The 144,179-nt window shown below is 44.1% G+C and overlaps 3 protein-coding genes across 6 annotated transcripts in view; all 3 read right to left on the reverse strand.

The window, feature by feature from the left end:
• Nucleotides 1-3,040: 3,040 nt before the first annotated feature.
• On the reverse strand, nt 3,041-24,755 carry LOC149431156 (interferon-induced very large GTPase 1-like). The gene is made up of 3 exons (XM_089665851.1): nt 24,691-24,755; nt 18,277-18,335; nt 3,041-10,611 (listed from the first exon to the last, which is right to left on the reverse strand). The coding sequence occupies exons 1-3, from the start codon at nt 24,753-24,755 to the stop codon at nt 3,293-3,295; spliced, it is 7,443 nt and encodes a 2,480-aa protein (XP_089521977.1). The 3' UTR covers nt 3,041-3,292.
• Nucleotides 24,756-39,054: 14,299 nt separating this feature from the next.
• LOC149431157 (phospholipase B1, membrane-associated-like) lies at nt 39,055-102,141 on the reverse strand. Its single transcript, XM_089665857.1, has 16 exons — nt 102,002-102,141; nt 98,370-98,434; nt 97,506-97,596; nt 96,407-96,465; nt 96,255-96,322; nt 87,273-87,316; nt 86,245-86,365; nt 71,418-71,469; nt 71,162-71,242; nt 69,322-69,387; nt 61,115-61,206; nt 56,125-56,206; nt 54,224-54,331; nt 54,004-54,099; nt 53,838-53,909; nt 39,055-41,912 (listed from the first exon to the last, which is right to left on the reverse strand). Exons 1-16 carry the CDS (start codon nt 102,057-102,059, stop codon nt 41,739-41,741), a joined length of 1,329 nt encoding a protein of 442 aa, XP_089521983.1. The 5' UTR covers nt 102,060-102,141; the 3' UTR covers nt 39,055-41,738.
• A 1,791-nt stretch (nt 102,142-103,932) lies between these two features.
• The window catches only part of SEL1L (SEL1L adaptor subunit of SYVN1 ubiquitin ligase), an 80,963-nt gene continuing 40,716 nt past the window's right edge, over nt 103,933-144,179 (reverse strand). For 2 of the 4 annotated variants that reach the window (XM_089665855.1, XM_089665852.1), the window contains exons 10-22: nt 138,585-138,739; nt 137,859-137,915; nt 137,515-137,583; nt 135,595-135,672; nt 134,663-134,725; nt 130,491-130,578; nt 129,319-129,467; nt 127,648-127,813; nt 121,426-121,500; nt 119,125-119,297; nt 112,960-113,088; nt 109,141-109,197; nt 103,933-105,172 (exon numbers count right to left, since the gene is read on the reverse strand). In XM_089665855.1, the coding sequence (XP_089521981.1) occupies nt 104,942-105,172; nt 109,141-109,197; nt 112,960-113,088; nt 119,125-119,297; nt 121,426-121,500; nt 127,648-127,813; nt 129,319-129,467; nt 130,491-130,578; nt 134,663-134,725; nt 135,595-135,672; nt 137,515-137,583; nt 137,859-137,915; nt 138,585-138,739 (1,490 nt within the window). In that variant the 3' untranslated portion in view covers nt 103,933-104,941. The remainder of the gene's footprint in view (nt 105,173-109,140; nt 109,198-112,959; nt 113,089-119,124; nt 119,298-121,425; nt 121,501-127,647; nt 127,814-129,318; nt 129,468-130,490; nt 130,579-134,662; nt 134,726-135,594; nt 135,673-137,514; nt 137,584-137,858; nt 137,916-138,584; nt 138,740-144,179) is intronic. The other 2 variants (XM_089665853.1, XM_089665856.1) reach the window with 2 other exon arrangements.

Here is a 144,179-nt window from a genome sequence, read left to right on the forward strand (position 1 = left end):
TATGGATCTAGCTTTTAACATTTGGTTTTAGTGATGAGTAGGTTTTTTAGCTATCCTGGTCTATATGGGTTTTTTTGAGACCTACATCATTTTTTATTAATTATTGTCTTTTTATAATGATAATATTCTTTTTACACTATTCACATTATCCTTCCCCCTCTTATACTTAATTTTGAAATTTGCCTGTGTTTTATGGTTCTTTTTAAGCTTGAGGATTATATCATGTTTTAGATATTGATCCTCATTTTCCTTATCTATTCAATTTTAGTTATTTTTATCTCCATTTTTATTTCTAGTATGTTTTTCTTACGTATTTAACGGGTAACATTTCATAATAATTTTATATTAATTCATTTTTCTATATGTTTTTTTGCATATTTCATGTATATTGAAGCCTAATATGTATCCATATAATCGCAGCATGTATTTTATATCAATATTTGATACCAGCTTGTTATAGATAATTCTATGCAGACTATGGATACATTATGTATACAGATATTGTTTTATAAGAAAAATTAGAAAAGTGCAGCGCTAGATAACACAGTGTAAAATACAGTAAGTTCGATCTAAAAAGTTCGATCGGAAATAAATGTTCATAAAGAATCCTGCGATCGATTCATAAGTAAGGTGAACACAGCTTGTATCAAATCCGGAAAATGGCAGAAATGCGCACTCACCGACCGCGCATAGGAAATGCGCATATGTGTATCAAATCCCACAGATGTCGTTATCCTCCAGGAAGGGGTGTCATCAGACGATCTGCTGGGCTAGACGGGCCTCCTTAGATATGGATCAGCCAAGGTATATATTCCTTCCAGGTGCAGGATTCCCTCCTCTGGATAAGATATACAGCTGTGTCTGCCAACCCCTCAGTGAGAGGTAAAAATAGGGAAAGTACCCATAGTGTAGTATGTAAATGCTTTATTGGTGCATAAAATCTAAAAAATCAGGTCAGTGAACAAGATACTGGCACAGTGCCAGAAGAACACACAGTGAGGACTTGTTAAAAGAAAATAAGTACTGACCCTAGTAGCAGTTGGCCGCCAGACCTACACGTGGTCTGGGCGGCTAGATCAGGCGTCACAGGCTGTCAGTTCCTCCTGAGGCCTTTCGTGCTAAGGCACATCATCAGAGGGGATACTCTGATGATGTGCCTTAGCACGAAAGGCCTCAGGAGGAACTGACAGCCTGTGACGCCTGATCTAGCCGCCCAGACCACGTGTAGGTCTGGCGGCCAACTGCTACTAGGGTCAGTACTTATTTTCTTTTAACAAGTCCTCACTGTGTGTTCTTCTGGCACTGTGCCAGTATCTTGTTCACTGACCTGATTTTTTAGATTTTATGCACCAATAAAGCATTTACATACTACACTATGGGTACTTTCCCTATTTTTACCTCTCACTGAGGGGTTGGCAGACACAGCTGTATATCTTATCCAGAGGAGGGAATCCTGCACCTGGAAGGAATATATACCTTGGCTGATCCATATCTAAGGAGGCCCGTCTAGCCCAGCAGATCGTCTGATGACACCCCTTCCTGGAGGATAACGACATCTGTGGGATTTGATACACATATGCGCATTTCCTATGCGCGGTCGGTGAGTGCGCATTTCTGCCATTTTCCGGATTTGATACAAGCTGTGTTCACCTTACTTATGAATCGATCGCAGGATTCTTTATGAACATTTATTTCCGATCGAACTTTTTAGATCGAACTTACTGTATTTTACACTGTGTTATCTAGCGCTGCACTTTTCTAATTTTTCTTTTATAGAGGTGGTTGTGATCATCCTTAGTGCTTTTAGCTGCTTATGTGACAATTTATCAGTAGCGCTCACTTTTGTTCTATATCAATTTAGATATTGTTTTATGTTTTTTACAGATATGTTATCTATGATTTTTTATATAGGGAATTTGCGGTCCAGATGGCTTTTTTACATTTATACGTTACATATGTTAGTATATTCTTTTCAATTATTCATATAGTTGACTCCTTTTGTATATTTCACCCATTATGTATTTTGTGGTCTTGTTAATATCAATTGTATATTAGATATTGAGACTACTGTGTCTCTTGAATACACCTGTATATCTTTCCCCTATTAAACACTGGGAAAGTGGCGCCCACGCATGCACAAAGCGCCCTGGAACGGTGGGGCATATTTTAATGTATTTGTATTAATTTTATATACCCTGAGCCTTTATCATTATAAACTAACATTGCCACAGCATTATTTAGTCAAAATAAAAGTCTGGCTCTGAGGATTAGTAAACACAGCCGTTTGCATTGCTTTCCCTTTGTAAACCAAGAGAAAATGCCGCCCGCGCATGCACAATACACCGCCGTAACTTGGCTGTGTATTTGCCTTTGCCCGCGGTTCTGCACATGGGCACTTGTGCCGGTCTTCGGCAAGATGGCGCCCGATGATTTTTTGGCGCTTTTTAAAAAAATTAGAAGGTATAAATGGCACATTTAAGACGTCAAGCTGCACTAAGGAATACCCCTTTTGATAAAGTACATGTAGTACGAAACGCGCCAAGGAGGAGCCCCGGCAAGCCGTTGACGTCAAGCCGTCGGATCACGGAGGTCCGGCGGCCACCTAATAACACCAGCTGGTTAGTTTTATTTGTACGCAATTGTTATCATATTGCTCCTACCCGATACTACAGTATTTGTACTTTTTTGGGGATTTATTCCTGATTACCATTAAAGTACCATTGAGAATTGCTACACTATGGGATTATCCCTATTCTTTCGCTCTGCACTGAGCACCTTAATCCCCTAGCGATCCCCAGTGAACGTCCCAGCTCCTGGAAGAGGTTGAACTATCTTTACTGGCTATTCCAACCCTGTCACTAGAGGAAGGCCATCTACCCCCGGCTATATCCCGGACTACCCTTAGAAGGGACCTGTGGCTGATGGACAATACTTGATACAACATGCTTTTTATTAGCGCATCTGGTGAGTGCGCATTTTATACATTTATCGGCACATGCACCGCACCTGAGGATTATATAAACACTGGCACCTAACGGAGTCATCTGGAGATCTGTATTTCAACTTTTAAAAAGACATTATAAGATTATTATGCATTTATACTTATACATTTATCAGGCATAGTACTATTTGACTCTATACACTATTTATGCATTTGTAAGTCCAAGACGCACCTATAACTACTGTGTGAGTATTTTTTAGGACTATAGGACACACTCATAGCAAAAGAAAACATGGACGGGTTCTGATCATAATCTGCTCCATCCAAGACAATTTTGGTTATAGATACACTTTAAAGGTCCCTCAAGCTGGCAATCACATCTTCTTTAGTGATACTTTCCCACTGAGGTGGAATTTGTCCTCTGCATTCAAACTTCAAGCCATAGTCATCTTCCAAATTTGTACGGAATTTGCACACATACCACTTCCAGTAGAGTTGAGAAGATGTGTCCGGAGTGATGCTCCAGTTTGCATAGTTAGGGCCAATTTTTCTATAAAATTTGTAAGGAATTTGAGTTCCGCTGTCTATGACCAGGCAGGAATCCGAGCTAACGAGGCTTGAACATATTTCTGTGACAAATTCATTTGAATGCCCCCATGGCATGCCATTAATTGCCTGGGAACGGTGAAAAGCCACAGAGTGATCTCCATCATGGCCAGAGATTGTATTGGTGCATATTGCTTTGCAGAATGGGCACTGTTCCCAGCAGCCACAAAGTTGATCAATAAGTATTTCATGAGGCTTCTTCTCAAAACTGTCAAAATTAATTCTTGCTAATTCTTTTTGAAAATTCTCAGTGGCAGTATCCCAAGCAGTACACAAGACTTCCCGAAAGAACTGAATGTCCTGGATCTCCTGGTGCTCAATGCTCTTCAGATCTGCTCTTGAAAAACTCACAAGATCCTCAATTTGTTTGTAGAAGACATCAAGCCAGTTAGACACATCACTGCTTTTATTCTCAAATTTGGTGGATTCAATGATGCTCTCCAGAATTTTTTTGCGAAAATAATCAAGACTGATCTGCAAGAAATTCTTCATTCTTTGGGAATTCTTGCCCAAACAGTAATCATTAACACATTTCTCAATAAAGCTTTTGAAAAACCTCTTTGGGAAGTGAATATATTCCCTGTATTGCTCAAAGTCTTCCTGCTCAGCCAAGTCTATTAAAATGTAATTTTCCAGTTTGGAACGATTACCGCTAAAGGCTGGAAAGTTACAGGTCATCTCATCGACAATCGCCAGAGTTGTTCTATCATACAATGCCGAACGCATAGCATCCACAATCTTCAAACACAGGAAGTCAGAAAATGTTTTGATGGAGGCAGCACCTTGGCAAGAAATTTTGAAACAATTGAAAAACACTTCACGGTTGTCCTCAAGAGTTACAACAAAATTGTTGGCTCTTTGAAATGTCTCATATATGGATTCAAACTTGGGCACTGCCAAGCCAAAGAGATGCAAAGACACATCAAACTTGAATACGTTGGTCACTGTAAATTGTCTTGATGCGTCAGAATTTATGCTGTTAACAGAGTCAGTCACTTTATTTATTATCTCATGAAAGTATGCCTGATTATAATCTACCCTTTCTTTTCTTTTTTTCTCCAGATAATCACTAACATCTACAACAAGGTTCTTAAACACTATCATGATTTGTTTTCTATCAGATTCATCTGGTTTGTGGTTCATTACCTTCCATTTTGTTTTACCGACAGCATGGTTTGACAAGTCAATGGAGAATGACGTCCACCTACTGAAATTTTTGAGTTTAGAATTCATACTACGTTCATACCTGAAATATCCCAACAGGACATCCTCTGCTTCAGCAATTATGTTAGGTTTTTCTGTATGTGGGGAAGTGGCAATTATTTCAGCAACCCATGCTTGCCACAGCATGTTGAAGTGGTCACTTAGTTGAGATTCATCTAGACCTTCATTTTTAACATCAAGTGCCAGCTGTTTACTTTTCCTAAATAACTCTTCCTCATATCCTGTCTGCCTCTGCTCCACTTTTCTTTGACCCTTTTTCAGATTGATGTGTTCCACTGCTTGCCTTTTGATGTCTTCTACAAGCTCTGTATATAGACACTTGAATCTGTTTTCTGTGTTGGCTTTCCACTGAATCAGTATTTCTTTGTCCTTATCTTCATCAAAAAATTGTTCAAATTCCTCTTTAATTGAGTCAAATGTTTTTGTCAACTCTTCCTCCACAGCAGTTTGGCTGACAGTGCTTATCTCACCCTTCTTAATTTTGTTGTTCAGTTTTGTTTGGAATTCAAGAAAACTTCGTCTCAACTGCCATGTTAGATTTCTGTATTTGTTTTCCACCTTGTTGTAGGCAGAAATTTCCAAGGTGTTTTTAAAACTAAACACAAAGTTCTCATTTCTCAAAGCTGACCAAAGGTCCTCTATACGGACAATGAGCTCTGAGATGTTCAGAATGCTGTGGGGATCTTTTTGCTTACTCAGTATAATATCTTTGACTTTTTGAGCATCCTCGCTATAGTATGGGTTGGGTGGAGCCATTGGAGGGTTTCCTTCCCATAAATGAGCAAAATAATATATGTGTGTTTTTGCATCAAATCTGATTACCTCAGTGAATCGTTGAATGTTGCACTGTTCTTGTTCCGCTGCGAGAGCCGTCATTTTGTCTAGTTCCATCTGAAGGTTGTGACGTCCTTTCATATTTTTATCTCTAGCGGCTAAGTCTCCAACATTTTGGTGAACAAAGAGACAACTTGAGGAGAGCTTTACCCGTTTCATTCTCAGAAATGCCTGGACAGCAATTTGGAGAATATCTTTGATGTCAGAAGGATTTTCACCAAAGACGTTGATTAATGTCATGTTGCCCACACCTATGACAAACGTTGCTAGTTCATTGTCATGATGCAAGGTTACTTTGCTGGATAGTTCCATGGCTCTCAGTCCTTCAGTGTCAATAACCAAGATGTAATCAATGCCCAAGTCTTTTCGGAGCTCATCTGCAATTTCAACAAGCTGCATGAAAGCTCCTCGAGTACATCTCCCGGCACTGACAGCAAACTGTAGACCAAACATGGTGTTCAGCAGAGTTGATTTACCAGAACTCTGAACCCCAAGTACAGATAGTACAAATAATTTCTTATCTCCTATGATTTTTTTTAATTCTTCTAGAACAGCTTTTATCCATTTTAAGGGCACATAGCAAGCATCCCCATCCATCAGCTCAATAGGGTATCCAGAAACCATCATGTCAGCAGCAATTTTAGGCAGCTCATAGAAGCAGTCATCTGTATACTGCAAGTCATTGAGAGCTTCATATGTCTGTCCAACTTCTCTAAGGACATGCTCAAGACCAAACATACAGGCATTCATCTGATCCGAGAGAGACTCCAAGGCTTCCTGTACTGTATTCTTCAAATCTTTGGTCTCTAGTTGTTCTGATTGAAGTTGACTCCATAGTCTGTTGTAATCATCCTGTAGATCCATCACACGGTCACAGGATAAGTCATCAATGTAGATTTTTAGCCACTGCAAGAAGAACAGTTTGGTTGTTTTTGAAGGACACCTTAATTGAGAGATGAAGGCTTTCATGAATTCATTGTGACTTGCTTTTTCTATCTGTTTCTTCCTGATTAACCTTTTCTCCATCTCAATATTGCTGGAGTGTTGCTCAATGCTTTGGTTCATCTTGTTCTGTAGTCGAGTCAGCTCTTTGTCTTTTTTGCACCAGGAATGCCAGAGTTGACCTGAAAGAGGTAACAATTCATTCTTGGCCTCCAGAAGATCTTTTTGTTTTAGAAGAGACATAATCTTCTGAGCATGGATTTTGCCATCTGTGCATTCCTCCCTGTCTTCATCCACTAAGAGTCCATGCAGTCGACCTATTTCAGCACAAATTTCAAGGCTGCAAGGCTTATAATACAAAGACAACAAACGGGTAAGAGAATCAGTGAGTTCCTTCAAGACTTTTGCTTCATTTTGGTTTTTTAGGCCAATTATCACCTGCTTGCTTTCTGTGTTTACATTCACAGAAACCTCTCGGTCTGGGGAGATAATAATCAGTGGTTTCTCTTTTAGTTTTTTTAACAATTCACCACCTTGTTCATTTTTATCCGATTTTGAGAAAAGAATCACATTTACTGAAGAAATCTCTTGTAAAAGTGCAGCTTGCTTGGTATATTTCCAGGCATCACCACGGAGGTTAACAAAGGCAGTGAACTTTTTAAACTGGTCTGTGTCCTTCCCACTTGGGCAAAACCAGAAGATCTCTGCAAGTCCATCAACCAAAATGCGATTTTTCACACTGCCTTCACAGTTTCTGTGAAAGAATATGTCATGTTTGTGCTTACTCAGCAGATTGTTTAAAATCTGGGATTTTGAAAATGGAGCGTTTCCAAACCGAGTGAAAAAGACGACTGGAAAATCACTTTGACAGATCATCTTTTCTTTATGTTTCCCAACATCTGACACATCAGTGTCTAAAATACTTTTATAGACCTGTCTGAAAGCCCACAAAGGTATTTCTATCATGGAGTCATATGGCCTTGGAACTATAAGTGGCAGTGCAAACTGGCACATGGACAGCTTGGTAAAAATATACTGCCTCATCATGTCATCTGCACAGTGGTAGATGGCCAACAACAGGTCCATGGGGTGTATCACCTTTGTCTCGGTTTGAACCACGTGCGTCTCTTCTTTGGAACAGAAATCAAATAGCTCATCAACTGTGTCAAACGTGCTGATGTCTTCTTCAGGGTTCTTTACATTTTCAGCATTGTTAACAACATCAGTGTTCTTGCATACAAGGTACCTAAAGCGATAATCTAAACCCATCAGCATCTGCATAAACTGCCGAGGGAGCTCAAGCTCCTTGTCTGGAAGAATCTGAAGAGATTTGTGAACTACATGAAAGTTTCTTCTGTTCAGACCTTTAGGGTAATATTGCTTAAGGCCCAATATTTCCATGAAACTATGAACATTTTGATTGTCAGTAGTAGTTTCTACAGTGGTAATAATTGGTTGGTCTTGAGATTCAGTTGTTGGTACAATTATTGTTTTTAATGTGTTTACAAGGCTTTCTGTAGTATCGTTGACAATGGCTTCAAAAGTTCCCAATTGTAAATGGTTCAAGTCAGCAATTAAGGACTTCAAATCAAAAGGTTCGGTATGCTTTTGTAGAACAGCCAAAACCTCAGGTTCCAGGGCACTTCCTAAGTTTTCCAACATGAAATGGTAACATTCTTTTTTTTGTGCAGGGGACCTAAGCCTACTGTCCTCATCACCCAATGTTAGTCCTGCTGCCAGTATAAAGGCTTGCCCTCTGTAAGCTTTGATATCTTTGAGATTCCTATATTCATTGAATAAATACTGCATCTTTTCAACCAAGAAGGTGACTTCTTGCCACCCAAGATCCTGCTGGAAATAATGATTCTGCAATGAATACCCCACACAGCTTGCAGCGCAAACAACCAAAAGCTCCTCTTCTTTTTGTTCCATGCGTCTCAAGGTTTTTAAGAAGGATTGAAGATAAGAAAGAATAATAACTGAAAGTTTAGTTGTCGCTTCTTGATTGTCCTCATCGCCATCTTCAGTTGGATTAACTTCTAGGTCTTCTTTTGCCTGGGACATCAATTCAATGAAAGCTGAAAAATCAGAGATGTCAAGAAGGTGTTGCTCTTTCTTAGAATGGTAAATCCATTCAATTAGAGGTGCATATGAATCGTCATTGACACTTGAACATGCAATGTTCTGAAGAAGACATTTCAACATGCAACGAATGACAGATTCATCTTCTCTAGAGCTTTGACTGTAAAATTCTTGAACTCTTCCTAAGAAACATCTTAATTCTTCATGAGGGAGGCAAACCTTTAACCAGACATTGTAGTTCCCAGTCTTTTCATTGAGATACTGTTTAAAATCAATCAACCTCTTTAATTGCTGCTGTGTTGGATGAACCTCCCAAGATTTAAGTTGTGAAAAAAATAAATTGGCTTCATAAACAGCAGTGGAAACATTTTCACCAACTGGCAAATGGTGGTGTAGACCAGTAGCAGATGCATAGATGTTTTTTAGATCTGTAGCTACTTGATAAACATTTTTAAAATCCTCATTGTGGCTAAACAGTATTATTTCCCAGACTGGAATGAGATTGATTCCACGATCAATCACACTCCAGGTCTTATTGTTGGCTTGAAGACCTGATTTCCAATCATTTAAAGAGTCCACTGTTGGTGGTCCTCCAGTTTTTGTTACAGATAGTTCAATGTTTTTCTCAAGTGTTTTAGTCTCTTGTTTGGAAGAGGATTGTCTTGTGTCAGTTATTGTAAAATCAATACCACCTGATGCTGAATAAAAACTGGGACAACTTAGATACAATGAAGCATTTAAAGCCCTTGTAGTTTCCTCTTTAACTTTTTCCATCATCTCCTGCTTAAACCCTCGGGATGAAGCTGTCCACCAATATATTCCTCCAAACTGAAGTGGCCCTTGATTAACATGAGAGCCGAACTGGCTAAAGAACTTTTTATATCGTTCCTTCACAAGAAATGTATCTACCTTATCGCAATATTCCAAAAGTTCCTCAATAGATTTCAGTTCTTCAAGGGCTGCTGGAGAGAGATGGAGCTTCTCTTTGGGAATATAGCAGGAGGCCAGTGGAATGTAGCAGTATTTTGTTGTGGAGATGTAAGCATGTTCTGTGTGAGACTCGCTCTTTTTCCCTGACATACTGGTTGAGTTGTAGCCAAAACTGGCTTCGGCTTGGAACCCCCAGAAGCCACATTTAGCTGTAGCAGTAATACTGAAACCCAACTTCTCCATTGATTGTTGAAATTTTGACTCTTCATCAGAGGATGAGAACTCTTTCTGCTTAAGCACAGGCTGCTGCAGAGGACCAGTGAGAGCAAGGCCACTTGGAACATCAAGAAGTCTTTCCCGTTTCATTAGAACATCCTCCTGCCTCTTTGTCATGTAAATTCCTTCCAAAGCAAGTCCACCAGATGCCTGGTATAGAACATCTGCATCTGATAGATTAGCAGCATTGGAAGGTAATCCCCCTGTTGCAGTCAGATCTCTGTGTAATTTTTCAATCATTTCTTCGAGTGGTTTGGAGTTTTTTACAGATTTACCTTTGTGCTTCTGGAGGCTCTCAGCTGCTGACTTAGCAATGTTATGGGTCCAAGTTTTGGCTTCTTTATGCATTGTTTTAATCTCCTTTAGTCCTTCCTTGGCTTTGTCTTGGTTTTCTTTTAGTTTTTTCTTGGCATCGTCTTGGATTTTGTCCCCCTGTTCAGCCTCTTCCTTTAGTAATTTCTTCTGGGTAGTGTGAGGATCTTCTATATTCAAAAGTTTCTGAAGTGCTTGTTTTTCCCAAGGATGTTCTGTGTTCTTTTCAAGCTTAAGGTAGTCCTCAGTACCCAGATATTGCAAAGCCTCTGTGGCTTCTACCCCTAGGAGTTGCTGGAAATGTGGCACCCATTTTTCTGGTTTGAGTGCAAATTCTTTAAGCTTCTTGCCAAGCTCTGTTTCTGTTGGTTTGGGTCCAACTTCTTTGTCTTTTTTGCCAAGCTCTATTTTTTCAGGAGGAGTCTCATCATCTCTTGCTGTCTCTTGAGGCTCTTCAGACAGGGCTGCAAAACAAAGGCAATATGCTTTAAAGCTATGAGACTTAAGCCCAGTTAAGCAGGAACCGGATAACATTTGATCCATCATTGGCAGGTTGGTTGATCGACTTCAGTACAACCAGCCTGCTGGGCTTTTTTCTTGTGATCACTGCTGGGGGATATTGTATTCTGCCAGTGGGGAAGTGCCAGTGTCAGCAGAACACAATAGTGTTGCAGGAGGAATTAAGCAATTCTCTTTCTTTTTGCTTCAAGGAAAGAAAATTGCATAATGCATGGCCTGCCTTAAAGTCAAGTAATAATATTTGTTTGTTTAAAAATGCATAATGTATCCACCCAATAATAAATACAGTGAAAAACATTTTAATTGACACCTTTGAAAGCAGAATTTTGGGATTGTATTGACTACCACATTTGATAGTAATGTTGAAATCTACAGAAGGTACAACAGTTTGAGATCTGCAGCCTCATCTGGATGTTTAAGATCAAGAGACAAGGAATCCTCCTCCTTCTCCATCCAACATTCAACCAACATTAGTCATGTGTAAGAGTTTAACCAGAGGCGATAAAGACATTTGATCAGTGGAGAAACAAAGCCAAAACACTATAGGCTAAAATATTCGACCAGAAGAGGAAATAATATGCGGGAGGCCTCGGCAAGATATGCAAAGCGTATGCGCCAATGAAGTGAATCCTGTAGGAACAGCTGAACAAATGGGTGTTTGGCCAAGGAAACCTCAAGCTGCAGTGGGAAATTAGAAATTTTGCCTTGGTATTACTACCACTGTTGAATGTGACAGCGTCTTGCTCAGGGAGAAGTCCTGGAAGTCGCACATCTCTGAAAAACCCCATAAGAAGGTGTGGGGCATTCTCAGCCCGGGCTCCAACCAGACCACGTCTGTGACGGACCGTCTGGCACCCTGCTCGGCTGCGTCCATCAGAGAACGGCTTCCTCACCTGGGACACAGGCCAAGGTATTATAGCTGGGCATTGCTCCCAACAACTAGACGGCACTAGCTTAGGTACAACTGGAACTCTTTATTGAACAGAAATGCAGGTTTTTATACACTTCAGAAATACAGGCCGTCCCCACATGAACAATAAAAACAAACATTATACATTGGTATAAACATCCCCCATTGATTAGGTAACTAGGTAAAGTTGACACAAGACTAATTCCATCATGAATGAACCTCCAGGAGGACTAGTCAACAGACAGTAACAATAGGTGATTCAATTAACTCAATTAACAATGGGAGAAATAGACTTGACAGTAAACACATAACATCTTAACCACTTGCCCTCCAGAGGATTTACCCCTCTTAATGACCAAGCCATTTTTTGCGATACAGCGCTGCATTACTTTAACTGAAAATTGTGCAATCATGCAACGCTGCGCCCACATGAAATTTACTTCCTTTTTTGACCACAAATGAAGTTTTCTTTTGATGTTAGCTGATCATCTCTGCGTTTTTTGGTTTTTTGGGGTTACAATAAAGAAAATACTGACAATTTTGAGAAAAAAGCAATATTTTTGACTTTTTGTTATTAAATATGTCCAATAAAAATATTTTAAAAAATCTAATTTTGTCATAAATTTAGGTCAAAATGTATTCTGCTTGCTAAAAAAAAATACATGTAAGTTAATTGGTTTATGTGAAAGTTATAATGTTTACAAATGGCGGTATAGATACTGGGATTTTTTTTTTTTACCAATAATGGCGACGATCAGCGACTTATAGCGGGACTGCGGCGGGCATTCTGAGACTGGGGGGGGGGGGGACTGACTTGGTGTCACTGACATCCCCAGTGACACCAATACAGTGATCAGTGCTAATAAAAAGCACTGACACTGTACTAATGGCACTGGGCAGGAGGGGGTTAACAGGAAGGACGATCAAAGGGTTAACTGCATGCTGTTTTACTAGGGGGCTGTGTTTGTGTTTCACTGTAATCTCACTGCTATGAAGAGCCATAGAAAGCAGTGTGCAGGAGCTGACAGGGGAGGGAACTGTATTCCTTGGAGATTGCCGGGTGCCGACGGGGAATCACAGGCCTGGACCCAGTGATTGACAGTCGTGGCCGCGAAAACCCGCAATTTGGTACCATGGTGACACTGTACTACTTGTGGGGGGTGATGAAGATTTTTTTTTTACACTGATTGCTTTTACACCCATAAAGGCCGTAAAAGCAATTATTTCTCCTTCTCTCTGACTGCATTCTTGCAGCCGTTGAGAAATACTGTGTGAGCTGTGATTGGTCACAGCTTGTCACATGGTATAAGGCTGTTGTGAATAGCCCTGTACCATGTGACCTCTGTGATCATTCACAGATTTCACACGTAGTAAGCAATGATTTCAGAAGTGACATCTTACTACTCTGCATGTGATCACTGATTGGCCAATCAGTGATCACATGATCGGGACCTCGCACAGAGGTCCCGTATGAATATCGGTGTTCCACTGTGTCTAGATCATGGTGCTGCGTGCTCCCAAAGAGTGCGCACAAGCAGGGGGAGGGGAGGCCGTTTATAAATGGCCACCCGCCCCTGCACTGCCACCGTTCGGCCGTTTATATACAACAGCCGGACGGGAGGTGGTTAAGGGTGCCTCCAGATTTCAGTAAGCCCTCCACCTCCAGACTTCCACAACCACTGGGCCAGGGTTGTGGGAAAAAGGTCCTTGTCCTCATTAACAAGTTACTTCCCAAAATGAGAGCATGTGGCCTAGTATGATATACGATGGTCCTATTACTCTTCTGGCTGCATGCTTGGAAAAGGGTCTGGTATAGATATTGGTGGGGACCCCATGCTTTTGTTCTCTTGTTTTTGTGTGGGATTCCCCCTTAACCACTTGCCGTCCGCCTGCTGTTTATAAACGGCAGGACGGTGGCACTCCAGGGGCGAGTTGCCGTTCATAAACGGTACCCGCCATTTCTAGCTGTGCGCTAGAACACAGTGAAACACCGATCGTCGGACGGGATCCTGATCATGTGATCACTGATTGGCCAAAAGTAGTAAGCAAGATGTCACTTGTGACATCATTGCTTACTACGTGTGAAATCTGTGAATGATCACAGAAGTCACATGGTACAAGGCTATTCACAACAGCCTTGTACTATGTTACAAGCTGTGAACAATCATAGCTCTCTCAGTATTTCTCAATGGCTGCAAGAATGCAGACAGAGAGAAGGAGAAATTATTGCTTTTAATTCCTATATGGGTGTAAAAGCAATCACTGTAAAAAAAAAAAAAAATCTTCATCACCCCCCACAAGTAGTACAGTGTCACCATGGTGACACTGTACTGCTAGGGTGACAGTATGTAAAAAAAACAACCAAAAAAAAAACAAATAATAATATAAAAAAATAAAATAAAAATGTAAAAAAAAATTTTAAAATTCTTAATTGTTAATTTTTATCAATTATTATTTTAAAATTAATTTTTGGTTATAAACTAACTTGGCTTTTTTTTTTTTTTTACTAAAAAGATAAATGGAATACATTTCGGCCGAGATTTATGATGAAAGATTATTTATTTGCAAAATTTTATAAGAAAAACACTTTTTTTCAACATTTTTGGACTTTTCATTTACATAGCAAAAAAAATAAAAATCCCAGTGGTGAATAAATACCACCAAAATAAAGCTTTATCTGTCTCAAAAAAATGGTAAAAAATTCATATCGGTACAGTGTTGCATGACCGCGCAATTGTCATTCAAAGTGTGATAGCGCTGAAAGCAGGAAGGGGGTAAAAGTGTCCGGACAGGAAGTGGTTAAAGTCCATATCAGAGACGAAGGGTCTGGTAGGGAATTTGGGGAGACCTCATGCCATTTTTGTGGGTTCCCCAATAAAAGCCAGACCTGAAGGGGCTGGTATGAATTTTGAGGGGGTAACAAACATAATTTTTTTTACACTGTCCCCGCCTCTTTGTGGGCACTCACCTGTCAAGCCAGAATGTCCAGCTGACAGCTGAACGTGCCGGGGAGATGATTCACTGGTTGTTGGAATGCCAGTCAGTGCTGATTCCTATTTAGCAGGGGCAATAGTACTACCAAATGTTTCACTTCCCACTGCAGATGGAGGTTTGCTTGGTCAAACACCCATTAATTCGATCATTCGCACAAAAATGGTCATAGACTGTACACAGAGCTGAGGTTTCCCCCATATTATTTCCTCCTCCAGTCGATTATTCTTACCTATAGTATTAGGCTATACTCTCTACTGACTAAATATTCCTTAACTCTTCTGGACGAATGTTCTTCTCCTAGGATCAGATGTTGGGCAATGTTACCTTTACTACGGCTGCAAAAATAGGTCTTTTTACCTACAAATTGCATACATTGCATACAAAAGGAACACATGTAGGAAATGTAGGAATAGTACTCATTGCCAGGGGGTAGGAAGCCCCTTCATACACAGGTCTGTTTGGTGCTGAAGATTTGAGGAAACCGTTCAACTGTTTGTACAAAATCATCTTAAAATTAAACAACGTTAAAGCCTAAAAGATTATTTTATCAACTGAAGAGGTACAAACAGTTTGTATATAGTAGTAGGATGACCATGGTCATAGAATTTACCTTTTATATACCTAGGATCCACTTTCACTTTTTCTGAACTTCGGATACTCACAGGTCTTGTCCTTCCCCCAGTCTATGATTGTAAAGTGGGAGGAAAGACTGATGTGCCCATCTCTCTGTCCCTCTGCTCTCTCCACCTATCTGTATGCCTCTTGCCAGCACATGAGTGCTACAGTACAATTGATTAATTCCTTGTGCTGCTTCGCCCTCTGGTATTACATTAATAATTTATTCACTCTCCCATTACCATCACAACCCCTGCCTTATACCATGAAAATCCCTGGCCTAACCCCCATCCCACTTCCATTCCAATACCCATCCCAACCCCATCCCATTATCATTCCAATCCCTATCCAAGTACCATCCAAAATCTTTTCCTATTACTATCCCAATACCTGTGACATTAACATTCAAATCCCTGCCCCACTACCATCCCAATTCCTGTAATATTGCCATCCCAATCCCTGTAATATTATCACCCCAATCTCCTCCCTAATACCATCTCAATCCCTGCCCCATATCCAGCCCAATTAATCTTTACAATATCAATCTCCATCACATTACTGTCACTCCCTTTTCCCCATCTCATTCCCTGTAAAAATATGCTCCCATTCCCTGTTCTAATGCCACCCTAATTTTTACTCACTTGCAATTACATTTCTTGTCCCACTACCATCTGTCACATACCTGGTTGGGGAGCCTGACGTGGAGAGGAGGCGTCCTCTTACTACTCCCGCTTGGAGCTCCTGATAGTGGCGACAGAGGTGGGTCTTGAGATGACTGTAGGCAGGTGATGACCCGGAGATCCAGTTGCAGGCCAGGTGTGGATGCAGGAGCGTAGGTACAGCAGCAGGTAGGTATGGCGGCAACCAGGATACAGGCCAGGTGCAGATGCAGGAACATAGGTGCAGCAGCAGGTAGGTATGGCAGCAACCAGAATACAGGCCAGGTGCGGATGCAGGAGCGTAGGTGCAGCAGTGTCGGACAAGCCGTGTCAGGATCAATCGAGTGGATCAGGAACAAGGGTCCAGGCAAGCGGATAGTCAAGGATAAGCCGGGTCGGTGCAGGCGGAGTTCTTTCTTAGTCAGGGTCAGATCAGGTACAGGTAACAGACTCAGGTTATGAAGTACAGGACATTGTAGACCAGAAGGCACAGGCTAAACTGTGTTGGTTATTTAAATAGCCCGCCTTGCGATGACATGCACACCAGTGCGCATGCGTGTAACTGCACGCTCCAGCGCATGTGCACTCGCACCGCCACGGCTGACAGGGATCCGGCACCGGTGCATAGATGTGCATCGGCGAGGGGACGATCCCTGACACCATCACTTTTTCCATTCCATTACTACATCAATCTTTGTCCTATTGCCATCCAATTACGATCCCACTCCCTGCCCCATTACCATCCCAATACACGTCCCATTAGGATCTCAGTCCCAATTCCATTACATTCCCATTCCCTGTGCTATTACAGTCTCATTACCATCCCGATCCCTGTCCCATTATGGTCCCATTCCCTGTCTCATTACCATCTCAAGCACTGTCCAATTACCATCCCAGTCCTTGTCCCATTACCATCCTAATCCCCATCCCCATATTCCTTCCAATTATTATACCAATCCATGTCCCATTACCATCCCAATTTCCATCCCATTACTGTCCAGTTCCCTGTCCTATTACCATACCAATCCCTTTCTTACTAACATTCCAATCTGCATACCATTATGATCTCAATCCCCATTGCTTTACCTTCCAATTTCCCATCCCATAAATGTCTCATTGTCATCCCATTGTGGTACCATGCTCTTCCCCATTACTATCCCAATCCCTGTTCATTTGCCATCGCAATCCCTGTCCAATTACCATCCCATTACTATACCAATCCATGTCTTATTGCCATTCCCTATCCTATTACCATCCCAATCCCTGTCCCATTACCATCCCAATCCATGTCCATTTGCCATTACAATCCCTGCCCAATTGCCATCCCAGTCCATGTCCTATTACCATTCCAATCCCCATCTCATTATCATCCTATTCCCCATAATATTACCATACCAATCCCAGTCTCATTACCATCCTATTACTATCCCAGTCCCTTTCCTACTACCATTCCAATCTGTGTACCATTATAATTTCAGTCCTCATCCCATTTCCTTTCCATTCCCATCTCATTATGGTTCCATTTCTGTCCCACTACATCCCAATCCCTTTTCATTTGCCATTGCAATCCCTGTCCAATTACCATCCCATTTTACATCCCAATACTATACCAATCATTGTCCTATTGCCATTCCCATCCCATTATCATCCCAATCCCTGTTCCATTACTGTTCTATTTTCCATCCCATTACTGTCCCATTCCCTTTCCTATTACCATCCCAATCCCTGTCCTATTACCATCCCAGTCCCTGCTGCATTACCATCCCAATACATTTTCCATTACAATCTCAGTCCCCATGCCATTATCTTCCCATTCCCCTTCCTATTACCATTCCAATCCCTGTCCTATTACCATCCTAATCCCTGTTCCATTATCATCACATTACTTTACCAATCCTTGTCCTTTTGCCATTCCAATCCCCATCCCATTCTCTGTCCCATTACAATCCCATTCCCCATCCCATTACTGTCCCATTCCCCATCCTATTACAACGGCAATCCCTGTACTATTACCATCCCAGTGCCCGCCCCATTATTATCCCAATCTCTGTTCCATTATGGTCCCATTCCCTGTTCCACTACCATCTCAATCCCTATACTATTACTATTCCAATCCATGTTCATTTACTATTGCAATTCCTGTCCTATTATCATCCCAATCTTTGTCCCATTACTGTTCTATTCTCCAATCCCATTACTGTCTTATTCCCCATTGTACAGTATTTCTGTCCCATTTTGTATCCCATTGATAGACCAATTCCTGTCCTATTGCCATCCCATTACCATCCCATTCCCTGTCCCATCACTGTTCTATTCCCCATCCAATTACTGTCCCATTCCCCGTCCTATTACCATCCCAATCCCTGTCCCATTACCATCCTAATTCCCATTCCATTACAATCCCAATCCTCATTCCATAACTGTTTTATTACCTGGAGCTTCCATGTCCATCCCTTCATCCGCCATTCCAATGCCTCCAATCTCTCCTAATCTGCAGAAGAAAAGTTAGTATGAGTATTTATTACCAAAAAGTTCAAATATTAAATTTATTGGATATTTTTTTATAATCAAAATGAGAAATTATCGGGGGTTTAAATTTTTTTTTTTTTTAATTATAACCTTTACAATCACATTAACCACATCAATACCGTACACTTTCACTACCCAGGCCAATTTTCAGCTTTCAGAGCTGCCACACTTTGAATGACAATTACTCTGAAATGCAAAACTGTACCCAAATGAAATTTTCATCATTTTTGTGAGACAGATAGAGCTTTGTGTTGGTGCTATTTAATCACTGTGATAATTGTGCGCTTAGCTATATGGACAATGACAACCATATTTGTATCATACTGTACAAATGTCATTCTCACTCCCTCCAGTCCCCCCTCCCTCTTTGAATGGAATGTGGTCTGTGTGTGTGCACTAGGGTCGCAAGTGCATAAAGCACAGCTGGATAAGCTTCATGGTTGTAACCCCAATTAAGCCTGGTGCCAGAAGGTCTGACAAACACTTTCATCTGCCCGGTCGTAAAACTATAACTCAGTCGGTCCCTTGACATGTAAGCCTTACCTCAGAGTGGCCATAAAACGTACATCCCACTTGAATCACTTTTCATACAAATTCATAAAACTTCAAGAGGAACAGGGCACATTAAAATAAAGCATATATTCAGATAGGTCATTTTAATACGAGTCACCTGACACCTTACATCCCTATGTAGCGTCTACAAGAGAGTAGAAAGCAATATCTTTTTATCCGTCACAGCAGGATATGCCATATTTGATATCTGGACGTTTGAAATATGATTCTGCATATTAATCTGCCAGTGGCTAGGATGCTACCTGTACCTATTGAAGGTTATTGACCATGGTAAAAACTTGAGAGGGATTTGGTCATAGCCTTAGCCCCCATCTAACACCCCTCCCCAAATGAGGCGATTGATCCTTGGCACCCTGTTGGGACATAAGAAAAAAGGCTGCCATGCCTGGAGAGAGAAGAAGAGATTCTCCCTTTTAAGACCAGGAACCATCTTTGGGAGAAAAGGCACCCTTTTGTTCGGACACTTGGACTTGGATTGTGGTCCATCGAGCTGGAAAATCTTTGTGCAGGCGCAACTGAGAGTGGCATTGTTACGCAAGTGGCAGCGCGGTCTTAGATTGGCTGGTCCTTCAGTGAAAAGTTAGTGAGAAGGGCTGGGGTCTGACGCCGCGCCCGTCACAATCACCGCTGTGTTTTTTATTTTTTGCTAAATATAAAAAAAAGACTTCATATTTTTTCACTATCTACGTACTGTCACCAGTCAGTGTCCTTGATCATCTCCATGCCAGTTACATGACAATGCTATACTGCGCCGGAGACAGTATGTAAAATAAAAAAAATAACATGAATAAAAATAAAATAAAATTACAACTTCAAAAAATTTGCCATGCCTTTTACTAAACACATTGGATTGTATACTTTCCAAAAAGAAATCACTTTTCTACAGACTAAACATTATACACTGATTTGGGTTATTGTTACCAAAGAAATGCAGCAGTATCCTAAATCTATGAACAAATATCATTTATTTGCAACATTTTATAAGAGAAATAAAGAAAAATGTTTTTTTCCCCAAAATTTTAAGTTTTTTTGTTTATTTAGCAAAAAATAAAAAACACAGTGGTGATTAAATACCACCAACAGAAAGCTCTGTCACACAAAAATTATGAAAATTTGATTTGGATACAGTTTTGCATTTCAGAGTAATTGTCATTCAAAGTGTGGCAGCTCTGAAAGCTGAAAATTGGTCTGGGCAGCGAAAGTGTCCGGTATTGAGGTGGTTAATGTGATTGTAAAGGTTATAATTAAAAAAAAAAATCCTGATAATTTCTCATTTTGGTTATAAAAATTATCCAATAAATTCAAATTTCATCATAAATTTGGGCCAAAATTTATTTTACTACGTCTTTGGTAAAAAAAAAATCCCAATAAGTTTATATTAATTGGTTTGTGTTAAAGATATAGCATCTACAAAATATGGTATACATACTGGAATTTACACCATTTTGTGCTACACAGCACTACGCTAGTTTAACTGACAATTGCGTGCTCATGTAATGCTGTACATAAATTAAATTTTTGACTGCCTATCACATTTCTTGAGCCGCTAAAATGCCAGGACAGTACAAACACCCCCAAATGACCCCTTTTCAGAAAGTAGACACCCTAAGCTATTTGCTGGGAGACATGTTGAGTCCATGAAAGATTTTTTTTTTTCCACAAGTTTTTGGAATTTTTTTTTTATTCACACAAAGTTGTCATTTAAATGGTTTATTGCTCACACATGCCATGGGTATATTTGGAATTACACCCCAATATATATTCTACTACTTCTCCTGAGTATGGGGATACCACATGTGGGAGACTTTTTGGCAGCCTAGCCGCACACAGGAGCCTGAAATCCAATGACTACTTTGAAAGCCTGATGGTGCGTAAATTCCTCATTTAACTTCCTCACTACCTATCACAATTTCAGATGCTTTGGAATTCCAGGACAGCACCACACCCCCCCAAATGACCTCCTTTTGGACAGTAGACACCCCAGACTATTTACTGAGAGGCATGTTGAGTCAATTGAATACTTTAGTTTTTACCACAGGTTTTTGGAAAAATTACAAAAACTTTTTTTTTTTTTTTAACACAAAAACTTGTGGTGAAAAATAAATTCTTCAATTGACTCAACATGCCTCTCAGAAAATTGTTTGGGGTGTCTACTTGGCAAGAAGGAGTCATGGGGGGGGGGGGTGTTATCCTGGCATTTTATGCCCAGCATTAGAAGCCTCTGCTGCACATCACTCACTCTTCTATCCATTTGAAGACCTTTTCTGACACTTTTTGTTCACATGAAAAAAATCTGTATTTTTTGCTAGAAAATTACTTTGAACTCCCAAACATTATATATTTTTTAAAGCAAAAGCACAAGAGAATAAAATAGTGGGTGTTGTAAGTTTTTATGTCACTTGCGCAGCGATTTTTCAAATGCAATTTTTCTTAAACAAATACATTTTTTTTAATTTGAATGCACAAAAACACAATATATTGGCCAATTGTTTTGTAAAATATAAAATATGATGTTATGACAAATAAATAGATACCAAACATGACATGCTTTTAAACTGCGCACACCCCGTGCAACAATGAAAAACTACATACATTTTTAATATCCAGAGGCGACGCTTTAAAAGCCTTTACAGGCTACCACTTTAGATTTACACAGGGGGTCTAGATCTAGAATTACTGCCCTCAATCTGATGTTCGTGGCGATACCTCACATGCATCATGCAATCGCTGTTTACGTACGGACACGGAGCCAACGCTTGCTTACAAAGGAACAAAATATAGATGCCGCGCTCTATCAAGACCTATTACCTGTATATAGTATAAAATTTGTATTTGAATTAAATCTCTAATAGCTGCATGATCTCTTATGTGTAACCATACATGATTGTAATGCCAATCAATACCCAAACATGTGTTGATAATATTGAATAAATGAATTGAAAAAATATATATCCAAATTGGTGATTAAAAAAAAAATATATAAAAAATAAAAGTCTGTGCAAAATTATTAAAATTTGTGTCCTTCGATGATTAACCTCCCTGGCGGTATGATTAATTCAGATTTTTGGTGCTGAAAGCGGTACTATTATTTTGCATGGAAATATGTAGTTTTTTTATTGTAGGCTGTAATATTTAGGAATAACTCACTGAAATCTGTCCGAACAAGAGTCTAGTAAACATCCCGGGGAGGATAAAATTTGAAACACGAAATCATAAATTATAATTTAATAAATAATCATAAAAAATAATAATATAATAATAATACATTTAATTCAATAATATAATCAAACCAAAAACACTGAAATTTGAAATATAGCGCCAAGTTCGCACATTGCTGAGCTCAGTCGCAAAATCGTTTTCAGTGCCTGATGACGAATTTCCCCCACAAATCATTATCACTCAATTCTGCAAGTGGTTCTGATTTACTATCGCTGTTCTCTAGCCGGTCTAAACCGCTTTTGACCTAAAGGGACACTTTTTGGACGCCATGGACGTTTCTCAGTTTCCAGGCAGAAAGAACAGACAAAATGCAGGCGGGGCGCCGGACAAAGCACTAGGGACAAAATGTATGTGAAATTGGTTGAGACAGCAATGTTTTACTATGTAAAATGTAAAAAAAAAAATGACATTATTTAAAATTTTTAAATTTCCCGCCGCCGGCGCCCGTACGTCCCGACGTCACAGGGACAGGACACAGAAGCCAGATGCCGGCATCGGCCGAAGGAGATGGCCGAAGGAGATGGCCGGGGACGCTGCAGGGGACACATCGTGGGAGCGCAGGGTAAGGTAAGTGAAGAACAAATGCCGGAGCAGTGCCGCAAGGTATTCCGGAGTGTAGCTCGGGGTTACCGCTCTTGGTACTGAAATGTTACCCCGAGCTACACTCGGGAATACCGCCAAGGAGGTTAAATAAATAATCCAATTAATAAATAAATATCAAAAATAAAAATTGAAAAATGAGGAAAATAAATAAAAGGTAAAAATACAATGAATTTTGTGCAAAAAACTCAAAACAAACTTAGTGCAGAGTTCAGCAGGGATGAAATATCTGTGTGCTCTCCTTCCAATCAGCCTGAGGTGATGCAGGTGAAGGTTGCAGATAGAGGGCTACTATGTAAGCCTGAATGGTCATATGGATCTCTCCCTCCTCAGACCTTTCCTTGATCCAGCTCTTTAAGTATTCCTCATACAGATCATGTAAACAGAGAAAAGTGCATAGTGCTTTATCGTTGATAAAAATAAACACTTTAATATGCGCTCAATATGCACTCACATTAATTAAAAACAATCTGCACTTTGTATAATAGCCACTTTAAGCGGTGAAGAGCAGCCTCTCGGGTGTGCTCGCATACACTACCAGTGCTCGCCGTGTAAGGATGCATGGTGATGTCACTGCCCCTCCCCAATGCGTATCTCCACAGGGATTCATGGCTTCGTCCGTCTGTGGAAGGCAGCAGGAGTGGGGGGCATCTCCTTCCCCTGCTTGTAAAAGCAAAAAAGCTGAATAAAACAATATCAGAATAATGCCTGTAGCTGCAGGCATCATCCTGGTATAACCACTCAAAGTCTAGCGATGTACCAATACATCACTGGTCCATATTGGGGATATATTCTGTGTTCTTATTTATTTATGCAGCCTGTGGGCTGAATGAAAGAGAAGAAATCTCTGCAAGAAAAGTGTGGTATGCCCTCCATTACAATATAGTGCCCTGCATCCAATCACTTTTAATTTTGGGCATACATTAAATGTTCTTTTATTTTCAATCAGCGCACGGGCTGAACAAAAAAAAAAAAAAAAAAAGAACCTAACAGATTCCTCTAGTCACATTGATCGATGTGGATGAAGAAATTTCTGACCAAATTTTTTTTTTCAAATATATGCCGAAGAATAGGGGCCATCCACCCACTGGCCACCCCAGGCCCCCATGCTTGGGAATATATGTTCTTTTTTTTAGCTGTGGATGAGAAATCTCATCCAGCAGCAGTGCACGCACTGATGTATATTCCGAGAGCACACCCTGTTGCTGTCAGAATAAACAGATTGGTGCTGCAGCTGAATGGCATTCCTGCAAAGAAAGCAACAGCGGTTAACAATAAAACAGTACCAATAAAATAGAAACTCAATAAAACAACATTTGTTATTGAAATCTGTGCCAAAAAATGAAAAACAAAATATGCTGAAATATAGGAGCGATCCATCCACTGGCCACCACAGGCCCCCATGCTTGGGCATATGTATTCTTTTTACCTATGGATGAAAATATCTCATCCAGCAGTGCTGCACACACTGGCGTATATTCTGGGAGCACACCCTGTTGCTGTCACAATAAACAGGTGCTGCAGTTGAGTGGCATTCCTGCAAAGAAAACAACAACGGTTAACAATAAAACAGTAACAACAGAACAGTAACTCAATAAAATGACTACTATTTTTGTTTGTTTACCTTTTTTTTTGTAAACTTAAATATTCTAGATTTTAGGATCTCTCAAAATGCAGTAAGCAGTTTCCTGACTACCTAACATCTTTCAAGACCCTGTTTAAATATGTGCCCCAGACTGTGCTGTACCCTACACTAATACTCCACTAGTTTGTGGTAGCAACAGAAGCAGTCCTTGAGGCAGAGACCAGGTTGGCCAGGACAGGAGGGATGAAAAAAGTGGGTGTCAAGCCTAATTCTGTGCCTTTTTTGGGGTGACCTTTGGCTTGAGGTACCAGGAATGGCATCAGGAAAATGCCTCTCATACAGCCGGCTAACTGCATCTGTGCTGGGGGTTTGGGCCATGGCACCTTCTGCATACAAAAGGGCCATGATGATCTCTTCCTGGAATTTTAGGAAGGATCCACTTCGTCCAGTTGCTTTTTAAAGCACAAAAGAGTTATATAGAGCCAACTGAAATAAATATATAGACACTTTTTTAGTCTGGGCTTTTGGGGGGGCTCCATCTTTTCTCTTATCCATCTGAAAATTACATGTATAGCCTGTTGCCCTCTCACAGGTCTTATACATCTTGACCCCATATCTGGCACGCTTTCTGGGGAGAAATTGTTTGAATGCAGGGCGGACAGAAAAACGAATGAGGGACTCATTCTCATAACTCATTCTGGTTAAAGTGATTTACGTGTGCTGAATTTTGTGGAATCGGTCATATTCAGGGTCACACGAGGACGACAGAGTGTATTCTCATATCTTTGCCGGGCCATGGCAGCAGAGAACACGGGCATATGATGAACTGGGTCTATGGACCAATACAACCGCAATTAATTTTATTTAATAATGCCCATGTTGAGGATTAGGCCCAAAACGTTTTAAATTTGAAAACCATAATAGGTTTCCATGAGAATGGTCTGGCAAAGTTTGAATTTGGGTTAGCGGCGATAAATTGCTATGCGTATAAATTGCTTTGGTCCAGAATCAAATTATACAAATCATCAGTAAAAAACAGCTCCAAAAAAATCTAGGGGAGTAGTTACATTTGCTGTTACCACCTGAATTCCGGGTTGGGCAGTGAATGAGGGAAGTACGGGTGCTGCAGAATTTGTGGGCTGCCAATCGGGATTTGCAAGCACAGCTGGAAGGACACTAAGGGCTCTACTGGCCTGTGTGAGAATTCTTGGTGGCCACGGGACACTACTTGTGCTCGCCACCGCACCTGCTTGTACTGCACTTATGGGACTCCAAGTGATACTGCAGTGCTGGTATGTGAAAGACCAGGATGTACTAGGCTGCTGGTGCTTGCCAAGCCACCAAAAGGTAGAGCAGCACTAGTACTGGCGCTCTGCTTCATATGAGAATCATCATGCAATTGTATTACATCAGCAACCTGGAAACAGGGTCGGGTACGTCTGACCTTAGCAGGGTCCTTGAATCCATCATCTGAGCTATCTGCCAGGGTGCTGCTGCTCTCCACAGGTTCATATTCTGAGCCTGATTCTGTCAGTGAGGATTCCCCTTCGCGCTCATCTGTCAGAATCCTGTAGGCCTCTTCACTAGAGTACCTTTTGTTGGACATTTTGGCCAATACATTTATAGGTACCTAGTGCGACTCACGGAAAAAAAGAGCACCTGGTTGTCAGGGACTGCTTGAACTGCTACAAAAAAATATTAATGCCCATGTTGAGGATTAGGCCCAAAACGTTTTAAATTTGAAAACCATAATAGGTTTCCATGAGAATGGTCTGGCAAAGTTTGAATTTGGGTTAGCGGCGATAAATTGCTATGCGTATAAATTGCTTTGGTCCAGAATCAAATTATACAAATCATCAGTAAAAAACAGCTCCAAAAAAATCTAGGGGAGTAGTTACATTTGCTGTTACCACCTGAATTCCGGGTTGGGCAGTGAATGAGGGAAGTACGGGTGCTGCAGAATTTGTGGGCTGCCAATCGGGATTTGCAAGCACAGCTGGAAGGACACTAAGGGCTCTACTGGCCTGTGTGAGAATTCTTGGTGGCCACGGGACACTACTTGTGCTCGCCACCGCACCTGCTTGTACTGCACTTATGGGACTCCAAGTGATACTGCAGTGCTGGTATGTGAAAGACCAGGATGTACTAGGCTGCTGGTGCTTGCCAAGCCACCAAAAGGTAGAGCAGCACTAGTACTGGCGCTCTGCTTCATATGAGAATCATCATGCAATTGTATTACATCAGCAACCTGGAAACAGGGTCGGGTACGTCTGACCTTAGCAGGGTCCTTGAATCCATCATCTGAGCTATCTGCCAGGGTGCTGCTGCTCTCCACAGGTTCATATTCTGAGCCTGATTCTGTCAGTGAGGATTCCCCTTCGCGCTCATCTGTCAGAATCCTGTAGGCCTCTTCACTAGAGTACCTTTTGTTGGACATTTTGGCCAATACATTTATAGGTACCTAGTGCGACTCACGGAAAAAAAGAGCACCTGGTTGTCAGGGACTGCTTGAACTGCTACAAAAAAATATTACCTGCTAGCTAGCAGAGATCAGGCCTGAACTTGCTAACCCTGCAGTTTTGTGTGTAATGTATGAAGTGACAGTGATCTACTGACACTGCACTTGCTGGGGGGGAAGGGGGGGTTTAAGCGTAGGGGATAAGTGCATGTGCTGGCAGGTTCCGGGGCTGATCCTGTTAACGCTGCATTTTTGGGGACACTATACTAATGTGAACGCTGGTAAAGTTCTGACCTGATCAAAGATATTGATCCGTTCAGATACTATACTAGCAATGGACGTTTATTGTGTATGTGAGTGTGTCCCTGGCAATCAAAGGGTTTAATGTGATAAATGATGTAGTGGCGGGCAATCTGACGCTATCTGGGAGGGACGCTAACGGTATCTAAAGTTGCCCGTGGTACTAATACAGTGATCAGTAAAAAAAAAAAATCTGTATACTATACTAATGACACTGGTGACAGGGCAGTGAAGGGGTTAACTGAGGATATATTTGGGAAGAATATTTTTAAAATATATATTTCTTCCGTGTGGGAGTGTTTTACGCTTGTTTTGAGGCGCATTTTCTGCTCAAACAGCAGCTCTCCTCCTCTAGAGCTTTCTATTGCCTAAAGAAAAACATCTGAAGCTGTAAAACTCTTGTAATACAAATCTAAAAATGCTCAAAAACTATCAGATAAAAGGGCCTGAAAATTGCGAGTCTCAGGTGTAAGTCCACAACACACCAAAAACTACCGCTGTGCTTATTGTGGATGGATGGTGCTCAGGAAATGGTAACATGTACAGAATCCTCCATCAGGACAGAGGAAAAATAAAAAAACAGAGAAAGGGAAGGAGAGATATTCTGCAGGAGGGGAAGTGATAGTCTTCAGACAGAGATAGGAGTGCTGGAGGTGAGAGCAGTAAAAGAGACAGGAGAGATACTCTGCATGGAGAGGAGAGATACTCTGTATAGAAAAAAAAAAAAGATACTATGCATGGAAAAGAAAGCTTCTCTGTATGGAAAAGAGAGATAATCTGCTTGAGAGGAGCGATAATTTACATGGAGAGGATCGATAATCTGCATGGACAGGAGACGCTCTGCATGCAAAGGCGAAATACTCTGCAGGGATAAAAAGAGATATTCTGCACGGAAAGGAAAAGCAAGGTACTCTGCATGGAGAGGAACAATACTCTGCATGAACAGGATAGATACTCTGCATGAAGAGGAGAGATATTCTGCGTGGGGAGAAGAGATATTCTACAGATAAAGGAGAAATACTCTGTATGGAGAGGAGTGATACTCTGCATGGCACTGAGAAAAATTCTTCATGAGATACTCTGCAGGGAAAAGAGAAATACTTTGCATGGAGAGGGGAGATACTCTGTAAGAAGATGAGTTACTCTGCATGGAAAGGAGAGATACTCTGCATGGAAGGTGTGAATAGCATTCTAACACAAGAAATACAGATCTTACACAAGAAGACTTCTAATGACAAAATATACATTCAATATATCCACTTAATCAAAACTAAATGTTTGATATATAAAATGGTTATTCCATTTTTCCTCACACTGTATGGTAAGGAAATATGCTCTGTATGGAGAGGAGATGCTCTGCATGAAAAGGAGAAATACTCTGTATGAAAAAGGAGATACTCTGCAAGGAAAGGTACTCTGCATAGAGAGGAGAGATACTCTGCATGGAAAGGAAAGGTACTCTGCATAGAGAGGAGAGACACTCTTCATGGGAAGGAGAGATACTCTGTATGGAGATGAGATACTCTGCATGGAAAGGAAAGATACTCTTTATGGAAAAGAGAGATACTCTTCATGATGAAGAGAGATACCCTGCATGAGAAATAAACATACACTCTATGGAAAGGAATGATACTTTGCATGGAAAATAGAAATATACTTCATGAAGAAGAGAGATGCTCTGCATGGAAAGGAGAAGTATTCTGTTTGGAAAGGAGAGATAATCTGCATGGAAAGGGAATATAATATGCCTGAAGAAAAGAGATATTCTGCATGGAGAGGAAAAATATTCTGCAGGGAAAGGAGAGATACACTGCACGGAGAGGAAAAATATTCTGCATGGAGAGGAGAGATACTCTGCATGGAGAGGTGAGAAACTCTGCATGGAGAGGTGAGATACTCTGTATAGAAAAAAAAAGATACTCTGCATGGAAAGGAAAGCTTCTCTGCATGGAGAGGAGAGATAACCTGCAAGGAGATATTCTGTATGAAGAGGAGATACTCTGCATGGAGAGGGGAGATTATCTGTCTGAAGCAAAGAGATATTCTGCAGGGAAAGGAAAGATACTCTGCATGGAGAAGAGAGATATTCTGCAGGGAAAGGAGAGATATTCTGCAGGGAAAGGAGAGATATTCTGCAGGGAAAGGAAAGATACTCTGTATGGAGAATAGAGATACTCTGCATGGAGAATAGAGATACTCTGCATGGACAGGAGAGATACTCTGCATGAGGAAGAAACATACACTCTATGGAGAGGAGTGATATTCTGCATGGAAAATAGAAATATACTTCACAAAGAAGAGAGATACTCTGCATGGAAAGGAGAAGTACTCTGTTTGGAAAGCAGAGATACTCTGCATGAAAAGGGAATATAATCTGCCTGAAGAAAACAGATATTCTGCATGGAGAGGAAAAATATTCTGCAGAGAAAGGTGAGATACTCTGCATGGAAAGGAGAGATACTCTGTATAGAAAAAAAGATACTCTGCATGAAAAGGAAAGCTTCTCTGCATGGAGAGGAGAGATACTTTGCAGGGAGATACTCTGCATGGAGAGGAGAGATACTTTGCAGGGAGATACTCTGCATGGAGAAGAGAGATAATCTGCATGGAGAGGAGAGATACTTTGCAGGGAGATACTCTGCATGGAGAGGGAAGATAATCTGCCTGAAGAAAAGAGATATTCTGCTGGGAAAGGAAAGATACTCTGCATGGAGTGGAAAAAATATTCTGTATGGAGAGGAGAGATATTCTGTATGGAGATGAGATGCTCTGCATGAAAAGGAGAAATACTCTGTATGAAAAAAGAGATAAGGAAGGGAAGGATAATCTGCCTGAAGAAAAGAGATATATCTGCATGGAAAGGAGAGATATTCAGCAGGGAATGATAAGGGGAAGCCCCACCTTAGCCAGAGGTTCCTGCAGAGCGTCTAGCTCTCCTTCTGTTCCTCATTCCAGTGCTGTGTCTGTACAAATCAGTTTCACTTTCTCTTTCCTGCACAATCCAGTTTGAACTGACCTTGCAGCCGCATTGACTGCTCACGCCCTCTATCCTCTAGGACTGTCAGGCTGTTATTTAACCCATTCCTGACCAGTGGCCATTGATGGCGTTTTGATAAATACTCAGAATTTATTTTATTGACAGCAAAATTACAGAAATGTCAGAAAATATAGAGTCCATGGTGTGGCAGTGCCAGTCTCGGAGCTCCGTATTCAACAACAGAAGAGCCAGGCAACGAGCAGATTCAGGAGGTTAGCAATGGCAGCCCCTGTGTTGGTCTCAGGACAGGTTCACTTTTCATAATTCAATAAATTCTTTTCAATGTGTATTTTCAGGTCACAAAGGTCCCCTCTATTGCTCTCATCCTCCTCCAAATTCCTTTTTTTGTCTGACTTCCTGTTAGAGGGTGGCTACATTTATTCTCCATGCTTCCACTGTGAGAGCGTAGTCACCCTCACCTGCCTGGATTATGGACTATGGGATGTGGTCTCTGTTAGGCTCCATGCACCCGGAACGTTTTGATAACGCTGGTAATGTTAGCTGTGTAAAGTCACGTTAAAAACTGGAGTTTTTCAGCTTTTTTTTAGCGTTTTTGCATTAGCGTGTAGCAGCGTTTTGCCGCATTTAGCTGCGTTTTCCCGTGTTTTTTCTGCATTTGAATTGGGGCAGCACAGTGGCTAAATGGTTAGCACTTCCACCTGGCAGTACTAGGGTCATTTGGTTCAAACCCCAGCCACGGCACCTCCTGCCTGGAGTTTGCATGTTCTCCCTTTGCCTGTGTGGGTTTCCTCCAAGTAATCTGGTTTCCTCCCACACTCCAAAGACATACTGGTAGGTGAATTGGCTCCTGTCTAAATTGGCCCTAGTATGTGTATGTATGAATGTGAGTTAGGGACCTTAGACTGTATGCCCCTTGAGGGTTAGGGACCTTAGATTGTACCCCCCTTGAGGGTTAGGGACCTTAGATTGTATCCCCTTGAGGGTTAGGGACTTAGATTGTACGCCCCTTGAGGGTTAGGGACCTTAGATCGTACGCCCCCTGAGGGTTAGGGACCTTAGATTGTACGCCCCTTGAGGGTTAGGGACCTTAGATTGTACGCCCCTTGAGGGTTAGGGACCTTAGATTGTACGCCCCTTGAGGGTTAGGGACCTTAGATTGTACGCCCCTTGAGGGTTAGGGACCTTAGATTGTACACCCCTTGAGGGTTAGGGACCTTAGATTGTACGCCCCTTGAGGGTTAGGGACCTTAGGTTGTACGCCCCTTGAGGGTTAGGGACCTTAGATTGTACGCCCCTTGAGGGTTAGGGACCTTAGATTGTACGCCCCTTGAGGGTTAGGGACCTTAGATCGTACACCCCTTGAGGGTTAGGGACTGATGTGAATGTACAATATATATGTAAAGTGCTGTGTACATTGATGGCGCTATATAAGTACCTGAAATAATAAATTTGCATTTGTTCGATGAAAAAATTTTTTTGGGTAAGCATTAGTTTTTATAGCTACAAAACTCCTCTAGAAACCCACTAGTCCTGTTTTTTTTCCAGCCAAAAAACGTTGATTACAGTCTATAGGTGGGAATACACGATCAGCAAATCGACGACCGAGAGGCGTTTGTTCGTTGGTTGAAATCGCGGCCCACATTAACCAATCTAAAAAAAACGTTCGTCGGGTAATACGTAGTGTTGACATCTTCCGTACAAGTGGAAGTGATGCGGTGTGCGTGTGACTTTGTAGCCACGCCCTGCCGCCCAGAACGATTGATATATACAATTACTAGCAATTAGTATAATATGTATGTGTTTGTGTATTGGCTTGGGGGGGGGGGGTTCCAGAAGCCCTTCCCCCTGATGGGACTGTCTGCTGATGTGTTTCTGGTTGCTAGATTTGGTTTGCCCCGCCCTGTGTCCTTATGCAGGGAGGTGGGTTGTTCCCTTGAATGTTTATATATTGTGTCTGTGTTAAAATAAAAAAGTCTATTTCCTGATTTCTTTTAACCACCTCCAATGACGGGCGCAAGGTGGTTCTCTTGTTCTGATGAGCTGTCTTTTGATGTCCTTCCATTCTCATCGCGCATGCGCGGCTCAGGGAGCGCGCAGTGCGGCGAGCGGTGGTGCGCTGTGTCCCTTGGACACAGCGGATCACCGATCCATGGAAAGAGCTGAAGATGTCGGCTTGGTCATGTGCTCAGCTGTGTCCAATCACAGCTGATCACATGTAAACACGGAAATGCCGGTTATCGGCATTCGGCGGAGGGGACATGTACACTGATCATCAGGGCACTGATGATCAGTTTGCCCTGATGATCAGTGTGGCCCCAGAAGTGTCAGTCAGTCAGTGTCAGTCAGTCTGTCAGTGTCCATCAGTGCCAGCTGTCAGTGCTGAACAGTGCCAGTGTCCATCAGTGCCACATCAATGCAACATATCAGTGCCCATCTGAGCTGCCCGTCAGTGTCACCCATCAGTGCCTGTCAGTGCCACCTATCAGTGCTGCCAATCAATGCCACCTATCAGTGCCACCTATCAGTGCACTTCAGTGCCGCCTATCAGTGCCAGTCATTGCCACCTAACAGTGCCAGTCAGTGCCGCCTATCAGTGCCATATATCAGTGCTGCCTTTCAGTGCCCATCAGTGATGCCTGTCAATGCCCATCAGTGCCACCTACCAGTGCCTCCTCATCAGTGCCCATCAGTGCCACCTATCAGTGTCCATCAGTGCATCTTATCAGTGCCCATCACTACAGCCTCATTAGCGCACATCAGTGAAGGAGAAAAAATCACTTATTTATAAAATTTTATAACAAAAACTAAGAAAATACATTTTTTTTTCAAAATTTTCAGTGTTTTTTGGTTTGTTTAAGAAAAAATAAAAAACCCAGAGGCGATTAAATACCACCAAATAAAGCTCTATCTGTCACAAAAAAATGATAAAAATTTCATATGGGTACAATGTTGCATGACCGCGCAATTGTCACTCAAAGTGTGACAGCACTGAAAGCTGGAAATTGGCTGGGGCAGGAAGGGGGTATAAGTGCCCTGTAGGCAAGCTGTCAGGGATTTGTCAACGATCAGCCTGTCACGTGTCCACCACACGCCGCGCCCACAGCGACTAGCTAACCGAGGCACGCACGTGCCGCCGCGACAGGGTGGTAAAGAGGGAGAATAAAGGGGATTTACACTTGAATATCCAAAACCGTATATAAGATCAGCCGTGATACCTTTTCACAGCCCGCACTACCTCTGGCCACCACCAGATGGAGACTCCACTCCAATCCAGCTGGTCGACCACACACTGGCAGATATGATCTTACATACAACCTGGTGCCCTGATTAGAGTTGAGGACCAGCTTAGTAATCACACACCTTTCTAAGGTCCCTTCAGCTATCCTAGCTTGAACCCTGGTGTTGATAACCCTTCCACTGTCCCCACACCTCTACACCAGACGCACCACAATAGGTAGCCTGCCACCACCCAACAGTTTATCCGCAGAATGGTCTGTTGAGACACCCCACACACACAGATCTCCGTCTGGCCGACGCATCTGTTATCTTTTACAATCTGCACGCAATCTGCCCACACACAGAACAATTGCATACAGATTGGCAATGAGCTTAACCGAGCGTTTTAAAAGGCACTAAAATACAATACAATATAACCCAATCTAATCTCTCCAATCTAATCTCTCCGAAGAAATGAGCACGTGCTTAAATACACAGAAGTTCACTAATTAATTTTAAGATTTAATTTCCCAAAGTGGGCAGTGCATAAAATATTTACAAAAGATAAAAAGTTACAGAAAATACAAAAGATATAAGAAGACACACAAATGACTAATTACTAGAAAATAAAAGGGAATAAAAAGACAGAATAACACTTTACCCTGTGGCTGGAGCAAGCCAGAAACTTAGCAATCCATTGGTCAATCGAACCAGCTCCGTACGGATCACAAATGTCCAAATGTCCGTGTACCCAATTTATTGGGATTAGGACATGGGCGGGACATTAGTCAACTGACTCTGGGGGAGGTGGTCCTGACCTGCCCACAAGAGGTACTGTGTATGGACCTGCCCAAGTTCAATTGGGCCAAGACTGGCCTGAACACCAAGTCTGGGATTGGATTTCTGACACCAGCGCGTCAGCCCGATTGGAACAGTACCAAACACCATCAGACTGTTGCACCCCTGCGTCATCTAATCATTCCATGCATTTTCCTGGCTTTCTCCCCAAGCCACAAATATGATTCTTATATGTAAATGCAGCGTACAGAATGGCCTACAAGAAGGAAGCATGTTCATATCTCTGCAACTAATATTTTGGCTTTTATAAGAGATTAAACATACTCCTTTTATGTGAAGATTACCTAGAGAGCTTTCCACATAAGGCAGACAGTCTGTCTGCTGTCACTGATTTTCCCAGAAGGTGATAACCTGATTGACACACAAAAGGTGTCACCTCCAGGAACCTGGCTTTAGACTAATTAATGCTAATTGATGATTGGGTCTGTAAGGCCTATTGAGTAATTGTGTGTACATACACATCTGTACCCCAGATCAATTGATGACCCCTTGTTTGTACCTTCTATTCATTTCCCTACTGCCCAGGGGCTCAATATACATCCTTAATGTCCAGACTGTTCCTGCACACACCTTTGCAATGAAAGGGCCTGACATAATCTAATCTACTCAACCTATCATGGCTATGATTCCATATTTCCACTCAAATCTTACATGTCCGTTACAATAAATTTTACATGTCCGTTACGTTACACAAGCGGTTAAGACTGGTCTCGTCTAGTCTTGTATGGTCAGCGGTGGTGTCCGTGGATCTGTGTTCAGACAGGGAAACGGGAGTCTAACAGAAATACTCTAGTGCAGTCGGGGTCCGGTTCCGTTACATGTCACACATAAAATATAATATGCAGAATTCTGGTTTCATTATCTCATTAGGCCAATCTACTTTTAAAATTTGGGCTTTTCGTTCGTGTTTACAAAGATTCCTTGGACATAAACATCCAAGTCATCTTTCCGCTCTTGCGTGATAGCACTGGATAGATTTTTTTCGTACGACTGTCATACCACCGCATAGAAAATCGACCGTTCGTATGCGAAACAACAATATTTTCCACTGTTGTTCAACCAAATTTTTTCGTTCACAATATCGTTATTGGTTAAGACATCTTGCTCATCAATGAAGAGAAAATTGTTTGATCGGCGGTTCCGCAAAATTTTTTGTACAATTTTCTTATGTGTACGGGACATAACTGTGCATGGACACATGGGGGTTTATTTACTAAAGCTGGAGAGTCCAAAATCAGACTCACTTCTGCATAGAAACCAATCAGCTTCTAACCTCAACTTGTTCAATGAAGCTTTGGCAATGAAACCTGGAAGCTGATTGGTTTCTATGCAGAAGTGAGTCTGATTTTGGACTCTCCAGCTTTAGTAAATAAACCCCATAGAATCACATGCTGGGGGGTTTACTGGCTGTAGAAAAAATGTCAAAAAACATCAAAAGCCAAAAACAGCCGCTATAAATATGTCCCGTGTGTGTGAGGACTTAAATAGTCATTCTAAATTCATAATTTGGCATTTATAGGACTTATATTATATTGATGGCAAGCTTGCAAAATATTTGTTTTTTATGATTAATTATTATTATTATTATTATTATACAGGATTTATGGCGCCAACAGTTTGCTCAGCACTTTACAATATAACGGGAGACAATACAGCAAAAATACAGTTCAATACAAGAGGGATAGGAGGGCCCTGATCCTTGGAGCTTACAATCTAGGAGATGAATCATAATATGTGTGGTTGGCCTTGAGCAAGTGATAGCGTTGAATTCTTCAGTTATAGCTGAGCCAGAAAAATGTCCGAGTATTTGGAGTTAAGTTAACTAGCTGGAAGCCGAGTATTTAGGACATTTCTGTAGACGGAGCATAGCTGCTTAGAGGATCTCTGGTGTAGGGTGTCACAGGAGTCAGAAGTCAACCAAAATAGAATTCGAAAGAAATAATATATTCCAGAAGTATCTGCATGTAATTTTTAATTTATGTTTTATAAAGTTGGTAATACGTGTTACATGAGTAGATTTTTGGTCATACAACATTATTGACATATTATTTTGTAAAGACATATTCTTAGTGATACTTTCCTTCGAACAGAGAAACTGGTCACATGAGTAGGCTGATGCAACGTTGTCATCTTACATAGTTACATAGTTAGTCTGGCTGAACAAAGACAAAAGTCCATCCAGTTCAACCATAAAAAAATTATAATCCTACACCCACAGTTGATCCAGAGGAAGGCAAAGCCTGATCCAATTTGCTCCTGCAGGGAAAAACAATCGCTCCTGATTCCCCGAGAGGCAATCGGATATTCCCTGGATCAACTTTACCTATAAATGTTATATCCAGTTATATTCTGTGTATCCAAGAAAGAATCCAGGACTTTCCTACAGCAATCCACTGAGCTGGCCACAACCAACTCTAGAGGGAGTCTATTCCACATTTTCACAGCTTTTACTGTGAAGAAACCTTTGAATGTTTGGAGATTAAATTTCTTTTCCTCCAGACGTAAAGAGTGCCCCCTTGTCCTCTGTGATGACCTCAGGGGGAATAACTCTACACCAAGTTCACTATATGAAGCACTGATGTATTTTTACATCACCCACAGTTGATCCAGAGCAATGCAAAAAAAACCCAGCAAAGCACGATCCAATTTGCTCCTGCAGGGAAAAAAAATCCTTCCTGTTCCACCGAGAGGCAATCGGATATTCCCTGGATCAACTTTACCTATAAATGTTATATCCAGTTCAAGGGCGGACTGACAACTCATGGGGCCCCCGGGCAATAAGGAATCATGGGGCCCCTGTGTCCTTGCCCACACTCAAAGCACACCCAAAAAAGCCTACAAAAGGTACCAGGGGCATTTCATGGGGCCCCCTACTGACCCCGGGCAGTGCCCGAGTGCTTGAATGGTCAGTCCGCCCCTGATCCAGTTACATTCTGTGTATCCAAGAAAGAATCCAGGACTTTTTGAAAGCAATCCACTGAGCTGGCCAGAACCATCTCTTGAGTGAGTCTATTCCACATTTTCACAGCTCTTACTGTGAAGAAACCTTTCCATAAGCAGGTCTTCAGAGTAGCAGAGGACCACAGAGTAGTCGGTTCAGAGCTAGGGTCAGATGCCAGGTGGGGATTGGAGCAGATGAAGCCAATAGGATAGTAGGGGTCATACACAGGAGAGCAAGTGAGAATATCTGTTAGCCAAGCCGAGCTCAGATCAGGAGACAGGCAGAGAAGACAGGTCCAGCAACAAGCCAAGTCGGTAACAGCAGATCACGGGAACACGGAAAAAGGTATTGGGGAGCCAGAGATCAACCAGCAATTTGAGGAGTGATGGGCTTCCTTATACAGACCTTCTAGCACAAAACTGGGCCAATGTGTGCGTAACTGTGCGCATGCTTGTTCCGGCTCCCGCCAGCGCGCATAGATTTTTGCCAGTGTGCATTTCTGCGGCCATGCAAGGTACTGGCAGAAATGCCAGGTCTCCGAGTACCTCTGTTGTGGACAGAGCCCTGGCATGGTGTAATTATCTGAATTTCATATCGATCTCTTGCAATCCCTCAGAGCCAATCAGGAAAACTGTATGCAAATATATTGACAAGGAGCAAGCTCACAAGAGGAGCGAGCAGAGGAATGACCTCATCAGTGTACTGCTGGTCTTTTATTGACCAATCAGCAGGCAGGAGTGGAGAGATGACACCACTGACTGTTAGCTGTAGCAGAGAAAGTGGCTTCATCATCCTGGCTGTGCTGTGAAGGAGAGCTGTGTAAATCTTAGGGCTGAATGGACAAACATATAAATCAGTTTGCAATTACCAGCTCCCATACTTGTGTTTCCTCTGTGTAATTAGCTATCTGGCTAATGATCAGCTTTAAAAAAAGAACTGCCAATCAAATACATGAAAAAAAAGCTCAACCACGTGTCACATACATGATTTATTTTTATCAGTCCACGCCTCACAGAGCGCACGGTGATAGGCGAGGTGTGTCGGCTTCAGGTATATGTACATAAAGCATATAAAAAATGAGTGCGCTGTACACTAAAAAATCATAAACAATAATAAATCAAATAAATACTGCTACATAAAGAATGTGCATAAATTAATGTAAATGAAAAATCCACATTCGTATATTAACCTCTTGGTACCGACGTCACACAAATATGCATAACTGTATTTGTGCTGGGAGCGCGTTGCACAGTGCTCTCCCAGCACAAATACTGAGGTGTTACTGAAAGCCCCGGGTCCCGTTCTAGCGATTGGGACCCGGGACTCCTGATTCCGGGTCACATGATCGCTGTGATAGCCTCTGATTGGCTATCACAGTGATCAGTCACTGTACAGCCCGGTCCCCTTGTTTTTTCCTCTCTCTATGAATGGGGAAGAGAGATACATTGTATCGTTATATACATCCTATTATACATTGTATCATTATATACATCCCATTATACATTGTATCGTTATATACATCCCATTATACATTGTATCGTTATATACATCCCATTATACATTGTATCGTTATATACATCCCATTATACATTGTATCATTATATACATCCCATTATACATTGTATCATTATATACATCCCATTATACATTGTATCGTTATATACATCCCATTATACATTGTATCATTATATACATTCCGTTCTACATTAGCACACAGAGCTGTGTTTTTGGATTTTGGGACTTTTAATTATTTAATATACGATTGTGGACTTATATCATTTCAATTAATTTATGCACATTTTTTATGTAGCAGTATTTATTTGATTTATTATTATTTTTGATTTTTTTAGTGTACAGTGCACTCATTTTTTTATATGTTTTGTATTTTCTGGTGTTCAGGGAAAGAGTAGCAGCAGTTCACTAATTGTTTCACTATTGTTTCAGAATATATTTTTTTTTCATACATTTATTCACATATTGTATTGTCTGGGGTGTAGCGCAGGTTTTTTCCTCTTTTTTCTTTCTATGTACATAAAGCGACTTAAGAAGACAGTCACCCCTCCAGCCACCCCTCTCTGCCAATCCCTCCACTGGCCTCCACTCAGTGTCCTCCATCCCTCTCTGCCAATCCCTCCACTGGCCTCCACTCAGTGTCCTCCACCCCTCTCTGCCAATCCCTCCACTGGCTTTCCATTGCCCAACGGATAAAATTCAAAATATTAACAATCACATATAAAACCATTTATAACTCTGCCCCAAATTACATCACCAATCTTGTCTCCAAATATCACCCAAACCGTCCTCTCCGCTCCTCGCACGACCTCCTGCTCTCTAGATCCCTTGTCTCCTCCTCCCATGCTCGTCTCTAGGACTTCTCCAGAGCTTTCCCCATCCTCTGGAATTCGCTATCCTAATTTATCAGACTATCGCCTACTCTGCTCACTTTTAGGCAATCACTGAAAACCAATCTCTTCAGGGAAGCCTATCCTGCCCTCATCTAATAATGGAATCTTCTACTCTTCCTACCAGTCCATCCCCCACAGTTACTACCTTTTGTACCACTAGCCCCTCCCTCCTAGATTGTAAGCTCCCAGGATCAGGGTCCTCCTATCCCTCTTGTATTGAACTGTATTGTTGCTGTATTGTCTCCCGTTATATTGTAAAGTGCTGAGCAAACTGTTGGCGCCATAAATCCTGTATAATAATAATAATAGACAATTCTGCCATCTTCCTCTATAACAAAGACCCTTCAGACTCCATGCACACTAACATTTTTGTAAGCTCCTAGAAGCTAAATACTGTTCTCCTATGTGTCCATGCGCACTACTTTAGTCCATTAGCATTTTTTGAGCTTCAGCTTCTAGCTGCAGAAAAAAAAATTGTTTTTGTAGACTTTTTTGGAGTGTTTTTCCAGCAGAAAAAAAAATGCTAAACACTCCTAAAACACTACTAACAGCTTTTTTTCTATCTTTTTTTTCTTTTCTACATGTACTGTAAAAACGCTAATAAAACGCTCATGCTTCTAAGGGCTCATGTACACTGTAGCTGATAAACTCACGTTCAGGAGCTGTTCAGCATTTTTTTCAGCAGCCCCTGTACTCACCCTAATGTTTTCCTATGTGTCCATGTACACATTGTCGTTTACAGTCCTTTACAGACATTTGAGTTTACAGGCGTTTTTTTGAACGCACCAAACTTGCGTTCAGGAGTAGATTTTATCAGTGTTTCAAAGGCAAAATGCTTGTAAACACAGCTAAATGCATCAAATCGCATTAATAAGTGCTTGCGTTTGAAATTTTTTTAACTCTTCCAGTTCCCGATGCTGTCCAGAGCCTTTTTTCATCATGAAAAATGCATGCAAAGCATTTTCAAGGTGCTCAGATGGACAAAACACTGAGCACAGGATGTTCCTACCAAGCTTGTCACACACTGTAATGACCATTCACACCTCAGACCTCTCCCACCCTTGGAAACAAAAGATATGTTAATGACCAATTCACACCTCAGACCTCTCCCACCCTTGGAAACAAAAGATATGTTAATGACCAATTCACACCTCAGACCTCTCCCACCCTTGGAAACAAAAGATATGTTAATGACCAATTCACACCTCAGACCTCTCCCACCCTTGGAAACAAAAGATATGTTAGTGACCATTCACACCTCAGACCTCTCCCACCCTTGGAAACAAAAGATATGTTAATGACCATTCACACCTCAGACCTCTCCCACCCTTGGAAACAAAAGATATGTTAGTGACCATTCACACCTCAAATTCCTCATGAAGACCTCCTGCCAGGTGGCCTTAATGACTCCCTTCACCAGACACCTTTCCCACCCTTGGAAACGGGTGGACTGACAACTCATGGGGCCCCTGGGCAATTGGGGATCATGGGGCCCCTGTGTCCTTGCCCAAACTAAAAAAAGCCTATGAAAAAGGTACCAGGGGCATCTCATGGCGCCCCCTACTGACCCCGGGCCCTCGGGCAGTGCCCGAGTTTCCAAATGGTCACTCTGCCCCTGCTTGGAAACAAAAGAAATGTTAATGAGCAACTCACACCTAAGCTAATCTCAACACATACTGCTGTATCTGCTTCTACTCTCTGTATTTCTCTGAAACAGTCTGAAATAGTTAATAATTTACCACTGTTCAGTGCATTCTGGGCATTTGGGAGGTTCTTTAAAAAACGCTTCTAAACGCAAACGCACATAAACGCATTATGCAAACGCGGCTAAACATATTTTTTTAAACCTACATTTCCCAGCAGTCAGTTTCCATCGTTCAGTAATGTCCCGTGTACATGGAGCCTTAAAGCTACTCAAAAACGCTATTATAGCGTTTTTTATCCAGAGTTTTTTCCAGCTTTTTTGAGCTTAAAAAAAAAACTTGCTAGTGTGCATGGAGCCTCAGGGATAACCGGACTCACATATTCCTTCCCAAGGAGCATTCTAATTATAAGGGTTTCTTTATTACAGATTCCTGATCTGAGAGTACGTGGGACAATTGTCCTTGATTATCTTCCACACAATACGTTGTAGATCCAGAATAAGGTCCGATCCTGAGACTTATAATTATTGTCATATATTACAGAGATTCTGTCCTCATTCTGCACCGGATCAGCTGGAGGCACCAAGCAGGGCACCGAGAGTAAGCAGACCCAGGGCAGTCAGTACACGGGATCCTACGGGGGCACTGGAAGCACCATCTATGTTCTTTTCGTCCTCTGTGTCCTCTGTGTCCTCTGTGTCTCCTCTGTCCTCTGGCTTCCTGGTATAGATGTATGGATGATCCTAAAAATATATAAAACATTGAGACAGGGGAAACAGAACAAATTTAGATACCTGGGTCCATCCCACAAAATTCCTAAATTAGAACTAAAGGCAAAATTTTTTTTTTCCTTTTTTTTTTTACAGAAGTTTAGAACCCCTGGCCAGTTTTTTGCCATCTGTGTCCCATTGGGGAGATTTTTCTTCACCTTCTGTCTCATAGCCAAAGCAGGAAAAAAAAGAGGAGATGCCTTGTTGGTGAGGGAACCCCTGGTTGTCCTCTTTGGAAGATTTCCCCTCTGTTTCTGTTCTGGGGACAACCTAAAATGTGGGATTCTCTTTCACTTTCAATGCTAAATAGGGTGAATCTCTCTAATAGGGGCACAGAGAGCGATACGAATCTGACAGGGTTCTAGTCGACTCTATATAAAAATTGTCTTTATTCATACTTAAAGTGTTACTAAACCCAGGACCCTGCATTCACTATATCCACTCTCCCCGGACCCTGCATTCACTATATCCGGTCTTCCTGGACCTTGCAGTCACTATATCCACTCTCCCCGGACCCTGCATTCACTATATATGGTCTCCCCGGACCCTGCATTCACTATATCCTCTCGCCCCGGACCCCGCTTTCACTGTATCCGGTCTCCCCAGACCTTGCATTCACTATATTCGTTTTCCCCGGACCCTGCATTCATTATATCCGGACTCCACAGACCCTGCATTCACTATATCTGCTCTCTCCGGACCATGCATTCACTATATCCACTCTCCCCGGACCCCGCATTCACTATATCCGCTCTCCCCGGACCCTGCATTCACTATATCTGCTCTCTCCCGACCATGCATTCACTATATCCGCTCTCCCCGGACCCTGCATTCACTAGATCCGCTCTCCCTGGACCCTGCATTCACTATATCCAGTCTCCCTGGAACCTGCATTCATTATATCTAGTCTCCCCAGACCCTTCATTCACTATATCTGATCTCCCCAGACCCTGCATTCACTATATCCAGTCTCCCTGGAACCTGCATTCATTATATCTGGTATCCCCAGACCCTTCATTCACTATATCTGGTCTCCCCTGACCCTGCATTCACTATATCCGCTCTCCCCGGATCCTGCATTCACTATATCTGGTCTCCCCAGACCCTGCATTCACTATATCCGCTCTCCCCGGAGCCTGCATTCACTATATCCAGTCTCCCCGGACCCCGCATTCACTATATCTGGTCTCCCACAGTGCACAGAACATAGAAATGCAATTATTTTAGTAAATATAAGCTGCTAAATACCTTTTTCTCTTCAGCAGTATATAGTAGTCTTGTGACTTCTATCAGTGTCCAGCAGAGCACTGGTTACAGCTAGTAGGAGGAGTTTACATTCTACTCTAGGAGGATTCAGAACCCCTGACCCTCTGTCTGGACAGTGCTGATTGGCCTTGTTCTGATCACATGCACTATCCCAAGAAAAAAAAATACTTCTAGCATTACACACCAAACTGAGCATGTGCAGAGTGACTCCAAATATGTCTTATCAAGATATAAGAGGAGGGCACTGGAAGAAGGGGAGGATCAGAGAAGTCAGGATCAAGCAGCCTTTTTACACAATGCAGAGGATTAACCCCTTAGGTTCCAGAGTGAGTATAACAAGCATGCTTTACTGCATCTACAGACTGATTGTAGTATTGTGGGTTTAGTAACACTTTAAGATCGGTATTAAACTCAAAACCAGAAATGTAATATATTGCAGCTGATCAATCCTTAGATGTGGTGGCTGCATTAGTTTTCTTTGTTTAGGCTTTTTTCCCCTGAAGACTGAGATTAAGCTCTGCAGTCACTTTTGCAGCAGTTGTTTTCTTATTCCGGGTCACAATCCTGCGCAATGACCTTTTGTCTCTTTCGATCAGTTGATCATGTTGACCGCGCTTATCAGACGTTTTCAGGAAACTGTATACACTGTTGTAACCTTTGATACTGTACCTGGTGACACGGCAAATAAGTTGTCGACTTCAGTCACAGAGGCGCCAGCTAAGCAGCACCAACAATGTGCCCTCTTTGAAGCTCAGTAAGCTCTGACGTGACTCCATATTACTAGCAGCACACTCAGTGAATGAGGAAAGTGAGGCTTCCCACCTGTTAGCTAGGTGTCTCATCACACAGCGGAGGCAAAAGAATGTTACATTACTTCCACTTTCAACAGAAAACATGTGGTCGCTTTCACACCTGCAAGTCATGTAGTGTTTCCATATGTGTGTCCATCCCTTGTATATACAGTATCTCCCAGAAGTGAGTCCACCCCTCACATTTTTGTAAATATTTGATTCTATCTTTTCATGTGACAACACTGAAGAAATGACACTTTGATACAATGTGACGTAGTCAGTGTACAGCTTGTATAACATGGAAATTTGTTGTCCCCTCAAAACAACTCAACCCACCGCCATTAATGTCTAAACCACTGGCAACAAAAGTGAGCCCACCCCTAAGTGACAAGGTCCAAATTGGGCCCAAAGTGTCAATATTTTGTGTGGCCGCCATTATTTTCCAGCACTGCCTTAACCCTCTTGGGCATGGAGGTCACCAGAGCTTGGCAGGTTGCCACTGCAGTCCTCTTCCACTCCTCCGTGATGACATCACGGAGCTGGTGGATGTTAGAGACCTTGTGCTCCTCCACCTTCTGTTTGAGGAGGCCCCACAGATGCTCAATAGGGTTTAGGTCTGGAGACATGCTTAGCCAGTCCATCACCTTCACCCTCAGCTTCTTTAGCAAGGCAATGGTCGTCTTGGAGGTGTGTTTGGGGTCATTATCATGTTGGATTACTGCCCTGCGGCCCAGTCTCCGAAGGGAGGGGATCATGCTCTGCTTCAGTATGTCACAGTACATGTTGGCATTCATGGTTCCCTCAATGAACTGTAGCTCCCCAGTGCCGGCAGCACTCATGCAGCCCCAGACCATGACACTACCACCACCATGCTTGACTGTAGGCAAGACACACTTGTCTTTGTACTCCTCACCTGGTTGCCACCACACACGCTTGACACCATCTGAACCAAATCAGTTGATCTTGGTGTCATCAGACCACAGGACATGGTTCCAGTAATCCATGTCCTTAGTCTGCTTGTCTTCAGCAAACTGTTTGCGGCTTTCTTGTGCATCATCTTTAGAAGAGGCTTCCTTCTGGGACGATGGCCATGCAGACCAATTTGATGCAGTGTGCGGCGTATGGTCTGAGAACTGACAGGCTGACCCCCCCACCCCTTCAACCTCTGCTGGCAGCACTCATACATCTATTTCCCAAAGACAACCTCTGGATATTATTCAGAGCACATGCAGTCAACTTCTTTGGTCGACCATGGCGAGGCCTGTTCTGAGTGGAACCTGTCCTGTTAAACCGCTGTATGGTCTTGGCCACTGTGCTGAAGCTCAGTTTCAGGGTCTTGGCAATCTTTTTCTAGCATAGGCCATCTTCATGTAGAGCAACAATTCTTTTTTTCAGATCCTCAGAGAGTTCTTTGCCATGAGGTGCCATGTTGAACTTCCGGTGACCAGTATGAGAGAGTGAGAGCGATAACACCAAATGTAACCCACCCGCTCCCCATTCACAACTGAGATCTTATAACACTAACGAGTCACATGACACCGGGGAGGGAAAATGGTTAATTGGGCCCAATTTGGACATTTTTCTCTCACTTTTGTTGCCGGCAGTTAAGCATTAATGGCGGTGTGTTGAGTTATTTTGAGGGGACAGCAAATTTACATGTTATACAAGCTGTACACTGACTACGTCACATTGTAGCAAAGTGTCATTTCTTCAGTGTTGTCACATGAAAAGAGAGAATCAAATATTTACAAAAACGTGAGGGGTGGACCCACTTCTGGGAGATACACATATATATATAAACTACTGTGCAAAAGTTATAGTCGGGTGAAAGGCTGTAAATTAAGAATGCTTTCAAAAATACATATTTTAATTGTTTATTTTTATCAATATGCAAAGCGCAAAGTGAGCAAACAGAAGAATAATCAAAATCAAATCAATATTTGGTGTGCCTACCCTCTACCCTTTGGCTTTGGACCACCATCAATGCAATTAATCAAGTTCTTTTGAAGAAGCACAATGAAACGGGCAATGTTGAGGAGCGTAGGCGCAGTGGTCGCCCATTGAAACATAATGCAGCAGATGAAAGACACATCATAATAACTTCCCTTCCACATTGGAAGGTGTCCAGCAGAGCCATCAGCACAGAACTGATGGAAACCAGTGGGACCCGGATACACTCATCTACTGTCCAAAGATGTCTGGCCAGAAGTGGTCTTGCAGGCAAAAAGCCTTATCTCTGACATAGAAACAAGGCTAAGTGACTCAAAAATGCCAGAAACCAGGAACTGGGGTGCAGAAAAATGGCAGCAGGTGCTGTGGACTGATGAGTCAAAATGTGAAATATTTGGCTGTAGCAGGAGGCAGTTTGTTCACTGAAGTGCTGGAGAGCGGTACAATAATGAGCGTCTGCAGCCAACTGTGAAGCATGGTGGAGGTTCCTTGCAAGTCTGGGGCTGCATTTCTGCAAACAGAGTTGGTTATTTGGTCAGGATGAATTGTGTTCTCAATGCTAAGAAATACAGGTAGATACTTATCCATCATGCCAAACCATCAGAGAGGAGGGTAATTGGCCCCAAATTCATGCAGCAGGACAACCACTCCAAACATACAGCCAATGTCATTAAGAACTATCTTCAGCATAAAGAAAAACAAGGAGTCCTGGAAGTGACAGTTTGGCCCCCACAGAGTCCTGATTTCAACATCATGGAGTCTGTCTGGGATTACATGAAGAGACAGAAGGATGTGAGGCAGCTTACATCCACAGGAGATCAGTGCTTAGTTCTCCAAGATGTTTGGAACAATCTACCTGTCAAGTTCCTTCAAAAACTGCGTGGAAGTCTACCTAGAAGAACTGATGCTAATTTATCTTCTATTAATTGACTTTCCATTTTATTAATTGATAAAAATAAACTATTAACACTTCTATTTCTGAAAGCATTCTTCATTTACAGCATTTTTGCACAACTGCCTTTACATTTTGTGCAGTACTGTACAGATCCAGTTTAGCACCTTCCTAGTTCAGCTAGGGGAAGTTAGACCCTAATGGTTATTCAGGAGCTGGTTAATAGCTCAGGTGTGATAACCAGAGGAGTCAAATTGAGGTCAGGGCTGAGAGATTCTGCAGGCCAGCCCATCTGGAAATTCCCCCTGCTCTGAGGCTTTTGGAGGAGGGCTTTGGAGGCAGTGGGTGGTTTTGAGAAGTGGCTGGCTGCACTCTTGAGGAACCTCATCCATTCCCCAACAGAAGGCTTAGGAAAGGGCTGGGACTCCCTTGAAAGTGTAAGAGCCTGCTCAGTGGCAGCAGCGTGGAGTGAAGTGTGGAGAATCGGGTGGAAGATGTGAGGCTGAAGAAAGGAGGCTGCCAAGAGGCCTAGTGGAATGGGGCCTGTCTACGAGCCTGGAGCTGGAAAGGAGGAAAACTTGGAGCTCACTGGCCCCCTGAGTGAGGACCATCTGTATGGCAGGGATGGGGCAGCCCAGCAGATAGGCCTGGTAGCTGCAGCCAGCCGCATGAGGTACAGGAGAGGATCTGAGTGAGTACACCAGCACCCCCTGGGTGGATAGAAGAAGGAGCACTCTGGTGGGAAACCAGATTAGCCCCCTACTAGCGACTGTGTATCTCAATTAAAGGGACAGGAGCCAGATCCCCTGCACAGGAAAAGTCTCCAGATTGCTGGGTGAAGAGGAGGTCATCTAGGGTCTGGGGTGGTACAACTAGGAACTGCTGGCTAGCCCTCCAACAAAGATTGTGTTGCTGAAGAAGGAGAAGCAGTGAATAGTTCAGGAAGTTGTCCTCACTTATCAGTCCCCTTGGGCATCCTATACCCCCCTTACCCTATCCAAGGTATGATCCCCTCAATAAATACCAAAACCAACCCTCAAGGATTGGTTTCTGTCTCCGGATGAAAGCTTGTATGGAAAATACTGAATGTCTGGCAGTGTAGGACTATAGGGGGACCCAAATTCATCAGCAATCCCTAAGGGGGTAGAGCTACACCTGTGTATATTGTGGCAGTGCGGTGTCCTGCCACGGTCAAACTCCAGTTGAAAACCCTGGATTCTCAACCAGGCAGGTTGAGGGGCTCCAGAGAGTTGATTTATTGCAGAGGAAACGGGCTTTTCAGTTTCCTCATTTATTTATTAAGTTTGTTTTGGGATCTGGAGCCTGGAGATTTCGAAGAGATCTGGGAGGGATGAAATCTCCAATCCGGGGTCCGGGTTTTGAGAACCCCCAGCACAGTGATTGCACAGGTGTGTGCAGGCCTTTTTATAGAGTCCTGACCATAGTTCTGAGCTCCACCCCGGCAGTCAGGCGGGCTCCACCCCGGCAAACGGAGTCAGGAGGGCTCCACCCCGGCAGACGGGAGGTCTCTGCCTTGGAGTCAGGTGGAAGCCAGACTAGCTGTGTGCTAGTGACATATTTTGGGAAGAGTCTGCAGGAAGGCAGACTTAAAACTGTGTACAAGTCAGGAGGCTGAAAACTGTTAATTTTCTTGATGGTGGATACCCCTGCGTGGGAAGCATTTCTGTTTTGAACTTTCTTAAATAAAAGTGGGCTAAAAAGGCCCTTAAAGAAAGCGAGTAGCTGTGTGCATTTAAAAGGCTCTACCACCTTGAAGCGAGTTCCCACATATGGTGGAGGATGCAGTGGGCAGAACTGGAGATCCCAGCAATGAAGTAAGTTCATGTGTTGAACTGTGTTTGGTGCATGTCTCTGCACTATCTGTGTGTGCAGGTGAGGAGATCCTGCAGAGAAAAGGAACTTGCCTTAAAGAGACAGTGCTCCATTGTGTACCAGGACTGTGCAAAAGTGTTGTGGAGTGACTGCAAAGATGGGGCGGTCAAAACTCAAAAAAGAAGCAAGCTTTTCTGAAATGAGAGACAGAGCCCTGTGGCTGGAGGGGTTGTTACCACCAGAACAAGCCCCATACATGGCTGCACAGAGTTTGCCACAGTGGGAAGTGCATGCTGTTGTCCCTGGCAATGCTGGTGAAAGGAAACCAGTTTTTTGTGTGCAGAGTACTAAGCCTGAAAGAGGATGCAGTGTTGGAAGTTCGGTCAAGATACTGCCGCAAGAGCGCTGTTTGCGGTGCAGTGAATGGGGGCACACTGTCTCCAAGTGCCCATTATCCCAGCTTCCAGTACGAGGTGACACAACCAGACAAAGGTCTGGGTATGCAAATGGGAAGCCTGCTTGGAGTTCCAGGAAGGAGCAGCAGGCTGCCACAAAGTTTCAGAAGAATGTGGTTGCCAAGAGCAACACCTGTGACTTCAGACCTGTGGACCCTGTGAGAGAAGAGTCGTCTGCAGAGGATTGTGGCAACGCCGAGATGAGAGTTCAGCGCATCTGGAGGAACCCACAAAGTTCAGCTGGGAGAGTGCCATCTCCCATAGCAACAGGAGAGAGCCTGCCAACCAGGAGAAGGGGCTACAAGGGAGATGTGGTTCCATATCCCAAGAAGGTTGTCGGTGGAACCATACCCTGCCTGGAATGTGGTCAGTTTGGGCATGGTATCTTTACCTGCCCCATATTATGGAATACCACTGATGAGGGTGCTACTGGGCAAAAGTCTTCATCTGCAAGCCCAGATTCATGTTTAAAAATGTTGGCAGCCACCTCTAGCAACAGTGAGGAAGTACCTGTTGTGCCTGCAGGGGGTGCCAAGGAGTCAGAAGTGCCTGCCACAGTATCATCCTATAGCTGCATGGATGAACTGGCTGGCCAAAGCCAAGCAGAGGAGATGACAGAAAGGATCCAGATTCCACGCACTCAAGTGAAGGTGAAGCCTGTTACAGTGGTGGGTAAGACTGGTACTTTTGAGATAAATGTGAGAGACACTAATGCACTGCTTGAGACTGAACTTGAGACACTCTGCTATAAATATGGGATACTCCCAGTTGGGAAACCCACTGCTGTTGATTGTGAGAAAGACTTGCCTCTGTATAATGCTTTTAGTGGGGAGGCAACGGTTAAAAATATCAATGTGAAGAGTACTGATATTGGGGTTGCACCAATGTCATATAAACAGAATGCTGAATTAAATGTAGTAGGGGTGACCACTAAGGATGTGTTATCTCCCCTAGCAACGGTGGGTAAGGTAACCCAGAATAACTATGATGTTGCTCTGGTGGACCAGAGAGTCTCTGAATTAAGTGATGAGAATTTATTTCAGTGTGGCAATGGTGAATCTAAAAGGTATGAACGTATTCATAATGATGGGTTAATGCAATCCACTAATGCAAATGTTTTTGTAGTGAATGACACGCCACTAGGTCATGGTGGTGAGAGTAGGAAATTGCAACCTGCTGTGCCTAGAAAAGATGTCTCCCATTGTGATATGGATAATGAAGATATAGGTATTGGGTCTGATACAGAGCCACTCTGTCCCTCAGTGTCTCCTTCAGCGGTTGGAGTGGTACTGCGTAGTACCTCTGATGGGATCACAGGGAAGGTGGACTGGGACAGATGGGCAACAAGCTTGTTGGCTTTAATGAAAGAGGCCTCGGTGGGTAACAATGGGGTGGACATGGTTTCTGCTGTGCTGAATAGAGGGACTGTGGAGCAGCTATTAGTCCAGGGCGCACCTGTCGCTGCCAAAATTAACCCACCGCTGGTAAACGGCACCATTGAGGATAAACGCTCAGCAGAAGTTTTGCCCACAGCCCATAAAGGAGTTAATGGTGTGGTGTACCAAACTGATATCCATAGAGAAGATGTGGAAGAGCTCATTGACACTGAGCCTCAGAGTATTTGGGTGAATCCCACACCTGGTTACGCTCTGGGAGAGCCCCAGGTTATTGTATTGGGTACCTCCAGCCGAGAGGAAGCCTCGTTAAGAAGCACCACCTCTGAGGCATCAGTAAATGAGTGGCTCCATGTCTCCAGGAAGGTCTTATGTGTGGAATCGGGCTGTATTTTTATAACAGACCTGCTGAAGGAGATGTTAGCCTTCTGGAGTGTACAGCCGGTGTATACCTTGCTGTCTCTTCCATGTTCGGGAGAGCTGGTACAGTGGAGTCCCGCTAATCGGAGCTTGGTATTACAGGCTATACAAAACAAAGATGGTCAATATAGGAGTTCTGTGATACCATCCTTGTTGGTAATGGTGAAAATTGTCTTTCAGTGCATTGCTGGGTTGCTTCATGGCAGTAATCTGTATGAGAGGCACACCAGAGTACTGTTGGACAGGACAGAGGTTTGGGCAGAAGTGCCGGAAGACACATGTATATGTGATGTGGTTGGGGTTGTCTACCCAAATGTAGAATTATGTAAGAATGGTTTGGCATCAGGACAGTTGCTGGCAGAGTCTTTTGTGACAGTGAAGTCAATGGGTAGTGACGTTTCCATGGGAGACACCCACTCCGCTGTGTGTAATTCCTCTCCAGAAACTGCCCTACCAGCTACTAGTGAACTGAGTTCTGACAAGAGTATTTTGGCTAATGATAAAAATGGAAATGTGTTGATGCATTTGGATTGTCTGATTACTATGTGTGATAACAAAAAGAATGGTAGACCTGGTGGTCAAGTTGACATGGTAGCGGGTCATCCTGAAAGAGGTAATGAGTGCTTAACAGACATAAGAGAGGTTAAGGGTCTAGCAATAGGCCCCCTACAGGATCGGGAAGGTAATTTTGGGAAAGATTTCCAAAGGTCCAGGAAACACCCAAGTTTTAAGAATGAAAGGTCTAAGGGAACTGGCCCAAAGCTTAACAAGGGGATGTTAAAAGTGTTTGATTCCCAAATAAAAGAGCCCACCTCTATTACTAAAGGGTTTAAAAATATATCCCCTGTAAAATTAAATGAAGCAAAAAGGGATGGTCTAGAGGAATTTGAGGGAGCACGTTGTAATGTTACAGGTACCAGGTATTTAAAGCTTAAGAGTCAACCCTGGGTTACAAAGGGTACTGAGTTTTGTAAACCCCCTAGTGGTAAAAGGACTAGCGTAGTCTTAAGAAAATTAGAAAGACCGCGCTTTTGGAAGCACACTCGTAAAAAGGCACGGGGATGTCGTAGAGCCCAAGTTAGGGGAGACAGGGGAAGTCACCTCTTGGGGCAGGGAGTAGTGTCTCCCTTAGATGAAAATGAAGTCAGCCAGGATTGGACCTTTACAGGTGATAGTCGGCACAGAAGGGCTAAAGGAAGGGTTTTAGGTTTGTGTGTTCTGCCCCCTACGGGGTCAAAACAAAGGGGGGGGATATGTGGCAGTGCGGTGTCCTGCCACGGTCAAACTCCAGTTGAAAACCCTGGATTCTCAACCAGGCAGGTTGAGGGGCTCCAGAGAGTTGATTTATTGCAGAGGAAACGGGCTTTTCAGTTTCCTCATTTATTTATTAAGTTTGTTTTGGGATCTGGAGCCTGGAGATTTCGAAGAGATCTGGGAGGGATGAAATCTCCAATCCGGGGTCCGGGTTTTGAGAACCCCCAGCACAGTGATTGCACAGGTGTGTGCAGGCCTTTTTATAGAGTCCTGACCATAGTTCTGAGCTCCACCCCGGCAGTCAGGCGGGCTCCACCCCGGCAAACGGAGTCAGGAGGGCTCCACCCCGGCAGACGGGAGGTCTCTGCCTTGGAGTCAGGTGGAAGCCAGACTAGCTGTGTGCTAGTGACATATTTTGGGAAGAGTCTGCAGGAAGGCAGACTTAAAACTGTGTACAAGCCAGGAGGCTGAAAACTGTTAATTTTCTTGATGGCGGATACCCCTGCGTGGGAAGCATTTCTGTTTTGAACTTTCTTAAATAAAAGTGGGCTAAAAAGGCCCTTAAAGAAAGCGAGTAGCTGTGTGCATTTAAAAGGCTCTACCACCTTGAAGCGAGTTCCCACAATATGTACACACATATACATATATATATATATATATATATATATATATATATATATATATATACTGTGTATATATTTAATGTCATGTTTCACATGACTGTCATATGCCTTTAAATGTTCTTTGTATTTTGTCTCTGCTCCTCCCTTTCCTTTCGTTTAGTTCTTGCTGTATAGATAGCCCGTCCCTTTTCCCAGTAATGCATTTCAGCTTCAAGCCTCATGTCATGAAGTAGATCACATTATGATCTTTTGACCTATTTGATGTTCATTGTTGTAAGATTCTCTCAGTTTATGGAATAAACTTCACAAGATCTACAAGGTGTCATCTGATCGAATCACTGCCTGTGTTATTCAACTAAGATTGGAGTTATCGCTATCTCATCACAACTGTAAATTACAGAGATCACACTTTCAATGCTTAGATTGTAGAGACAGAACATAAAATGTAATTTTTATTAATTTGTAAATGTATATACTGTATAAATATTTAAAGTGGTCTTAAACCTCTCACATGAAATATGAAAAAAAAACATATCCCTCTATAGTGTGTACTTTTCTCAATTAAGAGCACTAAGTGTCATTTCTGTCTGCAGCCTCTTTCCTCTGCTATCAGTATGAATCACTTTTGACAAGTTTTCCTGACACCAAGAGAAAAATGGTGATGGGGAGGGACTTCCAGCACACAGCCTGTGATTGACAGCCTCAGCTCTGTTCCTGTGAGCTGTGTGAAGGGTGGGGGGTGTCCCTTCCCTCCAATCAGCTCTCAGATCTCTCCTCACTGAGCTGTGCAGTGTGTAATTTCAGCTTTATGTTTTCTGAACTTGTTTTTTTCTTTCTTGTTTTCTGAACTCTCAGAAAGCGTTATAAATTCTGGACTTTGAGAAGAGAAGACAGCAGATAAACAGGTACAACTTATGTAGGATGATTTGTTTCATCTCTGTGTATCACCTGAGGCCAGTCACTTCACTGGCTTACAAACACTTCAATTAAATACTCTGCCCTGCTGTACATGTATCTTACCTCGGATGGGCAGAGGGGCTCAATATCGTCTGAAAACCTTTCCAGCAGAGTCTTCTTCCCCACCGGCTGCAGCTGGACCACAAAATGACAACGTGAATCAAAACATGAAATGGAATCTGAAATACTATAGACACCGGGAAGGATCCCAGCACCTTCCATACATTACCATGTTATTCCACAGAGCCTTCGCCATCTGCTCGTGACCCTTTATGGTCAGGTGGAAACAGTCTGGAGCGATGAACGAATAGTCAATCTTGCCATTCTATACAAGGTAAAAGTGACACCTCATGGTGAGCCAATGGTGTCACATAACACACGGAAATACAATGATGAATGAAAACTACAGCAAAGCACGGTGCCCCTGATACCTGTAACATGTCACATACCTGGTCAATAGCCGGCTCTACATGCTGCAGGAAGGGTTGCAGGACTACAGCGAAGTCCCTCTTCCCATCATATCTCCCAGACCTCAATATCAGATCTTCCAACTTCTCCTGCAGAATGTACACACAAAATATCAAAAACTAGAGAGAACATGAATGTATTATGTCTGTGTGCAGCGATATGGAATATGTCAGAGCTATATGAATGGAAAATAGTAGTGTATGACTGCCCATATGGAAAAGAAATATATTTTCAATATATTTAGAAAAAAAATTATACATGCGACATATATTTACAATACATTGGCCTACACGAATATATTTTGACATGTATTCCAAAAATGTAAATTAAAATATATTTTCCAAAGGCATATATTTAAAAATATATTTTTCAAAATATATTTTCCAGATATTTTTGAACATCTAAAAACATGCATTTAAATATAGATTTTTAAAATATACTTGTATATGCATTCCAAATTACACTTTGATATATTTTGCAGCATGTGTTCTGAATATATTTTTAATAAAATATTCACAAATATATTTAAATATATTTTTGAAATATATTGAATATGGGCAAAATTGTAGTATTTGAAATATATGTCAATATATTTGGGAAGAATATATTAAGAATGTATTTTAAAAATATATTTAAAATATATTTTTCTTCCATGTGGGTGAGGTGGGACATTAGAGTGTAAGCTCCTCTGGTACAGAGACTTATATGAATGGCTCAGTGTTCTCTGTACATCACTGCAATATATATCAATATATGCAATATATAATGTTTTTTAAAAACATTTTCTCTCTCTTTTCCTTTTTTTTCATTGGTATTTTCCTGTCTCTATTTTAGAGATATTTCAAATTCGAGTATGTATATTTTCAAGTAAATGATTTGTGGGTCCTGAAGAAGTGGGAATTATTATTATTATATAATTATTATACCCGCGAAATGCTTTGACTTACGATATTGGATGCATTTTATATCCAAGAAAGATGTTTGTACCTACAGATGGTTATTTTTATATGTCAATTTAATAACCCATATGGAAGAAAAATATATTTTAAAAATATTCTTCCCAAATATATTGACATATGTTTGAAATGCTACAATTTTGGTCAGGTCTCTGCAGGACACTCCAGTTCCTCCACACCAAACTGGTCATACCATGTTCTCTTAAAGATGGTCCAAACTGGTCAAAGCCTGTCTTTATGGGGCTGGTCTAAACTGGTAAAAAAAGGTCTTTATGGAGCTGGTTCAAACTGGTCAAGCCATGTCTTTATGGAGCTGGTCCAAACTGATCAAAGCCTGTCTTTATGGGACTGGTCTAAACTGGTAAAAAAATGTCTTTATGGAGCTGGTTCAAACTGGTCAAGCCATGTCTTTATGGAGCTGGTCCAAACTGGTCAAACCATGTCTTTATGTTGCTCTTCCAAACTGGTCAAACCATGTCTTTATGGAGCTGGTCCAAACTGGTCAAACCATGTCTTTATGGAGCTGATCCAAACTGGTCAAACCATGTCTTTATGGAGCTAGTCCAAACTGGTCAAACATATATTTATGAAGATGGTAAAAACTGGTCAAACCATGTATTTATGGAGCTGGTTTTGAGCAGAGGAGCACAGTCATGCGGGAAAAGAAAAGGGTCTTCCCTAAACTGTTACCCCAAGGTTAGAAGAGCATGCAGTAATTACCTACAATGTCTTTGTATGCTGTAGTATTAACACTACCCTTCACTGGAGAGAGAAAAAATGAGGAAGCCGACAGCGAGAGAACAGGTGAGGTGCTAAAGGAGGTTGCTCACATACAACAATGACAACACTCAGTGGATCATCTTCTGTGTGGTGCACAGAATTGATAATATTAGTATAATCAGATAAAGGTACAGAGACAGACTTACCTGAAATTTGTGATTCTGTTCCATGACCTCCAACAACTCTGGGGAATTTTCTTTTGGTTGCACCACACAGGAACAGAAGGACCTGTGGTAAGGAACAAAAGAAAAATGTGATGGATGGAACATCGACTGGCTCTCTCCTCTCCACCAAACCTTTGCTTGGTCATATCAAGTCCCACCATTGTCAACAGAAAGTAACATCATATCGTCATACTTGAAATATAGATGAAAAACTTACTTACAGTGGGGAAAATAATTATTTGATCCCCTGAAGATTTTTCCCACTTACAAAGAAATGAAGGGTCTATCATTTTTATCACATGTGTATTTAAATGATATAGACAGAATATCAATCAAAAATCCAGAAAACACACGATACAAATGTTATAAATTGAGTTGCAGTTCAGTGAGTAAAATAATTATTTGATGCCCAAGCAAAACATGACTTAGTACGTGGTGGAGAAATGCTTGTTGGCAATCACAGAGGTACTGTAAGACGTTTCTTGGTAGTTGGTTACTAGATTTGCACACATCTCAGGAGGGATTTTGGTCCGCTCTTCTTTACAGATCTTCTCTAAATCCTTAATGTTTCTTGGCTGTTGCTTGGCAACTCGAAGTTTCAGCTCCCTTCATAAATTGAATATATGAATAATGTCTGGAGACTGGCTAGGCCACAACATGACCTTAATATGCTTCTTCTTGAACCACTCCTTTGTTGCCATGGCGGCAGGGGCGGACTGACAACTCATGGGGCCCCCGGGCAATAGGGGATCATGGAGCCCCTGTGTCCTTGCCCACACTCAAAGCACACCCAAAAAAGCCTATAAAAAGGTACCAGGGGCATTTCATGGGGCCCCCTACTGACCCTGGGCCCTCGGGCAGTGCCCGAGTGCTCAAATGCTCAGTCCGCCCCTGCATGGCGGTATGTGTTGTGTGAATGCATTCTGGAAGACCCATCCACAACCCATCTTTATTGTTCTGGCTGAGGGAAGAAGGTTCTCATCCAAGATTTTTCAATACATGGCCCCATCCATTGGCCTCTCAATGCGGCAATGTCAGTCTGTACCTTTAGCAGAGAAACAGCCCCAAGGCATAATGTTTCCACCTCCGTGCTTGACTGTAGGGATGGTGTTCTTAGGGTCATAATCAGCATTTTTCTTCCTCCACACACGGAGAGTCAAGTTAATGCCAAAGAGCTCAATTTTGGTCTCATCTGACCACAGCACTTCCTCCCAATCCTTCTCTAAATCATTTAGATGTTCATTGGCAAACTTCAGACGGTCCTGTACATGTGCCTTCTTGAGGAGGGGGACCATGTGGGTGTTGCAGGATTTCAATACATGGCGGTGTATTGTGTTACCAATGGGATCCCTTACTTTTATTTCACCATGCAGTGGGGCTGTGCCCCCACTGTATGGATTAACTGCTCATTTGATCTAGGGGTGAGCACAAAACTCACACTCACCTGACCTGCTGATCCTCCAGAAAACTGCACTCCCCCACATTCCATTGGTGGACTGTTCTTTTCTATGGGGTGTGCATTGAGTGTTCAGCCCATTTACAAGACTGCTGGACCACAAGGGAGCAGGAGTCGAAGGGACCGGTCTTGTCTGGGGAGGATCGGTGGGTCAGGTGAAAATATCTCTGCTATCCTCTCCCCTAGAACAAAATGAACAGGTAACCCATGCCCCACTGCAGGGATTAAAAATTATTATGTTCCTGGAGTTCTGCTTTAAATAATAAGTTTGTCTTGTCATACACTTCAATGGTCAGGACAGATGGAGACACTAGGCAGATGGTCATGACCTGTAGAGGAATGCTGGTTGACAAACTGACAATGGTGGCAGCACAGTGGCTAAATGGTTAGCACTTCCGCCTGGCAGTACTAGGGGCGTTGGTTCGAATCCCAACCATGGCACCACCTGCCTGGAGTTTGCATGTTTTCCCTGTGCCTCTGTGGGTTTCCCCTGGGTACTCCGGTTTCCTCCCACAGCCAAAGACATGCTGGTAGGTTAATTGGATCCTGTCTAAATTGCCCTAATATGTGTATGTATGAATGTGAGTTAGGGACCTTAGATTGTACATCCCTTGAGGGTTGGGGACCTTAGATTGTACATCCCTTGAGGGTTGGGGACCTTAGATTGTACGCCCCTTGAGGGTTGGGGACCTTAGATAGTACGCCCCTTGAGGGTTGGGGACCTTAGATTGTACGCCCCTTGAGGGTTGGGGACCTTAGATTGTACGTCCCTTGAGGGTTGGGGACCTTAGATTGTACGCCCCTTGAGGGTTGGGGACCTTAGATTGTACGCCCCTTGAGGGTTAGGGACTGATGTGAATGTACAGCACTTCCTCTCAATCCTTCTCTAAATCATTTAGATGTTCATTGGCAAACTTCAGACGGTCCTGTACATGTGCCTTCTTGAGGAGGGGGACCATGTGGGTGTTGCGGGATTTCAATACATGGCGGTGTATTGTGTTACCAATGGTTGGTTTGGTGACTGTGGTCCCAACTGCCTCAAGATCTTTCACAAGCTCCTCCTGCGTAGTTCTTGGCTGATCCCTTACTTTTCTCATGATCATCCTTACTCCATGAGGTGAAATCCTGCATGGAGCTCCAGACTGAGGGTGATTGATGGTTATTTTGTATTTCTTCCATTTGCTAATAATCAGTACATTTGTCTCCTTCTCACCAAGCTTCTTGCTGATGGTCTCGTAGACCATTCCAGCCTTGTGCAGGTCTACAATCTGGTCCCTGATGTCCTTTAACAGCTCTTTGGTCTTGTTCATGGGGGTGAGTTTTGAATGGAAGACAGAGATTCTGTGGACTGGTATATTTTATACACATAATGAGTTGTCATTAGGAGCACCTTCTTAAATTGATAGGAATAATCTGTGTACCACAGGAGCACATAGCCAGTCTGTGGGAGCCAGAATTATTGTTGGTTGGTAGGGGATCAAATACTTATTTTACTCACTGAACTGCAACTCAATTTATAACATTTATAACATGTAACGTGTGTTTTCTGGATTTTGGTTGATATTCTGTCTCTATAATTTAAAATACACCTATGATAAAAATGATAGACCCTTCCTTTCTTTGTGAGTTGGCAAACTTACAAAATCTGCAGGGGATCAAATAATTATTTTCCCCACTGTGCATACAGTATGCTATAAATACTGAACACATAACTGGAAATTTAAAGGGTATGTAAAGCCCAAACTTTTTGGTGTTTTGGATAGGGTGGGCAAAAGCTAAAGATGCCATCATGTTATTTTTTTGCGAACTATATCCTTCTGTGGAGATTTCCATTATTTTCCTATCTCAGAGACAAAACAGGAAGTATGAAGAATCTCCCCAAAGTGAAAGGAATTCCCGGCTTAGTTGTCAATAATAATGATGAACTTGGGCTTGGTCCACACCCAAACGTAAGGTGTCATTGCTGAGCCAATCAGCTGTGGCTGGGACCTTCTCTGCCCTATGACTGCACATACACAATGGTGGGGGGAAGCTTGTGATATTATTTACCTAATGTGGACACAAGGCCCTCTTGGTCCAATGACGTTGACCTAACACGGCCATATTAGATCAATGTCATTCACCTAATATGGCCATATGGCCAATATCATTGATCCAATATGGCCATATGGCCAATGTCATTGATCCAATGTGGTTACATGGCCAATGTCACTGACCTAATATGGTGACATCAATCATGTCATAAGCACAACCAGCATTTGTGTGTGTGTAGCTTATGGAGTTGGGAATTTTCCAGCCAGAGCTAATTGGCTTGGCAATGACAACTTACTTCTAGGCCCAACCTAACCCAATCCAAGCCAAAGTCTTTATAAGTCACCAGAACGTTCCCATTAGAGGTTTCTCCTCCCCTCTTGCTCTCATGACAACTCTTCCAATTTCCAATTTCCCATCACTTTCAGAACCAATAACAATAGTCACCAAGACTGATGGTGGGCTGAAGCTCTCCATCCGGGGAAACAGACCAAAATAAAATTTGGCAGTGGTTCTAACCCCTCATTAGTTCATCTAAACTTAAAGCAGAACTTCATGCAAAACTTTTATTTCACCATGCAGTGGGGCTGTGCCCCCACTGTATGGATTAACTGCTCATTTCTTCTAGGGGTGAGCACAAAGCTCACACTCACCTGACCTGCTGATCATCCAGAAAACTGCATTCCCCCACATTCCATTGGTGGACTGTTCTTTTCTATGGTCTGTGCATTGAGCGTTCAGCCCATTTACAAATTTACAAGACTGCTGGACCACAAGGGAGCAGGAGTCAAAGGGACCGGTCTTTTCTGGGGAGGATCGGTGGGTCAGGTGAAAATATCTCTGCTATCCTCTCCCCTAGAACAAAATGAACAGGTAACCCATGCCCCACTGCAGGGATTAAAAATATTATGTTCCTGGAGTTCTGCTTTAAATAATAAGTTTGTCTTGACATACACTTCAATGGTCAGGACAGACGGAGACACTAGACAGATGGTCATGACCTGTAGAGGAATACTGGTTGACAAACTGACAATGGTGGCAGCACAGTGGCTAAATGTTTAGCACTTCCGCCTGGCAGTACTCGGGTCGCTGGTTCAAATCCCAACCATGGCACCACCTGCCTGGAGTTTGCATGTTCTCCCTGTCCCTCTGTGGGTTTCCCCTAGGTACTCCAGTTTCCTCCCACACGCCAAAGACATGCTGATAGGTGAATTGGCTCCTGTCTAAATTGCCCTAATATGTGTATGTATGAATGTAAGTTAGGGACCTTAGATTGTACACCCCTTGAGGGTTAGGGACCTTAGATCGTACGCCCCTTGAGGGTTAGGGACCTTAGATTGTACGCCCCTTGAGGGTTAGGGACCTTAGATTGTACGCCCCTTGAGGGTTAGGGACTGATGTGAATGTACAATATATATGTAAAAGCGCTGCTTAAATTGACTGCACTATATAAGTACCTGAAATAAATAAATGGTGGCATCTCACCTCTGCAGGATACATCCCAGACTGTTATCATTGATCTGACGCAGTTTGTGGATTTGTAGCAGCTGAACCACATTGACAATGGATCGCGGCAGCTGAAGAAAGAAGAATATCATGATGTAGAACAGACCCCATTCTCTGGACCACTGGGGATGGGAAAGACTGAATATGATAGACAAGCAAAGTCATATCTATAAGTATAGCACACCATGCAACTGCCATGGGGCCCGGAGCTGGCTGGTCCCACAGTCACCTATGATAGGAGCAATAGCTCTCAGCAGATCACTTTGGACAAAGTTAGAATATAGGGTCTTGGGACCTGTACATGACTGCTGTGAAAGCATTTACTAATTTGTATCTCTAGAGGAACTGGCTCTGATATTTGAGACAGGGAGGGGGCCCACTTAAAGTTTAAAGTTTATTCTGCCTTCTCTGGTTCCTCCATCCACCACCCTCCCTTCCCTTATCAACATGCTAATGACATTTTTAAATAAAACCTTCCTATTTTCATTGCTTACCTTATTTTAGACTCAGTAATGTCATCACTGGGTCCCTGTGCTTCTCTATACAATGCAGGCACATCCTGGCTGGTGCGAGGGGCTGTTAGGGTGCTTTACATAGTTTCCTAAAAATATCACAACACCCTGCTTAAGCATTCCTCCCAAAAGTTCTTAGTCCTGATGCAAGCAGTGAGAAGGTATTCAAATTACTTGTTGGGTGGATGTCAGTCTGGAGTAGTGGGCGTTCCTAGGCAGGCTGCCTTTGCATGCAGACCACTCTTGTTAACGCTCACATGGGATGTTGAGCCTCCATGATTGAAAGAACTGAAATCCAATGAATGACAGGGGTGGGCCAGGATGGTGAGGAAAGTGCTAGATGATGCGGGAGATCACCCAGCAAGGAAATGAGGTGGAGCTCTATTTTGCTGCAGCTTCGAATGCACATTATGAGAAGCTCACAGTGTGCAGTGAAATCAGAGTAAGCCATTTCAGTCCAGGAGAGGAGCTGCTACAACTGTACAAGACTGAAGTGAAGGGCGGAGGTTAGATTAAAAGTGTTACTAAACCCCGGACTCTGCATTCACTATATCTGGTCTCCCCAGACCCTGCATTCACTATATCCGGTCTCCCCGGACCCTGCATTCACTATATCTGGTCTCCCCGGACCCCGCATTCACTATATCTGGTCTCCCCGGACCCCGCATTCACTATATCTGGTCTCCCCGGACCCCGCATTCACTATATCTGGTCTCCCCGGACCCCACATTCACTATATCTGGTCTCCCCGGACCCGCATTTACTATATCTGGTCTCCCCGTACCCTGCATTCACTATATCTGGTCTCTCCGTACCCCGCATTCACTATATCCGCTCTCCCCGGACCCCGCATTCACTATATCTGGTCTCCCCGTACCCTGCATTCACTATATCCGCACTCCCCGGACCCCGCATTCACTATATCTGGTCTCCCCGGACCCTGCATTCACTATATCCGCTCTCCCCGGACTCCGCATTCACTATATCTGGTCTCCCCGGACCCTGCATTCACTATATCCGCTCTCCCCAGACCCCGCATTCACTATATCTGGTCTCCCCGGACCCTGCATTCACTATATCTGCTCTCCCCGGACCCTGCATTCACTATATCTGGTCTCCCTGGACCCCGCATTCACTATATCTGGTCTCCCCGGACACTGCATTCACTATATCTGCTCTCCCCGGACCCTGCATTCACTATATCTGGTCTCCTTGGACCCCGCATTCACTATATCTGGTCTCCCTGGACCCCGCATTCACTATATCTGGTCTCCCCGGACCCCGCATTCACTATATCTGGTCTCCCCGGACCTTGCATTCACTATATCCGCTCTCCCCGGACCCTGCATTCACTATATCCGCTCTCCCTGGACGCTGCATTCACTATATCCGCTCTCCCTGGACCCTGCATTCACTATATCTAGTCTCCCTGGACCCCGCATTCACTATATCTGGTCTCCCCCCGGACCCTGCATTCACTATATCCGCTATCCCCGGACTCCGCATTCACTTTATCTGGTCTCGCCGGACCCTGCATTCACTATATCCGCTCTCCCCAGACCCCGCATTCACTATATCTAGTCTCCCCGGACCCTGCATTCACTATATCCGGTCTCCCCGGGCCCTGCATTCACTATATCTGGTCTCCCCGGACCCCGCATTCACTATATCTGGTCTCCCCGGACCCCGCATTCACTATATCTGCTCTCCCCGGACCCCGCATTCACTATATCTGCTCTCCCCGGACCTTGCATTCACTATATCTGGTCTCCCCGGACCCTGCATTCACAATATCCGGTCACCTCGGACCCTGCATTCACTATATCTGCTCTCCCCGGACCCTGCATTCACTATATCCGCTCTCCCTGGACCTTGCATTCACTATATCCGCTCTCCCCGGACCCTGCATTCACTATATCCGCTCTCCCTGGACGCTGCATTCACTATATCCGCTCTCCCTGGACCCTGCATTCACTATATCTGGTCTCCCTGGACCCCGCATTCACTATATCTGCTCTCCCCGGACCCTGCATTCACTATATCCGCTCTCCCCGGACCCCGCATTCACTATATCCGCTCTCCCGGACCCTGCATTCACTATATCCGCTCTCCCCGGACGCTGCATTCACTATATCCGCTCTCCCCAGACCCTGCATTCACTATATCTGCTCTCCCTGGACCCTGCATTCACTATATCCAGTCTCCCAGGACCCTGCATTCACTATATCTGGTCTCCCCGGACCCTGCATTCACTATATACTCTCCCCACACCCTGCATTCACTATATCTGCTCTCCCCAGACCCTGCATTCACTATATCCGCTCTCTCTGGACCTTGCATTCATTATATTCGGTCTTTCCAGACCCTGCATTCACTATATCCGGTCTCCACGGACCCTGCATTCACTATATCTGCTCTCACAGGACCCTGCATTCACTATATCCGCTCTCCCCGGACCCTGCATTCACTATATCCGCTCTCCCGGACCCTGTATTCACTATATCCGGTCTCCCAGACCCTGCATTCACTATATCCGCTCTCCCCGGACCCTGCATTCACTATATCCGCTCTCCCCGGACCCTGCATTCACTATATCCGCTCTCCGGTCTCCCGGACCCTGCATTCACTATATCCGGTCTCCCCGGACCCCGCATTCACTATATCCGATCTCCCCGGACCTTGCATTCACTATATCTGGTCTTCCCGGACCCTGCATTCACTATATCTGCTCTGCCTGGACCCTGCATTCAATATATCCGGTCTCCCGGACCCTGCATTCACTATATCCGCTCTCCCTGGACCCTGCATTCACTATATCCGCTCTCCCCGGACCCTGCATTCACCATATCCGGTCTCCTCCCCTCATATATTTATATATGGATATCATATCCCCCTTATGTATTATACATGGAGATCATATCCCCCCTTATGTATTATACATGGAGATCATATCCCCCCTTATGTATTATACATGGTGATCATATCCCCCCCTTATGTATTATACATGGAGATCATATCCCCCCCTTATGTATTATACATGGAGATCATATCCCTCCTTATGTATTATACATGGAGATCATATCCCGCCCTTATGTATTATACATGGAGATCATATCCCCCTTATGTATTATACATGGAGATCATATCCCCCCTTATGTATTATACATGGTGATCATATCCCCCCCTTATGTATTATACATGGAGATCATATCCCTCTTATGTATTATACATGGAGATCATATCCCCCCTTATGTATTATACATGGTGATCATATCCCCCCCTTATGTATTATACATGGAGATCATATCCCCCCTTATGTATTATACATGGAGATCATATCCCCCCTTATGTATTATACATGGAGATCATATCCCCCCTTATGTATTATACATGGAGATCATATCCCCCCTTATGTATTATACATGGAGATCATATCCCCCCTTATGTATTATACATGGAGATCATATCCCCCCTTATGTTATATACATGGAGATCATATCCCCCCTCATGTATTATACATGGAGATCATATCCCCCCTTCTGTATTATACATGGTGATCATATCCCCCCTTATGTATTATACATGGAGATCATATCCCCCCTTATGTATTATACATGGAGATCTTATCCCCCCTTATGTATTATACATGGAGATCATATCCCCCCTTATGTATTATACATGGAGATCATATCCCCCCTTATGTATTATACATGGAGATCATACCCCCCTTATGTATTATACATGGAGATCATACCCCCCCCCTTATGTATTATACATGGAGATCATATCCCCCCTTATGTATTATACATGGAGATCATATCCCCCCTTATGTGTAATACATGGTGATCATATCCCCCCTTATGTATTATACATGGAGATCATATCCCCCCTAATGTATTATACATGGAGATCATATCCCCCCTTATGTATTATACATGGTGATCGTATCCCCCTTATGTATTATACATGGAGATCATATCCCCCCTTATGTATTATACATGGAGATCATATCCCCCCTTATGTATTATACATGGAGATCATATCGCCCCTTATGTATTATACATTAGGATCATACCCCCCCTTATGTATTATACATGGTGATCATATCCCCCCTTATGTATTATACATGGAGATCATATCCCCCCTTATGTATTATACATGGAGATCATATCCCCCCCTTATGTATTATACATAGAGATCACACCCCCTTATGTATTATAAATGGAGATCATATCCCCCCTTATGTATTATACATGGAGATCATATCCCCCCCTTATGTATTATAAATGGAGATCACATCCCCCTTATGTATTATACATGGAGATCATATCCCCCTTATGTATTATAAATGTAGATCATATCCCCCCTTATGTATTATACATGGAGATCATATCCCCCTTATGTATTATACATGGAGATCATATCCCCTCCTATGTATTATACATAGAGATCACATCCCCCCTTATGTATTATAAATGGAGATTATATCCCCCCTTATGTATTTATACATGGAGATCATATCCCCCCTTATGTATTATACATGGTGATCATATCCCCCTTATGTATTATACATGGAGATCATATCCCCCCTTATGTATTATACATGGAGATCATATCCCCCCTTATGTATTATACATGGTGATCATATCCCCCCTTATGTATTATACATGGAGATCATATCCCCCCTTATGTATTTATACATGGAGATCATATCCCCCCTTATGTATTATACATGGAGATCATATCCCCCCTTTGTATTATACATGGAGATCATATCCCCCCTTTGTATTATACATGGTGATCATATTCCCCCTTATGTATTATACATGGTGATCATATCCCCCCCTTATGTATTTATACATGGAGATCATATCCCCCTTATGTATTATACATGGAGATCATATCCCCCCTTTGTATTATACATGGAGATCATATCCCCCCTTATGTATTATACATGGAGATCATATCCCCCCTTATGTATTATACATGGAGATCATATCCCCCCTTATGTATTATACATAGAGATCACACCCCCCTTATGTATTATAAATGGAGATCATATCCCCCCTTATGTATTATTCATGGCGATCATATCCCACCTTATGTATTATAAATGGAGATCACATCCCCCTTATGTATTATACATGGAGATCATATCCCCCCCCTTATGTATTATAAATGGAGATCACATCCCCCTTATGTATTATACATGGAGATCATACCCCCCTTATGTATTATAAATGGAGATCACATCCCCCTTATGTATTATACATGGAGATCATATCCCCCCCTTATGTATTATACACGGAGATCATATCCCCCCTTGTATCATACATGGAGATCATATCCCCCTTATGTATTATACATAGAGATCACATCCCCCTTATGTATTATAAATGGAGATTATATCCCCCCTTATGTATTATACAAGGAGATCATATCCCCCTTATGTATTATACATGGAGATCATATTCCCCCTTATGTATTATACATGGAGATCATATCCCCCCTTATGTATTATACATGATGATCATATCCCCCCTTATGTAATATACATGGAGATCATATCCCCCCTTATGTATTATACATGGAGATCATATCCCCCCCCCCCTATGTATTATACATGGAGATCATATCCCCCTTATGTATTTATACATGGAGATCATATCCCCCCTTTTTGTATTATACATGGTGATCATATCCCCCTTATGTATTATACATGGAGATCATATCCCCCCTTTTTGTATTATACATGGAGATCATATCCCCCTTATGTATTATACATGGAGATCATATCCCCCTTATGTATTATACATGGAGATCATATCCCCCCTTTTTGTATTACACATGGAGATCATATCCCCCTTATGTATTATACATGGAGATCATATCCCCCCTTATGTATTATACATGGAGATCATATCCCCCCTTATGTATTATACATGGAGATCATATCCCCCCTTATGTATTATAAATGGAGATAACATCCCCCCTTATGTATTATACATGGAGATCATATCCCCCCTTATGTATTATACATAGAGATCACACCCCCCTTATGTATTATAAATGGAGATCATATCCCCCCTTATGTATTATACATGGCGATCATATCCCCCCTTATGTATTATAAATGGAGATCATATCCCCCCTTATGTATTATACATGGCGATCATATCCCCCCCTTATGTATTATACATGGAGATCATATCCCCCTTATGTATTATACATGGAGATCATATCCCCCCCTTATGTATTATAAATGGAGATCACATCCCCCTTATGTATTATAAATGGAGATCATATCCCCCCTCATGTATTATACATGGAGATCATATCCCCCCCTTATGTATTATAAATGGAGATCACATCCCCCTTATGTATTATACATGGAGATCATACCCCCCTTATGTATTATAAATGGAGATCACATCCCCCTTATGTATTATACATGGAGATAATATCCTCCCCTTATGTATTATACACGGAGATCATATCCCCCTTTGTATCATACATGGAGATCATTTCCCCCTTATGTATTATACATGGAGATCACATCCCCCTTTATGTATTATAAATGGAGATTATATCCCCCCTTATGTATTATACAAGGAGATCATATTCCCCCCTTATGTATTATACATGGAGATCATATCCCCCTTATGTATTATACATGGTGATCATATCCCCCCTTATGTATTATACATGGAGATCATATCCCCCCTTATGTATTATACATGGAGATCATATCCCCCCTTATGTATTATACATGGAGATCATATCCCCCCCTTATGTATTATACATGGTGATCATATCCCCCCCTTATGTATTATACATGGAGATCATATCCCCCCTTATGTATTATACATGGTGATCATATCCCCCCCTTATGTATTATACATGGAGATCATATCCCCCCTTATGTATTATACATGGAGATCATATCCCCCCTTATGTATTATACATGGAGATCATATCCCCCCTTATGTATTATACATGGAGATCATATCCCCCCTTATGTATTATACATGGAGATCATATCCCCCTTTATGTATTATACATGGAGATCATATCCCCCCTTATGTATTATACATGGAGATCATATCCCCCCTTATTTATTATGAATGGAGATCATATGCCCCCTTATGTATTATACATGGAGATCATATCCCCCCCTTATGTATTATACATGGAGATCATATCCCCCCTTATGTATTATACATGGAGATCATATCCCTCCTTAATCTCCTCTTCTCAGTAGAGAATAAATTCAGTTCCTCTAATCTTTCCTCATAGCTGAGCTCCTCCATGCCTCTTATCAGTTTGGTTGCCCTTCTCTGTACTTCCTCCAGTTCCCCAATGTTCTTTTTGTGAATTGGTGCCCAAAACTGAACTGCATATTCCAGATGAGGTCTTACTAATGATTTTTACCGGGAGGGGGCGGGGATGATATCCCTCTCTGGAGTCTATACTTCTCCTAATACTAGAGAGGATTTTGCCCACTTTAGAACCCACAGCTTGGCATTGCATGTCATTATTAAGCTTGTGATCTACCAGAACCCCCAGATCCTTCTCCACCATTGACCCCCCAGATCCTTGTTGTTGTAAATTGCTGCGCAAACTGCTGGCGCGATATAAATCCTGTATAAAGGTGATAATAATAATCTGATATACCTCCTGCTGCATCATATCCAGAGACTCGGCCACACTGCTGATAAAAGTGTTTACTGAGAAGAGCGTCTGTAAGACAAGAATACATGGCGTGGTGATCTTCTCTGTGATGATTGGTCAGTGTACAATCATTTATATAGTGAGTAAATAGTAGATGACATTTAACACATTGTATACCGGGACGATCTGGCATTTCTCTTACATGTAAAAATCATAGAAGCATAAAAAAGTGATGGCAGAAAAAGACCAAGTGGTCCATCCAGTCTTCGTGTTTTTTTTTTTTTGTGTGTTTTTTATTTATTTATTTTTTTTTGGGGGGGGGGGGTTTAAATGTTTTGTCTGAGTATAGATCTATGCTTGTCCCAAGCATGTTTGAAGCTATTTATTGTTGACTGGCTCACTGCCTCTGCTGGAAGTTTATTACAAGCATCAACTACTCTTTCAAAATCATAATTGTTTTGCTAGAGGATTATTTAGAACCCCCAAACATTAAATATACACTCACCAGCCACTTTATTAGAGACTCCTTGTTAGTGTCAAGGAAAATCTCCCCCACACCATGACACCACCAGCCTGAACCGTTGATACAAGGCAGGATGGATCCATGCTTTCATGTTGTTTACGACAAATTCTGACCCTACCATCTGAATGTTGCAGCTGAAATCCAGACTCATCAGATCAGGCAAAGGTTTTCCAATCTTCTATTGTCCAGTTTTGGTGAGCCTGTGCAAATTGTAACCTCCGTTTCCTGTTCTTAGCTGACAGGAGTGGCACCCGGAGTGGTCTTCTGTTGCTGTAGCCCATCTACTTCTTAGCTGACAGGAGTGGCACCCAGTGTGGTCTTCTGCAGCTGTAGCCCATCTGCTTCATCTGCTTCTTAGCTGACAAGAGTGGCACCCGGGGTGGTTTTCTGCTGCTGTAGCCCATCTGCTTCATCTTCTTCTTAGCTGACAGGAGTGGCACCTGATGTGGTCTTCTGCTGCTGTAGCCCATCTGCTTCATCTGCTTCTTAGCTGACAGGAGTGGCACTCGGTATGGTCTTTTGCTGCTGTAGCCCATCTGCTTCATCTGCTTCTTAGCTGACAGGAGTGGCACTCGGTGTGTCCTTCTGCTGCTGTAGCCCATCTACTTCATAGCTGACAGGAGTGGCATCCGGTGTGGTCTTTTGCTGTTGTAGGCCATCTGTTTCATCTGCTTCTTAGCTGACAGGAGTGGCACCCGGTGTGGTCTTCTACTGCTGTAGCCCATTAGCTTCATCTGCTTCTTAGCTGACAGGAGTGGAGTCCGGTGTGGTCTTCTGCTGTTGTAGGCCACCTGTTTAATCTGCTTCTTAGCTGACAGGAGTGACATCCGGTGTGGTCTTCTGCTGTTGTCGGCCATCTGCTTCATCTGCTTCTTAGCTGACAGGAGTAGCACACGGTGTGGTCTTCTGCTGCTGTAGCTCATCTGCTTCATGGTTGGACATGTTGTGCATTCACATGCAAAAAATCCGACAGGCTGAGGCTGGTTGTACTGAAGTCAATTGATGGATCGACCTTAGTACAACCAGCCCGCCCATAGATGGACTGAAGCTTGGTCGGTGAACCAGCCAAGATTCGATCCATCTATGACTGGCTTTATTCTCAGCAACCAATCAGAATCTATCTTTCAGTTGGTAGCAGTTGCAATACATCTGATCTAAAATTGAGTTGGTCAGTTTGAAATCTACAGGATGTAACATTATTGTACAATGTATCCCCAGACAGAATGTATCCAAGTATAAATCATCCAGGAGTGACATTAAAGTGGACCTGTCATCGAGAATTGTCATTGTAACATTGTAACTCATGACAACGCCACGCACCTTGTTTTTACAGTAGTCGCACAGATCATTGGCGCCAATAAATATGGTGATGACTTTCCAATCCTCTTCATAGTTTATCCCCTAAAGAGATAGGAAGACACTGAGAGCGGATCCAGCAGAGAAATACAATGCGGCAAATTAATCGTCACGAGAGTGTGGCCTATCGGTGTCACCTGGGGCGGAGCCACCAACAAGCCGCACTTCACATGATAACCCCCCCAGTATTGTCCATAGATTTATATACACAGACTATTACCGGGAGAGTTCTCAGGGTATCAATCAAATGTCTGGCCTGCTCCGGAAACATGCTGAAACGGAAGAAAATTCAGATTTTAAAGAAGTAGAAGGTGATATAAAATATTTACATAACTGATAAATTCCATCATGGAGCACGTCACCGTCACATCATCGTTCTCCAGATATAAGATATATTATACAGGAGTGACATCACCGCTCTCCAGATATATTATACAGGAGTGACATCACCGCTCTCCAGATATAAGATATATTATACAGGAGTGACATCATCGCTCTCCAGATATATTATACAGGAGTGACATCACCGCTCTCCAGATATAAGATATATTATACAGGAGTGACATCATCGCTCTCCAGATATAAGATATATTATACAGGAGTGACATCATCACTCTCCAGATATAAGATATATTATACAGGAGTGACATCACCGCTCTCCAGATATATTATACAGGAGTGACATCACCGCCCTCCAGATATAAGATATATTATACAGGAGTGACATCATCGCTAGAGATGAGCGAAGTATTCAAAAATTCGATTCGACTGATTCGGCGAATTCGTGGAAAAATTTCGATTCGAGTCGAATATATTCGCTGTGAATTTAACTTAAAAAAGGGTGTTTCTAGGCTTCAGAGAGACTTAATATTAGTGCTGAACACTGTACCTTTAATTTAAATGCCCTTGGAGTCTGCTGGGGAAGAGAAATAATACTGTCAGGCAGTATGACATGCAGATGAGTGCCGTCGATCTTAGAATCACCGCACACTTCACTCATTTGGCCAGTCACGGGGCCAAAACCAGAGTGTGGAGCCACAGTGTGGCGGTGGAGGCAGCAGCAATGGGAGGCCATACAGCACCCTATGACAAAAATGGAAACCACCAGCAGTGTGAGGAGACCTGAAAGTGGCACATGGCAGAGTGTGGCGATAGAGACAGCAGCAATGGGAGGCCGTACAGGGACCCATGACACACTCTGGACCTGGCAGCAGCATGAGGAGGCGGTACAGGGGCCCATGGCAGATTACGGGCCTGGCAGCAGCATGAGGAGTCGGTACGGGGGCCCATGGCAGATTACAGGCCTGGCAGCAGCAATGGGAGGCCGTACAGGGACCCATGACACAATCTGGACCTGGCAGCAGCATGGGGAGGCGGTACAGGGGCCCATGACAGATTACGGGCCTGGCAGCAGCATTTGGAGTCGGTACGGGGGCCCATGACACACTCTGGACCTGGCAGCAGCATGAGGAGGCGGTACAGGGGCGCATGACAGATTACGAGCCTGGCAGCAGCAACTTGGACAGGAGGACGTTCAGTTTCTGCACCGTCTGGTGCGTGCTCGCAAACTGTTGTCTCTTGGAAACGGATTCCAAGAAAGACTGCTGACGGAATCCGTGAAGAGGAGTAGCAGGAGAAGGAGCATCTGAACGAGCGGAATATGCCAACAAGCGACAACAGGGGCCCATGACAGATTACGGGCCTGGCAGCAGCATGAGGAGTCGGTACGGGGGCCCATGGCAGATTAGGGGCCTGGCAGCAGCTATGGGAGGCCCGTAATCTGCCAGCACCCTATGACAAAAAATGGAACCCACCAGCAGTGTGAGGAGACCTGAAAGTGGCACATGGCAGAGTGTGGCGATGGAGACAGCAGCAATGGGAGGCCGTACAGGGACCCATGACAGACTCTGGACCTGGCAGCAGCATGAGGAGGCGGTATAGGGGCCCATGGCAGATTAGGGGCCTGGCAGCAGCTATGGGAGGCCCGTAATCTGCCAGCACCCTATGACAAAAAATGGAATACACCAGCAGTGTGAGGAGACCTGAAAGTGGCACATGGCAGAGTGTGGCGATGGAGACAGCAGCAATGGGAGGCCGTACAGGGACCCATGATAGACTCTGGACTTGGCAGCAGCATGAGGAGGCGGTATAGGGGCCCATGGCAGATTAGGGGCCTGGCAGCAGCTATGGGAGGCCCGTAATCTGCCAGCACCCTATGACAAAAAATGGAACACACCAGCAGTGTGAGGAGACCTGAAAGTGGCACATGTTTGGGGCATGATTCATGGCGGATTTAGTCAGTTGTGTCAGGAACTGGTGGTTTGAAATCCAGACTAATCCACGCCTGATTCATTTTCACAAACGTCAGTCTCTCCACACTTTGGGTGGACAGTCGTGTCCTCCGCGGAGTTGCAATACCTCCTGCCGCACTAAACACGCGCTCCGATGCCACGCTACTGGCCGGGCATGACAGCCTTTCAAGGGCAAATTCAGCTAGTTGGGGCCAAAGGTCAAGTTTCGTTGCCCAGTAGTCAAGGGGATTGTCTACCTCGGTTGGCAGGGTGCTGTCCAAGTAGGCCTAAGCCTGTTGTTTGAGGTCCTGCTCCAGGTCCACCTGATGCTGCTGCTGCTGCTGCTGCTGCTGCTGCGGCTGGTTAGTAGTTTCCTCACTGCGCTGGTGAAGAAAGCTACTCATCATCGACTGCAGACTGAGGCAGCCGCTGCTGGTGGAGCTGCCACTGCTCCTACCACCCCACCCCTCCCCTGCTGCCATGGCAGCGGAACGCGAGCGCACAGGGCCCACAGTGTCTGAGGATGGACGTTGGCGCAGACAGGCAGAGACCAGCTGACTACATAGGTGGTTTTTATAGTACGTTATTTTGGCCTCCCTCTCAGCAGGTGTGAAAAAGGCCACCATTTTTGAACGGTAGCGAGGGTCCAAAAAGGTGGACAGCCAAAAGTCATCCCTCTGTCTGATGGTTATTATTCGGCTGTCGCTACGCAAGCAAGCGAGCATGCTATGGGCCATTTGTGCCAAGGAATGCGAGGGACTCCCTGCCTCCATCTCCACAGCATACTGCCACGGTGCGTCTGGGTCCTCTGTCTCCTCCTCCTCCTCCTCTACCAGATGCTCCTGCTCCTCCACTCCTGTCCGCTGAGTGGAAAAACCACCCATTTCACTCAATAATTCCTGAGCACCAATGTCCTCCTCTACCTCCTCCTCTTCTTCCTGTCCTGCCCCCACAGGGGTCATGTGGCGTTGAGATCTGTGCGCCACGTCTACCGCACCCTGACCAGCCATTGTTAACAGCATTTGTTCCAGGACGTGCAACAGAGGAATGACGTCGTTCATCCCATAGTCCTGGCGACTCACGAATAGCGTGGCCTCCTCAAAGGGCCTGAGCAAGCGCAGGTGTCACGCATGAGCTGCCAATGGCTGACATCTAAGCTACACAGGGAGTACCTTTATCCGCTTTTAACATCAGGAAATCGGTGATGGCCTTTCGCTGTTCGTAAAGGCGGTCTAACATGTGTAGGGTTGAATTCCACCTTGTTGCAACGTCACAGCATGAGGAGTCGGTACGGGGGCCCATGGCAGATTACGTGCCTGGCAGCAGCAATGGGAGGCCCGTAATCTGCCAGCACCCTATGTCAAAAAATTCAACACACCAGCAGTGTGAGGAGACCTGAAAGTGGCACATGGCAGAGTGTGGCTATGGAGACAGCAGCAATGGGAGGCCGTACAGGGACCCATGACACACTCTGGACTTGGCAGCAGCATGAGGAGGCGGTATAGGGGCCCATGGCAGATTAGGGGCCTAAAAGCAGCAATGGGAGGCCCGTAATCTGCCAGCACCCTATGTCAAAAAATTCTACACACCAGCAGTGTGAGGAGACCTGAAAGTGGCACATGGCAGAGTGTGGCGATGGAGACAGCAGCAATGGGAGGCCGTACAGGGACCCATGAGAGACTCTGGACCTGGCAGCAGCATGAGGAGGCGGTATATAGGGGCCTATGGCAGATTAGGGGCCTGGCAGCAGCTATGGGAGGCCCGTAATCTGCCAGCACCCTATGTCAAAAAATTCAACACACCAGCAGTGTGTGAGGAGACCTGAAAGTGGCACATGGCAGAGTGTGGCGATGGAGACAGCAGCAATGGGAGGCCGTACAGGGACCCATGAGAGACTCTGGACCTGGCAGCAGCATGAGGAGGCGGTATATAGGGGCCTATGGCAGATTAGGGGCCTGGCAGCAGCTATAGGAGGCCCGTAATCTGCCAGCACCCTATGTCAAAAAATTCTACACACCAGCAGTGTGAGGAGACCTGAAAGTGGCACATTTCAGAGTGTGGCGATGGAGACAGCAGCAATGGGAGGCCGTACAGGGACCCATGAGAGACTCTGGACCTGGCAGCAGCATGAGGAGGCGGTATATAGGGGCCTATGGCAGATTAGGGGCCTGGCAGCAGCTATAGGAGGCCCATAATCTGCCAGCACCCTATGTCAAAAAATTCAACTCACCAGCAGTGTGAGGAGACCTGAAAGTGGCACATGGCATGAGACACTGTGGACCTGGCAGCAGCATGAGGAGGCGGTATATAGGGGCCCATGGCAGATTAGGGGCCTGGCAGCAGCTATGGGAGGCCCGTAATCTGCCAGCACCCTATGTCAAAAAATTCAACACACCAGCAGTGTGTGAGGAGACCTGAAAGTGGCACATGGCAGAGTGTGGCGATGGAGACAGCAGCAATGGGAGGCCGTACAGGGACCCATGAGAGACTCTGGACCTGGCAGCAGCATGAGGAGGCGGTATATAGGGGCCTATGGCAGATTAGGGGCCTGGCAGCAGCTATAGGAGGCCCATAATCTGCCAGCACCCTATGTCAAAAAATTCAACACACCAGCAGTGTGAGGAGACCTGAAAGTGGCACATGGCATGAGACACTGTGGACCTGGCAGCAGCATGAGGAGGCGGTATATAGGGGCCCATGGCAGATTAGGGGCCTGGCAGCAGCTATGGGAGGCCCGTAATCTGCCAGCACCCTATGTCAAAAAATTCAACACACCAGCAGTGTGAGGAGACCTGAAAGTGGCACATGGCAGAGTGTGGCGATGGAGACAGCAGCAATGGGAGGCCGTACAGGGACCCATGAGAGACTCTGGACCTGGCAGCAGCATGAGGAGGCGGTATATAGGGGCCTATGGCAGATTAGGGGCCTGGCAGCAGCTATAGGAGGCCCGTAATCTGCCAGCACCCTATGTCAAAAAATTCTACACACCAGCAGTGTGAGGAGACCTGAAAGTGGCACATGGCAGAGTGTGGCGATGGAGACAGCAGCAATGGGAGGCCGTACAGGGACCCATGAGAGACTCTGGACCTGGCAGCAGCATGAGGAGGCGGTATATAGGGGCCTATGGCAGATTAGGGGCCTGGCAGCAGCTATAGGAGGCCCGTAATCTGCCAGCACCCTATGTCAAAAAATTCAACACACCAGCAGTGTGAGGAGACCTGAAAGTGGCACATGGCATGAGACACTGTGGACCTGGCAGCAGCATGAGGAGGCGGTATATAGGGGCCCATGGCAGATTAGGGGCCTGGCAGCAGCTATGGGAGGCCCGTAATCTGCCAGCACCCTATGTCAAAAAATTCTACACACCAGCAGTGTGTGAGGAGACCTCAAAGTGGCACATGTTTGAGGCATGATTCATGGCGGATTTAGTCAGTTGTGTCAGGAACTGGTGGTTTGAAATCCAGACTAATCCACGCCTGATTCATTTTCACAAACGTGAGTCTCTCCACACTTTGGGTGGACAGTCGTGTCCTCCGCGGAGTTACAATACCTCCTGCCGCACTAAACACGCGCTCCGATGCCACGCTACTGGCCGGGCATGACAGCCTTTCAAGGGCAAATTCAGCTAGTTGGGGCCAAAGGTCAAGTTTCGTTGCCCAGTAGTCAAGGGGATTGTCTACCTCGGTTGGCAGGGTGCTGTCCAAGTAGGCCCAAGCCTGTTGTTTGAGGTCCTGCTCCAGGTCCACCTGATGCTGCTGCTGCTGCTGCGGCTGGTTAGTAGTTTCCTCACTGCGCTGGTGAAGAAAGCTACTCATCATCGACTGCAGACTGAGGCAGCCGCTGCTGGTGGAGCTGCCACTGCTCCTACCACCCCACCCCTCCCCTGCTGCCATGGCAGCGGAACGCGAGCGCACAGGGCCCACAGTGTCTGAGGATGGACGTTGGCGCACAAAGGCAGAGACCAACTGACTACATAGGTGGTTTTTATAGTACGTTATTTTGGCCTCCCTCTCAGCAGGTGTGAAAAAGGCCACCATTTTGGAACGGTAGCGAGGGTCCAACAAGGTGGACAGCCAAAAGTCATCCCTCTGTCTGATGGTTATTATTCGGCTGTCGCTACGCAAGCAAGCGAGCATGCTATGGGCCATTTGTGCCAAGGAATGCGAGGGACTCCCTGCCTCCATCTCCACAGCATACTGCCACGGTGCGTCTGGGTCCTCTGTCTCCTCCTCCTCCTCCTCTACCAGATGCTCCTGCTCCTCCACTTCTGTCCGCTGAGTGGAAAAACCACCCATTTCACTCAATAATTCCTGAGCACAAATGTCCTCCTCTACCTCCTCCTCTTCTTCCTGTCCTGCCCCCACAGGGGTCATGTGGCGTTGAGATCTGTGCGCCACGTCTACCGCAGCCTGACCAGCCATTGTTAACAGCATTTGTTCAAGGACGTGCAACAGAGGAATGACGTCGTTCATCCCATAGTCCTGCCGACTCACGAATAGCGTGGCCTCCTCAAAGGGCCTGAGCAAGCGGCAGGTGTCACGCATGAGCTGCCAATGGCTGACATCGAAGTTACACAGGGGAGTACCTTTATCCGCTTGTAACATCAGGAAATCGGTGATGGCCTTTCGCTGTTCGTAAAGGCGGTCTAACATGTGTAGGGTTGAATTCCACCTTGTTGCAACGTCGCAGATCAGGCGATGCTGTGGAATTCCGTTCTGCCGCTGCAGCTCAAGGAGGGTGTGCTTTGCGGTGTAGGAATGGCTGAAATGCATGCAAAGTTTACGTGACATTTTAAGGATGTCTTGCAGTGGGATGGTGGATTTTAAGAACCGCTTGACAACCAGATTGAACACGTGAGCCATGCATGGCGCATGGCACAACCTTCCTTGACGCAGAGCAGACACCATGTTCTTTCCGTTGTCGGTCAACATGGTTCCGATTTTCAGTTTGCGCGGAGACAGCCATCTGTCGATTTCTCTGTTCATTACACTCAGAAGTTCCTCCCCTGTGTGACTACGTTCGCCAAGGCATACCAGGTGCAGAACAGCGTGACACCGTTGCGCCCTGCACATGTGATATGCCGGTCGGGTAATGGGACTTGGCACGGGGGTGGCGGCTGAGGACACGGCGGAAGAAGAGGTGGTAGAGGCGGACATCTTTGCCGGACCAAGGACGTGCACACGTGGAGGCAAAAGCGGCGTGACCTGTCCAAGTTGCTGGTGCGGCTGTGACGGCACCACGTTCACCCAGTGGGCCGTAAATGACATGTACTGTCCCTGACCATAGTTACAGCTCCACACGTCGGCGCTGCCGTGCACTTTGGCAGAGACCGACATGCTCAAAGACTGGCCCACCATGTCTTCTACATGTGAATGCAGGGCTGGCACTGCCTTTTTGGCGAAGAAATGACGGCTTGGCACTCTCCACCGCGGCGCGGCACAAGCCATCATTTCTCTGAAAGGTGCTGAGTCCACCACTTGGAAAGGGAGGGACTGCAGCACCAGCAACTTGGACAGGAGGACGTTCAGCTTTTGCACCGTCGGGTGCGTGCTCGCAAACTGTTGTCTCTTGGAAACGGATTCCAAGAAAGACTGCTGACGGAATCCGTGAAGAGGAGTAGCAGGAGAAGGAGCATCTGAACGAGCGGAAGATGCCAACGAGCGACAACTCCCCTCAGCAGAGGTGTTGGAGCCTTGACTGGCTGATGGAGGGCGATTGACGTCGGGTGACGGAGCAAGTAACGGAGCGGGTGATGGAGCGGGGGCTGGGGCGGGCAGAACCGCCGTATCTTTATCACGGTTTTCCCAGGCCACCAAATGGCAACGCTGCATATGCTGCCGCAACGCTGTAGTCCCAACATGGGCCCCCTGGCCACGCTTGACTTTCTGGCCACATAGTCGACATACGGCTACGTTTACTTCCTCGGGCGGCTTGACGAAAAATTGCCACACCGCCGAGTAGGAAACTTTGCCCCCGATACTCCTCACTGGCTGACTGCTGCTTCCTCCGTGCACACCGGCACCACTACTGGCCGTGGTGGTAGGCTGCAGTGGAGCTGGTGCTCTACTCCGTGGCCGTTTGGCTCCACTGACACTGCTGCGACCCTGCTGCTGTCTCCTGGGCAACCCACCGACTGTTTTGCTCGCTGCCAAGCTGCCACCCTCTTCTCCTGATAATGCGGAAGAAATTGCCTGATGACGACGAGGCTGCCAAGTGCGATCAACCTCCTCATCATCAAGTAGGGTCTCCGCCTCACTACTAGCCCCCTCGGCTGCGTCTGGGTCAGGAGACAGACCTGTCTCTAGACCGGCTACCGAGCCACTCTCCTCGCCACTACTTCTTCGCCTGGCTGCTGAAAAGGCGGATGTCTCCCCCCGTTCCTGACCGCCCTCTGTTAGCTCTTCCTCACTGTACAGTGGGGCTGAGCCCACAGCATGCGATACTTCGCTTGGTGAGGGAACACCAAAGGACAGGGGCAGGTAGAGGACACGTGATTTCAGTGGGCTTGGTCCCGGGCCATGCCAACTAACGGTTGTGTCTGACGTACCCACCGACCGTTGGCTGTAGGTGTCAGAGGTGACCTGGGAAGAGGAAGACGACCGAGCCAACCAATCGACGACGGCAGGGTTGTCGGTGGAGACACGACCGCTGGATGACACCGGGAGCACTGGCCTCTGGCTGCGAATAGTGCTGCCTCGACCCCTTCCTCTGCTGCCACGTCTGCTCGCTCCTAAAACATTGCCTCCTCTGCCACTCCTCTGCATGTTGTCTGACATACTCTTTAATTAAACGATTATGTGTCCCTGAGTAACAATTCTGTGTCCCTGAGTAACAATTCTGTGTCTGTGCAAGTAACAATTCTGTGGCCCTAAGTAACAGTTCTGTGGCCCTCAGTAACAATTCTGTGTCCCTGATTAACATTTCTGTGGCCCCAAGTAACAGTTCTGTGGCCCTCAGTAACAATTCTGTGTCTGTGCGAGTAACAATTCTGTGTCTGTGCGAGAAACAATTCTGTGGCCCTAAGTAACAGTTCTGTGGCCCTCAGTAACAGTTCTGTTTCCCTGAGTAACAATTCTGTGTCTGTGCGAGTAACAATTCTGTGTCTGTGCGAGTAACAATTCTGTGGCCCTAAGTAACAGTTCTGTGGCCCTCAGTAACAGTTCTGTGGCCCTGAGTAACAATTCTGTGTCTGTGCAAGTAACAATTCTGTGTCTGTGCGAGTAACAATTCTGTCTGTGCGAGTAACAATTCTGTGGCCCTAAGTAACGGTTCTGTGGCCCTCAGTAACAGTTCTGTGTCCCTGTGTAACAATTCTGTGTCTGTGCGAGTAACAATTCTGTGGCCCTAAGTAACAGTTCTGTGGCCCTCAGTAACAATTCTGTGTCCCTGATTAACGTTTCTGTGGCCCCAAGTAACAGTTCTGTGGCCCTCAGTAACAATTCTGTGTCTGTGCGAGTAACAATTCTGTGTCTGTGCGAGTAACAATTCTGTGGCCCTAAGTAACGGTTCTGTGGCCCTCAGTAACAGTTCTGTGTCCCTGTGTAACAATTCTGTGTCTGTGCGAGTAACAATTCTGTGGCCCTAAGTAACAGTTCTGTGGTCCTCAGTAACAATTCTGTGTCTGTGCGAGTAACAATTCTGTGGCCCTAAGTAACAGTTCTGTGGCCCTCAGTAACAATTCTGTGTCTGTCCCTGAGTAACAATTCTGTGGCCCTAACTAAAGTTTCTGTGGCCCTAAGTAACAATTCTCTGGCACTCAGTAACAATTCTGTCTGTCCCTGAGTAACAATTCTGTGGCCCTAATAACGTTTCTGTGGCCCTAAGTAACAATTATCTGGCACTCAGTAACAATTCTGTCTGTCCCTGAGTAACAATTCTCTGGCACTCAGTAACAATTCTGTCTGTCCCTGAGTAAAAATTCTGTGGCCCTAAGTAAAGTTTCTGTGGCCCTGAGTAACAATTCTCTGGCACTCCGTAACAATTCTGTCTGTCCCTGAGTAACAATTCTCTGGCACTCAGTAACAATTCTGTCTGTCCCTGAGTAAAAATTCTGTGGCCCTAATTAAAGTTTCTGTGGCCCTAAGTAACAATTCTCTGGCACTCAGTAACAATTCTGTCTGTCCCTGAGTAACAATTCTCTGGCACTCAGTAACAATTCTGTCTGTCCCTGAGTAAAAATTCTGTGGCCCTGAGTAACAATTCTCTGGCACTCCGTAACAATTCTGTCTGTCCCTGAGTATGAATTCTGTGGCCCTAACTAGCGTTTCTTTGTCCCTAAGTAACAGTTCTGTGGCCCTGAGTAACAATTCTGTGTCTGTGCGAGTAACAATTCTGTGGCCCTAAGTAACAGTTCTGTGGCCCTCAGTAACAGTTCTGTGTCTGTGCGAGTAACAATTCTGTGTCTGTGCGAGTAACAATTCTGTGGCCCTAAGTAACAGTTCTGTGGCCTTCAGTAACAATTCTGTGTCTGTGCGAGTAACAATTCTGTGTCTGTGCGAGTAACAATTCTGTGGCCCTAAGTAAAGTTTCTGTGGCCCTAAGTAACAATTCTCTGGCACTCAGTAACAATTCTGTCTGTCCCTGAGTAACAATTCTCTGGCACTCAGTAACAATTCTGTCTGTCCCTGAGTAAAAATTCTGTGGCCCTAAGTAAAGTTTCTGGGGCCCTGAGTAACAATTCTCTGGCACTCAGTAACAATTCTGTCTGTCCCTGAGTAACAATTCTCTGGCACTCCGTAACAATTCTGTCTGTCCCTGAGTAACAATTCTCTGGCACTCAGTAACAATTCTGTCTGTCCCTGAGTAAAAATTCTGTGGCCCTAAGTAAAGTTTCTGTGGCCCTGAGTAACAATTCTCTGGCACTCCGTAACAATTCTGTCTGTCCCTGAGTATGAATTCCGTGGCCCTAACTAGCGTTTCTTTGTCCCTAAGTAACAGTTCTGTGGCCCTGAGTAACAATTCTGTGTCTGTGCGAGTAACAATTCTGTGGCCCTAAGTAACAGTTCTGTGGCCCTCAGTAACAGTTCTGTGTCTGTGCGAGTAACAATTCTGTGTCTGTGCGAGTAACAATTCTGTGGCCCTAAGTAAAGTTTCTGTGGCCCTCAGTAACAGTTCTGTGTCTGTGCGAGTAACAATTCTGTGTCTGTGCGAGTAACAATTCTGTGGCCCTAAGTAAAGTTTCTGTGGCCCTAAGTAACAATTCTCTGGCACTCCGTAACAATTCTGTCTGTCCCTGAGTAACAATTCTCTGGCACTCAGTAACAATTCTGTCTGTCCCTGAGTAAAAATTCTGTGGCCCTAAGTAAAGTTTCTGTGGCCCTGAGTAACAATTCTCTGGCACTCCGTAACAATTCTGTCTGTCCCTGAGTAACAATTCTCTGGCACTCAGTAACAATTCTGTCTGTCCCTGAGTAAAAATTCTGTGGCCCTAAGTAAAGTTTCTGTGGCCCAGAGTAACAATTCTCTGGCACTCCGTAACAATTCTGTCTGTCCCTGAGTATGAATTCTGTGGCCCTAACTAGCGTTTCTTTGTCCCTAAGTAACAGTTCTGTGGCCCTGAGTAACAATTCTGTGTCTGTGCGAGTAACAATTCTGTGGCCCTAAGTAACAGTTCTGTGGCCCTCAGTAACAGTTCTGTGTCTGTGCGAGTAACAATTCTGTGTCTGTGCGAGTAACAATTCTGTGGCCCTAAGTAACAGTTCTGTGGCCTTCAGTAACAATTCTGTGTCTGTGCGAGTAACAATTCTGTGTCTGTGCGAGTAACAATTCTGTGGCCCTAAGTAAAGTTTCTGTGGCCCTAAGTAACAATTCTCTGGCACTCAGTAACAATTCTGTCTGTCCCTGAGTAACAATTCTCTGGCACTCAGTAACAATTCTGTCTGTCCCTGAGTAAAAATTCTGTGGCCCTAAGTAAAGTTTCTGGGGCCCTGAGTAACAATTCTCTGGCACTCAGTAACAATTCTGTCTGTCCCTGAGTAAAAATTCTGTGGCCCTAATAACGTTTCTGTGGCCCTAAGTAACAATTCTCTGGCACTGAGTAACAATTCTGTCTGTCCCTGATTATGAATTCTGTGGCCCTAACTAGCGTTTCTTTGTCCCTAAATAACGATTCTGTGGCCCTCATTAACAAGTCTGTGTCCCTGAGTAATGGTTCTCTGTCCCTAAGTAACATTTCTCTGTCCCCAAGTATCGTTTCTGTGGCCCTAACTCTGTCCCTGTCCCTAGTACAGAGCGGTCTGCCTCTGTTCAATAACTGCAGGCAAATGAAGAATTCCAAAATGGCCGCTATTTATAGCTCGACCATTACACAGTGCTGGCTGGCTGGCTGCTGATTGGCTGATGCGATCACATGTAGTTGAGGAATGCATTATGGGTCAGCGCGCCTTGTCTGCGCGCCTTCCCAGACGTCCCCGCTCCGTCGCCGCACATGTCAGCCGCCATTTTCTGAAAAATTTCGATTCGCGCGTCCGAATTAGGCTATTTTTCGGATTCGGCACGAATCAAAATTTTTCCGATATTCGACTCGAATTCCACTTCGGATACTTCGATTCGCTCATCTCTAATCATCGCTCTCCAGATATAAGATATATTATACAGGAGTGACATCACCCCTCTCCAGATATATTATACAGGAGTGACATCACCGCTCTCCAGATATAAGATATATTATACAGGAGTGACATCACCGCTCTCCAGATATAAGATATATTATACAGGAGTGACATCACCGCTCTCCAGATATAAGATATATTATACAGGAGTGACATCACCGCTCTCCAGATATAAGATATATTATACAGGAGTGACATCACCGCTCTCCAGATATACAGTTGTGTCCAAAATTATTCAACCCCCAATGCTGTAAAGGGGTTTAGGGACTATAGTGTACATTTGGAATTGTATTCAGAATCAAATCCTACAAGGACGTTGTAACTACCCAAATGCAACTAAAATGACATCAATTGTTTATGTAATACAGTAGTAAATGGTTCTTATGTGGTTTCTTCATTGCCACAATTATTCAACCCCTTAAAGACTACCACTCTGAAGAACAGAGGTTCATACAGGTGCTTTCCATCAGGTATTGAAAACACCTGTGGATGTCACCGAGCAGCAATCAAGCATAATAAGCACCAATTAGGCAGCTTTAAAATGACTGTGATACTCAGCTCCTTCTAGACATTTACTGGTGTGGTTACAAACATGGTGAAGGCAAGAGAATGGTCCAGGAAGACAAGAGAAGAGGTGATTTCTCTTCACAGGAAGGGCAATGGCTATAAGAAGATTGCAAAGATGTTAAACATACCAAGAGACACCTTAGGAAGCATCATTCGCAAATTCAAGGCAAAGGGCACTGTTGAAACGCTACCTGGTCGTGGCAGAAAGAAGATGCTGACTTCGACTGCTGTGCGCTACCTGAAGCGTAGAGTGGAGAGAAGTCCCCGTGTGACTGCTGAGGAACTGAGAAAAGATTTGTCAGATGTGGGTACAGAAGTTTCAGCCCAGACAATAAGACGCACACTGCGTAATGAAGGCCTCCGTGCCAGAACTCCCAGGCGTACCCCCTTGCTGTCTCCAAAGAATAAGAAGAGTCGACTGCAGTATGCCAAAAGCCATGTGGACAAACCACAAAAGTTGTGGGATAGTGTTCTGTGGACTGATGAAACAAAATTAGAACTGTTTGGGCCCATGGATCAACGCTATGTTTGGAGGAGGAAGAACAAGGCCTATGATGAAAAGAACACCTTGCCTACTGTGAAGCATGGTGGAGGGTCAATCATGCTTTGGGGCTGTTTTGCTTCTGCAGGTACAGGGAAGCTTCAGCGTGTGCAAGGTACCATGAATTCTCTTCAGTACCAGGAGATATTGGATGGAAACGTGATGCAGTCCGTCACACACCTGAGGCTTGGGAGACGTTGGACCTTTCAACAGGACAATGATCCCAAGCATACCTCCAAGTCCACTAGAGCATGGTTGCAGAGGAAAGGCTGGAACATTTTGGAGTGGCCATCGCAGTCACCAGACTTAAATCCGATTGAGAACCTCTGGTGGGACTTAAAGAAAGCAGTTGCAGTGCGCAAGCCTAAGAATGTGACTGAACTGGAGGCCTTTGCCCATGAAGAATGGGCGAAGATACCCGTAGATCGCTGCAAGACACTTGTGTCAAGCTATGCTTCACGTTTAAAAGCTGTTATAACTGTAAAAGGATGCTGTACTAAGTACTAAGATTGAATGTCACTTGGGGGTTGAATAAAACTGATAATGCTGTGAGCACAGAAAAGACATTTGTGGTTATTTCATTATAACTGTTATGTTATATTTGTCTGACCTACAAGTGCCTCTTTAATGTAAATGTAAGCAAGATGACTGAATGATCAAAAGCAATGTCAAACTGGCCAAAACACTCAATTTCAGTGGGGGTTGAATAATTTTGGACACAACTGTAAGATATATTATACAGGAGTGACATCACCAATCTCCAGATATAAGATATATTATACAGGAGTGACATCACCAATCTCCAGATATAAGATATATTATACAGGAGTGACATCGCCGCTCTCCAGGTATAAGATATATTATACAGGAGTGACATCACCGCTCTCCAGATATAAGATATATTATACAGGAGTGACATCGCCGCTCTCCAGGTATAAGATATATTATACAGGAGTGACATCACCGCCCTCCAGATATACAATATAAACACTGTCAAACAAGTTTAAATACATAATATAATAGATATATAATCCTTACTAAGAATTGGCTCCAGTTACAGCGAGGTTGAGTCCAGTAGCCTCCAGCTCAGCTGGTCGGTAGGTCAAGGTGCTCTTCTTTGCAAAGCCAACAACATTTGGATTAAAAATCTTCAAAATATCTACAAGAAACAAATATCACATAATGAAAGAAAACTGATGATGATCAAATGGATAAAGAGCCACTGTCTTGGTATATCTCACAATAGTCAGATCTCTGCAGTAGTTTGTCTTTGCCCCTCCCACAATGGGGAGATTTCCCGCAGTAGTTTGTGTCTCTGCCCCTCCCACAATGATGAGATTTCCCACAATAGTTTGTGTCTCTGCCCCTCCCACAATGATGAGATTTCCCACAGTAGTTTGTGTCTCTGCCCCTCCCACAATGATGAGATTTCCCGCATTAGTTTGTATCTTTGCCCCTCCCACAATGATAAGATTTCCCGCAGTAGTTTGTGTCATTGCCCCTCCCACAATGGGGAGATTTCCCGCAGTAGTTTTTGTCTCTGCCCCTCCCACAATGATGAGATTTCACGCCATAGTTTGTGTCTCTGCCCCTCCCACAATGAGGAGATTTCCCACAGTAGTTTGTGTCTCTGCCCCTCCCACAATGATGAGATTTCCCCCAGTAGTTTGTGTCTCTGCCCCTCCCAAAATGATGAGATTTCCTGCAGTAGTTTGTGTCTCTGCCCCTCCCACAATGGTGAGATTTCTATGCAATAGTTTGTTTCTCTGCACCTCCCACAATGATAAGATTTCCCTCAGTAGTTTGTGTCTCTGCCCCTCCCACAATGGGGAGATTTCCTCTCAATAGTTTCCGCCCCTTTTGTATATATGGTCCATCTTAGTATTAGAGCCCTATTGGACGCAGTGTCGGCTCTCCCTCTCTTCGTATTGTTTCTGCTCTGTTAGGGAAGGCAGGCAGCTCATATCATAGATTTCAGGTATTTGTGTAAATCTTTATAATTATACATTTCATGATTTATCATAAATAAAATCCTGGAATGGAAGAAATGATCATAAAACACTCACTTGGCAGAGTGATGACGTTGGATATGTTTCCATAACCTCCGATACTGGAAAGATCAAATACAATGTCATTATATTATAATGTCATGTAATATAAAATGTCATTTATTATATGAATGTGTAATATTGTAGCAGGGGGAGGTTCTGTCTATAGGGGGGCCCCTTTGCCTTGCAGGTACTCACTGGGGACACCCTGATGTGCAGTCCTAGCTGAGACCGAATTTTCACACAATAGATTTATTGACTAAGTGCTCAGAGTCCCATTATGGGCAGTGCTGTGGCCAGGGAAGAAGAAGGAAGAAAGAAGAAGGAAGAAGAATTCAGGGGACACATGCGTTTTTCTGTTGTGCTGAGAGGATGTATGTGCATTACAGGCAACACTTTGGTTGCATGCACATTATGGGCACATTTGGTTGAGAGATGCACATTACAGGCAGCACACAAGGAATCATGAGACATGTATTCTCTCTATATTATTCTATTCTAATCTATTCTATTTTTTTCCATTCTATTCTTTTATTTTCTGTTCTATTCTTTTTTTATTCTACTCTATTTTTTCCCTAATTTATTCTTTTTTATTCTATTCTTTCTTTTCAAAATTCTAATTTTGGAAGATAGCTATATTAACACTAATACACACAGTCTTTGAAGGAAATCAGCAATAGTCAGCAATATGTTTACCTTTTGAATTTTTTGTTTAATTCAATTACTTTTTCAAATTGAAATATGTTGAATAACTCAAGCGCAAACTATGGTGAAATAAAAAACAAAAATTACAATACATTGCTGTAGCCTCCAGTGCACACAACCCACGTCTCAGTGGGGCAAATTATACAATTATAGTGAAGTGAAAAAATGCTGCACTACATAAACCAATGGTACAAGTTATTATATTACCAAAAAACAAAGTGAGAAAATAAATAATTTTTAGAAGAAAAAATAGTAGTAGAAACATTTTTTTTATATTGAAATAAAAATATAGATATATGAATATATATTATTTCAGGTACTTATATAGTGCAGTCAATTTACGCAGTGCTTTACATATACTGTATGTTGTATATTCACATCAGTCCCCAACCCTCAAGGGGTGTACAATCTAAGGTCCCTAACCCTCAAGGGGTGTACAATCTAAGGTCCCTAACCCTCAAGGGGCGTACAATCTAAGGTCCCTAACCCTCAAGGGGGTACAATCTAAGGTCCCTAACCCTCAAGGGGCGTACAATCTAAGGTCCCTAACCCTCAAGGGGCGTACAATCTAAGGTCCCTAACCCTCAAGGGGCGTACAATCTAAGGTCCCTAACCCTCAAGGGGTGTACACTCTAAGGTCCCTAACCCTCAAGGGGTGTACAATCTAAGGTCCCCAACCCTCAAGGGGCGTACAATCTAAGGTCCCTAACTCACATTCATACATACACATACTAGGGCCAATTTAGACAGGAGCCAATTAACCTCCCAGCATGTATTTGGAGTGTGGGAGGAAACCAGAGTACACGGAGGAAACCCACACAGGCACAGGGATGACATGCAAACTCCAGGCAGGTGGTGCTGTGGCTGGGATTTGAACCAACGACCCTAGTACTGCCAGGTGGAAGTGCTAACTATTTAGCCACTGTGCTGCCTATATATATAAAAACACACACTTTTTTATATGTATATTTTATATATATATATATCTATCCATTCAGTCGTATATGACCCTTGGCGATTGCACGGATCGTCACTCGTAAGCAACTTTTTCCATGAATTCTCTTAGCAATAATTTTTACAGGGTAGGTTGCCAGGTCTTTCCCCAGCCCCTTCCATGCAGGAGATCCGCATGGCCAGGGAAGAAACTAGGACAATTTAGACAGAAGCCAATTAACCTATCAGAATGTATTTGGAGTGTGGGACGAAACCCACGCAAGCACAGAGAGAACATGCAAACTCCATGCAGGCGCCATGGTCAGGAATCGAACCCATGACCCATTTACTGCAAGCCAGACATGCGAATCACTAAACTATATATATATATATAGATAGCTATATTTTGGCTATCTATATATATATATATATACAGTGGGGCAAAAAAGTATTTAGTCAGCCACCAATTGTGCAAGTTCTCCCACTTACAAAGATGAGAGAGGCCTGTAATTGGCATCATAGGGAGACCTCAACTATGAGAGACAAAAAGAGAAAAAAAATCCAGACAATCACATTGGCTGATTTGGAAAGAATTTATTTGCAAATTATGGTGGAAAATAAATATTTGGTCACCTACAAACAAGCAAGATTTCTGGCTCTCACAGACCTGTACCTTCTTCTTTAAGAGGCTCCTCTGTCCTGCACTCATTACCTGTATCAATGGCACCTGTTTGAACTTGTTATCAGTATAAAAGACACCTGTCCACAACCTCAAACAGTCACACTCCAAACTCCACTATGGTGAAGACCAAAGAGCTGTCGAAGGACACCAGAAACAAAATTGTAGACCTGCACCAGGCTGGGAAGACTGAATCTGCAATAGGCAAGCAGCTTGGTGTGAACAAATCAACTGTGGGAGCAATAATTAGAAAATGGAAGAGATACAAGACCACTGATAATCTCCCTCGATCTGGGGCTCCACGCAAGATCTCACCCCGTGGGGTCAAAATGATCACAAGAACAGTGAGCAAAAATCCCAGGACCACATGGGGGGACCTAGTGAATGACCTGCAGAGATCTGGGACCAACCTAACAAAGGCTACCATCAGTAACACACTACGCCGCCAGGGACTCAGATCCTGCAGTGCCAGACGTGTCCCCCTGCTTAAGCCGGTACATGTCTGGGCCCTTCTGAGGTTTGCTAGAGAGCATTTGGATGATCCAGAAGAGGATTGGGAGAATGTCATATGGTCAGATGAAACCAAAATAGAACTGTTTGGTAGAAACATAACTTGTCGTGTCTGGAGGAGAGAGAATGCTGAGTTGCATCCAAAGAACACCATACCTACTGTGAAGCATGGGGGTGGCAACATCATGCTTTGGGGCTGTTTCTCCGCAAAGGGACCAGGATGACTGATCCATGTACAGGACAGAAGGAATGGGGCCATGTATCATGAGATTGAGTGCAAACCTTCTTCCATCAGCAAGGACATTGAAGATGAAATGTGGCTGGGTCTTCCAACATGACAATGATCCCAAACATACCACCCGGGCAATGAAGGAGTGGCTTCATAAGAAGCATTTCAAGGTCCTGGAGTGGCCTAGCCAGTCTCCAGATCTCAACCCCATAGAAAACCTTTGGAGGGAGTTGAAAGTCCATGTTGCCCAGCGACAGCCCCAAAACATCACTGCTCTAGAGGAGATCTGCATGGAGGATGGGCCAACATACCAGCAACAGTGTGTGCCAACCTTGTGAAGACTTACAGGAAACTTTGGCCTCTGTCATTGCCAACAAAGGATATATAACAAAGTATTGACATGAACTTTTCATATTGACCAAATACTTATTTTCCACCATAATTTGCAAATAAATTCTTTCCAAATCAGCCAATGTGATTGTCTGGATTTGTTTTCTCATTTTGACTCTCATAGTTGAGGTCTACCTATGATGCCAATTACAGGCCTCTCTCATCTTTGTAAGTGGGAGAACTTGCACAATTGGTGGCTGACTAAATACTTTTTTGCCCCACTGTATATATATATATATAGATAGCCAAAATATGGCCCACTGTATATATATATATATATATATATACACACCAAAACATAAAATAAAATATAAAAATTAAGAATATTTTAAGTATGACTCAAATAAAAAATCAAATCAAAAATCAAGTTCAATCAATAAAGTGTTCATTCAGTGAACCCTCCTTCAGATAACAAAAAAAAAGGGCATCTGTCATCAATTCCCATGCAAAGATATCCTCCACCATATATCTGCTCACCTCACGCAGTGTGACCGCACATTATACAATGTTAGGGTCTAACCGCACTTTTGGTCCCATATGGACTCAGAAGATCAGCTTGCTGAATGAAAACTCCAAAGTAAGCTCCCTCCCGATGAGCGTCTTGGTATCAGCTGTATTCCTCGTTAAAAAGAACTCCACATAGTGCTTTATCCTTTTAAACTTTTATTCATCAAATAAAACATATGAAATACTCTCATGTTCCGGAGGTGTATTTTTCACCACGTATGATGAAGATCCAGTGATGCACTAATTAAACACAAGGTGGCAGTATCATCTCAGCAGCAGAGTCCTGCACATGCTCAAAACAGACACCATCCAAAATATTATTTATTACAGCTACTTATATATTGCCATCAATTTACACAGTGCTTTACATATATATTGTACATTCACATCAGTCCCTAACCCTCGAGGTGGAAGTGCTAACCATTTAGACACTGTGCTGCATATATATATATATATATATATATATATATATATATATATATACAATGCTACGGTCTAACTGCACTTTTGGCCCCATATGGACTCAAAAGATCAGCTTGCTGAATGAAGACTCCAAAGTAATCTCCCTCCTGATGAGCATCTTTGTATCATCCATATTCCTCATTAAAAAGAACTCAATATAGTGCTTTATCCTTTTAAACTTTTATTCATAAATTAAAACATCTGATATACAATCATGTTCCGGAGGTGTATTTTTCACCATGTATGGTGAAGATCCTGTGACGCACTAATTAAACACAAGGAGGCAGTATCATCTCAGCAGCAGAGTCCTGTACATGCTCAAAACAGACACCATCCATAATATGTTGCAAGGCAAAGTACAGGCCCACTACATTGTTTTTTGGTAACATAATGGTTTGTTCCATTGGTTTATGTAGCGCAGCATTTTTTCACTTTGCTTTACTTTTTCAAATTGGTTTCAAATTCAATTCAAATTCGGATAATTCGCTATTTTGGCTGAAATTTCGCATTTGTTTAAATTTGTTACTATTTTAACCACTTGCCCCCAGCCACCGCATATAAACGGTGGCAGGGCGGCGCTCGTAGGCAAAAGCGCGTTTTAAAACGGCTGCCTTCAAAACAGGTAGGGGGCGTGCGCGAGGCGCGCGCCCGCCCTACCTGTCCCGCGGGTGACAGCAGCGGGTGTCACCTGATGGGTCACAGCCGGTTTTTACCGGCCGTTTTCCCGCGATTGCCGGTGATCGCTAACACAGAGCAGGGCTGCATTGTTTACACACAGCCCTGTTCTGTGTCAGTTCTCTGACAGCTTGTGAGAAGCTGCAGAGTTTCTCTCCCTCGATCAGCTCCCCCCTCCCTCCCCCCCCTCCTGTACACACCCCTGCCCCCTAGTAAAACACTCCCCTTACACTGCAAATTCTAAAAATGTTAACCCCTTCCTCCCCAGTGACATTAGTACAGTTTCAGTGTTTTTTTTTCACTGATCACTGTATTGGTGTCACTGGGGATGTCAGTGACTCCAAGTCAGTTCCCCCCCCAGTGTCAAAATGTCCGCCACAGTCCCGCAGTCCTGCCATAAGTCGCTGGTCGCCGCCATATGTCGCTAATTGCCGCCATATGTCACTGATTGCCGCCAAAAGTCGCTGATCGGCGCCATTATTAGTATAAATAAAAATTAAAAATCCCAGAATCTTTCCCGCCATTTGTAAACGCTATAACTTTCACGTAAACCAATTAATTTACACGTATTGGGTTTTTTTTTAGCAAAAACATGTCGCAGAATACATTTTGGCAGAAATTTATGACTAAGTTTGATTTTTGCATTTTTTTTTTACTGGACATGTTTTATAGCAAAAAGTCCAAAATATTGTTTTTTTTTTCCTCAAAATTGTCAGCCTTTTTTTTTATAGCGCAAAAAATAAAAACCGCACAGGCGATCAAATACCACCGAAAAAAAGCTCAATTTTGTGGGGAAGAAAAGGATGTAAATTTCATTTATGTACCGTATTGCATGACCGCGCAATTGTCCGTTAAACTAGCGCAGCGCTGTATAGCAGAAAAATGGCGTAAATTGCAGTATCTATACCATAGTTTGTAGACGCTATAACTTCACACAAAGCAATCAATATACACTTATTGGGATTTTTTTTACCAAAAACATGGAGCAGAATACATTTTGGCCTAAATTTATAACTAGACATTAGAATTATTCAAAAATTCGATTCGGCCGATTCGCCGAATTTGCGGGAGAAATTCGATTCGATGTGAATTTATTCGCTGCGAATTTAACTTATAAAAAGGGTGTTTCTAGGCTTCAGAGAGCCTTTATATTAGTGCAGAACACTGTACCTTTAATTTAAATGCCCTTGGAGTCTGCTGGGGAAGAGAAATAATACTGTCAGTCAGTATGACATGCAGATGAGTGCCGTCGATCTTAGAATCACCGCACACTTCACTCATTTGGGCAGTCACGGGGCACGACGAAGAAGAAGAAGAAGAAGAATGAAAAGAAGAAGAAGAAGAATGAAAAGAAAAAGAAGAAGAATGAAAAGAAGAATGAAAAGAAGAAGAATAAAAAGAAGAAGAAGAAGAATGAAAAGAAGAATGAAAAGAAGAAGAAGAAGAATGAAAAGAAGAAGAAGAAGAATGAAAAGAAGAAGAAGAAGAATGAAAATAAGAAGAAGAAGAAGAATGAAAAGAAGAATGAAAAGAAGAAGAAGAAGAATGAAAAGAAGAAGAAGAATGAAAAGAAGAATGAAAAGAAGAAGAAGAAGAATGAAAAGAAGAAGAAGAAGAATGAAAAGAAGAATGAAAAGAAGAAGAAGAAGAATGAAAAGAAGAAGAATGAAAAGAAGAAGAAGGAGAATGAAAAGAAGAATGAAAAGAAGAAGATGAAGAATGAAAAGAAGAAGAAGAAGAATGAAAAGAAGAAAAAGAAGAATGAAAAGAAGAATGAGAAGAAGAATGAAAAGAAGAATGAAAAGAAGAATGAAAAGAAGAATGAGAAGAATGAAAAGAAGAATGAAAAGAAGGAGAAGAAGAATGAAAAGAAGAATGAGAAGAAGAATGAAAAGAAGAATGAAAAGAAGAATGAGAAGAATGAAAAGAAGAATGAAAAGAAGAAGAAGAAGAATGAAAAGAAGAAGAAGAATGAAAAGAAAAATGAAAAGAAGAAGAAGAAGAATGAAAAGAAGAAGAATGAAAAGAAGAATGAAAAGAAGAAGAAGAAGAAGAAGAAGAAAAAGAAGAAGAATGAAAAGAAGAATGAAAAGAAGAAGAAGAAGAAGAAGAAAAAGAAGAAGAATGAAAAGAAGAATGAAAAGAAGAAGAAGAAGAATTAAAAGAAGAAGAAGAAGAAGAATGAAAAGAAGAATGAAAAGAAGAAGAAGAATGAAAAGAAGAAGAAGAAGAATGAAAAGAAGAATGAGAAGAATGAAAAGAAGAATGAAAAGAAGAAGAAGAAGACGAATGAAAAGAAGAAGAAGAAGAAGAATGAAAAGAAGAATGAAAAGAAGAAGAAGAATGAAAAGAAGAAGAAGAAGAATGAAAAGAAGAATGAAAAGAAGAAGAAGAAGAAGAATGAAAATAAGAAGAAGAAGAATGAAAATAAGAAGAAGAAGAATGAAAAGAAGAAGAAGAATGAAAAGAAGAATGAAAAGAAGAAGAAGAAGAATGAAAAGAAGAATGAAAAGAAGAAGAAGAAGAATGAAAAGAAGAATGAAAAGAAGAAGAAGAAGAATGAAAAGAAAAATGAAAAGAAGAAGAAGAAGAATGAAAAGAAGAAGAATGAAAAGAAGAAGAAGAAGAAGAAGAAGAAGAAGAAGAAGAAGAAGAATGAAAAGAAGAAGAAGAATGAAAAGAAGAATAAGAAGAAGAATGAAAAGAAGAAGAAGAAGAATGAAAAGAAGAATGAGAAGAAGAATGAAAAGAAGAATGAGAAGAAGAATGAAAAGAAGAATGAAAAGAAGAATGAGAAGAATGAAAAGAAGAATGAAAAGAAGAAGAAGAAGAATGAAAAGAAGAAGAATGAAAAGAAGAAGAAGAATGAAAAGAAGAAAAAGAAGAATGAAAAGAAGAATGAAAAGAAGAAGAATGAAAAGAAGAAGAAGAAGAATGAAAAGAAGAATGAAAAGAAGAAGAAGAATGAAAAGAAGAAGAAGAAGAATGAAAAGAAGAAGAAGAATGAAAAGAAGAAGAAGAAGAATGAAAAGAAGAAGAATGAAAAGAAGAAGAATTCCAGTACAGCAAAAAGTGTATCTGCAGAGAGCTCCGCTATTTCTGACAGTTCTCTGACAGTTCTGACAGTTCATTTACAGCGGTTGAAACATTGTATCTATTTATTTCCGAATAAAAACATCTGTATCCTAAATGGAAACAAATAGATACAATGTTTCAACTGCTGTAAATGAACTGTCAGAACTGTCAGAGAACTGTCAGAAATAGCGGAGCTCTCTGCAGTGACACTTTTTGCGGGCTGATCGGGAAAATTCGATTCGTGCATCCGAAGTTTGCTAAAATTCGGATTTGGTGCGAATCGAATTTTTCCTAATATTGAAAACGAATTCCACTTCGCCAAGTTCGATTCGCTCATCTCTATTTATAACCAACTTTGAGTTTACTATATAATATATTTTTTATAGCTGAAAGTAAAAAATGTTTTTCTTCAAAATTTTTGGACTTTTTTTTTTATAGCGTGAAAAATAAAAAGCGCACAGGTGATCAAATTACACCAAAAGAAAGCTCTATTTGTGTGAAAAAAAAGGACGTAAATTTCGTTTGGGTGCAGCATTGCATGACCGCGCAATTATCAGTTGAATTAGTGCAGCGCCGAGTAGCAAAAAGAGGCGTGGTCATTAAGGGGGGTAAATCCTCAGGTGCTCAAGTGGTTAATTCGGAAATTCGGATGCAGCTGACTTTTTGTATCATAAAAATTTCGAACGAACTGCACATGTCTAGTGTGAACGGGATGCATAGGAGACAATTGTTTCCTGTGTGACCCTGCGGTGACAGACATTTAATCACGCGGTAAAACATCCACCAGCATACATAGTGTGGATTGGCCCTATATGTACACGGTTGACTCGCCTACCTCCAGGAGACTTGCCGGTATTCGGTTGGGAGCTGCAGGACGTTGGTGGCGTTGGCCCCAATGGCTGTCTGTAATAATAAACACATTCATCAGATGGCTCAGAAATATAACGGAATTCCCCAAACACCCAAAGATCACCCGGCATCTCCTACCGTTATGGAGTCTCCCAAGGCGGCTACGATTTTCACATCGGCGGGCTTGACGCGGTCGGCTGTCAGGAAGGAGATGATTCGTCAGTGACTGAATGAGCTTTATATGTGCTAGAAAAGGACAACACTGACAGAGGGGCTTAAAACATTCAGCTTTGATTAGTGTGGTTCAAATCCCCCCCCCCAAAAAAAAATTGCTATAACTGCCACTTGCCCTCCAGAGGATTTCTCCCCATTCCTGACCAGGCCATTTTTTGCATTACGGCGCTGCATTATTTTAACTGACAATTGCGTAGTCATGAAGTCTGTTTCTGATTGTTTGGTCAGAGACATTCACATCAGTGGCCTGCTGGAGGTCATTTTGTAGGGCTCTGGCAGGGCTCATCCTGTTCCTCTTTGCACAAAGGAGCAGATACCGATCCTGCTGATGGGTTAAGGACCTTCTACGGCCCTGTCCAGCCCTCCTAGAGTAACTGCCTGTCTCCTGGAATCTCCTCCATGCTCTTGAGACTGTGCTGGGAGACACAGCAAACCTTCTGGCAACGGCAAGTATTGATGTGCCATCCTGGAGGAGTTGGACTGCCTGTGCAACCTCTGTAGGGTCCAGGTATGGCCTCATGCTACCAGTAGTGACACTGACCCTAGCCAAATGCAAAACTAGTGAAAAACAGTCAGAAAAGATGAGTAGGGAAAAAATGTCAGTGACCTCCACCTGTAAAACCATTCCCGTTTTGGGGAGTCATCTCACTGTTGCCCATCTAGTGCACCTGTTGTTAATTTCATTACCACCAAAGCAGCTGAAACTGGTTAACAACCCCCTCTGCTACTTACCTGACCAGGAGTTTCATTGACTTGATGCTATACTGTGATTAAAAAGTGTTCCTTTCATTTTTTTGAGCAGTGTAAATTATATTATAATTTTTCTTTAGGTTAAAAGAGAAAAATATGATTTTCTGTAAAATAATCCAGCGAAAAAAGACAAAATACAACAAGTTTAACTCATTCTATATGGAGATTTAACCATTCATTACTCCAACTAAATCAAACGTTTCTGTCTTTAGATACACCATAAAGAAATGAATTATGAATATTAGTCACTTACCTGTGGTGGGTGTCAGAGGAGAGGGGGAGGTGTCAGGACAGGTTGGTTGTCGGAGGTAGCTCACTCGACCTTCAGCCTTCTCTGGAAATTGCTGAAGACGATCGAACAATATTGTTTATATGATAATACAAGGCATTCCAGGGTCTATCACACATTAGGCCCCTTTCACATGTGGCGGACCTGTCAGCTCCAATCTCCTCTGCAAAAAAACCCCCAAACTGTAATTGCTGACTTTTAATAAAACAGACACTCACCATCCTGGGGATCCAGCGGTGTCTTCACCCCATCCGGGTTCACTGGCTGTCCTCTCTCCCAGGCGCTGGCATCTTAAGTGTGGGCACACGGCTGTGACAGCTTATGGCTTCACAGCCAGCAGATCACTGTGCATGCGCCAATAGTGCTGCGCCTTGTGAATGGTCCTGTAGTCTTCTGGGACCTGTCACGTGTCAGACTACAGCCTTGGGACTCTGTTTCCAGAGCATATGTCCATACGCTTACGTATGTTTACACTGCTGCTGATGGGGGATCTATTGTTGGTGAGGGAGTTCTTCTGTTTTTGGGGAGGTCTAGTGTTGCTGTCTGCTGGAGGCTCTATTGATGCTGGTGGGGGTCTAATTTTGATGGGGTGGATTTGTTCTTGCTGCTGGGGGCTCTGCTGTTGTTGGGGGAGTTATTTTGGTGCTGGGGTTCTATTCTTGCTGTTGCTGACAGAAGTCTATTGTTGCTGGGGTTGATCCATTGTTGCTGGTGGGGGATCTGTTGTTGTTGGGGGAGATATTTTGTTGCTGGAGGGTATCTGTTTTGCCAGGGGGATCTATTGTACATATAGACTGTACATGTAATAGAGCCATTGGACTCCCTTACCTGAAGCCCGTATCGAGAGATTTGTTCTGTCATTCCATCCATGTAATTCGCCATCCAGTCCAATCCTGCAGAGCACAAGATTTAGAGAGTCTTAGAGTACCTCTCAGAGAACCTTTTCAATGGTGGTCAGTGGAAAACAAAATGCTCCTTACATTGGTGGTCAGTGGGAAGAATGTTCCTTACATTGGAGGTCAGTAGGAAGAATGTTCCTTACATTGGAGGTCAGTAGGAAGAATGCTCCTTACATTGGTGGTCAATGGGAAGAATGTTCCTTACATTGGAGGTCAGTGGGAAGAATGTTCCTTACATTGGTGGTCAGTGGGAAGAATGTTCCTTACATTGATGGTCAGTGGGAAGAATGTCCCTTACATTGGTGGTCAGTGGGAAGAATGTTCCTTACATTGGTGGTCAGTGGGAAGAATGTTCCTTACATTGGTGATCAGTGGGAAGAATGCTCCTTACATTGGTGATCAGTGGGAAGAAGGCTCCTTACATTGGAGGCCAGTGGGAAGAATGTTCCTTACATTGGTGTCAGTGGGAAGAATGTTCCTTACATTGGTAGTCAGTGGGAAGAATGCTTTTTACATTTGGTGATCAGTGGGAAGAATGTTCCTTACATTGATTGTCAATGGAAAGAATGGCCCCTGTACAGTAGTGATCAGGATGTCTCCTTTAAAGACAGCTATAGATTGTTGGTGTCATGCTGCTGGCTCTGTCAAGTAGTGTTCACTGAAGAACTATGCAGACATCATCAACCAAGAGGTCAATCAGCCACACCTGAACGTATGTTTCTTACATTGTTGGCCAGTGGAAAGGAAGAATGCTGCTTATATTGATGGTCAGTGGAAAGAACGCTCCTTACCATTGGTGGTCAAAAGGAAGACTGTCTGCCCTAAAGGCAGCTAAAAATCGTTGATGTCATGTTGCTGGCTCTGCCAAGTGGCATTGGCCCCAGAACTATGCAGACACCACACCAACTTCTGGAGGAATCCTGGTTGAGAATGACTGCATTAAAGGGTCCAGCGCTGTACTGCACACATACACTATATTGGCAAAAGTATCGGGCCAGCCCTCCAAATCATTGGATTCAGGTGCTCCAATCCCCTCCATGACCACAGGTGTATACAATCAAGCCCCTAGGCATGCAGACTGCTTCTACAAACATTGGTGAAAGAATGGGTCGCTCTCAGGAGCTCAGTGACTCCAAGCGTGGTCCCGTGATAGGTGGTCACCTGTGCAATAAGTCCATCCGTGACATTTCCTGGCTACTAAATATTCCACACTCAACTGTTACTGGGATTATAACAAAGTGGAAGCAACTGGGAACAACAGCAACTCAGCCACCAAGTGGTAGGCCACGTCACATGACAGGGCGGGGTCAGCGCATGCTGAAGCACACAGTGTGCAGAAGTCGCCAACTGTCTGCCGAGTCAATAGCTAAAGATCTACAAACTTCATGTGGCCTTCAGATGAGCACAACAACACTGTGTAGAGAGCTTCATGGAATGGGTTTCCATGGCCGAGCAGCTGCATCCAAGTCTTCCATCACCAAGTGCAATGCAAAGCATCGGATGCAGTGGTGTAAAGCACGCCGCCACTGGACTCTAGAGCAGTGGAGACGTGTTCTCTGGAGTGACCAATCACGCTTCTCTGTCTGGCAATCCAATGGACTTGTCTGGGTTTGGCGGATGCCAGGAGAAGGGTACTTGCCTGACTGCATCATGCCAAGTGTAAAGTTTGGTGGAGGGGGGATTATGGTGGGGGGGTGTTTTTCAGGGGTTCTAGTAAAGGGAACTCTTAAGGCATCAGCATACCAAGACATTTTGGACAATTTCATACTCCCAACTTTGTGGGAAGAGTTTGGGGATGGCCCCTTCCTGTTCCAACATGACTGCACACCAGTGCACAAAGCAAGGTCCATAAAGACATGGAGGAGCCAGTTTGGGGTGGAGGAACTTGACTGTCCTGCACAGAGTCCTGACCTCAACCCCATAGAACACCTTTGGGATGAATTAGAGCTCAGACTGTGAGCCAGGCCTCCTCCCCGACATCAGTGCCTGACCTGACAAATGTGTTTCTGGTTGAATGGTCCAACCTTCCCATAGACACCCTCCTAAACCTTGTGGACGGCCTTCCCAGAAGAGTTGAAGCTGTTGTAGCTGCAAAGGGCGGGGCCAACTCAATATTGAACCCTACGGACTAACACTGGGGGCCATTAAATTTCATGTTCGTGGAAAGGTAGGCCAACCAATACTTCTGGCAATAGAGTGTACATTTCCATGCAGTCATTAATGACATATAAAGCTATCAAGTCTCACTAGAACGTTCAGTATTATTTATCAGAATACATCAATGTGCAGCTCTTAGGGGGATGTTGGGATGGAGCAATGTTTAGCAGATCTCTAGAGAAGCTAGTGAAGGAATAAAAACAAAACAACAAATAGAGGAGCGCTCCCAACCCTGTGGAAGTCAATAGAGTCACAACCTCAGGAACAGATAAGATCGAATTACACTTTAATGTTGGGTTAAAAAGCAGGACATTTAGGAGTTCCCAGATGGAGACATCACCAAGCCAGAGGAGAGGAGAAACATATATTCCCCGAAGCTTGAGGATGACACATAATTCTGGACCCAACGGTAGATTGCTCAGTCCAGGAGCCTCAGGACAGTGGGAAGGGCATGTGGATGGCAGGATTCATGTATCATCCTCCAGCTTCGGGGAATATGTTTCTCCTCTCCAATGACCTGGTGATGTCTCCATCTGGGAACTCCTACATGTCCTGCTTTTTAACCCAACATTAAAGTGTATTTCGAGTTTATCTGTTCCTGGGCTTGTGACTCTATTGACTTCCACAGGGTTGGGAGCGCTCCTCTATTTGTTGTCCATGTCTCATTGCTGGTCAGTTGAGTTGTTGGAGCTGCCCATACCGTGGTTATCTACATGTCCCCTGGAACCTCGTTGAGCTTTGGTAGTCGCACCTTTTCTTAGTGAAGGAATAATCTGCTGAATATATCAATATTTATCTGTCAGGATAAAGATGGGACAGAGCAGAGCAATGCTCTTCAGATTGGGATCAGTGGCATCCCTAGGCAGGTACGGGGGGGGGTGCGCGCAGCACCGAATGACACCTACCGCACAGGGTGACACTGGACCCGCTCCACGAAAAAGCAAGCTGACGATCCCCGCAGGATGGATCAGATCTGAGGATTGAGCATAATGGATCGGAGTCCGGTCCATTATGCTAAATCTGCAGATCCGATCAGGGGCGGACTGACAACTCATGGGGCCCCCAGGCAATTGGGGATCATGGGGCCCCTGTGTCCTTGCCCACACTCAAAACACACCCAAAAAAAGCCTATAAAAAAGGTACCAGAGGCATTTTATGGGGCCCCCTACTGACCCCGGGCCCTCGGGCAGTGCCCGAGTGCTCGAATGGTCAGTCCGCCCCTGGATCCAATCCATTCTGCTGGGATCGTCGGAGGGGGTGTCACCAAGTGTTATCGCACCGGGTGACAACAACCCTAGGGACACCCCTGGATGGGATAATCTGCAGAATATATTATGTACCGGTCATGGATAGATGAGAGCAATACTCTGCAGACCTCCTATATTACCTGGAAAAGACACTCACCGTATACACAGTGCAGGTACAGCATGCAGACTAGTAGGGGCACCTGTGATGCCGCCATCTTCCTGACGTCTTCTCTCTACATTTCATACATTGAATGTCTAGGAGTTGTCAGCCCCCAGGGACGATGTGGTATGTTCGCTGGCTGGGCAGCACTAATAGGCATTTCCCTGTTGGGGGTTATTTTGTGCAGCAGTTTCATTGTGCTGTCAAAGTCCATACCGGAGGGGGGGGGGGGGTGTGGAGATACCTCCCGTGTGTTTGTGAGAGTGTAGGGGGAGGTTGGATCATTTTCCTGGCAGAAGAGCTGCAATAATTGTTCGATATTAACTGTGTTTGCAAGATAGCGAGATACTAAATACATCATCAGCGATTTCTCCCTAATATTATCAATCGCTTATCGCATTCACCACTTTATAGAGCCAACAACCAGCTCACGGATCAACAACGTCCAGAGATACAAAATCCCAACCCGCATGGGAACATCTGTGAATGTCCATTAATAAATAACCCGACCAATGAATGAGACTTCTATGGAAAGTAAAGTTTTTCTACAAACAGGTCCCCTGTATGAGGTCATGGGATGAAAACACAACGGATGAACTTTTGTTCTCTCCTGTTTGGGCTTCCCAGTTTCTTCGAATTGTTGATTATAAAATAGATTTCTAGTAGCAATTATTTATTATTATTTTTTTATGTGTTATATTAAACCTTTCCTCCAGTCCCGATGAAGGGGGATTGTGTGGCCCCCAAAACACATTGGGTTTGATTTACTAGAACTGGAGAGAGTAAAATCTGGTGCTGCTGTGCATGGGAGCCAATCAGCTTCCAGCTTCCTGAGGCAGCAGTGGAAGCCATTGGCTCTAAATTTTAGAGTCGTCTGGGACACACAGTCAGGGCTCTTGAGCCTGGGGAACAGACAAGATGGGGTTTATTTCCTAAAGCTGGAGAGTCCAAAATCAGACTCCCTTCTGCATAGAAACCAATCAGCTTCCAGGTTTCATTGCCAAAGCTTCATTGAACAAGCTGAGGTTAGAAGCTGATTGGTTTCTATACAGAAGGGAGTCTGATTTTGGACTCTCCAGCTTTAGTAAATAAACCCCGTTGTGTCTGTTAGAGCCAAAGGGTTGGTGGAAGCTGTCAATCTGTGTATGTGGAGGCTGACAAACAAAAGGCTTGGAAAGCCTGACAGCCAGGATTGTGATAGTGTTGTGACACGGCTAGGATTTTGTTTTTTGGAAGTTTTTGCGCTCTCGGTTTGGATCACTGCACAGCACAAATAAAACACACCACTGTTTGTCACTACATCACTGGACTTTTATCTGTGCCTGAACATGTGCTCACACCAGGTAGGTTGGTACCCGCTACCTATCCCCACATCTGGAGGAAAAGAGATTTAATCTCTAAACACGGAAAGGTTTCTTCACAGTAAAAGCTGTGAAAATGTGGAATAGACTCCCTCAAGAGTTAGTTCTGGCCAGCTCAGTGGATTGGTTTATAAAAGTCCTGGATTCTTTCTTGGATACACAGAATATAACTGGATATAACATTTATAGGTAAAAGTTGATCCAGGGAATATCTGATTGCCTCTCGGGGGATCAGGTAGGAATTTTTTTTCCCAGCAGGAGCAAATTGGATCGTGCTTTGCTGGGTTTTTTTTTGCCTTCCTCTGGATCAGCTGTGGGTATAGGATCATATTATTATTTTTTTTTTTTTTTAATGGTTGAACTGGATGGACATTTGTCTTTTTTCAGCCAGACTAACTATGCAACTATGTACAAAATTTTATGTGTGTAAAATGGATAATGTATCAACATGGAACTCATTCTATATGAATTTCATGTGCGACAATGGGGGTGGGGGGGGGGGGTGGGTCCTAGCTGATACTTGAACTCAACACAGGATAAAAAAAAAAAAACGACCAGAGCCAGAGATTTCTTTTCAGATTTTATTACTTAAATAAAACTCACAAGTCACAGCTCTTTGCCGAACCCTGAATTTACACTGTACAAATACAGCAGCGTCATTTCCTCTCCTGATCAAGTGTACCTGTCACGTACACACAGAGGACGCCGTTTACACGTTTCTGAAAGAATCCCGAGGACGGGTAACTTTATAAGCACAGCATGGCTTCTTCCGTTCATGTACAGGTGACAGGTACACTTGCAGCCTGTAGGTTAGAGAGGGGTTTTCCAAGGGACAGCACAGAGCGTCTGCCTCAGGGAGCCATAATCAGCAAACATAATGGGCAGATCTCTGAAGCCGCTGGAACAATCCAACAATCCTTTACGCAGGTGACTAACAGAAATGAAAAAAAAAAATGCTGAAATTAAAAATCTGATTTGTTCAGCATCAACGGGGGTTCATATAAAATCAGTAAGAAGTATGCCTCCACCCACAGTTACTGATGGGTTCATGGTGAAGCCCCAGAGGTGCCCCCATGTCTGCAGAACTCCTGTCCAGCTGGATACTGATCAGGAAAACGGGATGCCGAGTCCTATTAGTGCCACCTGCCACCCAATCTACAGGGAACACCCAGGCAAATAGTGTGACTATGGGACGGTTATGAGCAGACTGGCAGGAAATTGCACCACTGGACACGAGGAAAGCCAAACCGGAGCAACGTCCATCACCACTGCCTCTGATATAAGCCCAGGCTCAGCACGGAAATTCTCCATAAAAGTATTTGTAGAGTTCCAGAAGTCTGTAATAAATAATGGAAATCACTGCGGACTGTGCTCTGCTGTTTAAAATAGATTTTTTTTTTTTCTCTTTGTACAGCAAACAAACAATGACAAAGAAGAGAGCAAAAACTGATCTTTCTTTCATTTCAGATGTCACTCGGTGTGGCCAAGGGGTTGCATATGTTCAGATCGGACGTCGGGACGAGCCGACTCCTGGAAGCCTTTGGGACAGTCCGTGGTAACGTCACGTGACGCCATTTCATTGCGGTGCCTGGCCTTCCTGCGGCTGTTGCTGGGGCTGATCCTGCTGTGGAGGAGGGGGGTCTTGTGCAGCAGGTCTGGGAGCCGGAGGTCGCGGAACCACCTGCGGCTGTCTTTGTCGGTAAGCGATGACTGTCCCCAGGAGTAATGCGATGATGGTCATGAGATAGAGGTCCCATTCTGGCCCCAGTAACTGATCCATATCGACACGAGACATGACTTCCTTCACCTGATTGAGGAACAGAGGACACATATTAACCTCCCTAGCGGTCTGATTATGTCAGTATTTCTGCGCTCAAAGCGGTATTTTTTTTGCATGTAAATATGTATTTTTTATTATTGTAGGCCTGTAATTTTTAGGAATAACTCACTGAAATCTGTCCGAACAAGAGAGTCTAGTAAACATCCCGGGGATGATAAAATTTGAAACACGAAGTCATAAAATTATAATATAATATTCATAAAAAAATTATAAATTTAATTCATGTAATCAAACCAAAAACACTGAAATGTGAAATATAGCGCCAAGTTCGCACATCGCTGAGCAAAGTCACAAAATCATTTTCAGTGTCTGATGACGAATTTCTCCCACCAATCATTATCACTCAATTCTGCAAGTGGTTCTGATTTACTATCGCTGTTCTCTAGCCGGTCTAAAACCGCGTCTGACCTAAAGGGACGCTTTTTGGACGCCATGGACGTTTCTCAGTTTCCAGGCAGAAAGAACAGTAAAAATGCAGGCAGGGCGCCGGACAAAGCACTCGGGACAAAATGTATGTGAAATGGTTTGATACAGGAATGTTATACTATGTGATTTTAGTGTATTTAGTGAATGTCACTTTTTAACATTTTTGAATTTCCCGCCAGTTCCGTCCCCCGTACGTCCCGACGTCGCAGGGAACGGAACCCGGAAGACAGATACCGGCATCGGCCGGAGGACATTGCCGGGGACACTGCAGGGGGGACATCGCGGGAGCGCAGGACAAGGTAAGTGACCGAGGGATGCAAGAGCAACGCTGCAAGATATTCCCGAGTGTAGCTCGGGGTTACTGCTTTTGGTACTCAAACTTTACCCCGAGCTACACTCAGGAATACCGCCAGGGGGGTTAAAAAGCAGGGATGAAGGAGCTATGCTAAGACTGTGAACGATAAAAACTGATCCAATTTCCCCATCCACATATTCAAGGTCGATGGGGAAATCCACCCAACTGTGTCATTGTATTCTGAAAGTGGGACTTTCCCGCCATCAGAAGACACTGATCAGAGCTGCAGTCCATTGGCTGCATGCGCTGATTGAGCAGAAATGACCAACCAGCCGCTTCATAAAAAGCCGATCAATAGATTGACTTCTCATGGACAGAAATGGCAATATATGGACTAAAGTTCAGTCGGTTCCTGATGAACCAGCTGAGTTTCGATCTATGTACAGCCAACTTAAATCACCAAAAGTGCAACACATCAAAGAGGGACGTTCCTGGCCAATTTCCTTAAAGTGATACTAAAGTCCCGGATCCCCCTCGGCGCTCCTGGCCCCTCCCTCCTGTCGGGTGCCCCCACAGCAAGCAACTTGCTCTGGAGGTACCCGAGCAGGTGTGCTCCCAAGCCGCTCTGCGTGTCCATTCACACACAAAGATGCGGCGCGGCACGGCCCTGCCCCCTCTCTATCCTCATTGGCTCACTGGCTGTGATTAACAGTAGCGTGAGCCAATGGCTCCCATTGCTCCCTCAGCCACTCAGGAGTGAGAGTCCCCGGAGAACCAAAGCTCTGGTGGACATCACTGGATCAAGGGGGGGCTCAGGTAAGTATTAGGGGGGCTGCTACACACAGAAGGTTTTTTACCTTCGTATATAGAATGCATGAATGTAAAAAACCTTGAGCCTTTAGAACCAGTTTAACTGAACGCTCAGAATCATTTGTTGTCTGTGCTTTTTGTTTTAAATTCAATCAATCACTGGAATTAATGCCGTATCTGTACCCAGCCACTAGTGGCAGCTATAACAGGCTGAAGAGGAGGAAGGGCCACACACAGCCCCACATCTTGTATTCTCCCACGTAAGGATGGATTGTAGAGGTATAAGGGCCTCAACAATGAGGATACATTCACACCAGCAATGAGGGTCGGTGTGATCTGTAGCAGCAGTTCGGTGCAGCCATTAGCCCCCTTCACAATAATGACAGGTCGCGGACGGCCGCAGCTCTCTGCACAACCAGCGATTACCTGCAGTGATTGCTGATAGACGCACACAAAGTGATTCCTGCTGCTACTAGGCGCACCGTCCCTAATTGCTGGTGTGAATGCAGCCTTAGTGCCTTTTTCACAGAAGGATTTTCCAACGTGTTTTCTATGAATAACACAGAGGTTATGTCACACGCTTAGGCAGGATTAGCGTCCTGCTTTAAAGGGCCATCAAGACTGTAACCATGGATAATGAAGACTGTAACCATGGATAATGAAGACTGTAACCATGGATAATGAAGACTGTAACCGTGGATAATGAAGACTGTAACCGTGGGTAATCAAGACTGTAACCGTGGGTAATCAAGACTGTAACCGTGGGTAATCAAGACTGTAACCGTGGGTAATCAAGACTGTAACCGTGGATAATGAAGACTGTAACCGTGGGTAATCAAGACTGTAACCGTGGGTAATCAAGACTGTAACCGTGGGTAATCAAGACTGTAACCGTGGGTAATCAAGACTGTAACCGTGGGTAATCAAGACTGTAACCGTGGGTAATCAAGACTGTAACCATGGGTAATCAAGACTGTAACCATGGGTAATCAAGACTGTAACCGTGGGTAATCAAGACTGTAACCGTGGGTAATCAAGACTGTAACCGTGGGTAATCAAGACTGTAACCGTGGGTAATCAAGACTGTAACCGTGGGTAATCAAGACTGTAACCGTGGGTAATGAAGACTGTAACCGTGGGTAATCAAGACTGTAACCGTGGGTAATCAAGACTGTAACCATGGGTAATGATGGCACCATTTAAACCAGGCAAAGGGAATACACTGTAAACCTTTTGCTGCCAAGTCCATACATCGTACGGACCTGACAGTGGGGGGGGGGTTTTTACACACCATCCGGTTGCTGCAACCACCGGGGTTGTGTGTAAAACTGACAGGCAGACTTCGGCCTGCCAGGTGGAAGCCACCAGCTGCCTAATTGCTTCCACAAACCCACAGTAATTAAGCACCCCCCCCCCACCATGTATTCCGGCTCCGCTTGTCTATCTACGGGGCCGACATGGCAGGTGGAGGGGAGAAAAAAGAGCGGACACACCTCCACTCCCATTCTCGCTGTGACCCGGAAAGCGACGCGTATGATGTCCCTTTGTTTCACAAATATACACAAATACAGGAGACTCTGTACATACCACAAAACCGTCAGCCTCCCTTTTACAGTCACACACAGGGGTTGATTTACTAAAGGCCAATAGACTGTGCACTTTGCAAAGTGCAGTTGTACTCTAAGTACAGTTGCTCCAGAGCTTAGGAAATGAGGTGAAGCTTCACTTTGCAGAGAATACCCAATCACGTGCAAGGAAAAAGAAAAAAAGAAAAAAGAAAAAAAAACACAAAACAAAAAAACCCCAAAACAAACAAAAAACAAAAAATCCCCCAAAAAAACAAAAACAAACCCCCCCCCCAAAACCCCAGCATTTTTGCTTGTATATGATTGGATGATAGAAGTCAGCAGAGCTTCTGCTCATTTACTAAGCTCTGGAGGAACTGCTCTTGGAGGGTACAACTGCATTTTGCAAAGAGCGCAGTCCATTAGCCTTTAGTACATCAACCCGACAGGGTCATCCCTCCTCTCCCAGGACATATATTACAGTACATGAGGAGATAAGATAGCTGTTGCTTGTGTCTACAAATATCTCTTCTGAGCCCAATTATAGGAGCAGATACCAGATTCCCTCTTTCAATGTAATGCTCAGTCTGGACGGTGTAATCTGGAGCTGCTGTATATTAGCTCAGCTTGCAGTTGGGTAAAAACCTTCAATACACAGAGGCAGGTCACAGAATATACATCCCAAAAGTATCCCAATAGAGCTGAGAAGAAATGTTCTACCTATGTCTGTCACAGACTCCCCTCCTATGTGTGACTTACATTCACATACATACAGGTCACAGACTCCGCTCCTAGGCTGTACATACAAACATACATACATACATACGTGTGTGACTTACATTCTGAAAAATTCTGGATAAACCCTCTGCACACTGCAATGCACCCTCTCTAGCAAACTGTAATACAAAACAAAACAAAAAAAAAGGAGATTTTTAGTTCATATACGAGGGGCATTCAAGATTATAGAATAAAAAGAACAATTTTCAAAGAGTAGAACATGCATTTATTTTTTGACATACTCCCCTGCTACATTTATACACTTAACCCAGCGTTTAACTAATGCCTGGAAAGCTTCAGCTTAGAAAGATTTGTCAGTACGCCTGAACCGTCCTAGGACAGCCGGCTTCACTTCGTCTCAGTGCCGAAATGCTGACCACACAAAGATTTGTCTCAAATTTCACAACAGGTTATGTGTCGATTATCCAGAATCAAGGCGTTCTACGCGCTGAATGTTCACAGGCTGTGGGCTGGGAACCACCACGGCCGGGATCATCACTGACGGACGTACGGCCATCTTCCAAATGTCTTAGGGCTCGTTCACACTTGACTTTTTTTCCAACTCTTGCCAAACTCCCCCATAGCGTTTGACAAGCATTGGTCCGGAATTTGTGGAGCGTTTTTAACGCTCCGCAAACTATCCAAAAACGCCTTATGCGCGGTTTAGCGTCGGCTGCCAAGCATTAAAAACGCCCCAAACATGCCTATAATGAAGTTTGAATGGTGTTAACGCTCTGCAAACGCCTCGCCACCGCACCGCACACGCCAGCTGGGAGTTTGCAGAGCGGCACCATAGACTTGAATAGGAGGCTTCAACTCCTCCTGACTCGACCAGAGGCGTCTGTTTTGCCGCAAAGCGACGCTAATGCTCCCGCGTGAACAGCACTATGTGCTGCAATGTGCAGAATATTCCGAGGCGTTTGTGAAACGGTAAAAACGCTTCCCAAACGCCTGTCTGCCGCTTGCTGACAAGGCTAGTGTGAACGTAGCCTTACTGCGACTGAGCGTCTCATCACTGTACTGTAAACAAAGGGACTCAGCGAGCGCTTAATCATGGAAGCAGCGAATGCACTAAAAAAGGAAACCAAAAACCTTCTAAAATAGCATGTGATATTATAAAAGTGTAGCATTTATAACAACATAAATAAATGATAAAGTGCTAGATATACCAACATTGTGAAAAATAAATATCCGTTAAAGTGAACAAGTGTATGGTAATATTATTGGGACTATCACTCATCTCTTTATTGATCCGTTATAAATTGGATTTACTTGGACATTTATTACCATACACTTGTTCACTTTAACGGAGATCTTTTATTTATTTTCCACAGTCTTTCACAATGTTGGTATATCTAGCACTTTATTATTTATTTATTTATGTTGTTATAAGCGCCGCACTTTTATAATATCACATGCTCATGCCCAGAGGAAGTCACGAGTGATAGTGACGTAACGCGTAGGCACTTTAGCACGCAAACTTCTGGTACGCGGTGACGCATTTCCGGCGCCAGCCGCCATCTTGGTATACCCAGGAAGTCCTTCTGATTACATGCAGCACACCCACATACTGGTCAAGGAAGACTACGGACATATGTGAGTGGCTATGTATATTTGAGCATTACCTTTAAAGTGTTTTGGCCTTAATACTGCACTTAGAGGATTCTTCTTTTCTGTTCACTGGGTTGGTGAGCAATTGTTCTCTAGAGGCTTCCGATTGGGGGTAATGGATGTACCCTAAAGTGATCCACAACGTCAGGAGAAGTACTTGTCGCCAGGGGATAAGGATCCAGAGTGATCGCGAAAGCTGTTTGGCCCTTAGGGGTCGGTTTAAGGAGGTGAGGAGGCAATCTAGCCTTAGGAGGTGAAGAGTGACACGGTTGCGGAATAAGAACACATTTGTTTTGCACATTTTTTTGCACATTGAATGAATTTATTAATATCAGTTTTCATGGACATTTCTACTACTTTTTTGGACTTTTTTGATTAGTATATAAAGTGTGGTCACGTTATTACACTTGGAGCACTGTGAAAATGATTTTCTCAAATGGTAGTTTATTTATTTTTATATATATTTGTTGGATTATGTGGGCACTAAGTGATAGGGAATAATACTGAGTGGCACTTTATAATGAAGATATCTCACTTAATGATTTGTGTTTGATTCATTTTGTGACACTATTGCATGTGAGCACAGTTATTGTAGTATTTGAGTTAGTATTGTTTCTTGAGCGCTGCACTATATATAATTTTACTAATTTTATTAATATTTACACTGTGTGGGTAGCAGGTTAAGTGCTGGCAGCTTCCAGTAGGTTTATTTCCGTTTTGCGCAGGAGGATCTCTGTCTGTATTTCACATGTTCATCGCTGTACTGTGTTTGAAGTCTTCTGTAGGTATCTGAGGGTTTTTACGCCTTCGTTCACAAGAAACTTCATCACCACACGCTGTTCCATGCACGCACTAACACTGCTGTCTGCCACTGATTGAGAGTCCATGAACTGGCCCGTGATATGTGCGCCACAAATCAGTAATAGGACACAGTTTCCACTTACTACCGTGTGTAGCTACAATAGCTTCACTTTTTCTACTTGTAAAATTAAAAGTCCCAGTTGGACTTGAACGCCCCTCGTAAATACATACATACAATGTATGTGAACTAAAAATCCCTATTATTTTTTTTATTGCAGAGTTTGCTAGAGAGGGTGCGTTGCAGTGTGCAGAGGGTTGATCCAGAATCTTTGGTGTTAGTGGGCTCACTCTCCTTTAGCAGCTATTTGATTATATACATGTAGAAACCATGGGTGTCCCTAGTCAGGTGCAGGGGGGTGCGTGCCGCACCGGGTGACACCTATTGCACGGGGTGACACAGGACCCACTCCACGAAAAGGTGAGTTTTAAAGCAAGCCGACGATCCCCGCAGGATGGATCGGATCTGTGGATTGAGCATAATGGATCTGAGTCCGATCCATTATCCTCCCCAATTCGCAGATCCAACCTGCGTGGATCGTCGGCTTGCAACCTTTGGGGTTAACTGATCTCTCCACGAGCTCCACGAAAAGGTGAGTTTTAAAGCAAGCCGACGATCCACGCAGGATGGATCGGATCTGCGGATTGAGCATAATGGATCTGAGTCCGATCCATTATCCTCCCCAATTCGCAGATCCAACCTGCGTGGATCGTCGGCTTGCAACCTTTGGGGTTAACTGATCTCTCCAAGAAAAGGTAAATTTTAAAGCAAGCCGATGATCCCCACAGGATGTATCGAATCTGCGGATTGAGCATAATGGATGGGAGTCCGATCCATTATCCTCCCCTATCTGCAGATCCGATCCATCCTGAGAGGATCATCGGCTTGCAACCTTCGGGATTAACTGATCGCTCCATGAAAAGGTAAGTTTTAAAGCAAGCCGATGATCCCCGCAGGATGGATCGGATCTGTGGATTGAGCATAATGGATCTGAATCCGATCCATTATCCTCCGCAATCTGCAGATCCCATCCATCCTGCGGGGATCGTCGGCATGCAACCTATACGGTGTTAACGGATCTCTCCATGAGCTCCACGAAAAGGTATGTATTAAAGCAAGCCGACGGGCGTCTTGCTTTAAAACGTACCTTTTCATGGAGCGATCGGTTAACCCCGTATAGGTTGCAAGCCAACGATCCCCACAGGATGAATCGGATCTGCGGATTGGGGAGGATAATGGATCGGACTCAGATCCATTACGCTCAATCTGAAGATCCTATCCATCCTGCGGGGATCGGCGTAGGGGGTGACACCAAGTGTTCCGGCACAGGGTGACACCAACCATAGGGACGCCCCTGGTAGAAACTATTAAGATTTGAGCACGGGGATATAGCTTTCTTTTATTGACTTACATTCAGTTCCCGCAGGTACTGCACAGCATACAATACTCCCAGTTTACAGAGCGCCAGGAAGACGGGGACCTGTGCGTCTGGGCTGGCCTCAGCTGCCATGTCGTAGAATCTCTTGGCCAAATGAATATCCTGAAAAGAGTGAGAAACTGTTAAGGTTGAACTGCAGGCAGGCAGAATAATTTAGCTCTGAATTCATTAAACGCGTCATTTATTTTTCTCTGTTCAATCATATTTATTCTTTTCATATTTCAGCAGGTAAAGAGCCAATGCAACACATACTAAACAGACAAGGCACGCAGGCCAACAGTATAGTAGTGGTCACCCATTAACAGGTGCCAGCAATACAGTGCAGGTAGGTACAACCAGTATTTTTTTTTAAATTCAAGCACTACCAAATATTTATATGTGAGCTCAGAGCGAGGAGTCAGTTGCTCTGCAGTGCAGGGAACACACTGACAGGACATTACATCGGTTAATGTTAATGAACTGCCGCAGACAAAAGTTAAAAGGTTAAATTCGCCTTTCATAACACATTACATCCATATTCAGGGTGTAACATGTTATGAGAGGACTGGCCCCCGCTCCTCTGCTTTGACAGCTAGTGGACGATCTTATTCCCCCGCTAGCTGTCAAAATTGAAAAAAAAATATCTCAGTCCTCTGTGAATGAGAAAACTACAAGTCCCAACAGCCTTAGAGCATGCCGGCTTGCAGTTCTCAATAAAACTACCACAGAGCTGTAGAGCACTGTAGTAGCTCATTGATTCTTCCTTTCAGAGTGTATCGGATTGCTCATACGGGACTTACAAGCACACAGATGTTGACAGGTCTGCAGGAGACCTGCATGGCACCAGCGATCTGCTAATCACTGGTGCTATGCTTTACAGGTGCATATAAATACACACACATATACATACATACATACAGGTGAAACTCCAAAAATTAGAATATCGTAAAAAAGTACATTAATTTCAGGCTGAGGTCATCCCTGCTGCTTGTGCACCTTTTTCTTCCACACTTTTCCCTTTCACATAACTTTCTATTAATGTGCTTTGATACAGCACTTTGGGAACATTCAACTTCTTTTGCAATTCCCTTTTGAGGCTTTCCCTCCTTTATGGAGGGTGTCAATGATGGTGTCAGGTCAGCAGTCTTTCCCATGATTGTGATTCCTACTGAACCAGACTGAGAGACCATTTAAAGGCTCAGGAGCCCTTTGCAGGTGTTATGGCTTAATTAACTGATTACAGCGGGACACTTTGAGCCGAGAATATTCCACCTTTTCACAATATTCTCATTTTCTGAGATTGTGGATTTGGGGTTTTTATGAGCTGTGTAACGGAACCGGTACCCGACCGCACTTGGGTATATTCCGTTATACCGCAGCTTCCCCTGTCCGAACACCATCCACGGACCACACCCTTGAAATCCCTCAGGAAAAAGACAGCACCCAGCTCTTCTTAATACAGAAAGCCAACTCAACTTTATTTTACACAAAACACAGGATATATACAGAGGGCGGGGAAAGACAACCAGGAACAGGAAATACATCATCAGCCCGCCCCATCCCACCAAGACACAGAACAATGGGATGAAACACATGGTAAAGGACATTGACCAACCCCCACACCAATACACAAACAGTACATCCCATAATAGTTGGCTGGACAGGAAGACACAGCACAATGGGGGGTAGCACATGGCAAACAGACAATGGACAGCCATGTGGCCGAGAACAAAGGAACACACACTATACACAAGACTCAGACATTCACATACACACCCTGTGCCCCTTAACAGGCACAGGGTGCCTTAAACATAATGGGAATTTGGGAAGATGATACAGAGGTCCCCCCACCCCCAAAAGTCACTCCCGTCACATATCTCCCCTTTCGGCAGGAGACTAACGCAGGAGTAGATCCCAGACGGATGTACTCTGAAGTTAGTCGGTACCTCCAGTCCCTCAGTGCCAACACCCACACAGTACCCCATGCAAATTGTCCCACACCAAGCATTACTCACCCAGCCAACCTCTGCCTCTCCCGTAGAACATACCCGCCGCTGGGGAGAAGTACGGACTGGTCCTTCTCCCAGAAATCCTCTCAGCCGCTGGAGAGAAGACAGGGTGGCTGGGCCGCCTTCATCCCTCTGTGGGGGATCTGGGCCGACTGCCCAGCATCCCTGGGGTATCCAGGTGGTGGCTGTAGTTGCTAGGCAGAGGCCAGCGGCGCTCTGCCCTGTTGCCAGCACTTCTGCTGGGGACCCCACATCTGCTCCGGATAACCGTAAAGGAGGGAGGCCGGCTTCCTCCCCTCCCAGACTGTGGATCTGCTGCTGGGATGGAATTCCGCTGTCACTGTCCCCCTGGTGCACAGATTCTGGCTTGGGAGGGAAAACAGTTTCCTCCACTCTGGCTGACTGTGGGGGAGGGAGGACAACAACCTCCTCTCCCTTCTCACCCTGGGCCTCTGAAACTACCACAGGCATGGGGCAGAGGTCCTGGACCCTCTGTCCAGTTGTCAGCACTTCAGCTGGCGGCTCCCCGGCTGGTTCCTCCTCAGAATAAAAATCAATCAAATCCCCAGCCTCTGGAACTGGGGTTTGGGGATCAGGGCTCACCATCTCCTGTCCATGGAACTCAGGAGACATTACCAGTGCTGGGCAGAGTTCAGTACTCTTTGGCCCTGTTGCCAGGTCTACTGCTGGTTCCTCCTCAGCTGAGAGGTCTATCAGATCCCCAGTCTCTGGAATTTCCGCTGATGACTCTTGGGCATGCTGCCGAACATGTCCTAGCAGCTGCCTGTATGCCCTTTCCAGATGCAGTTCTTTCATCAGCAGGTATTGCAGATCTGGCTCAAGCTCCGAGACCCCTCTGAGACTGAACATAGCCTCTCTGCCTTCTCGTAACGCCTTCAGAATAGGTTCTCCTCTATCGCCAAACACAAAAAGGTCTGTAAGGCTCTCCCACAGCAATCCAGGCCCACCAAAGTCAAGTCCCTCAGGAAAGCACTCTGTGGACACCCCTAAATATTCCTGCTCTGCGTACCACCGCAGAGCCCGATATCTATTGTCCAGTTCTATCTCCTGCTGGACCAGTCTGTCCAACTCAGCCACCCATTGCTCCTGGGGTTGCTCTCCCAGGAATGGCATCCGTGACTTCCGATGGTCCCTGGCCCGTTCCCCTGGGGTTGGATAGCACTTGCCTTTGTCCATACCAGCAGCCTGGACCACTCCTCTCCAAAGCACCTCCCAAATCCGCTGCCTGAGCTTCAGGTACTGATCCGTAGACACAGTCCTAGGGTATGTTGCAAGGACGATCTGCAGCAGCCCTGGGAACTCTGATGCCAGGTCCATAGCTCTACTGGGGTGACCGACGTCTTTTCCTGCTCTTGAATCCCGGTGGTGGTTTGGATGTGTTTACAGCTGGAAGCACAATCCCACCGCTTGCCACCAATGAAACGGAACCGGTACCCGACCGCACTTGGGTATATTCCGTTATACCGCAGCTTCCCCTGTCCGAACACCATCCACGGACCACACCCTTGAAATCCCTCAGGAAAAAGACAGCACCCAGCTCTTCTTAATACAGAAAGCCAACTCAACTTTATTTTACACAAAACACAGGATATATACAGAGGGCGGGGAAAGACAACCAGGAACAGGAAATACATCATAAGCCCGCCCCATCCCACCAAGACACAGAACAATGGGATGAAAAACATGGTAAAGGGCATTTACCAACCCCCACACCAATACACAAGCAGTACATCCCATAATAGTTGGCTGGACAGGAAGACACAGCACAATGGGGGGTAGCACATGGAAAACAGACAATGGACAGCCATGTGGCCGAGAACAAAGGAACACACACTATACACAGGACTCAGACATTCACATACACACCCTGTACCCCTTAACAGGCACAGGGTGCCTTAAACATAATGAGAATATGATACAGAGGTCCCCCCACCCCCAAAAGTCACTCACGTCACAAGCTGTAAGCCATAATCATCACAATGATGACAAATCACGGCTTGAACTATCTTGCTTTGCATGTAATGAGTCTATCTCATATATTAGTTTCACCTTTTAAGTTGCTGCACTGAAATTAATGAACTTTTGCACGAGTGTGTGTGTGTGTGCGCGTGTGTACACACACATTTTATATACACACACACATATATATATACACACACACACATATATATATATACACACACACACACACACACATATATACACACACACACACATATATATATACATATATATACACACACACACACACATATACATACACACACACACACATATACATACACACACACATATACATACACACACACACACATATATATATATATATATATATATATATATATATACACACATATATACACACACACACACACACATATATGTATATATATACATATATACACACACACATATACATACACACACACACACACACACAGTGGGGATCGAACGTTTGGGCACCCCAGCTAAAAATTTGTATTAATGTGCATAAAGAAGCCAAGGAAAGATGGAAAAATCTCCAAAAGGCATAAATTACAGATTAGACATACTTATAATATGTCAACAAAAGTTAGATTTTATTTCCATCATTTACACTTTCAAAATAACAGAAAACAAAAAAATGGCGTCTGCAAAAGTTTGGGCACCCTGCAGAGTTAATATCTTGTACTGCCCCCCCTGGGAAGTATCACAGCTTGTAAACGCTTTTTGTAGCCAGCCAAGAGTCTTTCAATTCTTGTTTGAGGTATCTTTGCCCATTCTTCCTTACAAAAGTCTTCCAGTTCTTTGAGATTTCTGGGCTGTCTGTCACGCACTGCTCTTTTAAGGTCTATCCATAGATTTTCAATTATGTTGAGGTCAGGAGATTGTGAAGGCCATGGCAAAACCTTCAGTTTACGCCTCTTGATGTAATCCCCCGTGGATTTCGAGGTGTGTTTAGGATCATTATCCATTTGTAGAAGCCATCCTCTCTTTAACTTCAGCTTTTTCACAGATGGCATCAAGTTACCATCCAAAATTTGCTGAACTTTTATTGAATCCATTTTTCCTTCTACTCGTGAGATGTTCCCTGTGCCACTGGCTGCAACACAACCTCAAAGCATGATTGATCCAACCCCATGCTTAACAGTTGGACAGAGGTTCTTTTCATTAAATTCTGTGCCCCTTCTTCTCCAAACGTACCTTTGCTCATTCCGGCCAAAAAGTTCAATTTTAACCTCATCGGTCCACAGAACTTGTTTCAAAAATGTTTAAGGCTTGTCTATATGTTCGTTTGCAAAGTTCAAACGATGATTTTTGTGGTGAGGACGTAGAAGAGGTTTTCTTCTGATGACTCTTCCATGAAGACCATATTTGTACAAGTATCTCTTTATAGTGGAATAGTGTACCACAACTCCAGTGTCTGTCAGATCTTTCTGGAGGGATCGCGCAGTCAAACGTGGGTTTAGAATTGTTTTTCTCACAATCCTGCGAGCTGTTCTGTGTGATATTTTTCTTGGTCTTCCAGATCTTGCTTTAACGTCCACTGTTCCTGATGACTGCCATTTCTTAATTACATTCCGAACAGAGGATATTGACATCTGAAAATGCTTTGCTATCTTCTTATAGCCTTCTCCAGTTTTGTGAGCGTCAACTATTTTCAGTTTCAGTTTTCTAGACAACTGCTTAGAAGAACTCATTGTGCTGATTGTTGGGGCAAGGTCAGATGAGTCTGGGCATTTAAAACCTTTGAGATTGACATCACCTGGTCTTCCCAGACGATGATTGAGAACAATCCATGACACTGGCAGGTCTCTGCTTTGCAAAGGGGGCAGTGCATGCTATAAATTCTTCAGGGTGCCCAAACTTTTGCATACGCCATTTTTTTGTTTTCTGTTATTTTGAAAGTGTAAATGATGGAAATAAAATCTAACTTTTGTTGACATATTATAAGAATGTCTAATCTGTAATTTGATGCCTTTTGGAGATTTTTCCATCTTTCCTTGGCTTCTTTATGCACATTAATACAAATTTTTAGCTGGGGTGCCCAAACTTTCGATCCCCACTGTACATACATACACACGCACACACACATATTTTTCTTCTTCTTTAGTCACTTGCTGTGTAAATGATCTCACTCCTCACTGACCTGTTTGATGCCCAGACCCTTCTCATGCATGTATCCCAGGTTGAACATGGCTTGGGCGCTGTGCTGCTGCTCCGACGCCAGGCGGTAATGAATGAACGCCGTCTCATAGTCTACCTCTGTCCCATAGCCGTAGTAATGATAGTCACCCAGCTTTAGCCGGGCCAGCGTGTACCCTGCAAGACACCAATGACTGCAGTGAAGACTCCACAAAGCCGAGCTGCTATATTTATTACATGACCACTAATACAGATTTCTACAATTCTTGCCAGATGATTATTTCCATGAAAATTACTCAAAAACATAAAGGCATAAAAGGTGTATGTCCAGCCAAGACTTTCTTTCTAGCTTTGAATAGAGTGGGAAGGATTACCACCTCTGTTAGGGTTTCTTTACACATGTGGTGCCCTCTGAAGAGCGATTTGCAAGCAGATCGCTGTTAGGGGGGCATTTGAGAGGTGGTGAGGAGATGTTATATATCACCACCTCATTGCCTGTTTTACCCCTCAAACCCTGCACCAGTGCACCATAACCACCTGCATTACACATGGCTGAAGGGCATCCACATTCAGCTGAATGGGTCGGGTTTGGTGGGCAGTAAAGCCCGCTGAATGCGAAGGCAGGGATCATTTTTGGCACACACATACACACTCATCTGCTGCCTTTGCACCTTAATGGGTTGCGGTTGGGTGGCGGTAAAAAACCGGACTCAACCACATGTTTTTTACTGCTTCTCAACCACAAGTGTAAACAAGGTCTTAGAAAAAAATGTTCCCTCACTTCCTGTACTGGTGACAACAGTTTCCTCAGACAGGAAATGAAGGGGAACTCTCCAACAGCAACACAAAATAGGGCTAGGCTAGAACCCGTCAGCTTTTTCTCTGTTTACCTTTAGCATATTTCCCCTCATTTCCTGACGGGTAAAATCGTTGTTCCCAGCAGTAAATGAGTGGAAGTAATGGAGCCCTGGATAGCAGAAAACACCAAAAGGGGTTCTGATCTTTCCACTTTTCATAAAAAACGAAATAAAAAAACCCCACACAACCCAGTGTTAGCTGGACATATACACTATATTGCTAAAATTATTGGCCACGCCCTCCCAATCATGTGATTCAGATGTTCCAATCCCCTCCATGGACACAGGTGTATACAATGAAGCCCCTAGGCATGCAGACTGCTTCTACAAACATTGGTGAAAGAATGGGTCGCTCTCAGGAGCTCAGTGACTCCAAGCGTGGTCCCGTGATAGGTGGTCACCTGGGCAATAAGTCCATCCGTGACATTTCCTGGCTACTAAATATTCCACGCTCAACTGTTAGTGGGATTATAACAAAGTGGAAGCCACTGGGAACAACAGCCACTCAGCCACCAAGTGGTAGACCACGTAACACGACAATAGCTAAAGACCTCCAAACTTCATGTGGCCTTCAGATGAGCACAACAACAGTGCGTAGAGAGCTTCATGGAATGGGTTTCCATGGCCGAGCAGCTGCATCCAAGCCTTACATCACCAAGTGCAATGCAAAGCATCGGATGCCGTGGTGTAAAGCACGCCGCCACTGGACTCTAGAGCAGTGGAGCTGTATTCTCTTAAGTGACCAATCACTTGTCTCTGTCTGGCAATCCAATGGACTTGTCTGGGTTTGGCGGTTGCAAGGAGAACGGTACTTGCCTGACTGCATCGTGCCAAGTGTAAAGTTTGGTGGAGGGGGGATTATGGTGTGGGGTTGTTTTTCAGGGGTTGTGCTTGGCCCTCTAGTTCCAGTGAAGGGAACTGTTCAGGCGTCAGCATGCCAAGACATTTTGGACAATTTCATGCTCCCAACTTTGTGGGAAGAGTCTGGGGATGGCCCCTTCCTGTTCCAACATGACTGCCCCCCCCAGTGCACAAAGCAAGGTCCATAAAGACATGGAAGAGCCTGGAGCATGGAGGTGGAGGAAGTTGACTGGCCTGCACAGAGTCCTGACCTCAACCCCATAGAACATCTTTGAGATGAATTAGAGCGTAGGCTGTGAGCCAGGCCTCCTCCCCCGACATCAGTGCCTGACCTGACAAATGTGCTTCTGGAAGAATGGTCCAACCTTCCCATAGACACCCTCCTAAACCTTGTGGACGGCCTTCCCAGAAGAGTTGAAGCTGTTATAGCTGCAAAGGGCGGGGCCAACTCAATATTGAACCCTACGGACTAAGACTGGGAGGCCATTAAATTTCATGTACGTGGAAAGGCCGGCGTCCCAATACTTTTGGCAATAAAGTGTACTTTCTATGGCAGATTTACCATCATGTAAAATATTTGCACTAACCTTGAGCGGCCGCTCGGTTCCAATGTAGCAGAGCTCTGGGGAAAGTCTCATTCTCACCAACCAGGGAGGCTTCTTCTGTGGACAAAGATGTAGAACGTTAAACCTCTGAAGCTGTGGGAGACGGAGGGGCAGCACATGTGCTGAAAAGGAACATGCTGATAGAAGGAGAAAGCAGAGTGAGAGGCAGATGGGCTGCTGTCCAATCATAGAGTGGGGGCTGGGAGATGACTAAGCATTATTGCCCAACTGCAGGAAAGAAAAATCAGGTCACCAGCCTGGCTTTACTGTCTGACAGATATAAAAATCTCATGACTGGATGGACTCTTTGGCAGATAAAACATCTGGCTTACATGTATCTGTGTATTTCACGGTTTGCCTGGATATTAACTGTATTTCCAAAGTCTAATGAAACAATTAGAAGCAACAACTAAACCCCTCTGAAGCCTTATAAACAGTGAAATTAATCCATTCATCCCTTTACACTTCTGTCATTTCTCTCACGGATCAGAGTCATGGCCAAAAATACTGACCCCCCCCCCCCCCCACCCTCTGCATGTCTGTCATAAACGCACCACTTCGCCCAGAGAATTGTTGCAATTACAAATGTTTGGGCATTCTCATGTTTATTTCTTCTGTTTGTATTGGTGACACAAAAAGGTGGAGAAACAAAAAGCCAAATCTGACACATTCCATGCAAAACCCCAAAAATGAACTGGACAAAATTATTGGCACCCTTAAATTTAATATTTGGTAGCATACCCCTTGGAAAACAATAACTGATATCCTTCACCATCAATGAGTTTCTTCCACCTCTCTACTGCAATTTTGGAGCGCTCTTCTTTCACCAACTGCTTTCCAATTGGAAGGGTTCCTGTTCCCAACTGCACTTTTGAGATCTCTCCACAGGAGCTCTATGGGATTGAGATCTGGACTCATTGCTGGCCAGTTCAGTCCTCTCCAGTTCTTTGTCTGGAATCATTTCGGTGGGCTTTTTGATGTGTGCTTTGGGTCATTGTCCTGCTGGAAGACCCATTACCTCTGACGGAGACCCTTTGTTCTGACACTGGGCCCTACATTGCACCCCAGAATTCTTTGGTAGTCTTCAGATTTCATATTGCAATGCACACGGCCCAGACATCCAGTGCCTGAAGCAGCAAAGCAACCCCAAAACAACAGTGACCCCCCCACCATGTGTGACTGTAGGGATGGGATTCTTCTCTTTAAATTCCTTATTTCTTTTTCTGAAAATAGTAGAATGATGGGCTTTACCAAAATGCTGTCATTTTGTTTTGTCTGTCCACAGTACATTCTCCCAAAAGGATTTTGGCTTCCTTGGGTAAGTTTTGGCAAACTGCAATCTGGCTTTTTCATGTTTCGGTGTCAGCGGTGGGATCCTCCTGGGTCTCCTCCCATATTTGTGTCAGCGGTGGGGTCCTCCTGGGTCTCCTCCCATATTTGTCAGAGGCGGGGTCCTCCTGGGTCTCCTCCCATATTTCTGTGTCAGCAGTGGGGTCCTCCTGGGTCTCCTCCCATATTTCTGTGTCAGCGGTGGGGTCCTCCTGGGTCTCCTCCCATATTTCTGTGTCAGCGGTGGGGTCCTCCTGGGTCTCCTCCCATATTTCTGTGTCAGCGGTGGGGTCCTCCTGGGTCTCCTCCCATATTTTTGTGTCAGCGGTGGGGTCCTCCTGGGTCTACTACCATATTTCTGTGTCAGCAGTGGGGTCCTCTCCTGGGTCTACTACCATAGTGCCCCTTTTCATTCAGATGGCGACGTATAGTGTGAGCTGACACAGTTGTACCCGGTGCCTGAAGGTCAACTTGAATTTGTCTGGAAGTTGATTGAGGTTCTTTAGCCACCATTCCAACAATCCTTTGTTGCAATCTTTGATCAATTTTTCCACGTCCAGGGAGATTAGCTACAGTGCAATGGGCTGTAAACTTTTTGACAATATTGCACACAGTGGACACAGGAACATTGGGATCTCTGGAGATGGACTTGTAACCTTGAGATTGTCCATGCTTTTCCACAATTTTTGTTCTCAAATCCTTAGACAGTCTGTTGCTGTTTCTCTTCTCCATGCGGCACACAGAGACACACAATAGGAAGGCTGAGTAAATTTTTCACCATTTTAACTGGTTGCCGGTGTGATTTCTATATTGTCAGCACCCATTAATTGATACAGGTGAGTTTAATTACAAATTACAGGAGCATCATAAACTTGGAATGCAATTAATTCTTACAATTTTGAGAAGGTGCCAATAACTTTGTCCAGTCCATTTTGGGGGTTTTGCGTGGAATCTGTCAATTTTGGCTTGTTTCTCCATTTTTTTGTGGCATAACAATACAAACAAAAGAAATAAACATGAGAATGAGGAAACATTTGTAATTGCAACAATTTTCTGGGTGAAGTGGTGCGTTATCTGACAGAAATGCAAGGAGGGCAAGATTTTTGGGACATGACTGTATCTACAGTGCCAAGACAAGGTCATCCTGTGCCCAGAGCAAAGATGCCAAACTGTATCTCCCTGCACCAACTTCCCCCCTCCCCTACACGTGCCTGATGGTCTTCCCTAGCTAGGATCCCATTCCCAACTGCCACTGCTTGCCTCAGCATTGCAGTACAGCTCCGGTCTGTCAGCTAGGTCTCACTTAGACCCAGGAGTGTGCAATGACAGCACGGAACCTTCCTGCAAAGATGCCAAACTGTATCTCCCTGCACCAACTCCCCCCCTCCCCTACACGTGCCTGATGGTCTTCCCTAGCTAGGATCCCATTCCCAACTGCCACTGCTTGCCTCAGCATTGCAGTACAGCTCCGGTCTGTCAGCTAGGTCTCACTTAGACCCAGGAGTGTGCAATGACAGCACGGAACCTTCCTGCAGGGTCACCAGTGATTAAACTGCTGCCACTGCCCTGTCAGCCTATAGAAGTGGAGTCCAGAGCAGCTGCCCTTCCTGTCCCTCCTCCTCCTGGCCATGCAGAACTGCTACAGGGTGCACATTCTATAACAGGGGTGGGTTTTATCTCTAGAGATTCCAAGCCGGTTTTACAGCACATTTAAACTCAAAATGTAATATATTGCAGGTTACCAATCATCAGATGTGGCGGCTGCATTAGTTTTCTTTAAGGCTCCCCCTCCCCTGTTTTCACCTGGTGATCTGACCAGTAACACACCTCCTGTATTAGAGCATCCCCACTCTGGATGAAGGAGCACAGTGGGCACCTTTGGCAGCAGCATTGCTACTCTATGGGAGTATTAGATGTACTAGCATTAGATATTAGAGTATTAGATGTACTAGCAGATTTGAATACACTAATAAATTGAAGCTTCCCCATCCGAACACCGACAACAGACACCACAGCTGGCCATACAAGACTAGATGACACCAGTCTTGAAGTAATCCAGAAGGTAGACTACTTTATTGGAACACAGATACAAGATATATACACTCAGGGGACAAATCCCTCCCTGCATAATGACACAGGGTGGGGCAATCTACATTTACTAACAAGAGACACACCAACAGACAGTCCCATCATGAGGGAGAGCTGCTGGAGACACCCCCCCCCCCTCCAATATTAGGACAGATCACCCTGCACCCCTAACAGGCACAGGGTGATTTACACATAAGAGGGATATGGGGAGCTGAGACAGGGGTCTCCCCACCTCTCCAAAGTGAGCTGTGTTCCATTGGCCCCCCACCCAAAGTGACTCCCGTCACATATAGTTACAGCAGCAGTTTTTTTTTCCTGTTGGGATAAACTTTTTTCATAAATGCATAAAAGCTGGTCACTGTAAGCACCCATCAGAGGTAAATGGTTTGTCTCAGCCCTGCAACTGCTACATCAGCAGGAGAGCTTGTTCTGTTGAAAAACTACAGTCTTACTGCCTGGATTAACAGATGAAAAGAAAATCTAAAAAAGAAAAATGAATGCAGCCACCACATATCTAAGAACTGGTAAGCTGCAATATAAGCAATGTTTGCTTTTGGGTTCAATACCGCTTTAAATTTATGCAGTAACCTGGACACAAATATTTTATCGCTGAATGCATGTCAGTTTATGGATATGCAGCAGATGGTGATTCAGAATCTCAGTGTCTATAATTGTACAGTAAACAGTAAAAAAACTCAGGTCGGTATCACAGGGCAAAGGGCTTGTGAATGTGGAGATAAGTGATGTTCTGTTTATCAAATTCAACTATTAATTACCTTTGACCGCTTAGACTAACGCACACCGCCTAATGACAGGTACATCTGGTTAGCGCTTCTGCCTCGCAGCACTGGGATCCTTGGTTCAAATTCGAGACAAGACACAACCAGCATGGAGTTTTTACATGTTCTCCCTGTGCCTGTGTGGGTTTCCTCCTATTTTCCAAAGACATGCTGTAGGTTCATTGGCTCCTGTCTAGATTGCCTCTAGTATGTGTATGTATGTACAGTGGGGCAAAAAAGTATTTAGTCAGCCACCAATTGTGCAAGTTCTCCCACTTAAAAAGATGAGAGAGGCCTGTAATTGGCATCATAGGGAGACCTCATCTATGAGAGACAAAATGAGAAAACAAATCCAGACAATCACATTGGCTGATCTGGAAAGAATTTATTTGCAAATTATGGTGGAAAATAAGTATTTGGTGAATATGAAAAGTTAATGTCAATACTTTGTTATATATCCTTTGTTGGCAATGACAGAGGTCAGACGTTTCCTGGAAGTCTTCACAAGGTTGGCACACACTGTTGCTGGTATGTTGGCCCATCCTCCATGCAGATCTCCTCTAGAGCAGTGATGTTTTGGGGCTGTCGCTGGGCAACACAGACTTTCAACTCCCTCCAAAGGTTTTCTATGGGGTTGAGATCTGGAGACTGGCTAGGCCACTCCAGGACCTTGAAATGCTTCTTACGAAGCCACTCCTTCGTTGCCCGGGCGGTATGTTTGGGATCATTGTCATGTTGGAAGACCCAGCCACGTTTCATCTTCAATGCCCTTGCTGATGGAAGGAGGTTTGCACTCAAAATCTCACGATACATGGCCCCATTCATTCTGTCCTGTACATGGATCAGTCGTCCTGGTCCCTTTGCGGAGAAACAGCCCCAAAGCATGATGTTGCCACCCCCATGCTTCACAGTAGGTATGGTGTTCTTTGGATGCAACTCAGCATTCTCTCTCCTCCAAACACGGTGAGTTGTGTTGCTACCAAACAGTTCTATTTTGGTTTCATCTGACCAGATGACATTCTCCCAATCCTCTTCTGGATCATCCAAATGCTCTCTAGCAAACTTCAGACGGGCCCGGACATGTACTGGCTTAAGCAGGATCTGAGTCCCTGGCGGCGTAGTGTGTTACTGATGGTAGCCTTTGTTACGTTGGTCCCAGCTCTCTGCAGGTCATTCACTAGGTCCCCCCCATGTGGTCTTGGGATTTTTGCTCACCATTCCTGTGATCATTTTGACCCCACGGGGTGAGATCTTGCCTGGAGCCCCAGATCGAGGGAGATTATCAGTGGTCTTGTATGTCTTCCATTTTCTAATTATTGCTCCCACAGTTGATTTGTTCACACCAAGATGCTTGCCTATTGCAGATTCAGTCTTCCCAGCCTGGTGCAGGTCTACAATTTTGTTTCTGGTGTCCTTCGACAGCTCTTTGGTCTTCACCATAGTGGAGTTTGGAGTGTGACTGTTTGAGGTTGTGGACAGGTGTCTTTTATACTGATAACAAATTCAAACAGGCGCCATTGATACAGGTAATGAGTGCAGGACAGAGGAGCCTCTTAAAGAAGAAGGTACAGGTCTGTCAGAGCCAGAAATCTTGCTTGTTTGTAGGTGACCAAATACTTATTTTCCACCATAATTTGCAAATAAATTCTTTCCAGATCAGCCAATGTGATTGTCTGGATTTGTTTTCTCATTTTGTCTCTCATAGTTGAGGTCTCCCTATGATGCCAATTACAGGCGTCTCTCAGCTTTGTAAGTGGGAGAACTTGCACAATTGGTGGCTGACTAAATACTTTTTTGCCCCACTGTATGTGAGGTAGGGGCCTTAGACTGCAAGCTCCTTGAGGGCACGGACTGATGTGTATGTACAGTATGCAAAGCACAGCATAAATAGTTGGTGTTCTATAATACTTGTAATAAATAATAGGCAGGGTGTCAAATGTAACCCCAAATGTGACAGGACTTTCTGCACGGAGCCTCATGCATCACACAGAAGTAGACAATTTCTTACTCTGGTCCAGGATGAAGGCCGCGTTGCTCTGTGCCACCTCGTAGCCTTGTTCAGCCAACAACAAGTACTGCACTACAGCCGCGTTGGCGTTCCCGTTCTTGTAGCTGTTATAAGCCGTCATCAACCTCTCAGACCAACGGCCGCGCTCACACACGTTCTTGAACAGCTGGGCAGAGAAGAAGGAAGACAAGTGAAGGGGACTGAGAGCTCGGGTCAGGAGCACAGACTGGAGAGGGCAGGAAGGCAGATATCTGTCCACAGACTCCAACTTGCCATTGACCTTTTATCTACTAAACCATTTGCTAAGCAGTCTCAGAGGATGGCAGGGGCTGCACACCCTGTAATGTGCAACCGTACAATTTGTTTGTTTTTTTTTTAACCGCTTCCCGACCGCCCTATAGGAGAACTACTACTACAGGGTGGCAGGGCTGCGCAAAATCATGTATATATTTTTGTGATTTTGTATTCACGGGTAGGAGGCGGGCGTGTACCCTACCCGCACCAGCATTGGCGGCTTCAGCTGTCAATCACCGGGTCCCGGCCAGTGTTTGCCTGCCAGCTCCCGGCGATCACCAAGTATCACACAGTAAAAACACACGCAGCACACAGTTAACCCTTTGATCGCCCCAGATGTTAACCCCTTCCTACCCAGAGCCATTAGCACAGTGTCAGTGCTTTTTATTAGCACTGATCACTGTATTGGTGTCACTGGGGATGTCAGTGACAGCTAGTCAGTTCCCCCTCCCAGTGTTAGAATGCCCGCCGCGGTCCCGCTATAAGTCACTGATAGCCGCCATTACTAGTATAAATAAAAAATTATTTAAAACTCCAGTATATATACCGCCATTTGTAGATGTAGAAATTTACACTTAGTTATACTTTAATGCTGTTTGTGATAGAAAAGTATCAGAACACACAATGCATTGCAGTTTGTTGTGTATGGGGCTGTGTGGTCATAGACCGGTCAGGGTGCCCGTGCTGACCTGTGTCCATGGTCAAAAGGGCCTACAATGGGCATGTGAGTATCAGAACTGGACCATGCTGCAATGGAAGAAGGTGGCCTGGCCTGATGAACGATGTTTTTCTTTACATCATGTGGATGGCCGGGACTGTATGCATCACCTACCTGGGGAGAAGATGGCACCAGGATGGGGAGAAGGCAAGCCAGCAGAGACAGTGTGACGCTTTGTCTAGAGGAGTGACCTCAATGGGTCAGGGCTGTTATGGCATTAAAGTGAGGACTTACTCAATATTAGGTAGCTGGTCCTAATATTATGGCTGATCGATGTACAGTGGGGATCAAAAGTTTTTTTTGTTTTCTGTTATTTTGAAAGTGTAAATGATGGAAATAAAATCTAACTTTTGTTGACATAATATAAGAATGTCTAATCTGTAATTTGATGCCTTTTGGAGATTTTTCCATCTTTCCTTGGCTTCTTTATACACATTAATACACATTTTTAGCTGGGGTGCCCAAACTTTCGATCCCCACTGTATATCTGTCTCATCATCTTGTACGATGCTTAATGTACGTACTTTTAATTAGTAAATGACTGCAATGATGGACCAATAAAAACTGACCTGTGGTTTGTAGTTGTGGGCCGCTATGCAAATAAATATGGTCAAGTTTGTTACATATGATGTTCTGTCGGAATGGTGTGTCTCAGTTACCTCTACAGCGGTTTGGCAGGATCGGAGAACCCCAGTACCCGTGGCATGCATCTGAGCCAGATTGTAAAATGCCAGAATGTGTCCCCCCTGGGATGCCAAATTAAAATACTTCAGGGCTTGTTTGTAGTCTCTCTTCACTCCGACACCATCTACGAGGAGAACACACAAGTCAGTGTCACCAAACAACATTACATTCCTACTAAGCACATGTATTTTCACTTGCATGATTTGCAGTATCCTAGAGGAAGGATTTTTGGCTCTTTTGGCCAACACCACCTAAAAAGAAGATCTATACGTCTTGCATTTCTCAATCATTTCCCACCAGACTCCGCACTATTTTATATCTGTAATCATGACATAACTCATCAACTCAGCTGCCACTTATCATTTTATGCTGGTAGACTGTCATAAACTAGACCCATCTCCTGCAGGGATCACTGCTGCTATGTGACAGTCGCTTCCTAAGTCCTCCTGGACTGGCTGGACTGGGACATTTTGATAACGCTGGTAATGTTAGCTGTGTAAGCCGTTACAAACGTGAGTTTTTCAGCTTTTTTTAGCGTTTTTGCATTTGCGTTTAGCCGCATTTTTTTGCGTTTTTTTTTTTGTCAAAAAAAATTTCAAAAACGCCAGTTTGCGGCATTGTACTGCATTTTTACAGCTGAAAAATTCCTCTAGAAACCCACTAGTCCTGGGTTTATTTCCAGCCAAAAAACGTTGATACAGTTTACGTGTGTACGGACACATAGGAAAACATGCTGGGGAGTTTACTGACTGTAGAAAAAAAAGTCAAATGCCAAAAATAGCCGCTGTAAAAATACAAGTGTACATGAGAGCTAATACTTAGCAAAGAAATCCACATAGGAGAAATGCTGCTCGCCCCAACAGACATACTTCCTAATACTTTGCCCTCTGCCCCTCTAATGTCTTGCCCTCTGCCCCTCTAAGGCCTGTCCCTTTCCAACATGCTGCAGAGAAGAACCTTTGGTCTCTGTGGTGAAGAAATGGTCTCTCTGCAAAGATCCAACCCCCCCCCCCCATGCTGAGTCGAAGCTCTATCAAAGACATCACCATCAGACTACCCGCTGAACTCGCTCTACCAATCCATAGCTCACTACCACGCCGAACACCCTCCTGCTAATGTGTGAGATAATGTCCAGAGCGACACTTACTGTAGTACATGGAGCCCAGCTGAAGCTGCCCGTCCACCCAGCCCTGCTCAGCCGCCTTCTGGAAATACTTCAATGCCAGGTCATAGTTCTGAGAGGGGGAAGAAAACAAACAAAAAACAAAAAGACAAAAAAAAATAAAGAGAAAACAAACAAAAATAAAAAAACCAAACAAAACAAAAAAAAAAAAGTTAGACTGAGACAGAAGATCCTTGATGCATTTTACCATACAGGGAAAGGGAAGCACTACATGAGTAAAAGGTCTAAACTTATAGATTAAAAATGACCCGTCAATGTGGCTGAGTGACTAATAAAAGAAAAGTAAAAAAAAGTAAAATACAGGAGTATCAGGCTGTATGCACATTCTGGGCACACACTGTATACAAAATTTAAAGTGGAGCTTTAGGCTGGATGGCAAGAATGGGTGGACAGGCAGGACGTTTAATGCAGAAGAGACATGCTTTGTCTCTTCTTCATTGATGCATCTTACCTGCCTGTACGCACGCACAGCTCACTGTACAAATTCAGCAACGGCGAATCTGTGCTTGCACGAAGGTGACAACGTCCCACACCCGGCCCATGACAGCGGCTGGTGATTGACAACTGCAAGCTGGCCCGCCCAAAGATGACAGCGGCTGGGTGGCGACGCCGCATCTCTGGAGTTTAAGCAAGTTTTGTTTCCTTTTAAATAGAATATGCGCAAAACAAACTTCAACATCTGAGCCAAGAGAGAGTCTGTAAATACCAACTGCAATCTCAGTTTAAAATCAGCTAACACACATTTCAGGTGCATCAAAATAGGAAGGTGTGCCAAGTCTTACAGTTCATTTTCTACATCAGCCGCAGCCAAGTAGAAAAGCCTGTCCCTTTCCAACATGCTGCAGAGAAGAACCTTTGGTCTCTGTGGTGAAGAAATGGTCTCTCTGCAAAGATCCAACCCCCCCCCATGCTGAGTCAAAGCTCTTCAGCTTGGGTTCACATATGCGGTGTGGTATATCGCATGTGATTCACAGGGGAACCGCACCACATTCCTGTACAAATCAGATGCGATTTGTGTGCGGTGCGATCGGAGCCGTACATTTCGTATGGCTCAATTCACACCGCACCAAAAACCATGCAGGACCCTTTTTTGGGTCTGCACTAGAATTGGATCGCATGGGTATTCATACCTACCTGATCCGATTCTGCACATTGCACCGTGTCTCGCGGACCGCTTTTGGGGTGTTGTTAACTTGACATACACCCCCGCAACGGTTCGCATGAACGGGGTGCGATTCTGATGCGGGGCGGGATTCACACTGAAAACACTGCAAATTCCGCACCGTATCAGTGTGAACCGGGACTCAATCAGCAAAGCTCATGCTGCCTGCTGATTGCAGCTTTGACTTGGCAAGGGATGTGTTGAACCTCTGCGGAGGCCACTGCTTCTGTACAGACAGCAAGCCTGACGTGCCGGACCAACAGAAGCAAAAATTGGTTCCCATGGATCTACTGCAAAGTGATTCTTCCTCAACAGAAGCAAATCCATTATTGGAGTCTAGTGTAGAAGAGCCCTGGTTTGGTCCTAGGCTGCTACCTGACTGCAACGCAAGGAAACGCTCACCAGATAGTAGATCCTTGAATGTGTATGGAGGAGTGACTGGTATAGAAGACGTTCAGAAATATTTAATGGTTAAGAGCATCAAATACAGCCAACACATTTCAGGGGGAACAAGTCTCCCGCCTTCTTCAGGGCTTGAGCACAATGCATTAAGGGACCTGTGTTAATGTTTGATGAAGACCAACGCCCCCTGACAGCACTGTAGGCATCTTGGCTATTAAAGGTTTAAAAAAATCCTTCTGTACCAGGCACAGAGAGCAAGGGCCTCCGGGTATTCCGGTTTCCTCCAACACTCCAAAGACATGCTGGTAGGTGAACTGTCTCCTGTCTAAATTGGCCCTAGTATGTGTATGTATGAATGTGAGTTAGGGGCCTTAGATTGTACACCCCTTGAGGGTTAGGGACCTTAGACTGGACGCCCCTTGAGGGTTATTGACCTTAGATTGTACGCCCCTTGAGGGTTAGGGACCTTAGATTGTACGCCCCTTGAGGGTTAGGGACCTTAGATTGTACGCCCCTTCAGGGTTAGGGACCTTAGATTGTACGCCCCTTGAGGGTTAGGGACCTTAGATTGTACCCCCTTGAGGGTTAGGGACCTTAGATTGTAACCCCTTGAGGGTTAGGGACCTTAGATTGTAACCCCTTGAGGGTTAGGGACCTTAGATTGTACACCCCTTGAGGGTTAGGGACCTTAGATTGTACGCCCCTTGAGGGTTAGGGACCTTAGATTGTACGCCCCTTGAGGGTTAGGGACCTTAGACTGTACGCCCCTTGAGGGTTAGGGACCTTAGATTGTACGCCCCTTGAGGGTTAGGGACCTTAGATTGTACACCCCTTGAGGGTTAGGGACCTTAGATTGTACGCCCCTTGAAGGTTAGGGACTGATCTGAATGTACAATATATATGTAAAGTGCTGTGTACATTGATGGTGCTATATAAGTACCTGAAATTAAAAAAAATAAATAAAATGTCACAGAGTCGGTCCAGACTCTGAAGACATCCTGACTTTAATGTTGGAAACCACCCAGATGCCTGACTGGCAGCTGCCTCAGTCTGAGCCAGCCACTCCTGCCCCCTCGTCAGCCTGGCATTGTAGTTAGCGCTTGAGGGGCAGAGCAGAGAGCCAGTGATTGAGAGTCACTGGGTCAGTGAAGACTGAGAACAGAGCAATCAACAGTCCTGATCGCTCAGTTCTCAGTCTTAGAAAGGGGACAGATGATGCATCCATCTAGCTGAGTATTTGTGTTTCTTTTTTTTAGAATCCCAAACTTCTCTTTTAAGAACATCAGAGAGTGGTGGAAACGCAGACTCAAAAAAACCACTTGCAGTACTTTCTACAGGCTTTTCCACATTGCTGGATATGTGAAGATTCAGTTAATGATCAAGTCTAAATTCTCTTTTTTGTTAAGAAAAAGCACAGAAATGAACTCTCATCTGAACCAAAAAAAAAAAAAACTAATTCCAGAAAGACCGGTTATTAGTTATTATATTTTCCATAACTGACGTATAACTAGGTAGGACAGGCTAAAGCCCATAGGGGCTTTCTGATCTGGAACAGAGAAAAGTCAACCTAGCAGCAATATGAAGTTATGGGACACAGCTAATTCAAGCATCATATTAACCTCCTTAGCGGTATTCCTGAGTGTAGCTCGGGGTAAAATTTGAGTACCAAGAGTGGTAACCCCCCCCCCCCCCCCGAGCTACACTCGGGCTTACCATGCGGCGTTGCTCAGGGAGTCCCTGCAGCACTTACCTTGTCCTTCGCTCCCGCGATGTGTCCCCTGCAGCGTCCCCGGCCATCTCCTCCGGCCGATGCTGGCATCCGGCCTCCGTGTTCCGGTCCCTGTGACGTTAGGGGATGTACGGGCGGCAAATTTGAAATTTTGTAAAAATGTAATTTTTTTAAAAATAATTATTACATAGTAAAACATTGCTGTTTCAATGCATTTCACATACATTTTGTCCCGAGTGCTTTGTCCGGCGCCCTGCCTGCATTTTGACTGTTCTTTCTGCCTAGAAACTGAGAAACGTCCATGGCGTCCAAAAAGCGTCCCTTTAGGTCAGACGCGGTTTTAGACCGGCTAGAGAACAGCGATAGTAAATCAGAACCACTTGCAGAATTGAGTGATAATGATTCGTGGGGGAAATTCCTCATCAGACACTGAAAACGATTCTGCGACTGAACTCAGCGATGTGCGAACTTGGCGCTATATTTCACATTTCAGTGTTTTTGGTTTGATTATATTATTAAATTAAATTTATTATTATTATATTTTTATTTTTTATGATTATTTATTAAATTATAATTTATGATTTCATATTTCAAATTTTATCATCCCCGGGATGTTTACTAGACTCTTGTTCGGACAGATTTCAGCGAGTTATTCCTAAAAATTACAGCCTACAATAACTACATATTTCCATGCAAAAAAATGGTACCGCTTTCAGCACAAAAGATCAGAAATAATCAGACCGCCGAGGAGGTTAAACACACTGAGTGTTCTATCACCAGGAATAGTGCAGCTCAAAGAAGCCAGGAACATACCAATGGGCAGCCGCCCGATATAATACTCACCACAGGAACACCTCTGCCGTACAGGTACGCCATGCCGAGACCGCTCTGTCCTACCGGATTACCCTGTTAGTAGAATAAAGTTGTGTCAGGTTCAATTGGTCACATGCTGCCATCTAGTGTCTGCAATCTGAAATGGATGTGATGGCTTAAAGGGGACCCATCACTGAAAATCACACTTCACAAGAATCAAAATGTATGTTCTTAGAAAAAAAAAAGTTCCCTTTTCTTGCTAGAATAGAAAAATAAATTAAATAAAATAGGAAAAAAAAATATTGCTTCTGAAATCTCAGCCTAGATCACATAGGGGTTGATTTACTAAAACTGGAGAGTGCAGAATGTGGTGCAGCTTACCATAGAAACCAATCAACTGCCATTTTTTTTTTTTTTGGTCAAAACATAATTCAATAAACTTATGTTAGAATCTGATTGCTTTCTATGGAAAGCTGCACCAGATTCTGCACTCTCCAGTTTTAATAAATCAACCCCTATGTGATCTAGGCTGAGATTTCAGAACCCCGTGGTCTCTAGCAAACAAGAATTACTATAGAGAGTCTATACTTTAAATAAAACACATTGCTAGTTATTATTATACAGGATTTATGGCGCCAACAGTTTGCTCAGCACTTTACAATATAAAGGGAGACAATACAGCAACAATACAGTTCAATACAAGAGGGCTAGGAGGGCCCTGATCCTTGGAGCTTACAATCTAAAAGTTACAGCACTGACAATATTGTATCAGTTTAGCGGATGCCTCTGATCATTAATCCAGGACCAAAGGGTTCCTCTTTAGTCAATTTCCTTCTTTTCTACCCAGTTCCCATTTCTTGCACACTGTGATCATCCTGACCTCTCCCCTCCTGTCATCATAACTTTACCTCACCAATCCATCCACCCTGCACCCCCTCTCTTCCTCCAGAAGCCCATCTTACCATGTCAGCTGCTTTCTTGAAGTACTGAAGAGCGGTTTCATTGCTCTGCATCACCGTGTCACTGCCCTCTGAGTACATCTGAAAGACAGAAGAGAAGACATAGCTCACCACACAGGTAATGCAGGCCATAGACGGTTTGTTTATCTGCCGATTTTTGGGCCGAAAAACAGAAAAAAAAAAAAAAATTGGTTGTTCTGTTGCCACCAATGATTGCGAAAATCGGCCGTTTTTCGCAAATTTTCTATTTCTTTTATTGACCGATAAAAGAAATGAGCAGGAACTGCGAAAATCGGCCGATGACATTGCCCCACTAACGGTGCGAATGAAAAACGAACCGTCTATGGCCTGCATTACAAGGGAAATATTCTCCATGCGTTCCGTTTTCTTCCTCTAACACAGTGGTTCTCAACCTGTGGGTCGCGACCCCTTTGGAGGTCAAATGGCCCTTTCACAGGGGTCGCCTTAGACCAGCAACGGGCAAACTACGGCCCGGCGGACCTTTTAATCCGCCCGCGGAGCTAGGCTCCTCTCACAGTCCGCCCTGAAGACCGGTGTAGCATGAAAATCTGTCTCCTATGAGGATCTGTCCCCCTCGACGTATCTGCGCATGTGCCGGAGATCGCCGATCGGCTGCTAATGCCTGAAACTGGCACATGCGCAGATACGTCGAGGGGGACAGATCCTCATAGGAGACAGATTTTCATGCTACATCAAACGGCGCGGGAACATGGCGAGAGGAACGCGCGGAGCAAAGGTAAGTGAATTGACACAGGGGGGACTTGGGGACTTAATATGGGGGATGAATTAATATGGGGGATGAATTACTATAGGGGGGATGAATTACTATGGGGGATGAATTACTATATGGGAGATGAATTACTATATGGGGGATGAATTACTATAGGGGGGATGTATTACTATAGGGGGGATGTATTACTATATGGGGGATGAATTACTATATGGGGGATGAATTACTATAGGGGGGATGTATTACTATATGGGGGATGTATTACTATAGGGGGGATGAAATACTATAGGGAGGATGAATTACTATAGGGGGGATGAATTACTATATGGGGGATGAATTACTATATGGGGGATGAATTACTATATGGGGGATGAATTACTATATGGGGGATGAATTACTATAGGGGGGATGAATTACTATAGGGGGGATGAATTACTATAGGGGGGATGAATTACTATAGGGGGGATGAATTACTATGGGGGATGAATTACTATATGGGGGATGAATTACTATATGGGGGATGAATTGCTATATGGGGGATGAATTACTATAGGGGGGATTAATTACTATGCTTACTATGGGGGAATATTACTATACTTACTATGGATGACACATACACATCATTCATCTACTCTTGGTCCGGCCCCCGGGTCCAATATATGAACCCATTGCGGCCCTCAAGTCAAAAAGTTTGCCCACCCCTGCCTTAGACAATCGAAAAACACATATTTCCGATGTGTAAAGATCATCTACTGTGTTGAAAGCAGCTCCTGTGCTGAAAGCAGCAGTATTGGAGGTAAAACGACACTTCATGAATTATAATTACTGGGTAAATAATTTTATGGTTGGGGGTCACCACAACATGAGGAACTGTATTAAAGGGTCGCGGCATTAGGAAGGTTGAGAACCACTGCTCTAACACATAATACAAAGCATCTCCCTAGGGATGTTCCAATCCAGTTCACGAGGGACACCTATAAGCTGGGATCTGAGGTCAGAGTCATTGTAGGTAGCCCCTTACATATCGTTCATTCTTGTGTGGATCCTGGTCCTTGGCTTCTAGATTTTGGTCACAAATGGTGTCTGCTGAATGGGGATGGGGGCAACTATCCAGCTGCTGATTGCCTAACTCTGCCTAACTCTATAGTCCCCGTAGCCTCTTTGGCTCTTACCTTCCCCAGGAAAGCCATGGCATGAGAATTCCCGGCGTTGGCAGCTTGGTTGAAGTACTCAAACGCCCTCTGTAGAGAATTAGTGTTCAAAGTTAGTGTTCAAAGTTAATTTGCACAATGTGCACATCCAGCACTGATCTTCATACCACAGACAGTGTACCACCCAGCACTGACCATCATATAACACATAAATTGTACAAATCCCAGACCTACCAAAATATACAAACACAGTACATACCCAGTACTGATCTATCATACAACACACACACACACACAGTACACACCCAGCACTGACCATCATGCAAAGTTCTATAATGCTAGATACTAAATTATCTTGGACATACCTGATGGTTTTGCTCTACTCCACGTCCCCCATGTAAGTGCAGCTGCCCCAGACCCACCTAAAGAATAAAAGAACATTATTATTTATTATTACAGGTACTTATATAGCAACGTCAATTTTATGCAACGCCTTGCATACTTATCTATTGTACATGCACATCAGCCCCTGCCCTCAAGGAGCTAACAATTTAAAGGTCCCCAACTCACATTGTATGTGTATATATATATATATATATATATATATATATATATATATATATTTTGCAGACGTTAGCTGTGCAATCTGCTGATCAGATGTAATAGAGTGTAATCAAGCAACTGATCAGTATATTGCACAGCTAGAGTCTGTACCACCTACTGGCCAGCAGGAAGGAGCCTGCACAAATAACTGAATAGTGGTGATGTGTTCTTATATAAAATGCTCAGAAATAGGACACAACTTCTGGGCAATACATAAAAAAGGTGTGTGGGAATGTATAAAGAATGGAGCCAACCAGATTTCAGAGCTGTTTGAAGTCCAGGACAGAGACTGAAGCTAAAACCTGATTGGTTTCTTTTTTTTTTTTTCATAAACCAGTGTGTGTACTCAGAAGACGACTTTATCAATATTTATTACTATGACCATAACAGTCCAACTGAAAATCCCTCTGTCTGTCTGTCACAGGTTGTGTCATCTGTAACAGTAGTAACTGTGATAAGTAGAATACAAAGTTCTCTGAAAGACTGACCTGTGCCTGGACATCTCCCTTCTCTGCCAGAAACTGGTAATACTGGATCAGGTCTTCCTCCAGCATCCCGCTGGCCATGCCTGGGTTCTCCACCTCGTCTGCCAATCTGATCCTCTGCACCACAGTCCCGCCCGTCAATGAGATGTCACTTGCAACTAAAAGATGATGGAGGACATAGAGGCAAATTGTTAGATGTTTTACTGGAGAATAAGTTGCTTCCTCATGGACGAGGTCACAAAAAAAAAAAAAAAAAACACCTTTGTAGTACAACAAATTCAGAATCACTTCAATGTTGAAGTGTAATTTTACACATATAATTTCTTCCCTCGTACATCCTCCCCCCTGCCCCCCACTTTCCTGCTCTCTACACAGTTAAACTTTTCACACAAATAATTCCATTTTAAAGAGATAAATATGTTGAGGCCCAGTGAAGTCATCACTGAGTCTTTCAACCGGTCTTTGCTGCGTTTGGTGGGAGGGGCAAAGGGGCTCCTATAAACATCACAGCACCCTGTCTGCAGCATTCTATGAAAAGAAAAAAAAAAAAACAAAACACATCCTGGGCATCCATTTAGATTTGCATGCTCCTCTGTGCTTGCCACTGTGTACTGCAGACATTAGCTGTGCAATCTGCTGATCAGATGTATAAGGGTGTAATTAAGCAATTGATCAGCAATTTTCACAGCTAAAGTCTGTACCACCCAGTGCAGTGGGAAGGATCCTTCACAAATATCTGAACACTGGTGGTGTGTTCCTATATATAATGCTCTGAAACAGCACTACAGTGACTGATGCCAGCCATAAAGATCACACCCACACTTGAAGAAGAGCAAAGAACGCAAACAGCAGTGAGAGGCAGGCCAATGACAGGATGTATCGGGAGGAGAGGTGAGTGACAATGAATGGAATCCTTTATTTATTTCAGCTACTTATATAGCGCCGTCAAGCACTTTACATATATATTGTACATTCACATCAGTCCCTAACCCTCAAGGGGCGTACAATCTAAGGTCCCTAACCCTCAAGGGGCGTACAATCTAAGGTCCCCAACCCTCAAGGGGCGTACAATCTAAGGTCCCCAACCCTCAAGGGGCGTACAATCTAAGGTCCCCAACCCTCAAGGGGTGTACAATCTAAGGTCCCTAACCCTCAAGGGGCGTACAATCTAAGGTCCCTAACCCTCAAGGGGCGTACAATCTAAGGTCCCTAACCCTCAAGGGGCGTACAATCTAAGGTCCCTAACCCTCAAGGGGCGTACAATCTAAGGTCCCCAACCCTCAAGGGGCGTACAATCTAAGGTCCCTAACCCTCAAGGGGCGTACAATCTAAGGTCCCCAACCCTCAAGGGGCGTACAATCTAAGGTCCCCAACCCTCAAGGGGCGTACAATCTAAGGTCCCCAACCCTCAAGGGGCGTACAATCTAAGGTCCCTAACCCTCAAGGGGTGTACAATCTAAGGTCCCTAACCCTCAAGGGGCGTACAATCTAAGGTCCCTAACACTCAAGGGGCGTACAATCTAAGGTCCCTAACCCTCAAGGGGTGTACAATCTAAGGTCCCTAACTCACATTCATACACATACTAGGGCCAATTTAGACAAGAGCCAATTCACCTGCCAGCATGTTTTTGGAGTGTTTTTGGAAACCCATACAGGCACAGGGAGAACATGCAAACTCCAGGCAGGGGGTGCCGTGGTTGGGATTCAAACCAACGACCCTAGTACTGCCAAGTGGAAGTGCTAACCATTTAGCCACTGAGCTGCCCATCCTTTAGACAGGAAATGTGATGGATGGGATCAAGAACGATGCTGCAGCCTCACTGGGGGGGGGGGGGGTGTTGAGTAAGGCTGGAGTTCAGGTTTAAAATAAAATGTTATACCCTACCCCAATGGAATCTACTAATGCCCCAAATACAGTCAGAAAGGAGACACAACTCGTACTGCCATGTTTTTGCATGCAGTTCTTAACAGCAGTTGACATCAGAAAGACACAGTCTACTGCCCCAGATAGTTGAACAGCAGGAGACTAATGGAGCCAGATACAACATTTCTGTAGGTATGTAGTGAAGTACTCAAGCTCAACTTTGCTTCCAGCATGGCAGAGTGTAACACGATCACAGCAGGTACACCGCAAAACCCCTGTTTTATGCTCACACAAGCACTCCATCAGGGGCTTGTCATCCTGCTGAGATCCTGCTCCACTTTTACATACTGGAATAATTCCATCACCCACCTGCTGGCCAGATATCTGGGTCAGTGCAAACCATCTCTTTCTGATGTACGTCCTCCTCCTACTCATCGCACACATCAGCTGGTATGGGTGGAAGTCAAAATTAGCTGCGTGTTTTTGAACTTCGAACAGAACACTGCAGCTACCCAAAAGGAAACTAACACAAACATGAAGCAAAACTCCCAGAGTGAAGAGAGATGGGAAAGGAGACCAGAACCCCAGTGCTCGAATCTCCATCAGGCCCCTGCATTGTCCTAAATAAAAACATATATCTATCTATCTATATACAGTCAGGTCCATAAATATTGGGACATGGACACAATTCTAACATTTTTGGCTCTATACACCACCACAATGGATTTGAAATGAAACGAACAAGATGTGCTTTAACTGCAGACTGTCAGCTTTAATTTGAGGGTATTTACATCCAAATCAGGTGAACGGTGTAGGAATTCCAACAGTTTGCATATGTGCCTCCCATTTGTTAAGGGACCAAAAGTAATGGGACGATTGGCTTCTCAGCTGTTCCATGGCCAGGTGTGTGTTATTCCCTCATTATCCCAATTACAATGAGCAGATAAAAGGTCCAGAGTTAATTTCAAGTGTGTTATTTGCATTTGGAATCTGTTGCTGTCAACTCTCAAGATGAGATCCAAAGAGCTGTCACTATTAGTGAAGCAAGCCATCATTAGGCTGAAAAAACAAAACAAACCCATCAGAGAGATAGCAAAAACATTAGGCGTGGCCAAAACAACTGTTTGGAACATTCTTAAAAAGAAGGAACGCACCGGTGAGCTCAGCAACACCAAAAGACCCGGAAGACCACGGAAAACAACTGTGGTGGATGAGCGAAGAATTCTTTCCCTGGTGAAGAAAACACCCTTCACAACAGTTGGCCAGATCAAGAACACTCTCCAGGAGGTAGGTGTATGTGTGTCAAAGTCACCAATCAAGAGAAGACTTCACCAGAGTGAATACAGAGGGTTCACCACAAGATGAAAACCATTGGTGAGCCTCAAAAACAGGAAGGCCAGATTAGAGTTTGCCAAACGACATCTAAAAAAGCCTTCACAGTTCTGGAACAACATCCTATGGACAGATGAGACCGACATCAACTTGTACCAGAGTGATGGGAAGAGAAGAGTATGGAGAAGGAAAGGAACTGCTCATGATCCTAAGCATACCACCTCATCAGTGATCATGGTGGTGATAGTGTCATGGCGTGGGCATGTATGGCTGCCAATGGAACTGCTTCTCTTGTATTTATTGATGATGTGACTGCTGACAAAAGCAGCTGGATGAATTCTGAAGTGTTTCGGGAATATTATCTGCTCATATTCAGCCAAATGCTTCACAACTCATTGGACGCTTCACAGTGCAGATGGACAATGACCCAAAGCAGACTGCAAAAGCAACCAAAGAGTTTTTTAAGGGAAAGAAGTGGAATGTTATGCAATGGCCAAGTCAATCACCTGACCTGAATCCGATTGAGCATTTCACTTGCTGAAGACAAAACTGAAGGGAAAATGCCCCAAGAACAAGCAGGAACTGAAGACAGTTGCAGTAGAGGCCTGGCAGAGCATCACCAGGGATGAAACCCATCGTCTGGTGATGTCTATGCGTTCCACACTTCAGGCTGTAATTGACTGCAAAGGATTTGCAACCAAGTATTAAAAAGTGAAAGTTTGATTTATGATTATTCTGTCCCATTACTTTTGGTCCCTTAACAAGTGGGAGGCACATATGCAAACTGTTGTAATTCCTACACAGTTCACCTGATTTGGATGTAAATGCCCTCAAATTAAAGCTGACAGTCTGCAGTTAAAGCACATCTTGTTTATTTCATTTCAAATCCATTGTGGTGGTGTATAGAGCCAAAAATGTTAGAATTGTGTCCATGTCCCAATATGTATGGACCTGACTATATATATATATATATATATATATATATATATATATATAAAATTATTATAATTTTATTTACATATACAGTGTATGGGTGTAATATATAGTACTGTGCAAAAGTCTGAGGCAGGTGTGGGGAAAAAAAAGCCTATAAAATAAGAATGATTCCAGAAATAGAAGTGTTAATAGTTTATTTTTTTTTTATAAATTAACAAAATGGAAAGTAAATGAACAGAAGAGAAATCCAAATCAAATCAATAATTGGGGTGATCACCCTTGCCTTCAAAATAGCCTTAGTTCTTCTTCTTCCACACAGTTTTTGAAGGAACTCGGCAGGTAGGTTGTTCCAAATATCTTGAAGAACTAATCACAGATCTTCTGTGGATGTCGGCTGCCTCACATCCTTCTGTCTCCAATATATTTAAAATTTTGACTCATCAGTCCAGAGAACCTGCTGCCATTTATCTATACCCAAGTTTCTATGTTTTCCTGCATAGTTGAGTCGTTTAGCATTTTATTTATTTATTTCAGGAACTTATATAGCGCCGTCAATTTACGCTGCACTTTACATATATATTGCACATTCACATCAGTCCCTAACCCTCAAGGGGCGTACAATCTAAGGTCCCTAACCCTCAAGGGGCGTACAATCTAAGGTCCCTAACCCTCAAGGGGCGTACAATCTAAGGTCCCTAACCCTCAAGGGGCGTACAATCTAAGGTCCCTAACCCTCAAGGGGCGTACAATCTAAGGTCCCTAACCCTCAAGGGGCGTACAATCTAAGGTCCCTAACCCTCAAGGGGCGTACAATCTAAGGTCCCTAACCCTCAAGGGGCGTACAATCTAAGGTCCCTAACCCTCAAGGGGCGTACAATCTAAGGTCCCTAACCCTCAAGGGGCGTACAATCTAAGGTCCCTAACCCTCAAGGGGTGTACAATCTAAGGTCCCATAACTCACATTCATACATACACATACTAGGGACAATTTAGACAGGATCCAATTAACCTACCAGCATGTCTTTGGAGTGTGAGAGGAAACCGGAGTACCCGGAGGAAACCCACGCAGGCACAGGGAGAACATGCAAACTCCAGGCAGGTGGTGGCATGGCTGGGATTGTTTCCATGTCTTATGCATAAAAACATAGGAACTGGGGTGCAGAAAAATGGCGGCAGGTGTTCTGGACTGATGAGTCAAAATTTAAAATATCTGGCTGTAGCAGTTTTTTGGTAAAGGGCTGGAGAGCCTTCTGCAAATGGAGTTGGAGATTTGGTCAGGATCAATGGTGTCCTCAATGCTGAGGAATACAAGCAGATACTTCTCCATCATGCCATACCATCAGGGAGGTGTGTGATTGGCCCCAAATGTATTCTGCAGCAGGAAAACCACCCCAATCATACAGCCAATATCATTTAAGCACTATCTTCAGTGCAAAGAAAAACAAGGAGTCCTGGAAGTGATGGTT

Source organism: Staurois parvus, unplaced genomic scaffold, assembly GCF_062004578.1.
Source record: "Staurois parvus isolate SC_StPar_1 unplaced genomic scaffold, SC_StPar_1.0 ptg002372l, whole genome shotgun sequence".
NCBI lineage: Eukaryota > Metazoa > Chordata > Amphibia > Anura > Ranidae > Staurois > Staurois parvus.

Coding starts and splice junctions, on each gene's coding strand:
- LOC149431156 (XM_089665851.1), bottom strand. CDS start 24,755: ATGGCCCTTTTGTATGCAGAAGGTGCCATGGCCCAAACCCCCAGCACA. Junction 18,336..24,690: donor ACAGATGCAGTTAGCCGGCT/GTATGAGAGGCA, acceptor TTTCTTCTGCAG/ATTAGGAGAGATTGGAGGCA. Junction 10,612..18,276: donor GATGGACATGGAAGCTCCAG/GTAATAAAACAG, acceptor TTTGTTTTGCAG/CCCTGTCTGAAGAGCCTCAA.
- LOC149431157 (XM_089665857.1), bottom strand. CDS start 102,059: ATGGCGGCATCACAGGTGCCCCTACTAGTCTGCATGCTGTACCTGCAC. Junction 71,243..71,417: donor ATACCCTGAGAACTCTCCCG/GTAATAGTCTGT, acceptor CTATCTCTTTAG/GGGATAAACTATGAAGAGGA. Junction 69,388..71,161: donor GCGACTACTGTAAAAACAAG/GTGCGTGGCGTT, acceptor CTTGTCTTACAG/ACGCTCTTCTCAGTAAACAC.